This window comes from Pogona vitticeps, chromosome 2, assembly GCF_051106095.1.
Source record: "Pogona vitticeps strain Pit_001003342236 chromosome 2, PviZW2.1, whole genome shotgun sequence".
In the NCBI taxonomy this organism is placed as follows: Eukaryota; Metazoa; Chordata; class Lepidosauria; order Squamata; family Agamidae; genus Pogona; species Pogona vitticeps.
Window position 1 is genome coordinate 163136972 of NC_135784.1, and position 103874 is coordinate 163240845.

The window sequence follows — 103874 nt, forward strand, 5'->3', positions numbered from 1 at the left end:
TGGAATTGGCATTGTCAATCAAAGTCTGAGCATTTGCAAACAAAGACTTGAACAGGATTCTGCCAGCACAGAACATAAATAGGAATTTGTATCTTGTCAGGAACGGAAAAGCCAGGCATGGGGCAATGCAGGGAGAGAGGCAATTTCCTTGGGCTAGAAAACAGAGGAAAGTCCAGATAAGATGGAAAGCTCATTCCCACAAAACAACTGTATGCAATGTGCAGCTGTGCTTGCCTGATCCTTTTCAAAGAATTGCATTTAATCCAAGGAGATGTATGTTCATTCTTTTCCTTTCTTTCCCTTTACTGTGGATTTTCCCTGTAATATACAAACGTCATACTTTCCAAGTTCCTAATCTAACTTCCAGCTCAGAGATCCATGGTATCCTCTAGTTATCTAGAGCCTGCCAGGGGGTGAAGTCTTTTTATGAGGTACTTGAAATATATGTTTTGTTTATTATCTGGTGATTTTCTGTCGCCTTCCACATCTCGGTGCAATAGTATGTTGCCACCATGACCTCAGTTTTCCATGCTGAAGCCTCACCATCATCTTTAGCTTTTGTCCTTCAGTTTGTACTGAGTTTACTGTTTCCTAAAGTCAGGTGGGGTTTAGAAACAATTTAATTCCTCAAGTAGAGATTGGCATGAATTGATGGTTTGTTGGTTTGTGCTCATCTCTGTCCTCAAGTCCTCCTTGTTGAGACCCTCAAGGTTTCTCAGCTCTTCTGCCTGAGTCATTGGTCTTTCCTAAAGGTAGCTTCCATGCATGGGGTTGTGACAAACCCAGACCTACTGGGATATGCCACAGTTTCACTAAGCTGCCACCAACCATTCCCTATAAGAAGTCACACAGACCAGGGATGGATTTTTAACAAAATAAAAGAACAAGGTTTATTTACATAACACACAGGGAAAATAAAATGATCAAGTGAATAAGATACAGTAACGTGGCTTAGTCTCAATCATACATTCACACAGTTTGGTTCACACAGAACACTTAACTTGAAGCACAGACCCTGAACCTATCAGTTCTGGCTAACCATACAGACACCTGAACCTATCAGGTTGGTACTGACTGACACACAGTAGTACCCTGTCTGACACACAGACTCCCACTCAAGCTTCTTCTCTCAGCTCTTCTCCAGCTTCTCCCCACTTCCAGCTAGCTTCTAAACTTCTCCACACACGCTCCACATATATATACAGTACAGCCCCTCCTCCTGATGTCCCGCCTTCCACTCCCCATAGGATGGAACTTTCCCTCCAAACCCATGACAGACAGGTAACATCAGTGCTGTATGTAACACCTCCCCTCTTTATAAGTTGTTTTGTAGGGGGAAAGCTAAGGTGCTTTTCACCAAAAAACAACCTGTACCCAAAACATACAAAAACAGTCATATAATAACATACAATACCATACTTACTTATACTTACACTCTAAGTTAAACATTTACCATTTACCAATACATCAAGTTACCTTTATTGATACAAACCGGGCATGTTTAATAAACAACAGGTACATTTAACCTTCTGGTCACCAAAATATATACATAGTCCATGTTTCTTTCGCCGTCTTCATTCTTCAGGTCTTCTTGATAAGGCGTCAGCAACACAGTTCACTGACCCTCTGACCACCTTCACTTCAAAGTCATAGTCTTGCAGGTTTAAAGCCCACCTCATAAGTTTACTATTGTGGGTTTTCATTGTCTTTAACCATTGCAGTGGTGAATGGTCAGTGCACAGAATAAAATGTCTTCCCCAGATGTAAGGCTTGGCCTTCTGGATCGCGTAGACTATGGCCAGGCACTCCTTTTCCATGGTTGCCAAATGTCTCTCACCTTTCTGGAGTTTCCTACTCAGGTAGGACACTGGATGCTGGTCACCATTCTCATCCTCCTGGCAAAGAACTGCTCCTACCCCGCTGTTAGAAGCATCGGTGTAGATGATGAACTCCCGGTCGAAGTCTGGAGCACGCAGCACTGGATAGTTGATGAGGGCCTCCTTCAACCTCCGGAACGCCTCCTCACAGTCGCTGGTCCACGGGATGCGGTCATCAGTCTTCTTCCTCGTCAGATCGGTCAGCGGAGTCGCCATCTCGCTAAACCTCGGGATGAACTTTCTGTAGTAGCCCACCAACCCAAGAAATGATTTGACTTTTTTCTTGGTGTTGGGTCTAGGCCAATCACGAACTGCTTCTATCCTGGCCTCTAGGGGTTCCATCACTCCTCCCCCTACTATGTGACCCAAGTATTTTATTTCTGGGCTACCCAGCTGCAGTTTGTTCTCTTCACAGGGCCTAGGCCAAAGCACTCCCTCCCCTGGGTTAAAGTGCCTCTCCCTGGCTGTCTGGTCATCCCAAGCTTTCTTTCTGACCTTTTGAGCTTGCAGGGTCTCTGCTGCTAGCTCTAGGTTTCTCTTTAGGTCATTCCTCAAGGTGTCTATGTATGTCACAACGTCTTGTGGGTCATCCTGGGTGATCTGCTCCCAATTTTGTTTGATTAAATCAAGGGGCCCTTTCACCCTTCTCCCAAACAGAAGTTCAAACGGACTGAACCCGGTACTGGCTTGTGGCACTGATCGATAAGCAAACAAAAGGGATTGCAGCTTCTGGTCCCAATTGTTTGGATTCTCTGCCAAGTAAGCCCTAATCATGCGCATTAGAGTCCCGTTGAACTTCTCAGTTAACCCATTACTTTCAGGGTGATAGGCAGTGGTTTCCTTGTGCTTAATTCCACAGATTTGCCATAACCGTTTCATGAGCTTCGATGTGAACGATGCGCCCAAATCTGTGATTATTTCTGAGGCAAATCCCATCCTGGACATATACCCCACCAAGGCATCTGCCACTGTGTTAGTTTCAATGTTAGTCAAGGGTATGGCTTCAGGGTACCTCGTGGCATGGTCCACAATGGTGAGAATGAACCTGTTCCCCCTCTTTGTGGCCTTGGGCAAAGGTCCCACAATATCCACCCCTATGCATTTGAACGGAGTGTCAATCACAGGCAAAGGGCACAACTTTGCTTTGGTCCTGTCACGGTTATTCCCCTGCCTCTGACACACATCACATTGTTTACAGAACTCTTTGATCTGCTTCCCTATGTCAGGCCAGTAAAAATTCTGTGTGATTCTCTGCTGTGTTTTGTTCACCCCTAAGTGCGCAGCAAACATGTCAGAGTGCCCCCTTTGTAAGATCATGGGGCGATACTTTTCAGGTACCACTAGCTGACTTCGGATCCCATCTCCTCCTTTTGAGATATTCCTCAGGGTCTCTCTATATAAAATCCCCTTTTTCTCTAGAAATCTCACTGGGGTTTCAGGTGTTAGCTGGGCGTCTGTCACCTGTTCAAAACACTTTTGGAGGGTGGCGTCTGCCTTTTGCTCTTGGCCAAATCGGCTGTCTGTGGTTAAGGTTTCCACCACAGCTTCTGAACTCCCCTCTGCTTCCGTCTCTGGCTCATCATTACCCCCCTGAACTGTCCCCGTGGTGGCTTGTGAATGTGTAATCACTAGCACCCGTTTCACATGTTCAGCCAGGTCATTTCCCACGAGCACGGCTGCTGGCAGAGTCGATGAAATCGCTAGCCGCCAAACTCCCCTCCAGCCTTGAAAGTTCACAGGTACCTCCGCTACTGGCAGTGAGATCACCTGCCCCTCAATCCCTGCCACCTTCATGCTCTCATTTGGGATTACATATTCCCTAGGAATAATATCTGGATGGCACAGGGTCACCTGGGAACAAGTGTCCCTCAGCCCCCGATACTGATGGTCAAGTATTCCTACGTCCACCCCTGCGGTTTCAAACAACTGAGAATCTGTTCTCACGAGCAAGCAGCGCTTGACCTCCACAAGAGGACCATTTTCCTCAGCCTGATCAGCAGATGTAACTGTTCCAGATTGAGTAGCCATGGCAACAGGCTCCCTCAGTGACAAGGAGCTTTGCTCTTTCTGGACACAGAACACAGCTTTTGGCTTGGTTCCACTCGAATCATGAGGCACAATTCCTTTTAGCTGCTTTAATTTCTCACACTCTGAGATTAGATGGCCCTTTCCTTGACAGAAATAACATTTTCTGCTATATTTTGAGTCTTTCTCATCTTGTTTTGGTTTTCCCTCCAAAATCTGAGGTCTTGGTTTCATGTCTGAGGGCTTCCCTTCACCATGGGCCCCTCCCCCTTGCTGGTTTCTTCCTGGTCCCTGAGAGTACTTGCTGTAGGTTTCTTTAGGTTTATCTACAGATTTCCACTCAGCACCTAAGGGTTTTCTTATTTGATAAATAAAATCTGCGATCTCGGCTGCTTCTGCCACAGATTTTGGTTTCCTTTCCCTCACCTGGAACTTCAGTTCCCCATGCAGGACTGAATAGAACTGTTCCAGCGCTATCAAGTCTTTGAGCTGCTGAAAGGTCTCTGTCCCCTCCTGTGATAGCCATTTCTCTAGCAGCCTCACCAATTGGGCCCCCACTTGGGTAAAAGTCTGCTCTGGTTTCTTTATGAGTGACCTGAATCTCTGCCTCAGCTGTTCCGCATTTATCCCATGTCTGGCAAACACCAGTTTTTTAAACTCTGCAAAATCTTTTAACAGCTCCTCTGGCATCTCTGCATAGACTTCTGCCAGGCTGCCACTGATTAAAGATCGCATGATGGTCATCTTCTCAGTTTCCCTTACTGAGAAGTCCACAAACGCTCTTTCCACTAGGGAAAAGAACACCTCAGGACAATCTCCCTTGTGGTACACAGGGAATTTCTTCAGGTCAGCTTTAGACAATTGGCCTCCCTCAGAATCCCTATTGTTATTATTGTTCTGATTCATCAGTTCCAATTTTCTTAACTCAAACGCCATTTTCTCTCTCTGCAATTCCATTTCCATTCTCTGTCTCTCTAATCTTTCTTCTTTTTCAAATTGCCTTTGTTTCTCTCTTTCCCTTTCCTCCATTTCCCTCACCCTCAGTTCATGCTGTTGGGCTAGGAGTATTTTCCTGAGTTCTGGGTTCTGTTCTCCCGTGCTGTCACCCTGCACTGAGCCAAATTCATCCTCAGAACCTTGGTCAACCTGGGGGTCTTTCACTTCACCCATTTCTGCCATTTGGCTTCGAGTCAAGGGCATAATCCCCCCCCCCAGAACAGGCTGCTTTCAAAAGTCAAGCCTCAAAATAAAGCGACCACTTTTTTTTTCTCTCTTTTGCCTCAGAACCAGCCTTCTCTAGATTGCTGCTGTTCTTCAGCACTAACTTGCAACTGTTGCAAGCCAGAGTCTACCCCCCTCTGCTAGGCCTCTCAGCAGGCAGACTAGATCACTTCTACTACACAGTTTTGCCTCAGCTTTTTTCCCGCCAAAACAAGTTGCCTCAGAGCTCCCTAATCTAGTCCCCAGTTGGCACGTTCTTCCACTAGCGCACCTCCCCGTGAGGTACACCTAGAAGATTACCTACGCGCCCTCAGATTGTCCCTGACTAGACCCCCCTTGCTCTGGGCACACTTGCCAAGGCTTTGCTGTACCACTGGACAACTGGACCAGTCGTATCCCACCCGCTGGACACCAATCAATGTGACAAACCCAGACCTACTGGGATATGCCACAGTTTCACTAAGCTGCCACCAACCATTCCCTATAAGAAGTCACACAGACCAGGGATGGATTTTTAACAAAATAAAAGAACAAGGTTTATTTACATAACACACAGGGAAAATAAAATGATCAAGTGAATAAGATACAGTAACGTGGCTTAGTCTCAATCATACATTCACACAGTTTGGTTCACACAGAACACTTAACTTGAAGCACAGACCCTGAACCTATCAGTTCTGGCTAACCATACAGACACCTGAACCTATCAGGTTGGTACTGACTGACACACAGTAGTACCCTGTCTGACACACAGACTCCCACTCAAGCTTCTTCTCTCAGCTCTTCTCCAGCTTCTCCCCACTTCCAGCTAGCTTCTAAACTTCTCTACACACGCTCCACATATATATACAGTACAGCCCCTCCTCCTGATGTCCCGCCTTCCACTCCCCATAGGATGGAACTTTCCCTCCAAACCCATGACAGAGAGGTAACATCAGTGCTGTATGTAACAGGGGTTACTGTAGTAGCCAGTACAGCTCATGCGGTACCTCATCCATAACAAAGGACAACAATGACACTGAGTTTGGAGAATAAGAAGGAAGTGATGCTCAGAGCTAGCTGGAAGTTTAGGTATCTGGCAGCAGAACCAGAGGTTGGGAGTTCGATTCCCCACTGTGTCTCCTGCAAGTAGAGTGGCCTATGTGACCTTGGGAAAGCTGCACTGCCCCTGAATACTCCCAGAAGAAGGGGATGGTAAACTACGGAGTATTCTGTACCTAGAAAACCCTGAAAAGGGTTGCAATAAGTCAGAATTGATTTGATGGCCCATGATTATTGTTATTACTGCCCAACAATAGTAATAGGCATCAAAAGAGTAAAGAGAAGAAGGAAACAGATACCTGGGCCCACCTGGCAATATCTCTGTCTATGGTCCTCCAGATTGTTCAGGTCACTTATTACACACGTAACTGCCAACATGTTTCATGGTTCTGTGAGGGGCAGGTAGAGTTCCACATCGTGGGAGGCGCTTACGTGTATGGAACGGCCTTCCCTCTACAGATGTGCCCCTTGGTGAATGGATGGGGACAGTCCTGAAAAAACTGCATCAGCAGTCAAGATGAACTGGCATAGTCCTGTGCTCCATCATAAGCAAGTCTTAATCACCGTAAAGAAAGTCCCTAAATAATGCTCTGGTATGTAGAACAGCCTTCCCAATCTAGTCCTCTTGAAATGTTTTGAACTACAGCTCCCACCAGGACCATCCAGAAAGGCAAATGTGTGGTGATAATATGCATTATATCCTAAAACATCTGGAGGACAACAGGTGTGGGAGGAGGCTGGTATAATCAGAACAGAGCCTGTCGTTAGTCGGAGAGATGCTCCAGCAGGAAGGAACATGTGACCCTCCAGACATTGCTGGACTGCAGTGCCCATAAATTTGGCAATTCAGGCATCTACAGTTAAAGCATCTCCAAAAGATGGTCGTCCAGCCTCTGTGTGACAACCTCCAACATTTTGCCACTTTCCCAGGTAGCCCAGTTCACTGTCAACAAGTTTATAGTTAGTCAAGAATTTCTTCCGAATATTGTGTCAGAATCTCCTCTCTCTTTTTGCCATTTGAATCTATTAGTTTGTGCCCTACCCTCTGGAAACACAGAAATACAACTTGCTGCATCTACCAATTGAATCTTGGGCAGCCTGTCCAGTAGTAGTGAGAGGTCTGGGATTACAATCCAGCAGTTGAAGTTTGGAGGGCCTCCCATTCCTCATCCAGGGGTGTATGGTCTCCTTTTGTAGCCTCTAGGTACTGAGCCACAGGTGGACTGAGGTGGAAAAGTTAGTTGAAAATAGTTAACAGTTAACTGTTAATAAGTTCAAATATTCAGGGGAACATTTCAAGCAAATCTGTTTTCTATAAAATCAGTGCTTTGGTGACTTAATGCTTAACACAAATCATAAAGCCATGTAATGAAAAATTTGGTGCAAACCAAGTATTTTAAATGAACTGCATTTTGCCCCCTCACCTGGAACTTTAAATAGTTACTTTGAGAGCTGTTAAATTTCATGTTACTGCTGCCCTTCACACAGCTGACAAGGGGTGACAGGGATTCTTTGTATCGCTCCAGTGCAGTCTGTTTTGCTTATTTCCCCATCAACAGCTTTGTTTGATTTAATTTATATTCCCTTCCGTGTTAGGTGGTGTCTAAGCGCATTTGGCTGAATGCATTTAAAAAAACACCCTGTGCATACCCTGCCTGGTGAATGTGCAAAGCTTTTGAAGAGGAGCAGCTGTGTGGGAACGTGAGAAGCAGGGTTTACAGGTGCATCTCCACTGCCTACAAATGTGCATGCTCCTCCCTGACATGAACCCCTAAACATGTGCCATGAGGCTCATCTCTTCAAATTATCTGTTCCTCCTGCACATTTATTCCTGGTTTTGCACTTGTGATCCTGCTTTGCATTCAGATTGTGCATGACAATTTGAAGTCCTGTGTGGATAAAATGGCTTGCAACTAGTGTTAGGGCTGTAAACAAAGTAACTGCACACTATTGATAATGGCTTACCTCCTGCCATCAGCCAGAGTCTACCCTTCAGTAACCATTCTGGTTGGTTGGTAACTTATTTTTGCAAGCTGTACAAGCCTGCGTTTGTTGATGCCTGATTCAGATGATTCAGAGCTAAACGGTGCTAATTCTGGATCTTGCAAACAAGAGCTTTAACAATAATGTTGCTCTCCCAACACCAGGTGACACTCTGTCTATCTAGACAGCTATCTATGTAACTGTTATTGTTCCAGCTTGTTCTTAGCAATAAAAGCATCACATTCTGAATTAATTTTGGCTTGTTCTTGTTTCAGGAATAAAACCAGAAGGCCTGAGATGAATTTTAAAAAAGAGTGTTGTGAGTAGTGTAGAAGAATTTCAGATTTTGCCAAGATAAATATTGACTAGGATGGAGGGTTTTGTTACCAGCTTTTAAACCTACCTTCAATAGTCTTTTAATAAACAGATACCCAACAGACATAGCTTTACATACTATTGAATTTCTCTTGACAGCAAAATCCTACCTCTGTTGAGCTTCTGACAAGGATGAGCAGGAACCAACATCCCTGAAAAGTATTACAAGATGGGTTTGGTTATAACATTCCTTTTCCTTCTCTTCTGAAGACTGAGAAGTAATTCTTCAAAACATTAACCTTAACCTTTTGCTTCTGCTGAAGTTTTGTGGCAATTTGAACACCAAACCGTATCTATTTTGCCTTCTGCATTGAGATCCTTTTTTCTTGGTTCACTAGAAGGCAATGTAGTTAACACAAGATTGAAAACAGATCTACCTACAGAAGGGTGTGAGTGGAGGGACCAGCCTTTTCATGCTTAACACAACCTTGCCTCAAAACACATTTGGAATAATGGTGCTAGCCTCTCCCTGGCTGCGTGCCTCCCCTCAGGTTCCCTGATGACACAAAAGGAATACAATACAACATTCTTTGGGAGGGAAAAAAAGCCACAACTTTAGTTGCAGCAGCAGTTGCTGGCCAGTATTGGAGGACTGAATTCAGAGTATCAAGAGACCTAAGTGTCACCCAATACCCACCATTGTTCACTTCAGGAACCACTGAAGGATCCACCAGAAACAGCCATCTTCTAGAATCCATCTGGGTCCATGCCATGTGATGATTCTCATACACCTGGACTAGGTTGGGCCTGCAAGACTCTACCCCAATCTGGGTGAATATGTTCCCTTAAAATGTCTGTATCCAACCCCAGTGCTACAACTCCCAAGGGAATTGTGACAAAATTAATAGGCTGCACACACATTGTAGCATCAACTCCCAACCCTCCATCTTTACAACCTATAAAATAACCTAAGCAGCATACTATTCCACCATCATAAAAGAGGGAGGGAGAAAAGGACACATGGGGGGAGGAAAGAGAGAGAGAGCAAGCATCAGGTTAGAATTGCAGGGGAGGCTATACCCTCAGACTTTGGGCAGGCAGACCAGAGTGAAAAACCTTTTCCAGCCTTCCTGTCCTGCAGCCTTTCTTTTGAATCATGCCCCCAAACCAGTCAGGAGGTGGAAAGGGGAACATCTGGCAGCTGCCATCCTCATCCAGCAGGACCCTGTGGCCGCTGCCGTTCCAGCCCCAGTGACCCAAGTCCCAGAGGAGCTCAGCTGAGCAGCAATGATGGGTTCCCTGGTAAGTTTAGGCATCCATTTTTAAGAGGAGGAAAGCATGCATTTGCCTTAACACATGTTTAAGCCCCAGCCCCTCAGCTTGATGTACATTGCTAGTAAGATGGACATGTCACACACAGTTTAGTTCAACTAACAAGCAATGTTCATATTTTCTGTGGTTCCTAGGTAACAGGGTTCGTAGTCTTATCTAATACAGTATTCTTTTTCATCCAAATTCCTCTACTGCAAAAATCTAATTTACAAGTGCAATTTGTTGTCCACTCTTTCCTTGGTTTCCAAATCCACCTGCAGGATCGATTCTAGCTCAGTGGCCCCAGGGGAACGGAAGAGGAATGCTGAACTCATCTTGCCTCCGAAAAGAAAATATTTAAAACAACCACAAAAACAAAACAAAACTTGCAGGTGCGGCATTGAATAGGCAAGAGTTTCTGAAGTTGTCAGCTCACTCAGAACATAAGGCACTCCCTGGGATTAAATTATTCTGCCATTTAGGATGATGATTCGGTCATCACCCCTTGAAGAACATGTTCTTGCCATTAGAGCATAGAGTGAAAGGCAATTAAATCAAGGGCTGGCGCACAGCTATGCAAAACTGCACCAATGAGACAAGTTGAATTCAGGGATTTTGAGAGGTAAACAAATGTTGGTATGTGTTTCAAAGGTAAATGAGATTCCCATGCTCTTATGCATTTCCTCTTATATAAGAAGATCTGAGCCCGTGATCGCTTTATGCTTGTTCTTTCAGGCAACAGCTGACCCGAGACTTTAAAGGGACAGGAACGAGAAAGATGAAATTGAATCCAAACCATTGTCAGTTAGCTTCACAATAAAAATGTTGCATTGAATGCTAAACACATTTTTGTATAACTTTCCAGTGCTTGCATGCTGTGATCAGCTGTTAGTTCCAGATCCTAAGCTTGGATTTGAAGACACATTCCCCCTTTTGCTAAGCAGTTCTGGAGGTGGTTGGTGTGGGTTTTTCAGGCTATTTGGCCATATTCTGGAGTTATCCACCTTTGGTCAGAAAATGTTCAGTAAACTACAGTACTAAGTTGCTCAGGGCACTGAGAACATAGTATCCCACTGCAAAAGAGTTGCAATGGTTATGAGTCTATTTCTAACCACAGTTCAGCATTGATTTATCTGGCTTGTGGTTTGGATTCTAAAAGGAAAACATGATCCCATATCACTTTGCCTCTGCAAGGTGGTTATAGAGTGATGACTGAATGAAAACTAAAATGAAACACAGCAGAAGTGATATGATTCCAGCAGACCTTCAGGTTTGTGAAGCTAGGGTGACAAATGAAGCTCGTTTTTTCTGTCTCAAAGACATCACAAAATAAAACAAGTGAATTTACAAACTAGCACCTGAGCGGATAGCTCAGTGAGTTAGTCAGTGGTCCCCAACCTTGGGCCTCCAGATGTTCTTGGACTACAACTCCCAGAAGCCTTCACCACCACCTCTGCTGCCCAGGATTTCTGGGAGTTGAAGTCCAAGACCATCTGGAGGCCCAGGGTTGGAGACCACTGAGTTAGATAATCTGGCCACAGAGACAGAGGCTAGGAGTTTGATTCTCCATTGTGCCTCCTACAAGTAAAACCAGCCTGTATATCCTTGGGCAAACTGCGCAGTCCCAGGATAGCCCCAGAAGAAGGGAATGGCAAACCACTTCTAATTACTCTCTACCTGGAAAATTCTGAAAAAGGTTGTCATAAGTTGGACTTGACATAATGGCACATTTGCAGTAAGCAGTCTGATCACCGTGCAGCAAAATCCACAGGGTGATCTTCCATTCATTGCCTCATATTCACAAGGTCGCTGTGAAAATAAAGCAGCCAGGGGGAGATTTCTGTATGGTGCCCCAAGATCCCCTTGGCAAAGTGCAGGAATAAAAATAACTTATGGAAAAAACCAACAGATTTCTTCTTCTTCTTCTTCTTCTTCTTCTTCTTCTTCTTCTTCTTCTTCTTCTTCTTCTTCTTCTTCTTTTATTATTATTATTATTATTATTATTATTATTATTATTATTATTATTATTATTATTATTATTATTATTATTATTATTATTATTATTATTATTATTATTATTATTATTACTGAAATGCTGTAAGGAGAACATCACCACTGAACTGTATAAAGTCTTTTGTCTCTGCTGGAGGGAAGGTGGAGTACCACAGGACATGAAGGATGCAAACATCATCACATTGTACAAGAACAAAGGAGACAGAGGTGACTACAATAACTACCGTGGCATCTCTCTTCTTAGCATTGTATGGAAGCTGCTTGCCCGTGTTGTGCTGAAGAGGCTCCAGGTGCTTGCAGACAGAGTCTATCCAGAATCACAGTGTGGATTTCGAGCTAATAGATCCACCACTGACATGGTATTCTCCCTCCGACAATTGCAGGAGAAATGCAGGGAACAACAAAAGCCACTCTTAGTGGCCTTCATAGACCTTACAAAAGCATTTGACTTGGTTAGCAGGGATGGCCTTTTCAAAATACTTCCCAAGATTGTATGTCCACCTCATCTCCTTAATATCATCAGGTCCTTCCATGATGGAATGAAAGGCACTGTAGATTTTGACGGCTCAACATCAGATCCCTTTGACATCCGAAGCAGAGTGAAACAGGGCTGTGTTCTCGCACCAACCCTTTTTGGGATCTTTTTTGCTGTCATGCTGAAGCATTCCTTTGGAACTGCAACAGAAGGTGTCTATCTCCGGACTAGATCAGACGGAAAGCTCTTTAATCTCTCTAGATTGAGAGCGAGGACTAAAGTCCAACTGAAATGCATGTGGGACTTTCTCTTCGCAGATGATGCAGCCATTGTTGCCCACTCTGCTGAAGACCTCCAACAACTCATGAATTGTTTCAGCAAGGCCTACCAAGACTTTGGATTAACAATCAGCCTGAAGAAAACACAAGTCATGGGCCAGGGCGTGGACTCACCTCCCTCTATTACCATCTCCACACAAGAATTGGAGGTTGTTTATGACTTTGTGTACCTTGGCTCAATCATCTCTGATACACTCTCTCTAGATGTCGAGCTGGATAAACGCATTGGCAAAGCAACTACCATGTTCTCTAGACTCACAAAGAGAGTATGGCTCAATAAGAAGCCGACGACACATACCAAGATCCAGGTCTATAGAGCCTGTGTCCTGAGCACACTCCTGTACTGCAGTCAGTCCTGGACCCTTTGTGCACAGCAGGAGAGGAAGCTGAACACCTTCCATATGTGTTGCCTCCGATGGATTTTTGGTATCACCTGGCAGGACAAAGTTCCAAATAGAGTAGTCCTAGAACGAGCTGGAATTTTCAGCATGCATACATTATTGAAACAGCGACGTCTATGTTGGCTTGGGCACATCATGAGAATGGCTGATGGATTCCAAAGGATCTCCTGTATGGAGAATTAGTGTAGGGAAATCGCCCCAGAGGGAGACCATAGGTGCGATACAAGGACATCTGCAAGTGGGATCTGAAGATCTTAGGAATGGACCTCAACAGATGGGAAACCTTGACGTCTGAGTGTTCAGCCTGGAGGCAGGTGCTGCATCACAGCCTCTTCCAATTTGAAGAGACCCTTGTCCAGCAGGCCGAGGCAAAGAGGAAGTCACAAAAGCAGCAAAACCAGGGAGCTGGACGGGACAGATTGTATTTGTCTTCAGTGTGGAAGAGATTGTCACTCTCGAATTGGCCTCCTCAGCCACACTAGACGCTGTTCCAAGTCCTCCATACAGAGCACGTTACCATAGTCTTTTAAGACTGAAGGATGCCTATTATTATTGTTGTTGTTGTTGTTGTTGTTGTTGTTGTGGTTGTGGTTGTTGTGGTTGTTGTTGTTGTAACAACAACAACAATAATAATAACAATAATAACAGTAATAATTTACAAGTTACATGACATGTGCAAAGCTCCTGCTGTGATACTTAAATGCTTCAATACTTAAGAATAACCTTTTCTAATGATGTTCTTTCAGCAATGTATAATTTGACCTAAAAAGATCAGCAAAGCTAACTAGGAGCAAGAATATGTTTCCATCTGCTCCTCAATGCAGGGTTAGACCTCCTGTTTCTCAAAAAGCAAGATGGTGATTATTGTTTTGCTTGAGCAGGAGAGGCTACTTGGAGGAGTGCAGTCCATTTCGAATCAGGCCTGAATTCAAAAGAGTGCAAGCAGGACTGAAACTGAGGGAGAGTTTCTGAACTTGAGATAATGCATTAAAATCCCATTGCATGCTTGTTCTCCTCACTGTGGCTGCAAGTGGCGCTTCCTGGTCAGGAATTCTTCAGGGTTACACAATGGCTTAAAAGCCATCCTCTGCACTGACTCTGCTAGCTCCAAAGCATTCTGGCCTGTTGTATGTTTTTACTGTGTTCCTGTAGTGACCTCTGAGCGTGTTCCCAAAGTCACACCAATCACTCTGACAAAGAACCTGGTCCCAGAGCAATTAGAAAATAAACCGAATGTTTTCTGAGAAGGACAGGTACATGTTTACAGGCACTCTATTGCACTAGTGATCTTGTATGGTAACTTTTTAAGGACATAAAAATTGGACTAATGTTGCTGGGAGTAAAGCTGAACAAACAAAAATAATGACTGTTAGCAGGATCTATAATAATTCCTGGGAGGATTTAGTGTTGCGGAAGAGTGATTCCTTGTGAAGACCCATTGTCCCACATATGTTTCCTCTGTGTCCCACTAGTGGTGCAGATATCACAAGCAAACAACCACTGTAACACATAAGGAATCAGAGCTTGGAGAAGTTACATTGGGGACTACACTCGCTGGTTAGAAGGCTCTCAGAGCTTTGTTCCTAAATGAAGCTTTAAGCACAATTAAAAGAACAAGAACAAAAGAGTCAAAACAAAGCAAAATCAGAAAGGATATGAGCAATGATCGTGGCACAACCTTCAGCTTGGTTTGCAAATGCATTTCACTCACTTGATTACCCAACCCTTAATGACTCACAGCTTTGGTGACCATGAAAAAATATTTTTAGTAGACATGTGAAGGCTTAGGATGAAAGAAAGGGAGATTCCCTCTCTTTCTTTCCCTTTCCAAACTCAAGGAAAACATATCCCCATACCTCTGTCATTTCCCCCCTCCCTCAGGCCATTGTGTCCTCTAGAGGTGAAGTAAGGTGACAGCAAGGTTTCACGTATGAGGCTTGATCTGTGGTCACATATTCACTGATGCACACTTTACTCACGCTGATGAGTTTTGCCTGCTAAATTCTGGGGGCAATTAATCATGGTTTGTTTCTTTAACTCTGGTTAATAACCAGAGCATGCAATGCAACTATGTTTTAACTCCCTGAAAGAAACCCTAGCTGCAGAAGGGGTGTGTTGGGAGACACCAAAGGGAAACTGATTGTCAGTCGGAATATTTACCATCTCCAGACAAATCTCTGAACACAGACTGAATTGCATGTATTTGTGTAATTTTGAGGGAACTATGGGGTGCAGTAAATAGCTACTGGTCACCCACAATCTGACATTCACATTCAATCTGACATTCATGGGGATAAGAAAAGAAGAAATGAACAGTGATTACAAGGGAGGAAGGGGAATCAGAAGTAATACAGTCGTGCCCTGCTTGACAATTACCCCATTTAACGATTAATCCGCTTCACAATGATCTGTCTGCGATCGCAAAAGCGATTGCAAAACGATGTTTGAATGGGGTTTTTTTGCTTAACGATGATCGGTTCCCTGCTTCGGGAACTGATTTTTCGCTAAATAATGTTTTTTCAACATCTGATCTGCGATTTTCAAAATGGCCGCTGGCTCTCAAAATGGCCCCCCGCTGTTTTTAGGAGGCATTTTTCGCTAGACAGGCACCGGAAAACGGCCACCCTATGGAGGATCTTCGCTTTACAATGAGGTATTTCGCCCATTAGAACGCATTAGCCTGTTTCTAATGCATTCTAATGGGCTTTTAAATTTCGTTTGACGAGGATTTTGCTTAACAGCGATTTCAATGGCACAGATTATCCTTGTCAAGCAAGGCACCACTGTATTCTGTATCTATGAAGACTCAGCTGACACCAGTGGAGAAGGAGAGTACAACTGATCTTCTCAATAGAGGCCAAGAGCTCTCCTGCATACTTCAACCACTGACATGCTATGTTGGCCTCATGTGGAAGTCACTGGGTTCTATGCATGCCATTGCAGCCACTGGGCCAACCATTACTATCAAATCAGATCCTGGTTTCACAAACATTTGACACCAATCTTTAACCATGATTTAAAGATTCAACTGTTAAAGACTTAACCGTGGTTAGGGAAAAGAAACTATGATTAAATATATTGGGTGTACAGTGCAACGAGCAAGGCCGGCACTGCTTTTAGAAACCAGCAGAGTTCTGAGAGCAAGGACAGAGCCCCCACTGTGATCTGCCACCTGCTGCTGAAGCCAGAGAGCCCTTGCTGGGTGTTATTTCCAAAGGCTGGCTGCTTCTCAGACATCTGTTTCAACAGTAGTGGCCGGAGACAAATGATTGTGGGAATGATCCCCCCCAAAAAAATGGCCTGAAGCATCCTACCCACCCACCCTAATGCCTTGGTGGTCCCCCTTGAAGGCAGCCATTATTGAAATAATTAGCCCCAAAGCAGCCAATTAGTGAAGGAGGGGTAAACAAGGGTTTCATCAGACCATTAGCTGCCCCACTTCCTGGCCTCTCTTCTTCCTCCATGTGTCTGTTTCTGCATACAGTAGGGAGGTGGAAGCCCCTCTCCAATGTGGGAGCAGTATTCCACATTGCACCTTGAGTGGCAGAAGAACTTGAGCCTTTTCTATCAACATCATCCCCTCTCATTATGAAGTTCCCACTATCATCTGGCTAACTGTTGCCTGGAGGTTTCTCAGCTAGATAGCTCACAGGTCCTAGATCAACACAAGGGTTAACCTCTCAAAAGCAATACTTGAAATCCCCTACTTCAAGGCATATTACTTACAATGGTCAGCCCATGGCCTTGTCTCCCAGTAGTAAATAGAGAGATAGTATCAGCTTAAAAGCTGACTCAGTTTCTCAGGACCGCAAATCACTTTTTTTCCACATCAATGCCATGTTGCCTCCCAGACACACCATGCAACTTGCATGAAGCTATGTTAAAATACTTAACAGGAGAAAAATTCTGTCCTAACATCTCAGCATATGATAGCCTTTTTGACTAGGTACCCAGAACCTTATTTGGTTTAGTTAAAATTTTGTTGTCACCATCCTTTCCCTGAGGGAAAAATGACAGTGATTTTAATCAGACCACTCCCCGTCTGGCATAATGCTGAAACAGAACAACATGTTGCTCTGATGCAAAATCATTCCTCAGAGCATGAAGGAAGAAATTTCTTCGAGAAGTGGATTAGATAACTTTGACAAAAACAAAGTGCCCTTACTTGGTATGGAGGGTAGATTTTGTTTTCGGGAGAAGGTGTCTGTAGATTTTATTGAATGTAATCATGTTTTACCTAGAGTTATATAAGTAGGACAAAGGGTTCAGATGGAACAAGATATACCATAACTGTAAACAAGAAAAAAAGATATTAATAAATTGTTCGTGCTATTGATATTGATCACAACATATCATTACAGCACATTTAATGCAAAGAAGTTATCGAGAAATTCTACGACCAAATTAGAGTCACAGAATGTACCAAATTAAGTTGACATACCATGCTGCAAATTCAGGTGGGGAATAAGTTGATTCATTTTAATTATCAAAATAAATAAATAGAAAGCATGTACGGTACTTATAAAATCATCATGTTACAGTGCTTTCTCTGTAATTCTCACTGGTTATGTTAATTTTCATTAAGTCGATTTAAGGTCCTATTTTTCAGCTTCTTAATAGGAAAGTTCTCTTTTCCAAGGCAAGTCTATCTTTAGCTGAGAGATGGTATCACTGGATAGTTTCTTAACAGCCCCATATAGTTCTGCTGTACAACACTGTGTATGAGCAAAACTCATCCTCTCTCACTCTACCTTCCATTCTTGCCACATATTATATCTTTCTGTGGCCAAAGGGCAAATGTCTTCTAGAGTTGGCATGTGGTAAACTTTTATTCATAAATGGATTTGATATATTGCTAAAATATATTCTTTTGGCCAAGAAAATCTTTTAAATTATCGAATGTAATCATATTTCCATATTTTATTCTGAGAAAACAGCAAAGGGAACAGAAGTCATACTGGCTAACTAGGAATTGGCAATAGACCCTGGAGAAGAATTTCAGGTGAGCTAAAAGCTAGGAGCTGTGGAACAAAGCCAGCGTGTCGGGGCCAAAGCATAAGCCCCCACAGGACTGGGGCCAAGAAACTGTTGCAGTGTATAAGGCAAGTGGTACAGAACTAACTTACGGACTGGATAAAACATATGCAGAGTGATGCTGGATCCTGAAATAAAGTAAGCATTTAGAGGAAGGAATATAGCACATCCTTGCAGAAAGGAGGAAGAGTGTGTCTGATTCAAAGCAGCAGCATCAAGACAGTGCAGTCAGCTGTTTTCCCATTTCTTCTCTTTTCTTGAGTGGGTGGAGCTTTTGGGAAGGGGAGAGGAGGGCCTCCAAGAAGTGGGGAGGAGCTAGTGGGCTGAAAGTTTTGCTTCACTGCTTAAATGGGGCAGGACAGGATTGGGCAGCTTGTGGCCCTCCAGGTATCATTCAACTAAAACTCCCTCACCACTTGACGGTGCTGGCAAAGATCAATGGGAGATGAGATCCAACAGCATCTGGAGGACTACGGACTGTCCACCCCAGGCAGAACTTGGACAAGTCACCACATCACTGGCTATGGTAGATTTGGGGAAGGGGGGATTCTAAGAGCTGCAGTCCCAAAAGCAACATTTGAAAGCTATGGTGTCAGGTTGCCCAAAAGACCGTCTTTTCTCATCTCTATCTATCTATGTATATCCTTTTCAGAGCCTCTTTCTGAGCACCTTGCCAAGTGAATGGAAGGAGGCTGCAACTAGGAAGAGGGTTTTTTTGTATTTTTGTTTTTTGTTTTGTGATGAAGACCCACCTGCCCAATTGTCTCTTGAGAAAGGCTCCCCTTACATCTTCTTCACAGTCTTTCTAATAGCAAGTGAAGATTGTATAAAAAGACTCCCATCTGAGAACTTGGAAACCATTTTTTTTTAATCTCCCAGCTTTAATATTATATTTTTTATCTACGCTGTGCTTGTTTTTTCCACTCTCTGTTGGACCTTCTGCCCAATATGTTATCATCTAATATTTTATGTTATCTCTCACACATCCTGAAAATTGGAGGGCAAGCAAGATAAATGCTGTAAAAACAAATAAGAAGAATTCTGCTAACATGGGGGCAGGAACAGGTTCAGCATCCTGGATAACTTCTAGAAAGTGTGAACTGAAACCTGCCGTGGATTCACAACATCTCTGAAATGTGGGGGTTAACCAGCCACCAAGTTTAGAATCTAGGGCTACCCAGTTCAGGTGGCTGGTGGGAGATTTTAGGACAGACAAAAGGAAGCATTTCTGCATGGTGAGACTATCTGATCTGCTTCCACGAGGTGTAGCGATGGTCACTAACACAGATAGTTAGCTTCCAGAGGGGATTGAACAACAGCAGGAGAAGGCTAGTGCCTTTAGGTCCTGCTTGTGGGCTTCCCAAAGGCATCTTGTTGACCATTGTGGGAAATAAGATGCTGGACTAAATAGCTCTTTGATCTTATCCAGCAGGGTTCATTTCATGCTATTCCGTATTTCTGTCTTTATCATCTGTTGCTAAATCTGAGGAATCCATTTGCCTCCGGACAGGTCGGACCCTGTTACGTGCTGGATTATGCTGCTGCATCTTGTAGACATGTTTCCTGCAGGGTGCTTTCTGTGGAATTGCTCTTGAAGATGGTTTGGAAGCTCCACTGATACAAAATGCCACTGCTGCACATCTTCTAGTATGCACGCCCATCTTCAGCCTGTTGTGCCGAGCTCCTTGGGTCACCAGTTGACTCCCCTGATCAAAATACAGGGTCCTGGCTTTAACCTTTGAAGCCTCACACAGCCTGATTCATTCATACCCTGCTTATGAGCCCACATGCCAGCTGAGGCTTAAACAAGTGGCCTCTGTAGAAAATCAGACAGAGCCTGAAACAGTTAGTTTAAAAAAACCTTGCTAGCTGAGGGATTCTTAGTTTTAAAAAAATTATTTGAGTTGTGCCATGAGTGCAGCAATGGTTAGAGGCCCATTTAATTCTCAGTAATAGCTCAGAAATGGTGGAGGGATCAGGTGATTCTTCTCTCTGTAGAAGTTAGAAAAACTGCCTCTTCATTCAGTTCTTTTTTAAAAATGCATTTTGTCAAACACACAATCACAGTCCTCCATCCTCCATAGGTAGGACAACTCTGGGAAGAAATTAGGCCTCCTTTCTGGTGTTATTTAATGAATAGCTTTTTACTGTTGTGGTCTTTTACACTATTTATATAATTATGTTATCGTAGGCCAGGTTATGTCAGTCATTTTAAATTTAGGTGTGCCTTTGTAGAAATTAAATCCTACTGAGTTTAACAATAAATGTTTTTAGTATTACTGGCTTCATAACCGGTGACCACCAGTTAACAGAATTGTTTTCAACTAATATATTGATTATTATGATGTTGCAGGAGCATGAATGCAAACTAAGGACATTACAGCTTGCAATGCAGTACATTGTTAATATGTCTGTGTTTCAGATAAAAATCCTATCCTTACTCGTCACCATTGCTCATGGTATTCTGTCTCACAGTGAGACAGGGAAGGGATCCTACATACAACTTGGAACTCCCTGGAGAAAAAGTGGGAAAAGGTGCACAGAATTAGAAGTGGGTCACGACTGCAGAATGACTCACTACAGCACTGCTTTCCATGCCAGCATTTTTATGAGCTTGTATTGCTGTGCTTGACCTGAGGAGAAGAAGAAGAAGAAGAATCAACCTTTAATGGCATATAAAATAGCCAGGCTAGTATGTTAGATTTCTGGGTTTACAGGACGTGTGAAACAAATACATTCGTTCGAGGGCTTGACTTTAGTTTAAATGGGACTATTCCTGCAATACATTCAATATAAACTCCCTCCCATCTGCATGTTTGAACCTTGCTCAGGGGGATATTGCTCATACTAATGATAGGTTAACTGTACAAGGTTGCGAGAGCTTCAAGACTGACATTTAACACATCAGGATAGACTCCCATGGCACCTTTTTTAGGGAATTCCCCACCTGTTCTTGCTGCAAAAGTGGACTTTGACAGTTGTTGCAGTCATGTGCTCTATGAACTGTGCCATATTTCCTCACTCGTTCTTATGCAGCAGCAAAATGAACAACGGTGTAGCAAATCCAATAACGATTAATGCATTTTGTCCAATCCATTTAGTGTTAGTAGGAAAATCTGATGGCTTCTTTATTTCTGGTTTCCTTCTTGGATATCTCCCCCTTGCTCTGATCTGATGCCAACAAAGGAGCAAATATTTCTACTAATGCAATTTAATCTTTAGATTCAAATACAAAGATAGCAATGTAAATTACTATTCCTTTCCTCAAGTAGCAGCAAGGAAATTTCCTAACACCTTGGTAGAATCCTCTGATTGGCCAGAATGATGCTTTGCACCCAAATGGCTGCTGCTTTGTTTTTTGAAGCACTAAGTGGATTGCCTGTACCTTTCTTCGCAACAAACTACTCTTTCTGTGCTTACTCAGCATATACACTTTGATTTTATAAGGCAGCGCTTCCCAACTTTGGGCCCCAAGATCTTCTTAGACTGCAATTTCTGGAAATCCTGGCTAGCACAGCTAGTGGTGAAGGCTTCTAGTAGTTTTAGTCCAAGAACGTCTGGGGAACCAAGGTTGGAAACCACTGCTCTAAGGGAAAAAACACCAAATAACATTTTACACAAATTACAGATATCTTTTGAAGGAAAACAGAAAATTTTTATCTTTCTTACAAGTGAAAGTGAGAAGTCTTGCATAGCTATCAAGTTCCTCACTAAGGTGTCTTATTGTGTTAAGATAGCCTAAAAAGATGAGATAGAAGAATTTAGTAAGAAAACACAATACACATTAGGGGCTAAACTAATTAGACACCTCCCTGCCAATATGAGCTATGGCACCAATATTGATGATAACAACACTCTCTGCATTGATATAAGTAGGGATGTGAACATCTCTTCCTCCTTGTATCACAGTTTCTCTGGATCCCACCTGTCCACAAAAAAAGTTCCAGATGAATTACATAAAAGGATATTGTTTGCAAGAATGTATGCAACAGGCAAAATTGTGCACAGAAATATTTACATTTGGAGAAATGTGTACAAAAATATGTATACATAACCAGGAATGCTGTTTTTTAAAAGTCACAAACAAATGTGGGAGCACGATAGACACAGAATGACTTGAAGATGGAAGAATTAAAAACTGAATTTGATTGTTATGTCTGTCCACCACAGAGGGCAACGAGTTAAATTTCATCTCCCCATGTACTGGGGGTGTTAGTTTGTATGTAGTCTCACAAACAGACACTGGGTAGCCATGTCAGACTTGCCCACTGACTGAAGAAGAAGTACACATACCAAAACCTTCTGTGGCTATGAAAAAATGGATGTGGTTAAACAGGAGATGACAAGAATAAACATTGACATCCTGGGTGTCAGTGAACTAAAATGGACGGGAATGGGCGAATTCAGTTCAGATGATTATCATATCTACTACTGTGGGCAAGAATGCCGTAGACGGAATGGAGTAGCCCTCATAGTCAACAAAAGAGTGGGAAAAGCTGTACTGGGATACAATCTCAAAAAGGATAGAATGATTTCAATAAGAATCCAAGGCAGAACTTTCAACATCACAGTAATCCAAGTTTATGCACCAACCACCAATGCAGAGGAGACTGAAATTGACCAATTTATGAAGACTTACAACTCCTTCTAGAACTGACACCAAAGAAATATGTTCTTCTCATTATAGGGGATTGGAATGCTAAAGCAGGGAGTCAAGAGATAAAAGGAGCAACAGGTAAGTTTGGTCTTGGAGTTCAAAATGAAGCAAGGCAAAGGCTAATAGAGTTTGGTCAAGAGAACAAGCTGGTCATCACAAACACTCTTTTCCAACAACTCAAGGGGCGACTCTACACATGGAAATCAACAGATGGGCAATACCGAAATCAGATTGATTATATTCTCTGCAGCCAAAGATGGAGAAGCTCTATACAGTCAGCAAAAACAAGACCTGGAGCTGACTGCGGCTCTGATCATCAGCTTCTCATAGCAAAATTCAAGCTTAGACTGAAGAGAGTAGGAGAAACCACTGGGCTAGTCAGGTATAATCTAACTAAACCAAATACCTTCTGAATACACAGTGGAAGTGAAGAACAGATTTAAGGAACTAGACTTGGTGGGCAGAGTGCCTGAAGAACTTTGGATAGAGGCTCGTAACATTGTACAGGAGGCAGCAACAAAAACCATCTCAAAGAAAAGGAAATGCAAGAAAGCAAAGTGGCTGTCCAACGAGGCCTTACAAATAGCAGAAAAGAGAAGGGAAAGAAAATGCAAGGGAGATAGGGAAAGTTACAGAAAATTGAATGCAGGCTTCCAAAGAATAGCAAGGAGGGACAAGACCGCCTTCTTAAATGAACAATGCATAGAAATAGAGGAAAATAATAGAAAAGGAAAAATCAGAGATCTGTTCAGGAAAATTGGAGATATTAAAGGAACATTTTGTGCAAAGATGGCCATGATAAAGGACAAAAATGGGAGGGACCTAACAGAAGCAGAAGACATCAAGAAGAGGTGGCAAGAATGTACATGGGAATTATACCAGAAAGATTTGGATATCCCAGACAACCCAGATAGTGTGGTTGCTGACCTTGAGCCAGACATCCTGGAGAGTGAAGTTAAGTGGGCCTTAGAAAGCTTGGCTAACAATAAGGCCAGTGGAGGTGATGGCATTCAAGTGGAACTATTTTAAATCTTAAAAGATGACGCTATTAAGGTGCTACATTCAATATGCCAGCAAGTTTGGAAAACTCAACAGTGGCCAGAGGATTGGAAAAGATCAGTCTACATCCCAATCCCAAAGAAGGGCAGTGCCAAAGAATGCTCCAGCTACCGTATAATTGCACTCATTTCACACACTAGCAAGGTTATGCTCAAAATCCTCCAAGGCAGGCTTCAGCAGTATGTGGACCGAGAACTCCCAGAAGTACAAGCTGGATTTTGAAAGGGCAGAGGAACTAGAAACCAAATTGCTAACACACATTGGATTATGGAGAAAGCCAGAGAATTCCAGAAAAACATCTACTTCTGCTTCATTGACTATGCAAGAGCCTTTGACACAGCAAACTATGGCAAGTCCTTAAAGAAATGGGAGTGCCTGACCACCTTATCTATCTCCTGAGAAATCTATATGTGGGACAGGAAGCAACAGTTAGAGCTGGATATTGAACAAATGGTTGGTTCAAAATTGGGAAAGGAGTATGACAAGGCTGTATATTGTCCCCTGGCTTATTTAACTTATATGCAGAATACATCATGTGAAAGGCCAGACTGGAGGAATCCCAAAATGGAATTAAGATTGCCGGAAGAAATATCAACAACCTCAGATACGCTATGCCGTGCAGGGACACCCAAGACGGACAGGTCATAGTAGAGAGTTCTGAATAAACGCAATCCACCTGGAGCAAGAACTGGCAAGCCACTCAAGTATATTTGCCAAGAAAACTCCATGCACAGAAACAAAAAACTAAAAAATATGATGCTGGAAGATGAGCCCCTCTGGTTGGAAGGCGTCCAACATCCTACTGAGGAAGCGCGGAGGACAAGTACAAGTAGCTCCAGAGCGAACGAAGTGGTTAGGCCAAAGCCGAAAGGACGCTGAGCTGCGGACATGCATGGAAGTGAAAGGAAAATCTAATGCTGCAAAGAAAAATACTGCATAGGAACCTGGAATGTAAGATCTATGAACCTTGGGAAGCTGGAGGTGGTCAAACAGGAGATGGCAAGAATAAACATTGACATCCTGGACATCAGTGAACTAAAATGGACAGGAATGTCCATTCCTCCACGGCGCTTTCCCACCATGGTGGGGACGCTTTGCCCTCCCGCTTGGAAAGTGGCGTTGCACAGGTGACGCTGCTTTCGGAGGGGAGGAAGGACGGAGCTTTCAAAAAGGTTCTGTTTCCCCAGTTCAGCCTCTTTTACAGGTTGAGTCAGCAATCCCTCCCACCCACCCTTAGTTTAAAAGTGAGACTAGCTGCCTGCCTCCGGAGCCGGATGGGAATTTTTGACCTGCATCCTAATTGGCCTAAGATTGCGGGTGCGTTTTCGCCCATCCCATTCTCAGCTATAGGATGTGGCATTATAAATATGCATGTAAATAGTGTTTAGTTAATATCATTACCTATCACAGCCTCAGGTAGTGTGATGGGAAAAGTAGGGGTGAGTTCATGTTGGCACGGGGTTGCCAAAAATTAGGACATCTCACTGGTAGGTTGAGCCTATCGACTAGCAGGTGAGAGGTGTCTTACATGGAAGGACCTCCCTGCCAGCTGCCCATTTAGGTTCATGAGGCTCTATGGGAAGAGCTTTTGGGGCGGGGAGGTACCATTTCATAGAGCAACTGAAGGCGTGCTGTTCAGAGGACAGCATGCCTCAGTAATAGGAGCTTGCCCTGCTCTAGGAAGCGTCGGGAGATCTAGGATTATCCGAAGTACCTCACACTATGGTAGGCCCATGTACTTTGGGCGATACAGTTTAAATAGTTAATAAAGTTGTGGCCCAAGTTTTAACCCAACAATCTGTGTCTCGGCTCATTATTTCTGGGCTGGGAGGGGACTGGGCAAATTCAATTCAGACGATTATCATATCTACTACACAATGTAACAACTAAACAACAACAACTTATTTATCCAATCCACTCTTCTCCTGGCCAGTCACAGACTGGAACACAATTTACCATCCATCAAAAATGTGTCCATTTTAAAGTTTGCAACATAACTTTTAAGGTTGAAATACATTCATGGGGGGAAAGTCGTGCATGGAAAATAAGCAGACATTTGAAAAGCATACACAAACACCCTTTAGTGAGGGGGAAAAGTTCATACAATGACTTTAAAAATAAACAAAGGAAACTATCCATTCCCTTTGCGGATCTGCAGTTCTGGCAGTAAACCCAGGATGAGCAAAACAATGCACACTTCTACTGAAGTGAGCCATCACACTATGCATTTGACATATACCATCGCTGCCTTGCCAAGGAAATGATCTCTGGTGTGACATCCACAATGACATGATGAATAGGATGTGGTTATTCATGGCAGCATTTTATTGCAGTGTGCCACGTCGTCGTTTGTTCTGGCCCCGTTTCTCTCTGGATAACTTTCCTTTTTCCTTGGCAAGTTTTTCCTCCTCTCAAATGCCAACCCCCTATTTGGCATTTCTCAGATCTGCTTTGGTTTGGATTCCTGCATTGAGCAGGGGGTTGGACTCGATGGCCTTATAAGCCCCTTCCAACTCAATTATTCTATGATTCTCTTTCTTTCTTTCTTTCTTTCTTTCTTTTTCCTTCCTTCCTTCCTTCCTTCCTTCCTTCCTTCCTTCCTTCCTTCCTTCCTTCCTTCCTTCCTTCCTTCCTTCCTTCCTTCCTTCCTTCCTTCCTTCCTTCCTTCCTTCCTTATGCATTATGTGAAATCAGATTGTAATGTGAAGTGGAGTGCTACAAAGGAAAAGTTCACAGGACCATCTCTCTCTCTCTCTCTCTCTCTCTCTCAGTCTCCTTCTCTGGAAGAAGGGTGGCAGAACTCATTACAATAGGGTGCAGCCACACACTCAGCTGCTGTTGCAAGCAGTAGAAACTTTATCTTGCTATCCACATGGTCAGATGGTATGAGAAAGCTCTCTGTCTACTCATGTTTCAGTGTTGAACTGCTCTTCTCAAGGAGCATCTGGCTAAACAAGATCTCTGCTTGTGTGGATGACCATTACATACCTCAATGAATATACACAATGAGCCCTTTGAGCACCTGTTATTTGAGCATAGGAACCCTAGGGAAACATTGTGAGTAGCATCCGTTGTGTATCTGTCTGGCTGTGGTGGCAATTACTGGCGGCCATATGCCCTCTTTTAGGGAGGACAGTCTTCCATTTGAAAAGGCTGCCAGAGAACAATTCCCCCTTTTGAAGGTGTCCTCCGTTTGAAGGACTGACCCATCTCAGTCTTATTTGAAGATAAAGGACCAGAAAGAAGGAGACCAGAGGCTTCAACAAGTCTTCTATCCACAGTGAACACCTGGACAGTACACTCAGCAGGCACACGGGTCCCCTGTTGATCATCCTCTGCGCTCAGGTGAGAAGTGCTGTGGTTCTTTTCAAATTTTAAAAATTAAGGAAGTGCACTGGGTTCCTGTCCCAAGCTAGGCACCCTGTTTTTATTTTTATTTTTCCCCTTCCTCTTCCTAAAGACAAAAGAAAGGCCCGAGGGGCATCCCAAGAAGGAAATGAGTATGAGACTTTAAAAGGGCAACGAGCACAGTCATCTTTGATTTCTTCTTTAAAGGCCTATGCAAGGAGCGTTCCCTTCTCTACAAGGTTTCCCTCCATCCTCTCTTCCTGTTTCCTGGATATTAAATTAGTGGTTTTGCATCCATAAGCCACTGATGATTTACTCACTGACTTTGTAGCAGAAAAGGGAGGAAAGTCTGAAGATTGTGCACAGCCCAAAGAAAAATCATTTCTATTTTTGCAACTGTACACATTAACTTATGCAATAAGTATCTCCTTTCGCCTGTCTTTTCAATGATGTGTAGGTAGCTACCCTAGGTGGGTAACAGAGCCAGTCTGTGCAACCCTACCGCTTTCTAACATGGTATTCCAATATGGAAGGTGTGCGCGAACCTCCAGGATGTTGGCAAGTCCTGGAACCCAAGTCCCAAGTCCATCTCTGAGTCTTGGGACCCATGCGGCAAGTCAAGGTTTGAGTCCTTGGGTCTGAATCCCAAGCCCCAAGCCTTGAGTGCAGGTCTCGAGTCATTTGCCATGCCCTCCGAGGCTTGGGACTCGGGACTCAGACTGAAAGACTCAAAGTGCACAGACTTAGCAGTGACTTGCTAATCACGAGTCTTCATCTTCTCCCTAATACCTCAGGTCTCACAGTGGTGGTAAATTTGCACCTGGATTGTACCACTTCAGACTGCAATGTGGGTTTCTATATTTGCCTATCCTTCCACACTTCTTCTCCCTCAAATCCTTTCAACACAAGCCATATTCAAGTTTTACTACAGGCAGTTCTATTAACATGCTTGGAAGGAAAGACTTAAAACGCACACCCTGCCACTCTTTCACTGTTCTTCATACCTCCAGTGCTGAGTCTGAAGAGGTTTCTTCTTGTATGTAAATTTCCCAAGACTCCTCCTTATGAGGAGAGCCTGCATGCATGTTCAGATCCCTCCTCTTCCAACTCAGTGCTCAGGATGTGCAGAACATGATGACAAAGGAGGCAGATCTAACTGCTCCCCTCTAAGCATGTTCTCAGGGCCAACTTCATGGCAACCAAAATCAGGTAATTAACAATTATTATCTTAGGATGGAATGTGGGCTGCCTGTAACTCTTTTTCTTGGCATTTAGTTCTCTTCGTAAAACGTATTGAGGAGAAAAATGCATGGAGGAGCACAGACAGGTAAACCCTTGCAATCTGAAAGGCCTTATATCTGGCTTATAGTCCAGATAGGCGGGATATAAATTCAATAAATAAATAAAATAAATAAATAAAAAGAAAGAGAGACAAATTAATCTGATGGGAAACGTGTCAGTTAATTCTTGGCAGGGATGTTGGCAAGTCTTCAGCCTGAGTCCCAAGTCCGAATCCAAGTCTTTGGTGCCAGGCCCTGAGTCCCAAGTCTAAGTCTTGAGTCGTTTGCCTGCCTGCCCCATCAAGGCTTGGGACCCAGGACTTGGGCTGCACATTCATCAACCAGCTGATGCATGTGCAGAGATAGATAGATAGATAGATAGATAGATAGATAGATAGATAGATAGATAGATAGATAGATAGATAGAGAGAGAGAGAGAGAGAGAGAGAGAGAAGACTTCCCTTCCCGGAGCTGGCTCTTGCCTTTGCTACTGCATCAGCCTATCGGCTGGATGGCAGGTGCAAGGGTGGAGGCACCAGATTCAGCTCCTGGCAGGGAAGCCGTGCCTGCTGCCTCTGAAGATGGTGGTGGTGGCGGCAAGTAGGGAGGCCCATAGGGACTTGACAACATGACTCGGGCAAATGGGTCTAAGTTGTGATTCGAGTCCCCCCATAAATCTCTGAGTCAAGTCTGAGTCATGTTGCCAGTGCGACTTAAGTCAGACTTGACGATGCATCACGACTTGTGAGTCCCCATCCCTGATTCTTGGCTAGGTCTAGGTCCTTCCCCTGGCCTAGTTGGTCGAGGGATTCTGGAAATATCTATACACCAACCAAGCTCTGCCTCTCAGGTGCAACAGACATTCTGTCATTCACATGTCTCATTCTATACATGGCATTTTGATTAATAATAGTTTTAAGGTAACTAAAAAAGATTCTGTATGAACAGAATCATAGAGAAAATAGACACTAGTGACCCCACCCTTACCCATCCATCTACTATAGACTCTGGCATTAGCAGTATTAGTAGATTAAAACAGTAAACAAAAAAAAATTGGCATGTAGTGCTGGGAACGGATCCTCGGTCATCTGGCTGAACTTTATGTTGTTGACCCAGCACATCAGCGTGTTCTCAAAAGAAGACTGTGTCCTGCCAGCCTAGGAGGAAACCAGGAGGACAGGCAGTCCTGTTACCTGTTGCCCTTGTAGCAATCAATTATAAATATATTCCTCAGTAAGGGTGGCAGGTGTGTCACCAGGAAAGTTGTGCAATAACTGGGCAGGCTGAATTTCCTTTCCAAGAACACTGGCAGTGTGTGGTACAGCCAGTCTCTCTTTGCATTAGAGGAATTCGTCCTGCTTTTTTGGTTAATTGTCACACAAAAATCATTCCTATTCTGTTCTCTCGTTGAGGCAGGCAGAAAATGCCTCATGCGCCAGCAGAGGGAGAAGAACAATTTTGCTGTTTCTCATCCCCATATGTGAGGATGAGACTATCGAGGAATAACCTTACTCATCTGGATACACACAAGCAGCAGTGTGATGTAGTGGATAGGGTGACGGACTAGGTCTCAGGACACCTGGATTCTAATCTCTCCTCAGCCATGGAAACTCACATCTGCAGTAACAGTGGTAAAGGTAAAGGTAAAGGTAAAGGTAAAGGTAAAGGTAAAGGTAAAGGTAAAGGTAAAGGTAAAGGTAAAGGTAAAGGTAAAGGTAAAGGTTCCCCTTGACATTTTTACTCCAGTCATGTCCGACTCTAGGGGGTGGCGCTCATCCCGCTTTTCAAGCCATAGAGCCAGCGCCTGTCCAAAGACAGTTTCCATTGTCACATGGCCAGCGTGACTAGGGAACACTGTTTTACCTTCCCACCGAGATGGTACCTATTTATCTACTCGCATTTACATGCTTTCGAACTGCTAGGTTGGCAGGAGCTGGGACAAGTGATGGGAGCTCACTCCGTTGCGTGGATTCGATCTTACGACTGCTGGTCTTCTGACCCTGCAGCACAGGCTTCTGCGGTTTAGCCCACAGCGCGACCACATCCCTATAGTAGTGGTAAAACCACTACTTAAATATCTCACACATCTTCAAAACCTTCGTAGGACTGCAATGAGCCTGATAGCTCACAAGCCAAATAGTTCAATCTTGCAGCAAACCTTTCTAGAATACCAATTGTCCCCTGTTGTTTGTTTAACTCAAACCCCACCCATCTAATGGACAAGGCACTACTCTGGGCAGCTTCCAAGAAGATAACGTACATATACAGACATCACTGAAATAATAAACAAAACAAAAACTTATCTTTAAAAACCTCACCAGTCTAACAGGCTGTTGTTTTTGTTGTTGTTGAAGATTAGGATGTGGGGAGAAAATGAGAACCTTTGAAGACAAAAAGGAGTGTGTTGTTCTGTCTTGTCAAGTTGGAACCGACTTATAGGAAACCTAATAAGGCTCTCAAGATAAGGATGGTTTTAACCATTTCCACTCTCCCAGTGGATTTCTGTGGTCAAGCAGGGATTTGAGCCATGGTCTTCAGAGTCCTAGTCCGTCACTCTGTTCACTACACCACGCTGGGTATCTCTGTTGTTACCCTTAGGATAAAATTATTGCTTGAGTTACTTGGAAGGAAAAGCCGTATTAAAATGTTAATAAACAAATAATAACAATATAGTTCCATCTGCATATATAGCCCAGAAAGTACGAGAGAACAGCATTCCCAAAAGTGCACTCTCCAAACACATTAAGCCTACAACTCCCATTACCTCAGCCACCTTGATGAAGATACTGGGAATTGTAGTCCATGACATCTGAAGGGCAACTGTTTGGGGAAACAATGTGTGGAAATAACAATGAGTGGCCATAGCACCACACAATCGTATAAGGACAGCGAGATGAAAGTTGGGAAACAGAAAGTAAACAGTCCTTTCTCCCCAAGGATACCTTGAAACACAAGGCAGCCATGGGCAGGCAGCACATGTACATATTCCTGTTTTCTCCATAACCAGAGAAACAAGGATATCTCCATGATCTAGGCTAAGGTTAGTGTTGCAAAACCGCTATCAAAAGCACATTATTGGCCCACTCTCCTTATTTCCTGTAGGAGAGGAAGCAGAACACCTCCTGTGTGTCCTCTGAAACATCGGAGACTCACAGAAGCTTTGCAAACAACCATAAATGATGGATTGCCATTAAGTGCTGATATTCTTGTCATGTTCCAGGAACTCACTAAGTGTTCAACTGATAAAAGCCTATAAAGGCCTGGATAGAATTCTTACCCTGAGCAAGTGAAAGGCATTGAGTCATGAATGGGAAAATAAAGCTCCATATAGTGCATGTGTGTAATCTTAGAAAATTATTATTGCACTTCATGCTCAGTTTGTATTCTTCAGAAAGGATGATAGGTAACATTTACTTTCTCATAACATGTGGGTTTCCAAGCAAGAATAAAGAGAACATTAGCAGCAGAAAATGCAGGTGGGGATCTCACTCTTGCCTTAATGTAACTAAGCAAAGTCAGAATCAGTGTAATAACCAAAAGGGCTACTTATAATTTCCATGATATAAAATGTAGTTTCTGCTTCTTGGTGTGTGGGAGACATCGGTGGTGGGATTCAAATAAATTAACAACAGGTTCTATGTCCTAATGACAAACAAACAAACAAACAAACAAATAAATGCCCAGGGCAGTGGGATCCGATGAGGGTTTCTTCCACAGTGGTCTCCCTACTGCCTATCATCATAAGTACTTCTCACATGATTAAGACATCTAGATAAGTGTATCTGTTTGGGCATATCGCTGCTGTTACCCTCACCGTGGGCATGTGCCAAACACACACAAACAAACACACACCTCACAGTGGGTGCTTATGACCAAGTTTGACAGAGAACTGACACATGTCGCCTTCCCTTTACCTCCTATTTCACCCTATAGCTCACCAGTAAAAATTGCTTCCATCCCCTTTCCTGCTCCTGAAATGACTGATAGCCCTGCTTGTTATTACCTGGAGGCCGGCCGCCTGTGCGCACCTGTTGTGGAGTTCTTCTCCCCCTCCCCCACTTCCTTCTGGCTTGGAAGGTATGGTCTCTTTTCAATCTGTTGCCACTCCACCTCAACCCCACCACCTCAATCGTTCCTTCAGTTACTGACTCCTCTGAGGTCTCCTCCTCCTCCGTCTTTCCCCTCCACCCTGCGCCCACCGCTTCTCCTCGCCAGTTGCTTTGAGGGGCATTGGTGTTGGTGGTGCCGCTGGTTGTGATGATGGCTTTCCTCAGAGCCCTGGCAGGCTCCACCTCCCCCACTCACCCTCAGCAGCCACTTCCTCCTCTCACTTCCCTCTTTCCCTTCATGCCACCATGGCACAGGTGGCATGGCTGGCGAGTTGTCCTCACAGCACACCAGACTCATGGTACATCCCATCCAACCATGGTACATCCCATACAGTACCCACCGTGGCGGGTAGGTGCTTTTGACTGTGGCACCTACAGTGACCTTCGGTGTCACTGAGCTCCGGCTGCCCAGAAGGGGCAGGTCAGAACTCCCTCTCTCCCCCACATACACACACACAATGCCCAGAGTGCAGGCTCTGCATTGGGCACTTGCAGCTGTGCCTGAGCATGGAAGGGGCTGCGGAGCCTTCTCTCACACACGCGCCCTGCTCCTCCCCCTGCTGCCCTCCCTGTTTCAGATGCCTGTTTCCCCCCCCGCACCCCGCTATTCCCTGCTTCCATGCCGATCTCTCTTCCCACCCCCGGCATGCTATCAAAGGGGTAATTCAAGGATGAAGCTCCCCCCCTCCCAAAACACCTCAGGGAGTGGCAAAGAGGGGAGGAGAGCAGCCTTAGGTGCCCAGTCAGAGGAACTGGTCGAATTAGGTGGCACTGTGGCGAGAGGAAGAGAAAGAGGGAGCGGGGAAATGACTTTTCCCATGAGTGAGACAGATGGACACGGAGACACCAGTCCGGTGACAGTGTCTCAGAAACAAAAGGCGGCCAAGGTATGGGAAGCTGGTGGTGGGGCAAGTTCATGGAAACTGGCACACACGATTAAACTATCCTCTGAGAGCAACAAAGAGAAGCAGTGTTGGATGGAGAATGAAAGGTATGGCATAATAATAGGGAAGAGCAGGGCACTCCGACCCTGGAGCGGTCAAGCAGGAGCAGGCAAGGCACAGGGTCAGGATGGAAAAAGGTAATAAAGAGCACAAAAGCTCATCTCCCTTCCCACTACCAAACACACAGATAGTACAGATCCAAATAACTGTTTCCTATTCATTGGAGAGGGCAGCTCTGGTTTACTTCAGCCTTCAGCATACACTCAGGATGCAGGATTAAATCTGAATGCGCAAATACTCAACATGACAATCTTCCTAAGCTGGGTCCCAAAGAGAGTCCCACAATGCCCACAGCTGTATTGAACCATGCCAACAAACAGCTGCTAGCAATTTTCGTTTCCACCAGGGACAGGTATTTTGTCAAGTTTATGGGTTTTAACTGTCAATTCCAGACCAACCCATCTCCAAATGCTGCATATTATTATTATGACAGGAGGGATCACTCGCAGCAGTATGTTGTTGTTAGAAATACGGATTTCCCCACCACCAGCTACTGTGAGAATTGCAGCTAAATTCAGGAAACAAACAGGGGGTGTTGCTTTGGGTTGGAGAAGATCCGTTGGAGCTGCTTTCCTGGGGAAGTCAAGAAGATAACTATTTATCCTGCCCTGTGCCTGCCAGGCGGTTTACAGAACTTCAATAGAACTTGGGGTGTTCCCCCAGAAAGAACTCCGGATTCATCATATGGAAGTTAACTCGCTTTGACTCACTCAAAAAACTCTTCCCTCCCCCCCCCCCCCGTAATCTTCTGGTCTATAAATGATATTTAATCTATGCACAACCCGGATCTCTCCGTATTTACACAGGAGAAGTCCCCTTGAGATCAAGATGGTTTAAGCAAGGAGAATATACCTGTTTCAATTCACACATGCATACACACAAACAGCCATGCTTGGATCATCCCTTTTCCCCTCCTGCTAAGAATGGAATCAATCCTGATGATGTTCGGGGGATGGCCTTCCTTTCTCCTTTTACACCCGAGATTTTCCCCCCACAGAAATGGTATGGCCTGTACTCATTTTGGTCAATATAGCACCTTGGAAAGGTTGTGTACCATTCTACATATCTGTATTTCATCATATGCTAAATTACATGTCTCATGTTTTTAAAAAATCCTATGAACAAAAAGAAGCATTCTTACTTGAAAGTAATCTCAGAAATGAAAGCTTGAAAGCCAATCTCAACACTCCAGTCCTCTGAAAATGCCGGCCACAGAGACTGGTGAAACGTCAGGAAGAACAACCTTCAGAACATGGCCAAAGAGCCCGAAAAACCCACAACAACCAATATGAACAAATGCTTGATTAGTATGCTCTCATGTATGTCTTTTCTGGAGAATGCTGCCTTCTCATGATGGTCCCTCCCCCTCGGAGTCCCTCCGGCCCCCACCCCACCCCCATGTTGACCTGTGGTCAAGATGTGCCTCAATGTCTGGAGAGAAGAGTTTAGATTCCCCTTATCTATTGATATGTTTATGTGTTTTCCTTTCTTGGCCCTGGATATATGGCCTTCAAGAATAGCAAATGTTACTAGTGTTAAAATACTGATAGCTGTCTTCCTCCTTCTAACAGAGTGGGCCATCTGTGTGCCATTTGTCTCCTGAAATTGTCAGTTTTGGGGCAGGAGGAAGAGTTCTTTGTTATTCTGAATGAGGCTTGGAGGTTTGGGTGTGATCTCTTTGTGGTGTGAGTGGCTTTTCTATTGCATACCTTGCTTGCGTGGATCAGTGAGACCGTCACCGGTTCTTGCATTGGATATTCTCTGAGATTTTAAAAAAAACTGTTTCTAGGCAGAGCAACAATCTTATGTGGTACCTTTAACTTGAAAAAAATCATAGTAAAACCAGGACGGTTGGGTGTTTGACTGAAGTGGTCTCACCCCAAAACTTTTTCCCTCTGTGTCCTGCCCTCATGCCTTGTCAATCACCCCCCCCCCCCGCCTCGAGGCCATGGGCTTTCCTCCAGTGACGTCAAGGACTCATCCTTCCCCCTCTTTCCCCCAGTGACGCCTCTGCTCTTTCCAGGGCTTTATCTCTCTCACCTACACCCCACCTCAGACGGCTCAGTGTGGCATAGGAAGGGAGGCAGCTAATTGTGCCCCCCTCCCCCTGCTCGTTGCTGGTCACCTGGCCCCTCCTCCTTCATTCATCTCAGGCCAGCAAACGGTTCTAAGAACCAATAGTACATTTAGGAAGCGGTTCTATAGAATAGGTGAGAACCTGCTGAATCTCACCTCTGGGAGACATTTATTGATAGCAGTTTAGAGCTGAGGCTTATTATGGCAAATGAAAGCAGAGATTGGAAATATTAATTTTCTTGTACTACAGCTCCCAGAATCCCCAGGCCAAGCATTACCAGTACGTTTTCCAAGATGGCAAATAATAATCATTGCTTGGTTGCATCAAATGCTAGCTAGGACCTTCACCTAACCTGGGAAAGTTTCAAAAGCAAGTTTGATAGGCTCATCATGATGACCTATGCCAGGGCATGAATATGCATGTGTGGGCACTTCACTGTGACTACTTATTACATTAATTGATCTTTAGATGACTATTACCCACAACACTGATTGGTATGTTAGCACTACCATTAGAAGTATGATCCTTCTTACCTAAAGGCAGAAATGTACTGTGATCCTGTAAAAAGAGAAACTATTTTATATGACAGGGGTTTTTGTAGGTCAAAACCTGATTTTTCAGATCCATGAAATGTGTGGACTTGGAAATGTATCTTTCTTGGGCCTGTAATTTCACTGACAGGTTTAGCCATGGCTGAAAAGCTGAGAACAAAGTAAAATATCTGTGTATGAAGACGGGGCTCTGGAACTGGTAAAACCGTTCCTTAAATATCTCACTTACCTGGAAAGCCTTAGTAAGGTCACTAACTATAAGTCAGTTCTGACTTGCCACAACAAAAACAACAAACAAGAGGTCAAGGAAGGATCCTCCTTATACAAAAGGGATTATCCTTGCAGAAAAATGTAAGAAGCTTGAAAAAACAAACAACCTCCGCATAATCCCCGAACACCAAAAGAAAAGAACATTATTCAAACCATACATCCTACTGATGTGCCTGATGAACAGAGCTTGCAAGCATATTTTTTATTATTATTATTATTATTATTATTATTATTATTATTATTATTATTATTATTATTATTATTATTATTATTATTATTATTATTATTATTATTATTATTATTATTATTATTATTATTACTACTACTACTACTACTACTACTACTACTACTACTACTACTATTATTGTTATTATTGTTATTATTGTTATTGTTGTTGTTGTTGTTGTTGTTGTTGTTGTTGTTGTTATTATTATTATTATTATTATTATTATTATTATTATTATTATTATTATTATTATTATTATTATTATTATTATTATACTTCAGCTCTCAGAATTCTTCAAATAATGGCCACCCTGAATGAGGCCTTCTGGAAGTTTTTGTTCCCCACCCCACCCCAAAAAAGTAACATCACTGCTTTTGAAAGCCATCCATATTTCAGGAGGAGAGTAGCAGGAGCTCTAAAAATATGTACCGGGTTCAGTGACTGGCAAACCTGTAGTGCTAAAACTAATTCCATAGATCTGTGGGCAGGAGAGGTCTCTGAAAGGTCTCCAGTTGCTACAAGGAAGGGCAGAGCTACCGTTAGGCTTAAGAGGGCTACTAGCATGTTTTTTCTGCCATTGCTCTCCTGATGTTGTGGCTGTCATCATTACCCCTGCGAAGGGGTGTGTTTTCAGACCTTTGAAATGGCAGCCACCAAAAATAAAAGGGGTGAAGTAGCTACATTGTTCCCGTCTGCCATGGCTCCACTGGATGACCCTTCCAAGTGTTCGGAGCTCCAGGGACTTGGGTGTATAAGTCTGTAACTTAGAGCTACCGAAAATAATGTCTCTTCTTACTCGAGAACTTGCCTGCTCTGTTTCCCTTGCTTCGGACTTCTTGGCTTTATATGACTTCTGGATGGTTTGACTATGCATCTTGGACTCATCCTGTCCATTTGCTGTCATGACTAGACTGGCTTGGCTCTGGATGGATCTTGGACCTAGCCTTTGAATCTCCTGCATGTGATTTCCCTGTTTGCTAGACATCCAGTCCTGCTTAGTTTATTTGGGCCCCAGTCTGCCAAGGCTTCGTCTGAAAGTCAACGTGCTCAGGAGCAAGTCGCCATTACTGTTTTAAATGTTTGTATAGATTTTCATGTTGATGCAGCATTATTCTAGCTAAACGAGATACATTGGTAGTATTATGTGTACCATGCTAGGTAAATGCATTGCTGTCATGCTATGTCACTTTATTTAATTTTGGGGGGGGGGAAGGAAAATAGCCATAGCCCACTGAATGAGACCCACAAGAAAAGGGGCAGGAAGGAGAGTGTTGTTAATTGAAAGGGAAACAAATTGGAGCAATCCAAAGACCTGTCTGGACCACCCCATACCATTCTCATGGAAGAAGAAATGTCAATCAGTGTGAACAGAAAGATCACTCAACTGAGAGAGGAAATAGGCCACGCTAAGGATAAGAACCTTTTAACCTTTCCAATGCCCCCTTGTCTGGATGTGCCCACAGTTCCTGAAGTAGGGAGTTCCATCCATCAGAACCTCCTTCCATCAAGTCCACCTGCACAATGGAGACCACGGTGAGTAAGAAGGTGCCAGATGTACTTGCCTAGAAAGCAAATAATTCAGGAACATAGAGCCTAAAATGAAGATGCAAACAAAAACATTTTGAATACACAAAAACCAAACTTAAAACGAAGGTGAAGAGAGTAGTTCAACACATTAATAGGAAAAGAATGTTGCAATTTAGGCTATCAGGAGTTGGACTCTCTCAAGACTAAGAAAGAAAGAAAGAAAATAAAGAGGTATAATTAACATTTGCCAGGTTATCAGATAAGGAAGCAAGATCTGAAACCTCCTCAGGTGGAACATGCATGAAAAGTTATTACAGTTCCAAACCCCACCTCCATTTTAGAATTTTTAGCTGTCCTGTAGTCATATACATATAAATATAGGCACAAACATGAACCAAAAAAGGCACACACAGAGAGATTTAGCTCCAGCATCCTTCCAGGACACTGCACCGGTTATCAAGCCAGAGAGCTAAGCTACTGGTCTCTGCCTCTGCTCTCCAAGACAGTGCCTATCAATGATGTGGGAACTCCGCTCCGTGGCCTTCACACGAGCAGTCTTTGCTGAATTTCTAGCCACGTTGATCTTCATCTTTTTCGGCCTGGGCTCGGCTCTCAACTGGCCCATATCTCCACCAAACGTCCTCCAGATCTCACTGGCCTTTGGCCTGGCCATCGCTACCTTAGTTCAAGCTGTGGGTCACATCAGTGGAGCTCACATTAATCCTGCAGTGACTCTGGCATGCCTAGTGGGCTCCCAAGTTTCCTTCCTGAGGGCTGTCTTCTACGTGGTGGCACAGATCCTGGGAGCTGTGACGGGGGCAGCCCTGCTGCATCAACTCACCCCACACCATATCCGAGGGAGCTTGGCCATTAACAAGGTAAGGATGCTACTACCCACAGAGAGGGGAGGGATGAAGGGCTACAGTGAGATGTCTGTGTGAGAGCATGATTCAGGAAGCCACATGATGCCTGTTTTAAAAGATGATGATGATGATGATGATGATGATGATGATGATGATGATGATGATGATGACGACGATAACAATAACAATAACAATAACAATAACAATAATGAAGAAATCTCTTAGTTTTGCCTATAAGTTATTTTTATTCCTGCACTTTGCCAAGGGGGTCTTGGGGCACCATACAGCAATCTCCCCCTGCCTATTTTATTTTCACAGCAACCTTGTGAATATGAGGCAATGAATGGAAGATCACCCTGTGGATTTCGCTGCATGGTGATCAGACTGCTTTCTGCAAATGAGCTATAACCATTCTCCTATACTGTCATATCCTTCTGGGTTTCTGATAGCATGCATTTATGCTGGGACTGAGAATACAACCCAAAAGAGTTGCACTGAATGAAGTGATGCAGCTCTCCTACCTTTGTCTATAGTCTGGGGTTCTGTTGAGTGAAAAACTAGGTCACACCATTATCAGGGAAGTTACAGCTCTGTGGCACGGATCTGAGAGGTGTGCCCTAGGATGCATCATTTCATGTCAGGATATTCCAGAACCTGATTCTCAGAACATCTGAAAAAGATAAGTGTTCAAACATGCCTTGAGTCATCAATAGCTCTGCCTGCATTGGGGACGCCCTGATGGTATTCCTTCCTTGATCATGTTTTGACTAGAGATGGAGAGCCAGTAAATTGTAGTGGACAGAAGGTCGAACTAGGATTCAAAAAACCCAGGTTCAAATTCCTGTTTTCCCCATGGATACTCACCAGAAGGATGATGGCTATGGTAAACCACTCCTTGAATATCTCACATGCTTCAAAATTCCTGTTAGGGTCACCATAACTTGACAGCATGTAATATCAAAGAGCAAAATATGCAGTGTATTGGACTTGAAACAGAAAGGTGGATTTAGCCTGATTCCTTGGGAATATAGCTCCAAAGAGCTTTCCCTTCCTGATTCTGTACCATCTTAGTTAATCAAAGAGTGTGGTAACTAGGTTACTGCTGTTCTATTTAATTGATGAGAAACTTTGATTCAGAGACTGCATCCGTGGCTGACATGAGGGAAACCTCTGAGTCTTGAGTTTCTTAAACGAAAGCCCGACTATCTTGCCACCAAAGAGGGAGGCAGAGAAGCTGTCACTCTATTCCTCAGTCCCTTTCAGGCCAAGCCACTGCAGGTAAGAGGAGTTTGGTCCTAACAGGTTTGTGTGTTCTTAGAACAGTAGACTTAATCCTTCACTGGAACTGTCCTGATCTTTGTGGGTTCCGTTCTCCCACAATGGCTCCAGCAACTTCTTCCTGAGGAACTGAACTGAACTAAACAGCTTAATTTGGGTTTTAAAAAAATAACCTGTTTACATGTCATGTACCAAATCCCCTGCACAGTGCTGCCAACTCAGGATTCCAGGCATCTCTGCTGGCATGACATGTCTTTTTGTACGAGAGTCCATAGTACTCTTCCAAACAACAATGCACAGTAAATTAGGTTATAACCACACCTTCCTTGACATTATAAAGGCTTATTTCCAAGTTTCACTAGGTCCTAGGTTTCTTATCACCAGTTGCATAATGAGTCAAAAATTGGGGCCAAAAGTGTCATCTGAGGCCACTTCGACCATCCTCCCATTTGACTTGTTTTTAGTTTTTCGGATTTGAGGTACCAAAGGAAGGAGTCAGGTGCACCTGCTACAGCCGCCATCTTGATTACCTCACCATTCGATGGTACCTCTCATTCTACAGTGGGAGAAACTATGGGATACTGAGGTAACCAGGGGGCTGGCTGCAGTGCCTTGCACAGCCTGAGGAGACTTGTCACTTCCTAGTGTCACACATGCAATATAATCAGAGCTTTGAGTGCCAATTTAATGCTTTTAACATTAAACCATTACTTTTCCCATGTGTGTAAATGTTTCTTTCTTTGTAGGAGAAGAGATGAAATATTGTGTAAGGAAAGACTTCATGTTCCCTCAAACAGCTTTTCCATATGGTAAAACCACAATCCCTAATGGACTGTTATATTATGGGATTTGTAGTTCACCTGAAAAAACAGATTGAGGAAAGCTATAGCACCATAACAAAAATAGCACTTTGGATGGAGCCAATGACAGCTAGGTGTCAATGGCAACAACTTATGCCATTTTCTGTATACCCCATCAATAATTTTAAAATTAATGAGTTATTTAACAAATTAATAATGCCAATTCAACAAATTAAATGATCGCGAAGGCTTTCACGGCTGGGATTTAATGTTTGTTGTGGGTTTTTCGGGCTCTTTGGCCGTGTTCTGAAGGTTGTACTTCCTAACGTTTCGCTAGTCTCTGTGGCCGGCATCTTCAGAGGACAGAGTGCCGGCCACAGAGACTGGTGAAATGTTAGGAAGTACAACCTTCAGAACATGGCCAAAGAGCCCGAAAAACCCACAACAAATTAAATGTTCTCAGGTTTTCATGTTTGACTTGCCAGTTTCTTATATTTCACACCAACAAACTAATCCATGCTTAAGAAATGATTAGATATATATTTTGGGCCTTTTATATTCTCTTAAGCCGCATGAAAAACTGATGTGTTAAAACATCACTAGGTCTGAAATATGAACCCTGGAGATTTACAATACAAGAACAAGAGACACAAGACAAATGGTTCTATAAGTCTTCTTAAACTGAAGTTATAATCACAGCACATGCAGCTCATCCTAAGAAAATTCATAACTTTCAATGTATTTGTCACCAGTGGATAAAGAATTCCCACCACAATTCTCCTGAAGTTATGGGTTTTTTTATTCTAAGCAACAAGATTTCATCCACAGAGTTGGTGAACATGTTGTTTTGTTTAGTCGTTAAGTAGTGTCTGACTCTTCATGACCGTTGTCAGCAAGGTGATGTCTCTGCTTTTTAAGATGTTGTCTAGGTTTGTCATCACTTTCCTCCCCATAAGCAGGTGTCTTTTAATTTTGTGGCTGCTGTCACCATCTGCAGTGATCATTGACCACATCCAGCTTCCCAAGGTTCATAGATCTTACATTCCAGGTTCCTATGCAGTATTTTTCTTTGCAGCATCAGACTTTCCTTTCACTTCCAGGTGCATCTGCAGCTGAGTGTCTTTTCGGCTTTGGCCCAACCACTTCATTAGTCCTGGAGCTTCTTGTACTTGTCCTCCGCTCTTCCTCACTAGCATGTTGGATGCCTTCCAACCTGAGGGGCCCATCTTCCAGCATCACATCTTTTAGCCTTTTGTTTCTGTCCATGGAGTTTTCTTGGCAAAGATACTTGAGTGGCTTGCCAATTCCTGCTCCAGGTGGATCGCGTTTAGTCAGAACTCTTCACTATGACTTGTCCGTCTTGGTTCTCCCTGCACGGCATAGCCCATAGCTTCTCCGAATTACTCCAGCCCCTCCGCCACAACAAGGCAGCAATCCATTCAGGGGAAACATAATTTTGGGAACATAATTTCCCTCAATTTTACTGGTAACCTGTAGTAGCCTTTGGGAAAATGTACTTCTCAGGTGACTTGCAGGCAACACAGTGTGTAGCAGCCTGCGAGGTGCTGAAGGAGGAACAAGAAAGAAAATGTCCCTCACATTTTTCCCTCCTCCTCATTTCTTGCCACCACTGGAGTAGAAGCCCAGGTAACAAAAAAAGCAAGTGAGAAGGGGCTTGTGTGATTTGTGGGTTGGGTGGTTCAGTGGGAACAAATCCGGGTGCTCACAGACAAAGCTTGGAGCCAACATGTTCCAAGTCATGATGTTTTCTATAACACTGCTGCATTCCTAAAAATATGTTAACCCCTACTAATGTTGCTACTTTGGGGTATGTAGTGAATCATGTGGTTCCAAGCTATTGTTTTTGAGTGGACGTTTGTGGAAAATTCACAACAGGGATTATATATAGATAGATCACTTTTTTTTAAAAAAAAAAGAGCAACGAAACAATGCATTACTTTGAAGAAGTAATGGTGAATAACACATTGCTATCTATAGATAGTAACATTCCAAGTTCTATTTACAGGTAGTTGGGTTTGAGGGCAGAAGAAAGGCTCAGGAAGATCACAGGATAACTTAATTTAAGGACCTCTTGCATTCCTGGCCAAAGATGTGGAATTCCTTTTAATGTGATTGGCTGAAGCATAACTTTTTCCAAGGAAAGGAAGGAAATTTTATTGCTGCATGCCTTCAAGTCAGAACTGACTTATGGCAACCCTGATAGGGCTTTCAAGGTAAGTGAAGTATTTAAGGAGCGGTTTTACCAGCCCCACCCTACCAGTGAGTTTCCATGGCAGAGCAGGAATTCAAACCCAGACCTCCTGAGTCCGAGTCCATCACTCTGTCCACTACAACACCACGAAAGGAAATAGCTCTGCTTAGAATCTGGCATATCCCCAAAGGGAAACTGCTTACAACATGGCTCCCTCCCATATTGCCAGGGGATGTCCAAAGTCAAACGTGGCATGGAAAGACTGTGGCCCTTTAGCATCACCCATCTCAGAAACTGAAACAACAGTAGCAGAAGTGGAAATATCCCTTGACTGGGATCTTTAGGGCTGCATGCAACCCCCTGAGTCACCAGTTGTGCACCCTTATTCCAGACCAATCGAGGTAATTTTGAGAGGGTTTGCAGACAAGGTCTCATGTGCTGTGCAGCACAATCATTCACTCTGCGGAGGCTTTTGTTGACATCCATGTGTCCTCAAAGGACCAAGAGTTACATCACTGCATTGTTGTGAACGTACACCTAATCAGAAAATAGTGGCAGGACATGTCTATTGTAATTGCATATACCTAGGGTTTGGGAGCACTGTACAGTATACACTTCTACTCAGATGTCATAGTGGGCTTTCTTGGATGATGGCTATGATTCTGTTTTGATTAGTTTTTATGTTATATAAGGTGTAGCTAGATAACTGTATATCATTGGGCAGGAGAGCCATTTGCAATACCAGTGGCATTCCAGCAGCAACAAAGATTTTCATCTGTGACGCACTTGCTCTGCTGGTCAAATTAAAAAGCATACTTGAATGGAGAAATTTTGTATACCTGAATGGTCAGATTCTTGATATAGTCACGCTTGGCTTGCAAACAGATACGGCTATAACTCAGGCCTACATAATTTGTGACCCGGCAAGCTTAATGAAACTCGCCAGGCAGAGATTGATCATAACACGCTTCAGAACCTTATTTTTCTGAAGTACCTATTAAGCAGCAAAAAGGAGGTGTCTATTGAGCCTCTGGTGGGACACCATGCATGGCAAGATGGGTCTGTTCTTCAGTGGGACAGGTCTCATGAAAAGAATATTTATTAGAATGACAGAAATCAACTCGTGATGTTACTGTACAAGAAGCAGAGACAGAAATATGGAAAATTCCTGTCAAAATGCTTTAAATGCCCTTTTAAAATCACTTTTAAAAGTAATTGTAACAAATAGGTAATGTTCCTCCTCCTCATTGCATTTCTTGAAATTTAACTCCAATCATACCCTCTTTACCAAAACCACCTCCTCCTAATTAGAGGTAACTGTTATATCTTTGACTCATTTCTTCCAGTCTCCTTATAGCACTTTTATGTTCTCCTTATTTGGTCTAGCATGTTGTCAATCTTGTTGGTGTGAAACTGCCCTTTGGGACTTTTTATCTCACCTCAGAACATGCAAGTTCCCTTAGGCAAACAATTGAGCAAGAAGGGAGAAGTTATAAGAAGAATGATGCCCAGATAAAACAGAAAAGAGGTATCATATATACATACTCCAGGCAATGGTTCTCCGCCTTTGATCCTGCATGTGGTCTTGTCATTGGGAGCGCAAATCCCTGGTCATTCCTGTTCACGATGGAGTTCAGGTTCTTTGAAAAGGTGGGCATCAAGTTATGTGGTGAAAAATTCATGAGACAAATTTCTGCCTCTCAAAAGAATACATTGATTTAATGCTCTGGGACACTTTTCTTCCCATAGACTCAGGTTATGGTTTCACAGGGAAAGAGATCAAAATTTGGACTGCTTGTGGATTAGGCCAGTGCAATCTCTTTCCTGGTGATCACACAATGCACTGGGAATTGTGCGCCATCCTGATCCTGATCCATGTCCAGTTACTACTTTTTGGGGGGCCAGGATGAAGCAATTCCCTGGCAGACGGAAAGGTCACTTTAAGGGAAATTGCAAAGCAACCCTTTCTTGAGTGATCAGATGCAGACCTTCCTCTCTCTCCCTATCTAATCACACCCTCAGATAGAATTGTTATCACCCCGTTTACCTACCTTCTGAGCTTCTGATTTAAGCCCAGGGATTACAGCCGGAAAAGAAGGCAACATTTCCTTCAAAGCATGGATTATCCGTACATTCTTATACAAAACATGTGTCTTCCGTGTCCATGAGCACATAGCAGAAGTGCAAGGTTTTGAATGGACCTACAGTTTCTGTACTTGAAACAAACAGTGTTTATTTTCCCTGTTGTTCAAGGTTCTAGCCCTCAAGGCTATAAAGAGAAATTTGGGCAATGCTGAATATAGCAGGATAAATGCCTTTTGGGGTTAGAATTTCAGGAGTCAGTTTGAGTGACAGAGCTTTTGCCCCTCCCCATGACAGTTACAAGCATCATTTGAAACAATGAATTTGCACAAGGTATGCCAGGACCAAACTGAGCTTTTCACAAGATAGCTATCGGGTGTCCCCCTGGGTACAGAACCCTTTGCTGCTCCCTTGCAATGTTTCTAAAAGCATTGCCCATAACAACTGTTGGTCAGGACCTATTTCAGGGCTGGAAGTTTGGCAATAGTGGCTAAATTCAGTTCCATCAAACGACGCATGCTATAAATACAACTTGAAGAGTTTAACTTTTCCTGCTTTCACTCCAGGAAGTATCAGGGGCCTCCTTTCGCCATCAGAGGCCAGGTCTTCCTAGAAAGGATTCTCCTCTTACATGAAAGGAGCACTCGTTCCTTGTTCCAGTGGAGCACTGCACTCTGCTCGTACCTAGCAGGATCGTAGGCATTACTGTTAGTGATTCTGTAATGATCATGCAGCGTAAACAGGATATCATGCAAGTGATTCAGCTGCAGAGTACTGTAGTTTAACCAGGAGACTCCCCACTACACCACGAGGTACAGGTACCATATTGAGCAACATTTATTATGCCACCATTCTTGTTACTTTTAATGAGGGAATTAATTTGTAGTACATGTCTTAAAGCGTTTAGGGCTTTATAACAAAGATGCTGAACCTGGCATGGAAGCAAACCAGTAACCAGTGGTGGCGGACCAGAATTGGGGTTATCGAAGTTCCTCACCCCAGCAATCGGTCTGGCCACTGCATTCTGGACTTCTTGAAGCTTCTGTATCAGCCTCAAGGGGAGTCTCACGAAGACTTCATTGCAGTAATCAATTTCTTGAGACTACCAGACATCCAAATAGGGAGACAGCTGGACGATTTGCAGAAGCTGGAAAAATTTGGAATGCGCCCCAGAGGAGATCTGTCATCTGCCCTGAAGTGTCATCTGCCCTGAAGTGTCATCTGCCCTGAAGTGTCAGACTACACAACAGAATTTTCTTATATTCCATTAACCACTCTAAATACTCAGTGAAGTTTAGGATGCTTCAGTATATATTTTATCCCCCAAGACAGGAAGATGAGACTGTCTATGCCATTATTTTGCTTCTTCAGTCTGCCATTCTTCTTTTCCCAGTGGATTTCAACATTGCATTTTCCTCATAAGCCATGCACTCCCATTAACAACAATACAGAAATCATTTGCAGTACGAGTCGGTGACCCAACACCAGCATGATAATTGCCACTCTTGCTTTAAAATCCATCAGTAAGATTGAAGATTGAGGTGTGGTGTTTTTGGAAAGAGATTCAACTGAAAGTCACATCTTCAAATCATGAGCATTTCAAACTGTTAAGGGCTCAGTGTTCAATGCTAGTAGGAATGCTTATGGCAATTATCAGTAAAAAAGTTGCCAAATTTCTCTCCATTTCTGTTTCCATTGACCGAGGAAGTGATGCATGGATGGTGCAGTTCTAAACAAACTACTGCATTTTAAAAAATGGGTGTTCTCCTCTTGTTTGTTTCTTTTATCCAGACAGAACTTAGCATTACAGTGGGGTCTTGACTTGAGAACTTAATCCGTATTGGAAGGTGGTTCTCAAGTCAAAAAGTCTGTAGGTCAAGTCTCCATTGACCTACAGTGCATTGAAAACCGATTAATCCCGTAACAGGCCGTTTTTGTTCCATTTTGGTTTTTTTCTGGTCTGTAAGTCAAATCTCAGTCTGCAAGTCAAACCTAAATTTTGCAGCTAGAGAAGTCTGTAACTCAAAAAGTCTGTAAGTCAAGCCATCTGTAAGTCAAGGATCCACTGTAACTAATTGCAAATAACTAGTTACCAGCTACTAGTTACAAGGGACAGATACATTACATTGCAGTTGTTACAGCAAAGAATAACTTCACTCCATTGGCAAAGTTTTTTATTACTTTTATAATATGAAGGTGTGGTTTCAGTGAAAGATGGAGGTACTGTATCACATGCTATCTCATGTGATACAGTACTTAATATACTGTATGAGTATATTAAATATATGAAATGGCAGTGAGGTGGATGGGAAAAAGGTTGTGGCTCGTTGCATCCAGACGTTTTTTAATTAAATAGGTATGTTACTGTACAAGAAGCAGAGATATTTTTTCTTTATTCTTTTATTCCTAAAGTAGAATAAAGGAATAAAGAAAAAATAACTTTCTAATCTCTTTCCCTGGCAACTCCTGGGAGGGGCCCAGGTATAATCTAAAACCAGCTCAGTGTCTAATAATACTGTCATCCTCTCACTGTCTCTTATACAATTGTAACTAAATACAGATTCTACGGCTTGAACATCAGCCACTCCCTGAATCAGTTGCTTTGTTCACCATCAGGGAAACTTAAAAGCTTGCACAGTATTTGGGAACTTGGGAACTGGCCTAACAAAGGCATCAGTGTGACACTGATTTTACCAATTGTTAAGAGTAAAGGTCCTGACCTTGCTTGTGCTTTCTTTCAGGTGTACAATAACACAACGTCAGGGCAAGCAGTAACTATGGAGCTGTTCCTCACCTTCCAGTTGGTCTTGTGCATTTTTGCATCCACTGATGACCGCAGGAGCGATAACGTAGGATCACCAGCTTTGTCCATTGGCTTCTCTGTCGCCCTGGGTCACCTGCTTGGGGTGTGTATGCCCACTGCATTTCTTGACAGCTCCTTGAGCATGCATGGAGGATAGTACTGACCCTACAATACAGCTCTTGTATTGCTTCTATGGCTCTAAAATCAGTGAGCAGCTCTAATGGCTGCACCCAATATTCACGGCTCAGCACTGGTGATTTGGGTGGGATGGTGATTTCTCCTGAAAACCGCTCCAATTTTGCAAGTATATATGTGGGGGGGGGGATGGGGAAAACAGGGAGATAATCCTGTTTAGCAACACTATTTCCACTTATTCTTTCAACTTTAGTGCTATTCTTAGTTGGTCCCTACACCTTTCTGGATTAATCATAGGGCAAATCAGTCAAAAATCATATCATGAACATGATGAGTCTGTCATGTCATGACATCAGTGAAGACAAGTGAGGACAATTCAAATAATTATATAAACATTTTCACAAGAGGAGTTTTTTTAAAAAAAATAAATTAGTCAGCACTTTTCAGCTCTAAAAAAATTAAACTTTTTGCATTTTAAAAAGTTGATGGTACATAGATCAGTGCCCCACTGAAGCTTTGCTGAGTGGAAGGTTGTGCCAGCATAGTTACCATAGGGTCAGGCCACTTGTTCTTACATGAACTTCAAACCATAATTTGTTGGCTACAATGCTCAAATCTTCTGTCCTATGGAGGGAAGGGCAGTTTTCAGAGGGCTGGGGAACAGTTTTCAGCTTGCCCTCTCCAAAAATGCTATAGAGATTTAGTGGTGAGACTTCCTATTTACTTTAACTTAACTTTAACTTTAGCAATTAAACACTGTGTACTGTTTTCATTTTAGTTTAAATCTGCTGTTCTTTGGTAGGAATGTGTCAAGTCACAATTCCCATTCTCAGAAATTTTCAGAATGTGATGCTGGCACTTCCTGCCAAGACTTCTTGCTGCCTGGTCAAGATTTCTCTCTGCTTCTTACAAAAATGTGACTTTGGCTTCATCTTCCGTCTCCATTTTGTTGCTTTTGTTTTTCACCTGTCACTCTGCACAGAAAACGTCCAAATTCTGTGCAGCTTATTGCCCTTTCCCATTCATCCTATGCAGGAAAGATTACATCCTGTGTAGGAATTGCAGTAATCCTGTTCAGTTTAGCTTGTATTCCTGGAAAAAAAAATCAAGGAAGCTTCAGAGAAATCAGGCACATTTTCTGATGAGCTTCCTTGGAGGAGGGAGCCCTTGCAGAAAAAGCATGCTGTGAAGACAAAGGCTGCCCCCCCCCTTCATTTTTTCTCCAAGAATGAAAAGCTGTGAAATGTCCATTGCTAGTCTGTACCTGCAGTTATTTTTGCTTATATGGCTTGATGGTTAGAGGCTGTTTGGATACCAGATTCTGTCACTGTCTGATTCAATCATTCTCTGATGCCTAACTACTGTGTAGCCATCAAGTTCTACGGTAGGAAATAATAAATAGTCCCCAATAAATACAGAAGGAAGCAAATTGAAGATGTCTAATTGAGGACTTCCTTATTCATAATAGTAATCATCATCATCATTCTCTTAGAACTTCAGAATTGGAAGGAATCTTATGGATCATTAAGTCCAGCCTCTATCAAGGAGGCACTGTGGGGAATCAAACTCCCACCTTCTATCTCTGCAACCAGATGCTTAAACCACTGTTTTAACTTCAGTTAAAAGAACCCAGCAGTTCTTTTAACTGAAGCCATTAGGGTACAGAACAACAGTTTTAAACAAAAAGAAAATATATCCTCTTAAAAAGCACACACACTCATATATTTCAAGGGGACCAGGACGCACACACACACACACACCGCCAATGGCTTGGATGCAGTGTACAGCCAGAAGCTGCATGGTGCCTATAGCCAAGCTGGCTGGGGATTCTGGGACTTAGAGTCTGAAAAAGGAATGTTGCCCAGCTCTGACTGGCCTCTGTGAAAGAACCTATCCTCTGCTTCTACAATGGCATTGCTTGCTCAAGTATTTATTTATTTATAATATTTTTACCCCTCTTTCTCCATAAATAAGAGCCGAGGCAGTTAGATAATTAGAAAATAATTAAAGCTAAAAACAGTTAAGTATACAAATACTAAAAACAATCAAACACATGCCGCACTAAAACACAGTAAACAACTTCAATACCAAAAGCACATTCAAAGGCAACAAGGCACACCAACCCATTTAAAAATGCCACTCATGGAAAACGTGTCTGAAGAGAAAGGTCTTTGCCTGCTTGCGGAAGGACAGCAAAAGAGTGTGATTCCACATAACTATATGCTGATAGGACTTTGTCATTCAGTACAAACTCAGTAAGACACAAGCCATAATTTTGCATTTTTATAAATATTCTCATAAGAAGCATTCAGGCCCTTTGAGAGCTCAGGTGAGGCCTGGCTGATTTTACATTGTGAAGACTATTCATTGATTTTGTTGTTGTTTAGTCGTTAAGTCATGTCCGACTCTTTGTGACCCCATGGACCAGAGCACACCAGGCCCTCCTGGTTTCCACTGGTCAAAGTTATGTTGGTTGCTTCGATGACATTGTCCAACCATCTCATCCTCTGTCGTCCCCTTCTCCTCTTGCCTTCGCACTTTCCCAACATCCGGGTCTTTTCCAAGGAGTCTTCTCTTATCATGAGATGGCCAAAGTATTGGAGACTCAGCTTCAGGATCTGTCCTTCCTCATTGCTTTAGAGGAGGAGTAAAAAATATTATAATGTAAAGAAGAGCATATAATTTTTAAAATTCATTTAATGCTTGACAGAGATACACCGATAGCAAGGTTCAGCCCCCCCCCTCCCCCTTGAGATGATGTCCAGGCCAAATAGCCCCACAGGGGTCCTTGCTCATAGAACCGAATAACATTCATAGTTACCTTAGTTTTACAAACAGAAAAATGAGCCATAGAAAATAGAAAGGACTAGTAGATCATGGATTTTGTTAATGAAGCCAAAGATGGCATTAGATACAAAAGGGAAGTGGTTTTAAAATTAATTAGTTCAACAACACTCCAGTGGAAAAGCTGATTTTAACTGAAGCAGAGCCAGTTTATGTTAAAGCCATGTCTGATTTTGAGGTACAGGGGTGCAGGCCTCAGCCACACAACCAGGCGTCATATGATTTCTAGGAAGCAGTAAGTGTTCCTCAGTCTTCAGTCATATCTTAATTCTGAATTGGCTGCCAACTCTCCATCTTGACTGGCTAAACCTGTAAATCCACTCTTTCTTATCCCAAGCTTTCTGCATTTTAGCTGTTTAGTTTAGGAGACTTGCTTTGTTGTCAGTGTTGCTAAGATCCCTCCAGATCTACTGCAAATCATGCCAAGATCAACCCTTAGATCCAGATTGAACTGGTTTCCACTCTTGGTTTAGGCTTCAGCCACTCACTAAAAGCAGTGCGTTCCTAGGCATCCTTACTCAGAGGTGAACTCCCCTTGTATTCATCATGCTGGATTGCCTGCTGTCTGTTTCTTAACTGAGAATGGAAGATACAGTAGTTCTAGACTTCCCCTAAAAGCCCAGGGCAAGCTCATTCACATCATTCTCTTATGAGTGTTACAGCCATGCTTGATTTCCATTTCCATTCCTTCAAGTCCTGGCGCCAAAGTATGCATGACAAGAGGGATCAGTGACTAAACGTCTCAACTTTTTCAAAACGTCACAACAGGCAGGCAGGCATTAGTTTTTGACAGGTACAATGGGAAGAGACAATGATTTAATCTGCTTCCTTTGGATCATTTGACTAAATGGATACTGTATTTGACATTTGATGAAATTGCTGTCTCCTATGGCTGCTGTTTGCTACTTAAAATATCAAAATAGAGCAGAGGGATGTCTTCCTCTCAATGGCTTTTTAGTTAAATGAAGAGAAAAATGACAGCTCTGATTTATATACAGTATTTATATATCTAAGGTATAATTATCTATCTGGCTTATATATTTATACCTCTAGAGGTTACACATGGACTTCACCACCAGATTTTACCTTCACAGCAGCCTATGAGGAAGGTCAGGATCTGAAGGGCCCAGGACCACCTCGTGACATTCATGGTCAAGTGGACTCTTAACCCAGTCTTTCTCTTGTCTAGCACACTAGGCAGGCAGCACACAAAGGTGTCTTGGTTCAACATGTGTCATTTCATGCTCTTGAACATGCACTCGGACAGTGGTGTCCTTTTAATTGATGGAGTTTTTGGGTGAAGTCCTTTCCAGGTTTGTCTCTTCCTTTCCCCCACCCCACCAGTGAACTTTAAATGTCACTCACCTAAAGGGGGTCCACTGGTTCTGAGGGAAAGGCTTATATGAGACCGGACCCACTTGCACAGTGAAGGACATTGCGTGAGATGAACCTGCAGAAAAACACTCACCACAACCCTGCTGTATCATTTAAAAGGGCAGATGACTTTAATTGCAGATTGCCTTGGGGACAGGGCGTTCCTGGTCAAACAGGTATACTGCAGCCACCGGGAGCCCAGGCATATGCCCCAGGCCCTATTTTCCTGTTCACCATCATCATAAATCCAATGATGATGAGGAGCGAGCTGACAACCAAATTATATTTCTACCGTACCTGTGTATATCTTGGCCTGAGCAAATGATCACAGGGTCTGAAGGAGAACATCTTCAGTTGTATACATGAGTTGTGGTCATAAACAGGGGTTAGATCTTTGCTCTCAGAACAAAGGCTAATGTTTTAGAGAATGGTCGTGCCTTTAAAAAAAAAAACCTAGGGAAGTTCTGCCTGCTTGATTTGTTTCTTTGTTTTTAGGAACTGGAATGAAGACCCAGCTTCAATTGTCAGTCGCTGCCAACTGGCAGCCACCAGGGGCTTGCATGCGTATCACATTTGCACAACATGAGTGCACCAAAAATCTAGGAGCAAGATGGGTAGAGAGAGGCAGTGGGCGGTTATACTTGGGCCCATTGTTGTGCCATTTGGAGTGAGGCAGAGGGTGGGGTGGAGCGTTGTGACCTGTGAGTGTTTTTTAAAAAAATATTATTATTATCAATTTTTCATTGGGTAAGGGAAGATCATAGGGAAGGGGATTTGGATCAGGGTACTGGGGTAAATAAAAGATACAGAATGTGATAGAGAACAGTATATATCATTATTATTTTTCTTACTAAGCTTATTTCACCCTAATCATTTTTCTAAGTCTTTAAATTCTAAAATTGTATCTTATAATTTCTTTCTCATAATTTTAACCCATTCATGTTCTCATCTCTCATCCAATTATACAAAGGTTGCCACTTTTTTTCTAGCCTCAGCAATTTCTTTTAATACTTCAGTTAAAATATCCATCTCTGCTGCTTCAAAAAAAAATTCTGTTAACTCTTGGGTTGTTGGAGTCTCCTCATTTTCCCAGTATTTGGCATATAAAATTCTTCCTGCTGCAGTTACACGTATGATCAAATGTATTTTTTTCTTTTTCTATCGAGTCTGGTATTATATTCAACAAAAACAATCCAGGTTCGTATGGAATTATAGAGGATAACATTTTTTTTGTAAAAACTCATGGACTAGTTTCCAAAAGCTCTTACCTTCCCTACAAGTCCACCACATACAATAAAAACTACCTTCTTTTGATTTGTATTTCCAACATTTGTTAGAGGTACTTTGGTATATCTTCGATCATTTTTCAGGTGTCATACACCATTGCTTTTGTTAGTTTAATATTACCTTCCCATATTTGTCACCATGACTTTAAGTTAACATTGTGGCCCGCATTTTGGGCCCATTTTATCATGCATTCTTTCACTATTTCATCTTTTTAATTCTAGTAGATAATTATACAACATTTTAATCAGTTTTCCTTCACATTCAGAAGTATCTTATCCAGTGATGTCTGAATCTATTTGTGTTTTCGTCCACCAGTCAAGTAGTGTACCTTGTTCTTCTAGTTCTTCCCTTGATTTCATACTTAAGTCCTCTTTTAACAAGTCTCTATATCTCAAGAGTTTCTTCTTTTCCATTAATGTTGGTTGTGCAAAGGCTTCCATTGGTGAGACCCATTCAGGAACTTTTTGGTAATTTTCTTCCTGGATCTTGGTCCATACTCAGTTTAAGTCTTTCCTTATCAGATGGTTCTTAAATTGTTTATTGTCTTTTGTTTTTTGATACCATAGGAAGACGTGCCATCCTAGATTTAAATCATATCCTTCTAATTTTAATATTCTGTCATTTTCTAAAACCATCCATTCCTTTATCCAAACTAGAGCACAGACTTTATAATATAAATATAATATAATATAATATACCCTGTTTCCCCGAAAATAAGACCTAACCTGAAAATGAGCCCTAGTATGATTTTTCAGGATGCTCAGAATATAAGCCCTACCCCCAAAATAAGCCCTAGTTAAGTGCAACCCCACCCTCCACCCTTGTGCAGCATTGTGTAGCAACTACAAGATGACATGACTGTAAAATAAAACATCCCCTGAAAATAAGCCCTAATGTATTTTTGGAGCAAAAATTAATATAAGACTCTTATATTTTTGGGGAAACACAGTAAAAACCAATCTGCAAGTCCAAAGCCTGCTCTTTGTTTTGTATCTTGAAGTGCTTTGATTTTTATTCTAGGTTTTTTTCTCTTGCCAAACAAACTTTATTTTGGGGGGGGGGTAAATTCTTGAAGTATTAATTGTTTTGTAAGAACTGACATTGTCTGAAAAAGAAATATCATTTTAGGGTATATATTGGTCTTCACAGCTGCAATCCTCCCTATAAATAATAATTGCTATTTTGACTATTTTTCCAGATATTTTTCAATCATACCAATTAGTTTAATGTAGTTGTCTTTGATCAAAGTACTTTTTTTAAAAATCTGAATTCCTAGATATTTAACTTTTTTCTCCTCTTTAAAACCTGTCATTTCTACTGAATTTTGGATCTCTTCTTTCTTCATGGTTTTAGTCATAATTTGTGTTTTTTGTTTTTCTACTTTTAGTCCAGATACATCCCCCCCAAAAATTAATTGTTTTTGTTAATGTCCCTATTGAATTTATCGGATCCTCTATAAAGACCATGTCATGCCCATATGCCTGTACGTACTTTATATTCTTTCCCTCTTATTTTGAGTCTTTTTATACAGTATCTGTTTTTCTGTCTAACTTGTTGTAATCATGTTTCAATAAATAGTACAAACAGTAAAGGAGACAATGGGCATCCTTGTCTTGTTCCTTTTTGTATTTTTGTATTTTTATATCTTGTGTAATGGTCTTGTGAGTGTTCTCATTGCACAAGCTCTCACCGCAGTGACAGAGGCACTTGAAAGAGAGCTGCCCACCCTTGTGACATCGTAAAGAGCCCACCCTGGCCTTAGGGTTTCAGGCCTGATATTTCAGACAGGGGATTTTAGAGCGGGACACCTTGACCAGGACAGTAGAGGTGGCAGCAATAAATGTATCCCCTTTCCTTCCTCTAGATCTACTACACTGGTTGCTCCATGAATCCTGCTAGATCTTTTGGTCCTGCTGTGATCATTGGTGACTTTGAAGACCACTGGGTAAGTAAAGGTCCAGAGAGTTTGTGCCTATAGTTTGCCATCTCAGGGCACTTCCTGATTGGGCCTTTGTGCTTCCTTTGGTGGCTCACTTCCTTTTCTGTCACTTTCTGACAGAATTTTGTGGGATTTATCATGTGTCACGTCCTAATGACAGGTGGTCTAGGGACAAACTGGTTCTGTGCTTTGGCCCTGTGGCTGTGTGGCACTTGGCAGTGTCCAGCAAGCCTCCGTCCAGTACCCCTGTGCTCCCCTGTGCTCTGTTGCTTCCCTGGGCTCATCATTGCATGAATGGTGAGATTCTTGGGAAGCACCATTGCACTAAACAAAGATTCTCAGTACAAGGCAGAACATAAATAAATAAATAAATGAACGAACGAACAAACGAACGAACGAACGAACGAATGTTCTGACAGTGTGAAAAATGATCAAAAATATAGGAAGAAAAAGCTAGTACCATGTTGAGATAGGAGAAAAACCATTTGGACACTGGAAAAAATTCTGACATGGTCAATTCAAAACTCTGAACAAATGCCCTCCCTGGGAACTCATGCCTCTCTATAGACATTTTTGACCTCCACCAATCACAGCCAGTATGAGCAGTGGCCAGGGGTGGTGGGAGATGTAGTCTGGTGGCCTAATTTGTTGCTGTTGTTGCTGCTGCTAAATGTCCCTTGAATCTAGAATGCCCTCATTCTCACAAACCAAGGAACATTGACTGATCCCACCTCCCGCACACTGTTTCATATTGGTGAAAGCTCTTTTTATGTCTGTTGCATGTGCATTTATTTGTCTGGCAATAGCCTGCCTTGAATGAGCTTAAAAGCTGAGTAGCTTGAAACACTCTAGAAAACAAAATGTTCCTTGTGACATATGAACAAAGTGTGGAGATAACATATTATACATACCATAGCTGCCTTGAATAGCTGCCTTGAATAGCTGCCTTAAACACTATTACAAATCTAAATATAAAAACGGATGTAATATGTGGAATGAAGTTATTCTCTTGTTGTTGAATGCAATAATAACATTTCTGGTTACTTTTAAAATGCTTTTTAGAGCAATTTTACATCATTTTACAGGTATGTTTTTACAGGTATGTTGTCGACTTTTTTGTCATTCTCTCATCAGTCTATGAGACTTTTTTAAAGCAATGAAAAGTAACAAAAACTATTAATTATTGCAACAACAACCCAAGTTACCCATGAGCAATGGCAGTGAATTACTTTTGAAGAACTATAACAAGTAATGGGGATGAATTACTATTAAAAGTAACTTTACAAGCTGTGCATGGAATACCTCAAAAGGAACTCCTCCCCCTCCATTTTTCTCCCCTCATATCCCCCTTTACCTTCTGTACCCTTAACCTTATCCCAAGTTGTTAATTTTTTAAAAAAAGGAGCCAGAACCATATGTTGATTAGAGTGTTGGTTTTGAATTAGGAGAGCTGGGTGTGAAGCCAGACTTGGGCATGGAACTCATGATATGACCTTAAGACAGGCAAAGTGTCCCAGCCAGGGGTACCTCTCAGAGTTGCTGTGAGGATAATGTGGGGAGGAGAGCACTTTGAGCCTTTTTCAGGAAAGAGGAGATATAAATGTAACAAGCAAGCAAATAAAATGCCTTGCCAGTTGTGAGAAAGTAGGCTGTGTGGTACATATTAAACCTTCATGTAGGCCTAGCATCAGCTAGTACAGTGGTTCTTAACCTTGGGTTACTCCGGTGTTTTTGAACTGCAACTCCCAGAAACCCCAGCCAGCACAGCTGATGGTGAAGGCTTCTGAGAGTTGCAGTCAAAAAAACACCTGAGTAACCCAAGGTTAAGAACCACTGAGCTATTAGTATCTTTGGGCAACTGTCAGGGCCCTAGTTCTGTCTGCATCAACACCCTGTTCCTCTTCTGAGGAGCACTGGGAAACTACCACTAAGTGATTGTACATTGCTCTATGGCACTGGTTCCCAACCCTGGGTCCCCAGATACTCTTGAACTAAGACTCCCAGAAGCTTTCACCATTAGCTGTGCTGGCCAGGAATTCTGGGAGTTGCAGTCCAAGAACACCTGGGAACCCAAGGGGCAGGATCTGTTCTTGATTATCCCAGAGTGGAAGACATGTAATAGTGGACTCTGTGACAAACCCAGAAAGTTACAGGAGCCAGACTTCAGTTGAGTATCAGGACAAACTTCCTAACTGTTAGAGCAATATGACAATTGAATTAATTACCTCAGGAGGAGGTGAGCACTCCAATGCTGGAGGCATTTCAGAGAACATTTCACAAGCATCTGTCAGATATACTTTGATTTAGATTTCTGCCTTGAACAGGGGGTTTGGACTCGATGGCCTTACAGGCCTCTTCCAGCTCCATGATTCTATGATGCTGAGATTCTAAGAGGTGTAAATGGTTTACTCTTTGTGAGTTGGTAGTAGATTATAAGCCCACTCTGGTTTTTGTTAACAGCTATGTGAACATTTTGGATTCTGATTTGAGCCAGTTTCAGGACAGTTTCAGACTGGAATCTGGGACTGAGTTATTTTTGTTGTCTGTGTTTGAAGACGACTTAACATTTATGTTTAATGAGGTGAAAGAATAGAGGAAACAAAAGCTCTTTGGCAGAGATCCACAAATTCTTAAACTTCCCATTGTGGGACAAACCAGAGACATCTTAGATACATGTTTTGTTAGCCTATGGGGTTGGTAATAATACAGTTGTTAGGTTAAAATTAAGGACAAAGATGAGGCATTGTTTGCTTTCTTGAGAAATCCGTTGGATGTATTGGGGCTTTGTGGAGACTAACAAAGGAACAATTATACTCAAGCTAAGCTGTTTGTTTCTGCTGCAGGTTTACTTTACTGTCCACCTTCATAAATTCACCTTCCTTCCAGATCTGCGGATCTCCATTTGAAATGATTTTCTAAAATCAGTCTTGTTTTCCTTCAAAAAAAGGACAATTTTAGGCCATTCATCTTTCACAGAACACGCTGCATGTTGGCTTGCCTGCCCAAGGGCCTCCTGTCCTTTTTCTACCAGACCTTCCATCATTTCACAGGTTTCTCAAGCATGAGTTACAACTTTTACAATCTGTGACTGTAGATCAGCGTGGTTGGAGCTGATAGTACTCAAAATCCAACAGTAATTGAAGGGGTTTTTTTTAATCACAATATGATTTAGAAGTTGCAAGCTACATAGCTGTCCAGACAAGCATATAGATCAATATATGGGCTGGTATTTGAACTGCTTGGCTCAAACCAAATTAGAGCACCCACACGTGTTTCTACTTAAATCTATCCATCCTGCACCTTTAATAGCTGTCCTGCTCCTTTCTGGCATAGCCTTTTCAAAAAATATTTTCCTAACTGATGGAGCACAATTTTAACACCATGCTAAGTTGATAGATTGTTCTTTTGTTATACCACTTATTTTACGTAATTAATGACAACAACAAAAGACACTGTACCCAGCTGAAGGAGAGCTGTGAGAAAAGGCAGGGAAGGGGGCTGTGTCAATTCCATGGGCTCCGCCCCACACAAGGTCGTGCATCCCAGCAGAGCCGGGGCTGAGGAGAAAGATGGAAGAAAAGGTGCTTCCCTCCCTTCTGTCTCACCAACCTTCACCTCAACATTTTCCCCTCACACCACTACTGCCACTACAAGCTTCCTCCACCACTGCTGCCTCCTCATTCATAAGTAAATCAGTTAGACTTACTCATGAGTAAATCGGTGATCCAGATATTTGTGTTGACTGTTCTCACAGGAGAATAAACATTTCCAGTGTGAATAGAAGGATCGGTTAAGTGAGAGAGAAAAAATAGATTGTACTGAAGATGAGAACCTTCTAAATGTGAACTACACATTTCTAAATTCCCCCACCTGTACAGGCCCATAGTCACCTATAAGGATTATTTTATAGATAAAGAGCAATATAAGTAATACATCAAGCAATGCATGCAGGAATCCATACTCTGTCTTAACAGAGTAGCTTATTGTCCACAATACAAGTTGCACATCAGGACAATCACGTGCTAAAGCACAACCATTTCTTTCAGAACAACCCATAGTTTCTCATGATCCACACAGAAGTTTTGCTGTAGTTTATAAAACTTAGCCTGATCTTCTTCTGAAACTACATGGTGCTCTCCAGCAGCCAGTGGATATGCAATGGAAGTGCCTCTTCCTAGTTTCAACAAGTTTAAAACCATATTTCACCAGAGATGGGATAATTTCTGCCTGCATTACTTGAAAGTAAGGGAAATGAGTAGTGGATGGATGATGGGATGTGATGATCCCATATGGAAACATTCTGAGCTGCAAATCATTTTGAATTTTGCAACATTACTGTTCAGATGTTTGATGTTCTGTATCCTGAGACTGTGAAGTACTTTTCCATGTTTTTTTAATAGAGAAGTTTTTCAGAAATATAGTAGCCTGAAGCCTTAAATGAGAAAGCAGCTTCACTGGAAACCATTAAAAGATAGGCAGAGATTGGGACAAGAAGAAGGAAGGACATCCAATATGAATGGTGAACTCCTGAATCCATCCACAGCCCCTGTATAAGCACTGGTTTTGATTTCAGGTGTAATACAGGATGTGGATCGCAGCCAAGCAAATTGGAATGACTCAGCTTTCCAATGTAGTCACACCCTTACACCCACCCACCTAAATTAGCATATGTATTTTTATTAAAAACCTGTATTCTGTTTTACTCTCTTCTTTGGCAACTTGTCAGTGGCCATTCTAAGAGGTAGTTTAGGGTGAAAAAAAATGCAGGCCAGAGGAAGGAGAGACAATGAAAACTGTGGTGTGTATTTGGGGAGGTGCGGGTGTGTGAGAGTTCAACAGCTGCACTCATGGCATCCCCATAATACACAAGGAGCTACCATCAACCACAACAGTCCGTCCCTATCTATCAGCAGATCAAAATCTTGTAACAGGATTGTTTGAGAAATCTGCCTGTTGATGTTTTGGAAGCAGTTTTATGCCGGCAACCCAGTGTCTGTCACTCCTTCCTCTCCCACCTCAGGTCTTCTGGCTGGGCCCAATGGCTGGAGCACTGGTGGCTTCTTTGCTCTACAACTACGCTCTCTTCCCCCACGCAAAGACCCTCTCTGAGAGGCTCGCCATCTTCAAAGGCTATGAACCGGAGGAAGACTGGGAAGAGCGCGAAGTCCGCCGGAGGCAATCCATGGAGCTACACTCCCCACAGACCCTTCCTCGGGGGGCAATGGAGAAAGTCTAAGCCAAGGACCAGTTTTTTTAAAAAAAGAGGCAGCAGCCAGTCACTTTCTCTGACATTTACTTGCACGTCCAACATGTAGTCATACCTGTTGCGAAGGCACAGTGAACATCTAGCCTCTGACTGAGACCAGTATGTTGTATGTTCATGATGGACACTCTTGGAGCTTAACCTTCTAGCACAGGTTGTAATACAGTAGATGGATCTGTAGCTCTGAAAGACCACCCACACCCATAGAAAAGTTTGAGCTTTCTTTACAAACCAACAGAACCATTGCATGGTGCATCCTGACTCATGAGTTCAGTGAGCATAATTGTTAACTCTGTCTAGTTCTCCAGATATCCTCTAGCATTCGGGTCGGAGAACTAAACTAGTTGATCTGAAGAATTACCAGTCTATATAAACCAAATATTGGCCAGTTCCTTTCAGGAAACCGCAAGTATGACTTTGGGGAGCAAAATCCTGGCACTGGGAATGATGGCTGAGAAAATTCTGAAAACACCAACATTGCAGTTGGGTCCCAACCCCTTACAAAGAAGAGAGTCACGTTTTATTCAAGCCTGAATGAACTGAATAAGGACACGGCTGCACAGAATAAAGTAAGGCTATGTAAGCAAGCTTAGGAGTGTGGCCAGTCTCACAGACTTGGGAAGCAATATTTCTTGGTAACTAGACGTGTACCATTATTCAAATGTATGCAAATATATTAAGCTAGTATAGCCTGCTGGAGCATGAGCAACATTTATAGCTAATTAGGATAAGCTGGCATCTACTGACGCTCAGTGTTTTCCCGAGATTTTTAAAGAACCCTTGAGTTTCCCTTTGCATCCCAGAGTTACTTCTTTTTTTTGCTTTCTTAAACTCCAGCCTCATTGATGTAATCAAACAATCCGATTTTTGCAAACACAAAAGAAAACGTCTTGTCCTGTGTAGCTATTGTATCAGCTTCATTGTACTCCTGCAGGTTTGATTTAAGCTACCTGTGTGCACGTATTAAATGATATGACTTTCAGACAAGTTTTTGATTCCTGTACAACCTTTTTATCACCATTAAGGACAGCTGTTTTTACAAAGCTCAAATGACATTGAGGAGCAATGTGTGGGTTTTTTCAGCTTCAGCAGGATGTCTGTGAAGGGGTGGTTGTCTGTTTGTGAATGTATCTGTGTGTTTTGTCCTTAAAATGCATTTAATAAACTTATACTTCCCTCTGCCATTCATGTAGAATCTATTATACAAATGTGAACTTTATTCTTATAATTTGGGAATATATAGCTCACTGGGTAGCTCAGTGGTTTAGGTATCTGGCAGAACCAAAGGCTGGAGTTCGATTCCCTACAATGCCTCCTGTGAAGTAGAGTCAGCCTGTGTGGCCTTGGGCAAACTGCACAGTCCCAGGATATCCACAGAAGAAAATGGTAGACCACTTCTGCATATTTTCTACTTAGGAAACCCTGGAAAGGGTCACCATAACTCAGAATTGACTCAATGGCACCCTATTATTATTCCTATGACTATCATCTCCCTTTCCTTTCTCAATTTCTTTTGCTATATACTCTACTTTCTGTAGTTTATCTTCATTTTTGCAGGCTCATATACATATCCACTTCTAAGACACTTGTCAAAGAAACCTGAAGCTCTAAAGCATTAAACTGAAATGACTGGTAACACATGCTTCTATGCTGTCCATTTTCTTTGGTAGTAGGACTTTTTAAAAAAAACAGTCATTTAGAATGAGAATCCAAAGTATTTCATTTCTATATTTTCCCATACAGTATCTAATTCTTCCCAGTAGAATTGACACTGGAAGCTTGTATAACAAATCCATGTCTGTGGTGTCACCTGATTTGCCACTGCAGTTTTTGACACAGTACTGTATCAATTTTGCTGAATGTTTTTTCTGAGCCTGACTGCACAGGAAAAAAGGCAGAAAATACTACTGGTTGTTGGCATGCTTATTCGGGGCCTTATTTGATGATCACATAAAATAATGGGAAATGGGAATCAGCCCAGAGTCCCACAGCCCCAATCTGTAGTTTTTCCTTCCCACCAGAGAGACCCTTCTACTTTTTAAAAAGTTGAATCCTTTCACTTTGGTTCAAACCTGAGTGGTCTTAACCGACCAGATAGGTGGGATATAAATAAATAAATAAATAAATAAATAAATAAATAAATAAATAAATAAATAAATAAATAAATACCAACTAAACACAAACACCGATGAGGTGGATCCAACCCAATGCTTGGCCAGGACAAGTGCTGCTGTGATCAATGAAGTTTTGACCTCTTTCTCTCCAGTTATGTTGTGTGTGTCAGTTAATTCTGTTACTTAAGGACCAGCCAGCTTAGCAGTAGGCCACCAACAATCCTTTTTTTCCCTTTGGTGCAAGTAGAATCCCAAAGAAGCCTCCATTCAGGTGAGCAGTGATGAAACACTTGTGGAACAAGATCCCACCTGTTTCTCTGAACAGGTTTGCACACTGAAAATCTCACTCAGCCTTGGTTTTCAGAAGGCAGTGGTGTGATTTCCCTTAATAGGTAAATGCAGCAAAACTGACCAACTGCAACATGCAAAGAGCCACACAAACGAAGGTGAAACTCTAGCTTCAGCAAAAAGAGAAGCTCTTTGTGGCCTTCAAACAGCAAGAGGCTAGGAGATAGCAGGTTCTGTTCCTGACTCTGCTTCACAACCTTGGCTAAATCCTGTTTTTGAACTGCTATGCCATTAGATTAGGAGTAGGTTGGGGATGTGATGATTGTGTGATGTACCAATGCCACTGAAAACTGACCTGGCCCATCTTTGTGATGTGAGAGCTGAGGAGGCACTGCGGTGCCTATCAATGCACAGTTGTGTCAGGACCAGACCTGCCTCCCTCACAAGGCATTTCATTCCACTCTGTAGCCAGCAGGTCCATTAGCACGCCATCTGTAATGAGATAGCAATCGCCTCCTAGATGTCCGAGGCAAAGCTTTTTGCTGCCCGGCAGCTGATTTGTCCAACTTGCAAGGGCACGGCTGGTGTGGAGCCAGAAGGGGACACCTGTGGAATCAGATTTTCTAGGAGCTCCGAAGACTCTGCTGAGGAAAACATGTTTTGCAAGAGTTGTGCAGCATCCATTTTCCAACTGGCTTCTCATACCTGCGCCTTTCATAGCCCTCTGCTGTCCATATTTCGGTAGGCCGTGAATTTAGGGAGATAAAGTTACCTTGCCAGCCAGTAAGACCTTTCAGAAAGGAAGTCAAAGAAGTCTGTCACTTACTTCATTACCAAGACACTTGTGACATCCTTAATAAAAGAAGGTTTATGGCCACATAAATTTTCAGGAACTAGAGGCCTCTGCATAGAATCTTCAAAGACTGCCAGAGAAATTGTACCCAGGGATGGGCAGCCTATTGCCAGTGGGAGTCAATTTCCCATTATGGTAAACTGATAATTATAGTAATATTGACAAGCATGCTGTCCTATTTCATTATTAAGGCACCTGTGTGTTTAGGTGCCTACCTTGAAGGTCAAGCCACTTCCCAAACTTGCCAGGCAAAGGCAATTTGTTGCTTTTGCATGGAGGTTTTTCCATCTGCAAAAACTACAAAGCGAGGGGTGTGTCACCTTCCAATTCTCTTTCTAACCTGTGGGTGAAATGGAGTCCTTTGGCTGAGATCCCACATGGTCAGACCTGTTTTCCAGCCTGGTGATGATGACCTTTTCTCAAATGCCTTCCAGAAAGCAATGCCCAGTGAAATCCTGTGATCACACCCTACTATATTTGAGAGAGTTTACTCACAGGAAGGTAAGCATAGGATTACAGCCTAATATTCTGATCCTTCTGAATTAATTGCTAGTCATTGCCAAAGACCACACGGAATAATAAAGGGTGTTTGTTTGTTTTTTTCTGATTCCCAGAGGCTCAACAATGAAGATTGATTTAAATGTCCCTTAGCAGAGAGATCCACTGGCTGAAATCAGGTAATCCAGGAGCAAGTCCACTGAATCTGTGGAGCTTGCAGAGGACTTGACTTCCAAATTCCCACTGATTCAATGAGCCCACTCTAGTTCCAGTTTACATGTGGATTCAAGCCCGTTTATTTATTAAACAGAATTTATTAGACAGAAGAAATGCTATGCCAGGTGCTGAAGCCTCATCCATTGTTCACTGCAAAGTACACTTCCAGTCCATACCTCCTGGTCCCTGATTCAAGGTGCCCATTTGAACCGGGGACAGCTATGCACAAAGATACATGGGCTTCCACGGATGGAAGTCATCACCGTAGAGAGTACCAGCACCACCAGAAGCCTAGAAAAGTAGACTTTCCCAGCCCAGATGTCCATTCTTTGCATGTGGATATTAGGAGATGTTTTTTGGGGTAGCTGTGTGACCTCAAGGTGGAGACAGCACTGTGGTCCTCCAATACACTTCCTTTTTCATGCAGAAAGTGTGCAGGTGGGCAGACAACGATGGAAGTGCCAGGGCTGAGGGCTATTTTTCAGGCAGCCTGGCAGTCTGGAGCAAAACTTGGTGTGTGTGGGGGGGGGGCAGGAACTGCTGAGGTACTGCAACAAATGGTCCAGGCCTCTTGTGGTCAACAGACTATCTGTTGTTAACCCTCTAATTATAATAATGCTTTGAGAGAAATTCAGACTATCCATTTGAGCTATGCAAGGAGTGAAGTCATGATGCTACAACCCTTCTAGGTCTCATGTATTTGTACATGAATTCTGTCTTGGCAGATTACTTTTAATTTCTTTAATTGTGATCTTCTTGTCCTCATGGTTAGCAGAAAACATCAGAAAACTGAGACAATATTCAGGTGGCATTCAGAAGTATAGAAGAAAGCAAAAAGTCCCATGCTGGATCGGATCAAAGACTCATTTTAAGCCAGCATTCTTTTCAAATTGTAAATCAAGATTGGCCCTTCCCTCCTCTTTGAAACATTCCCAGGCTCTAACAATTATGGGCACCCTACATAGATGCCCATTTTCCAAACTAAAGTGATGACCCTACATACATGCAAAAATTGTGTGTGTGTGTGTGTGTGTGTGTGTGTGTGTGTGTGTGTGTGTGTGTGTGTGTGTGTGTGTGTGTGTGTGTGTGTGTGTTGTTGTTGTTGTGAGGGGGATGTAAATGCATAGTATCAATTTAGGAAGCCACAGAGCTTGCAGAACACCACAGGGCTTTTGAGGATGACCGCACAGTGGCGAGGAAGAGGATGGGCAGGAGGCCAGCATAGCAACCAACGTACCTCATTTATCAAAAACTGGTTTGTGATGTTGACCTGGGTGTCACAGGTGGAGATGAGGGAGGCAGGTGCTCTCTCCAGCTGTACCATTCCATACCACTGTATACCACTGGCACTTCTGTTGATTCAGTGCAGTTACAAACATCAGCAGCCTCACGAATTAGGCTCTGTAGCATCAGATATACCAGGGGATAAAGGGATCACTTAAAATCCCAGTAGGATTTGCCTCTGTGCCAGCTTCTCTTGGGAAACCTGACTCCAACAATCATAAGCCGTCCGTCAGGGGACAGTGAGAAGGGTGTGCCTGATCATTGGTGATTGTCAGGCTCCAAAAACATGGACCATCTTCAACAAGAAAAGCAGGATGGGAAAAAGCTGTTCTTCTTAGAAGCAGAGATAAATAAACTTTATGATCCTTGGATGGAATACACGGCTGATCGTTGGTGCTGACAAGGGAGAGGCTACTTCAGAGTCGGGTGCCCTCATTATGAAGGTTTCTTGATAGAAGACTCGAACAGAACAGGGTTGAAAGGTTAAGTAATTGTAAGTTTCAAATCCTCCTTTTGCAAAAGACTGGACCAAGCCTCTAGTTCCCTGTGCCAATAGCAAAGGGCGCTTGAAACCACTGCTCAGTTGTACATGCATATATATGGGAAAGTAATTTTTTTAAAAAAACAACCTACAATTTCCAGAATTCCAGCCAGCAGGATCTTCATGGTTCTGGGAGGCATAGCCACAAAGAGCCACTTTCACAAAGTTTCTGTATGGGCTTCCATCCAAGCTAACAGATTTTATTCAGTCTGTTTCAAAGAGATATCACTGGGATCTCTGCTAGCAGCATCTCAGCACTGAAAAGAGGACAGCTGAGGCCACATCAAAATGTCCTTTGTTCTTCAGATGGTCATCTTGGCACTCCTGCGCTTGCCAGGAATGGGAGTGACCTCTTCTGGAGAGGGTTGTGTGCAGAGGCACAGAAAGATATCAGGCAAAAGCAGAAGGAATGTTAGCAGAAATCTGAGGAGCAGCCATCACATCCACCAAAACGTTTCACTAAGTAAAATGCAGTTGCTGTCCTTGGCCACCCCTTTGGAGTTGAGGAGCTGAGGCGTCTCCCAATGCTAACCTTCTCAGAAGAGAGGGGGAAAGTGCCACCATGGTGAGAGACTGACGCTCAAGAGAGATTTTTAGGGAAGGAAACAAACAGTCAACTTTTGGAATCTGACCAGGACAACTTAGAGAACCCGCTTGTAACACAAGCTTGCTCGGCATTGACGCCAGCCTCGTGTGCAGATTCGAAATTACACTCTGTCTCTCACTGAGACTGGGCTGAAAGAAAACAAACCCAGACAGTCCACAAACTAAGCCAGTATTAGTCCAGCCAGGTTGCAGTGCTCTGTCCCAATGACAGAGACAAAATCCATGCCTTTCAAAGTTCACGTAAGACATACAAAACTCATAAAAGGTGGTGTGTGGAAACTGGTGTAGTGTAAGAACATGATTCCTAGCTTCCATTTGGAACTGCTCTTCTGAGAAGGCCAACAGTTAAGGCTATCATGTTACTGCCCGTATGTGTTAGAGTTCACTTCCTGAGTCCCTGAAAAGTATGACATCCCAGCAGGAATCCAGGAGGGAATATAAGCCAGCGTTATTTTGGTGGGCCTTTGGAGATTGGGCAATGGCCATTCTGCAATTTAGTTGGCAAGCATTCATTACATGGTCATAGATATAAAAATGTCTGGTAGGTTTTAGGTTGTTGCTACAGTAATTTTTACATACATTTTGATCATTTATATGAAGTATTTTATGATTACTGGGCACTTTGGTGTGTGTAATTCTGGGTGTCTTCAGACAGAAGAACAGAATATAAATGAAAATAATAAACACACAAGCAAACAAACCTACTTGCCATTTGCTCCTCCCGTCCGATTTCAACAGACTCTTTGTAGCTCAATCCACCCCACATCCAAAAATGGCCCACCTGGAACCTCTCCCTGTACCAAGGAAAAGGAACTTATTTTGAGTAAGACAGTAACCAGTGACAGAGGGCTTCCAGGCCCAGAGGGAAGGCCCTCCAACCACCTGGCTGCTCTGCTTGCAGGAAATGTTGCTCTCTGTGCCCTTCTCCTCGCGATGGATGGAGACTAAGATACTCCTCTGACCTTTTCAAGAGTTTGACTTCTTTATTCTCTTGGAGGAAAAAGTAGGAGGAAGAGGAGTGGACAGGAAGTCTTGCCAGAAGGTCCCTTCAAGCATTACTGACTCAGAAAACTTCCTTGAGGTTTCGCAAATGGTTGCCCATAATGCACAAGTGGGGGTCTTTGATGCTCACCCAACTTTACCAGAAATTAAAAGCTGTTCTGACATTTTGCAGGCAATTCCCTCCAAACAGAAATTTGGCCGGCTCCTTCCTTGCTGAGTTTCCAAGGGCATTCAGCACTATATTGATTTTATAAACCAGATTTTTAGTTGGCTTTTAATCTGTTTTTGCAATCTACCTAAGCTAATTAGTTTAAGACCCAAAGGGACCAGAAGAGTGACTAATATACAATTTTATTAAATAAATAACACTGGGGTAACCATGTGCCCTATTTTAGAGAAGACAGTCCTCTATTGAAAGAACCTTGCACAATCCATGGTCCAACTTAAAAATAACATATCCCAAAAGGAGAGAGCAGAGCCCTAAAATCGCCTACCAGTTCTTAGTACTTGGACCTCATACAGACTATATCCTTGAGTAATCTCATCACAGTCTTCCTCACTACGGTGTTTTGTGTTTTTAATTTAATTCTAATAATCCTTTTGAAATCACATCTATACATATGGAGTAGCTTATGTACATTTCATGCAAATGTGCATCCTCTTTTCTCCTGGGTTTTTTTGTTTGCTTGTTTGTGTGTGTGTGAGGGTGGTGATGTATATGTGGCCAAATTACTAGCATTGCTAGCCACAAAACCATAGTAAGGGGAGAATGTCAACCTATCCCATAAACAGAGCAAAGTGGGCAGCAGGAGGAGATTGGTCAGTGTTGGACTCATATGGAGGACCACCAACAGTATCTTCTTGGTTCCATCACCAATACCCTCTGCTCTCCTCTGCTTCCTTTGTAGAGATTTCACCTTTGGAACTCGGTGTTCCCTCTCCAAAGTTATCCATATTCAGTCAATCGATCAGACATTTCAAATATTTTACCCCACCTGTCTCCTCAAAAGGATTCAAGGTGGCTTACATAATTAAAAAGACAATATTTAAAAGCTAAAAACTGTAAGCATACACATATTAAAAAATAATTAAAACAAGTAGTACATTTAAAAAAGGCAAATAAAACTGATACTAAAATCACATTTGAAAGCAACAGAACACAACAATCCATTTAAAATTGCCCTCTCAGGATGCCCGTCACTAAGGAAAATCAATCACTAAGGAAAATCCATGCTTCCTGTCTGCAGACCTTTTATTTATTGATTTTGGCACCACTGTGAGACAAACCAGCCATGTACCCACCTGACGGGTCTGGAATGTATGATGAACATAATATTATTCCTTTTCTGATGCTCCAACAACCAGGATTGGGCAACAGTTAGCTTCACTTCTCCCCTCTGCCAAATATTGGATTGGGAAGAGGGGTGTTGTGGAAATGTGGGTGCTTTCTGTGAGAGTCTTCACTGATGCTCCGCCTCCGCAACACTGTACAAGGAGAGTCCAAAGAGCTCCTAAATCCTTCTGTATCAATAAAGAGGCATTTTGTAAAGTTAATGGCTCTTAATGGCCCATTCAGAACTTTGTTGTTGTTGTTTAGTTGTTTAGTCGTGTCCGACTCTTCGTGACCCCATGGACCACAGCACACCAGGCCCTCCTGGCTTCCACTGCCTCCCAGAGTTGAGTTAAATTCATGTCGGTAGCTTCAATGACACTGTCCAACCGTCTCGTCCTCTGTCATCCCCTTCTCCTCTTGCCTTCACACTTTCCCAACATCAGGGTCTTTTCCAGGGAGTCTTCTCTTCTCATGAGATGGCCAAAGTATTGGAGCCTCAGCTTCATTTAGGACTACTCTACCACAAATATTTCTCGTCACAAGGGAAATACCTAGCAATAACATACTGTTTCTGGGGGAAATCCACTTTTCTCCCAGCTAACACGAAGAGTTGAGCTGAGCTTAGAGGGAAAACAGGAAGCCTAAGGGGAAGATGGTAGATGCTGGTGTCCTGCTTCTGAGAGAGCCCTGGCTCCACAACACCACTGTCTGGGTGTTTTCCTCCTCCTTTAGAGAAGGAACTGCAGTGCATGTGACGGATTGTTACATGGTGTGGAAACAATGATGTGGCAGGTGGGGTTTCCAAGCTGTTGCATTTGAACTTAAAGATTTTTGCCTACAGGCCACCATGAATGTTGTTCATGAGGGATTTTATTTCCCCATTATCATCCTGCAATAGGTGAGGTGGCTTCCTTGGCGTGAGTCACAATTTAAGCATTTGGTCTCGCCACGCTTGTCATTCACAGCACTGTCTCCATGGCTTGTGCCCTGTGGACAGGATTCCACACCAGACATCAGACGCTTCAGGATGTTTAAAGAAGCAGCTGGCTGAGGCGTGAACTTGCAGTGTGTGATAATTTTTTTAAAAAAACAACCCCTTACAATTCTGTAAATGGCTTCCATTCATGCAGTACTTTCTAAGTGAATCACTACACACCACACCACCACAGCCTCATTACACATGTTGCAGTTATCATTTCTGACAGCCATTACAGTCACTTAAGCGGGAAATCCACCTTTTCTTGTTTCAGGCTGCCAACTTTTAAAAAAAGCAGCCCTCCTCCTGGCTTCTCCTTCCTTGCCCACACTCCTGTCTGACAGTTTCTCCTTTACATTAAACAGAGGAAAAATTAAAGTCCTGTTGCCATTTTAGTACTTTATGGCATTGCTGATGTTCCCTCAAGTAAAAAAAAAAAAAAAAAAAAAAACCAGGCAACCAAATTATGTAAAAAAAAAAAATGAAGGACACTAATCTGGTGACATAAATTTTCTATGAAAACCAAACTGTTATTAATACAAAACACATATGCTGGAAAGCCATTGTCTACAACGTTGTTTGTGCTTGTTTGTTTATGGGTTGCCTTTCAAATCCATTCTTTCTCAAAATGCCACAACTAAAACGAATAAAACATATAATACGGTAAAACACTGTCATCAGATCTACCAAGGCCTACCCCATGCTCTTGTATAATGGACTTCAATAACTAAAAGGAGCAATATAGATCAATCAATTTGACTGTAGCAGCAATAAAAGCTTTTAGAATCATTCAGCGCTCCATTTTAACTCAAAACTACTCAGAAGACATGGTTTTAAAAAACCACTTAAAAGCCAGCACTGATACAGTCAAGCCTATATTCCTTGGGCAAGTGCTCCACATTAAGCCCATACCAAAAAGCCATACCTCTAGCACCTACCATTCAGAACAAGACCAATAGCCAGAATCCTGTAGGTGGTTCACTCCTGTGTTAGGGAAATCACATAAATCTTGGCAAGAAATCACAGCTCATTAACAAGGTACCAGTTGTGTTCTTGCACGTGTACCTGAACATGGGCACACACCTAAGCACCTTGCTAATCAACAACAATTTCCTACCAAGACTGGTGTGACCCTACCCAAGTGTAGACTGCCAATAAGATTCTGGTCACAACATTAAATCTGAATAAACAGATTTGAGTGAATGTTTGTGGACTGGCTGAACACAGCATTAAGATATTTAAATAAAAGCAAACTTCTACATGTAAATGACATAACCTTCTTTTGCAAGAAGCCCAGCAGGATATCGTGACCCTTATCATCAAACTCAAACAGCCATGCTCATGTCATTTTAACAATTATAACAATTTTATTTTAACGAAGCAATTTAATTTTAACAATTTTATTTTAACATGCTCACGTCATTTTAACCATTTTAGCAGATAATTTTAATCTTTTTAATGTTTTAATGTTTTAATTGTATTTTAAATCATATATTGTTTAATTTCTCTTTTAATATTTAACTTATTGTGTTTTTAAATTGTTTGAATTTTAATGTTGGGAGCTGCTTTGGGTCCCTCGTTGGGAGAAATGTGGCATATAAATAAAACTAATAAAATGAATAAAACTACTACTACTACTACTGATGATGATGATGATGATGATGATGATGATGATGATGATGATGATGATGATTTTATTCCAACTACAACCCTCCAACATAGCTCAGGCTGCGACATAGATTCTAGCACAGGGTCCACCTAGTGAGCTTCGTGGCTCCGTGGGAACTGGAACGATGCTCTGTCCAGTATCTCTCCGACACTCTAACAAGCATCCTGTGCTTAGGATCAGAGGGCCATGTTCAGATCCATGTCCGGCCAGCTTGGATGCAGGCGGCAGTAAACCTTATTGCAGAGAAGGCAGACATTAATCCGAACACGTGCGTTATGCTGACTGTTGTCTGTACTGTGAAGATCCACGCCCAGTTCTGAATACACACCGGCCAGCAAACACCTGAACATATTGTGCAGCTGAAGAGGGTTGCTGGCTAGCTGTTTGTGTGCTCAGGATTACAGCTCAGGACCGATTAGAAGGGAGGGCCGACCGTGAGTGTATCTTTGTGTGCATGTGCACATGCACGTGTTTGCGTGTGGCCACTGCTTTTCCTCCTAGCTCTCTCCCAGCAACTCACCAGCCACATGCCTTTGCTATTAGCCCAATAGTCACCTGCCGGAGTTCTGTTGGAGGCTGTCTGTTCTATCCAGAGAGAGGCACAGGAAGGAGATGTGGCATGTTGAGCACAGGTATCTATGTGAAACATGGGTTTAAATCAGATTGACTAGCATGAAATGGGAGCCCCTTAGGCTAGGCACTGTCAGCCTCGCTTACTTTACAGGTTTGCTGTCTGAATTTTAAAAAAAAAACTGGTTCAGCTTAAAAACTGGTAAAGCTAACCCTAGCCTCTCCTTGTGCACCATTCTCATGAGCAATTGTGATATTGTTGTTGTTTTGTGCAAGCCACCCCTGACTTATGCCTACAAATGAGCGAGCTCCAAAATGTTCTGCCCTCAGCAGCCCTGCTCAGATCTTGCAAACTCAAGCCTGTGGCTTCCTTTAGGAAGTCAATCCATCTTGTATTTGCTCTTCCTCTTTTTCCGCTGCCTGCATGTTTTCCAGCAATCATGATGTGCAACCTCAAAGCCATGCTCAGTCATTGGATTTTTGCACCACGCCTATAGTCCAGGCACTATCTCTCAGCAGCCTGCCTCACAGGGATGATGGGACAAAGACACCATTTGATAGATCCTGGAAGCTGAAGCGGGGAAATGATTTTTCCAAACTCTGAATTCAAGCCACACCTAGCAGGCCCTCCTTGCTTCCATTTCTTGCCATGTCTGCCCTTTATCCCCCCTCCCTTCAGATTCTCAGTCTGTCACTTATTCTCCTTGGTTGTAAGCTCCCTGGTCTGCAGCCACTTGCCAACCTACCGTCTGCCCCCAAGACCCTTTGCTCCCAGACAAATGTCACCTTCTCTGCCTTCACAGAAGCTGGGTGGCAAACTGGGCTCTTCCTATGCCAAACAACACCAGATAGAGACCATTTGATGTCAGAGGGTTAGCCGTCATATGTCCAGCCCAAGACAGGCAATGGCATCTATTCCAAGGGTTAAGCTCAACATGACTGGGAGCTGAAAAAGAAAGATCTCCTCAGTCCTAGGTACTCTGTTTCCCCGAAAATAAAACAGGGCCTTATATTAATTTTTGCTCCATAAAATGCATTAAGGCTCATTTTTAGGGGATTTTTTTTTTCATGTACAACAATCTACATACTGTATATTCAAATACACCCATGTATTGGTTGCTGCACAATGTTGGAGGCACGGGGTTTCACTGAACTGGGGCTTATTTTTGGGGTAGGGCTTATATTAGGAGCATCCTGAAAAATCATACTAGGGCTTATTTCCAGGTTAGGTCTTTTTTGGGGGGAAAACAGCTATTTTTGCAAGCTGACAAAGTGGTGATATGCACCAGGTGATATTCTCTTTCTTTAACTGAAATGGCCTTCCTTGGCTAATGCTTTTCATTCATAAAGGAAAACTCACCAGTATCAATAGGTTGTTCATAATGGTGTTTATAACAGCTTTAATTAAGGGGAAGGGCGCAAAGGGAAAAGGTTGAATTACCTTTCTCACTCAGTTGAAGAAAGGGAGGGAGGGAAATCCTGATCACAGATTTTCTATAGTACAACTAGTTGCATCGTTATGTGTCTGCAAGTCCAATTTATGCCGGACAATAATCAGCTCAAGCCCTCGTCCAACCAGTGCATCACTTTCTTGAAATCTTCAACTTTTTCGGGACCAGAACAGCCACCTCATGCCTCTCTTGCAAGTCTGTGCAGACCACCAGCAGAAGCGAAGAGGCGCTCGTGGAAGATATAAGAAAGGCAGGGCTGCCTGAGATTATGCAACCGCTGGCAGAGAGAAGGGAATCGTTGCCTTGAGAGCAAAAGGAGACACTTGGAACATAACAATGCCTTTCTCCGTTGCTGCGTTTATCCTGCCTCCGCACAGGCTGTAAACTGAGACCAGTATTGTACTAAAATGCCAGGGCATTTGATAGCTCTCCGCACAGCCAGCTGCTGTATTCACAGCCCTCTGTAAGCTTTTTTGTCTTCAGCAGAACAGGCAAAAGACCTGAGCTTGAGATCTGTCAGGACAAACCAGCAGCAGCTCCAAGGAGTGTCAGAAACTCCTTTGGCCTTTTTTCTTTCTTTTCTTTTCTTTTTTTAAAGTCAGCATGCTGGAGAATCCAGTTCAGCAGAGCTGCCCAGAATCACTGCCAGAATACTTTCCTCTTCTCATGAGCCAAGAAGCAGTACCTGAAAGAAACAATCATGTAAGCACCATATAACATGTTTCATGTGTGTGTGTGTTTTTAAACTGGCAACACGCCTGCTCTTACAAACTGAAGAAGGGGGGAGAAAAAACCTTTAAAAAAGAATTTTTAAAAAAGTCTGGGCTAAAAGACAAGGTGCTAATCTGTATGCCATTATGCAATATGGTGATTATCTAATGACAGCAGGGCTGTTCAATAGAGCCCTCGTTGTTTGGAGGAGAAAAGAAGAAAATCAGGACTGAACCTTCCAAAAGGGGAAGGTTCAGATGTTGTCTGAAGATGGAAAGTTTCCAAACTCCACAGGAACAGGTGGGGGGGGGGAGAGAGAGAGTGCAGAAGGACTGGCCAGTTCCTTGGCTCCACCCACACTTTGGTACACTATTGTCTTGCTGCACCTGGATATATATATATATATGTAGGTATGTAGGTATGACCCTGTGTTTTACACCAGTCCCTTAGCATCCTAGGCAGAGGTGAAACCTTTCCACCTTCAGTCCCCTTGTTCCTGCTCCAGCCCCACCATGAAGAAAGAAGTCTGCACCATCGCTTTTCTCCGAGCCGTCTTTACCGAGTTCTTAGCCACCGCGCTGTTTGTCTTCTTCGGCTTGGGCTCAGCCTTGAAGTGGCCTTCCGCTTTGCCGAGCATCCTCCAGATCGCCATGGCTTTTGGCTTGGCCATCGGTACCATGGTCCAGACCTTTGGTCACATCAGTGGTGGTCATATGAACCCAGCCGTGACCATCGCCTTCTTCGTAGGGAACCAGATTTCTTTCCTCCGGACTCTGTTCTACGTTGTGGCCCAGCTGGTGGGGGCCATTGCCGGTGCAGGCGTCCTTTATGGAGTGACTCCCATAAATGCCCGTGGCAACCTGGCCGTCAACGGGGTAAGTGCCTTCTGTCCCTGAGAATGTTATTTGTGTTGGTGGTGGTTTGGCGTCTTGTGCAGAAAGTTTCTTGTGCCAATATAAACATGCCTATAAGGGCAGACATCAGGGTAGCTGCTCTGCACCCACTTTCTTGATGTTGCTGAGATTCCACCTGTACTTTGTGCTGCGCTGAGGATCCAGCTGAGGATCCTGTATTGGCAGGAGAGGTTAACAGCACAGAGTAATTTACAGGGCAGCATTTCTTCCCAAGTGTTCTCATGTCCTAAGGGGATGAAGGTGTCAGTCCCCCTCAAGCGCGCGCGCGCACACACACACACACCAGAAAGAGATAAAGAAACAGCAGCAATAAATGTTGGAACTCCAACATTATCTGTTAAAGAGGGATCAGGAAGGAGGGGAGGGTGGGAAAATGTAGAGAGTCCTAGATATGGATACTGGTTTCTTTTAAAGGGTTGAAGGGTGGTGGGAAGAAATCATTTGCAACCTTTAAAAACTTCTGAAATCAATCCAGCTGTCTACTTGATTTTTTTTTATGGTCTGGTCCAATCAAGGTATCGCTCTCACATTTATATTGTTTATTGGGAGGTGGGAATCACACAGCCTTCTTCTGATTTCTTTTGAAACTTGTGATGCTGAATGTTTGATGATTGCCTTTGGCATTCTTGGGCATTCTCAAAGAGTCCGACAGTCCCTTCAGGACTGGCAGTTAATCTGCTGAAAGGTGGAGGAGGAGGATGCATTTTTAAAAGTATCTCCTCCCCAAATGATACTTTAGGCAAAGCAATTCAGGAAAACCAGGAGGTGTTTGGAAGCAGCATTCGGCACATTACAGGCGGCAGGGGGCAAGAAAGGACAGGCGGGCAGGCAACACCCGCCTACCCAAACTCATACATTGTTTCCGAGGGGTATGTGACTCTCTTTGGGTCTCCACAGAAAGTCACAGATGCAGCATTCCGGCTTTTGCCCAAACAGGCACTGGTTTGACTTTGTAGCTGTTTTTGGCCAAAAAGAGTTAAATAATCCAGAAAGGCTGGGGAACTTCATCATACCTTTACAGGGAGGGGGACAGGAAATCATAGAAGCCAGGTGACAATTATGCTGTCAAGCTTAGGAGATCTCTTGGTTCAACCTTAAAGGGAACGGCAAGGAAACACTGTAGAATGGTGACAGGAAGGATAGTAAGTTCTACACAGAGTAAGCTTATAGGCAATTTAGAAACCCTTCTCACCCAGCATTATGGAAGAGTCAAGGGCGAAGGTAGCCACTTGCCCATCACTAGGAAACAAGACATGCGCAGGTGCCAATTTATATATATATATATATAAATCACAATCTTGCTATAACGATTGTAAAATAAAAAGTACAACTTGACTCACAAAAGGCTGTGACTACATGACCCATGTGCCTGCTCAGTCTGCTGTCTCTCTTTTTTATGGCTCTCTGAAGTCTTTGATCCAGAGCATGTAGCCTTTCAGACAGAGGATGTCTTCAGACAGAGGATCATCCCATGATAGCCCTTCCAGATATAGACTGTCTGGAAAAGAGAGATCCACCAAACCACCCTAAGAAATAATAGGATAGAGTTCTTGCTTGCCTAGGTTTCCATCAGCAATATTTTTACTCTGTCACCATTCAGCTTTTAGTGAGTAATGCTCAGGGTAGAAAAGCAGCACAGGGCACTAACTTCCTATGGTTCTTCAAGGAGAAGAGAGCGCTTGGGAGAGGTATTTATGCTGCAGCTAAATCTTCTGAGTCAGGTGAATTTTACATGTACAGTGTAATCATGTAAAATTGACTGAAGCAAGAGCTGTTTTAAGCATCCTGTGTAAGCATGCCCAAAGTCACTGTTGAGTGATCTCAAAAGCGAGTTGAATTCAGCCCTGCAGAACTCAGTTCAAATGACTGGAGTTCATCTTCTTAATCTATTCTTGCATTCATTGTGAGCTCCAAACCCATCTAACAGGTAAGGAGCCTCTTCATTCAAGACTGGCTCAAAAGGTATTCCTTGAACATGCTCTAAGCAGTCACAAAGGCCATAGCTATGGTGTTAACTGAGCTGGATTGGTGAGATGATAGGAGATACGTGCAGGGCAGTGAGGTGGGAGATTAATACTTTGGCAGCTCTTGCTTTTTAAGCCTTATTTCCCCGGTCTCCTGCCCCGCCTGACCCTTTGGAGGTGGTGGCAGTGGAAAGAAAATCCCCATGTCCTTCTCTGGAAGCTCTGTGAACAGAACTGCTTGTTTAGCATTAAGAACCACACCCTCTGCAAGGCTGAAAAGACCCAGGTAGAGCAAGTCCCAAAATCTTTCAGAAGGAAGGTGACCGAATATGGGAATTGTAGTATAAAAAAGTAACTTTTTCAAAAGAATTAGACTCCCACTGCATCTATGAAATTCTTTTGCACATTTCCAGAGGATATTTTCTATTCCTCAGTCACCTTGAGTGGTCGCAACGACCAGATAGGCAGGATATATATATATATATTCCACGTGGCTTCCAGGCCAGAATGGTTGCCTAAACCTCTCCCTGTCCCTCCCAACAGCTCAGCAACAACACAACCGCTGGCCAGGCTGTGGTGGTGGAAATGATCCTAACGTTTCAGCTGGTGATGTGCATTTTCGCCTCGACGGACAGCCGCCGAAATGACCACGTGGGCTCCCCAGCTCTCTCCATTGGGCTGTCTGTCACCCTGGGTCACCTGGTTGGGGTGAGTGCTTTATATACAACCATTTTCAACTTTTGGGGGGAGAGGGAGGGAGGAGGAGATGGAAAGACCATATGTTTCATGCCCCACAGCAGCCCTCAGCTCATGGTCCTTGGGAAGCACGTGCACTTACTATCATATCACTACCAGGCTATGTTTATGTGCACGAACAAGTTGTCTGATGCAGCTGCTCTGGGTGGAGAATGTGTACCATGTGGCTGATGCGACAGAGTGCTGGACCTCAACACAACCCTAACCCTAAGCCACAGTCTATGGCTTCAAACTGTAAAGAACCTCCAAGTAGAAAACAAATGCATGCCCCCCACCACAATATATTAAAATAACACACACACACATATATACACACAAACAAATCTTTGAGACTTCTTATTCTTAACACATCTTGGGGCTTCAGATGGCCTCAGTTGGGCCCTGGCGCCATTATGGTGAGAAACAACAGAATTGGCCCCATTCCAAGTCAGAGGGTTCAAGTAGACAGCCAAACGGTCCTGGTCTGGATTGGGTTAAACAAGGTTGTTTTGAGGGGCAATGTGCCAAATTACCTGATCCGTACATCCACACACACAAAGACAGGGTAGTTTAGGGGCAGGAAAGCAGTCTGCACCTCCAGCTATTTAGGCTGGTCCTCATTTTTAACTGGAAAGAAATGAAGGAAGGAAGGTATCCTCTTCCGTATTCTCTCCTGTCTCCCACCCTGTGGAGGACTGGGGGAAAGCTGCAATTAAAAGCTGCAATTAGAAGCTGCGATTAAAAAAAATAAGTGGCATGTTGCATAACTGACTTGCCACTGAACTGATTACTAAAAAGGGATTTTTTTAAAGGACAAAAATCCTTTGCATCCTCTTATGTCTCCCTCTCCACAGAGGAGTGAGAGCAAAACGACTCAAAAGTGAAAGCTACGTGGTGAACTTTGGTTCAATACTGGTGATTACATATGCTGGAACTGGCATGAGGGTGGAGTGGCACAGCACTTGCAGCCTAAGCTGGCAGTGTCCAAACCCTTGTCCCCTGTGACGACCATCTTGCTGGGAGAAGCAACTGCTGGGAATCACTCTCACCTTGTTTTAACCACGATCTGCTTCCCAGAAGGAGTTAAAAAGCACCTTGGCTCTGGGCACTTCCAAGTTTTCTTTCCAGAAAAGCAGTACCAGCAAGGCTTGAGAAATGCTAGATGAGAGAAGCCACAACTGATCAGAGAGGAAAGGAAAGGGGGAAAGTGTGGATTGACTGGCAGACGGAACAAAACCGGCTAGAAAATGTATTTAGGTGCAATCATGCACATTAGAAACCTAACCCACCCTGTTTTGCCCCTCCCACAGATCTATTTCACTGGCTGCTCTATGAATCCTGCCCGATCTTTTGGCCCTGCTGTGATCATGAAAAGATTCAGCTCTGCTCATTGGGTAAGAAGCTCTTGTTTCACCTTGGGGTCGATGCCAACTCTTGGGAAACAAGCAAAGCAACTGCAAACCTACCTGTAATTGCTGCACACGGCCGGCCTTTTATGGGGGAAAAGTCCAAAGTACAAATGTATAACACCAAAGGGGTTGATGAGCAAAGAATATGGATAGAATCCTTCCTGTAGCACTTCGGAAAAGCTATATATATATAGGGTTTGCTTGCCACGAGCCATCAGGTGTTGGTTGCGCTGCAGATGTTACACAAGATGAGCCAGTACTATATAGTCTGCTCTCAGTAGGCTGGTACCAAGGGCTGGGGAGTCTGAAGAGGTATGTAGCTGCATAACACAACAAGATCAGTCTGATACCACTTTGTCAGTGCTCCATCCTAGAGAATCCTGGGATCTGTAGTTTGGCAAGATCTTTAAAATCCCCTGAGGGACAGCCATAGCGCAGACCCCTGAACCACAGTTCCCGAAGTACTTCAAGAAGAGAGAGGGTGGAAATTAAATCAGTTCAGTTCTGCCGTGTAGACAGGCAGTGACCATCTCTGGAAGGTTCTAATTCCTCCCCTTGGTTTTTCAGGTCTTCTGGATAGGGCCCATCTGTGGAGGCATCCTGGCCTCTCTGCTTTACAACTACCTCCTGTTGCCCCACTCAATGAGTATGTCTGAAAGGGTGGCCATTGTGAAAGGCACCTATGAGTCGGAGGAAGAGTGGGAAGAGAAAGAGAAAAGTATGGAGATGACTTCCCCGTGACTGGAAGGCCCCAGCAGGAACCAGGAGGAATAGGTGAACCTCACACTCCTCATGCTGAACAAAAACTGACTCTCTGCAATGCAAAGAACATCTCGTTTCTGCTGGTGCCGTGGCTTTCAAGAGGGAATGTGGGGCAGACATTATTCATGTAAATAACTGTGTTGAGCAGGTGGTTGGATGTGTGTGAGAGAGTATGCGTGTGTGAGAGAGTATGTGGGGAAACACGGCTGAAGAAAAAGCTTTTCCAACAAGCTCCGTTTTGGGAGCAACGCTTTCAGGCAGTCATGCCAGAACAACAAAAGAAATGACGTCTTCTTAACCTCTTGGTGCTGCAAAGGCTGAGGTGTGTTCTAGACAACTGTGTCAAAGGAGGTCATGGCATTTTGCAGGTATTAATCCCCTGGCCCCACCGCAAAGTCATTTGCTTAGCTCCTGATAGGATTCTGGGACAAATCTTCCCCCCAAAGTCCACAGGGATTTGGGGCTTTCAGGGTTTATGGGACAATGGTGATGTGAGCTTGGATTTCTTTGGCTTGGTGTCATTTTACTATACACAATAGCGTTTGCTATTAGCTCTGCATATGCTCAATAATACACCGTCAATCCATTTTAAGCATAAATATTACCTGGAATACCTCGGAATGGGGTTTCAGATGAGCACATGGCGGGGGAGAAAAGTGTCTTTGACAACAGTTGTGCTGGAGATGGAGGGAGGGGTTGACCAACAGACCTCTGCACTTACCACCAGTTCTTTTGGGGCTTTTGTGGTTTTGCGGGGTTGCGTGGGGAGCCACAAACTCCCTCAGGAACCTGAGGAACCCACGCCAGTCCGCCTTGCCCCCCAATTCAAAGTTGCTTGGAGTCTTGAAGATAAAAATCACATGAAACAAAGACCTTTGCTTTGACTTGACTCCCATCTCACATTGGTTCATGCAAGAAGCCAATGAAGATAAATTATTTTTGATACACCCTAGATAGGACAGAATCCCTTTCATGTATACGTGATGGTTCCTGGTTGTGCTGTTCTGCTGACTGTCAACTGGCAAGAGACTGAGAGAGTGGAAGATAAAAGCCTGCCCATGAAGGATTGGATGTCTGCATTTAGGAGAGGATGAGGCAAGGCATGGTGCGCAGACAGGAGCACAGGCAATAAGAAAATGTTGAGGTTGACTTCTGTGCTTGGAGCCAAAAGAAGCCGCAGGCCCAAACCATCCTTGTGTTTCAGGCAACGGTGAAGAAGCTACACAGAGAAGAGGAATACAGAACAATCCCCATGTTTCATCTCAAGAAAATCCAGAAAATATATTACCTCAGGTGTCTGAGTCTAAAACTTCAGAAGTGCTGGGGGTGATAGACTGCTTTTTCCTGCAGTGGTTGCTGTCTTGCTGCTTTGATGTTCTGCTGCAGAACTATGTAATTTGTTTGGGGGGCTTTGTTGTTATTTGGATTTCTGTAATATATTGTATTATTTATTACCAATTAAAAAAAGGAGAGAGACTGTACAAAAAAAGGATATTGAATCAAAGGCCTGTGGGGTTGCAGGGTGGATGGTGCAATGGAGGACTGTGGATTTTGCCCCCCCCCTCCAGAGGTGTTGGTATCTTCACTAGTGGGGGGGCAATTGAAGGGGCATGGAGCGATCAGGTTGGTGGAATGATCAAGTGGGAAGAGGGACAAGTAAGGAGCAAAGGGCGATCGGGCTGCTGGGAGGCAATCAAAGGTGGGTGGGGGCAATTGGGCAGGCGGGCAAGTTGGCAGACTGGTGAAGGGCAATAAGGTTGGTAGGGAGGCAATCCCACTGACATAGGGGTGATCGAGCTGGCATGGGAACGATCAAAGGAGCAGGGGGTAATCAGGTTGGTGTGGGGAAAATCTGCCTGGTGGGTGAGGTGGCAGGCTGGCCAGGAGTGGTTGGGCTGGTGACCAATGGGGTGGCAGGGTCAGGCTGGCAGGTGAGGTGGCACACAGGTACGGGGGGTGGATGATTTAGCTGTTCTGGAGGTGACTGAGGGGACACAGGGTGATCAGGCAGGTGGTGATAGCAATTAGTCTGTCAGGAGAGAATCGGGTGGGGGAGTGAGGGGGGGTCAGGCAAGAGAGAGCTAGTTTTCCAGTTTCTATTAGGGGCATGCACATATGTGGAATTGATTCCTATGAATCAATTCCACATCCACCCCAAAATAAACATACCTCGGGCAGAGAAGCAGAAAAACCTGTTCCCCTGGCACACTACTCCATGCGTGCACATACCTCTTGTGTATGTTTAAATCTGAGTCATTTCTCTCTCTTTTTTAGCGGAACCCAATACAGGAGCGGTTTATATGGGATCAGACGCAGGTTCCACATAACTAGTCCTAACCCTTCTCTTGATTGGGGATATGTTCCTTCCCTTGTTACCTCAGTCCTGTAGTTACAACCAGGTCTTCCAACAGATCTGTCCTTTCCCCTCCCCCTCCCCCACCCCCAGTCTGGCATAAGTAGACCTTCAACACCTCCTTGTGGAAGTGCTTTCTTTGTTCTCCCAGCACCACCACATCCCAGCTCATGTACTGGTCTGCTGCTTGGGCACCGTCTGCCTCCAAACAAGCTGACGCATGGACACTGACTGGCCTGTAAAGGGGAGTGACAGAAGGGGAGTGACAGAAGCCCCCGGCTGGCTGCTGGAACGGCGTGCGGTGCCACTGCTAGGGAGGCCCCCCCTGTCCTCCCTCTCTCGTGCCTTTGAAGCCTGGATCTTCTGGAAGCCCATTCCAGAAGCCGGTGGTTTCCCACATCATGCCCTCCACAGGAATATCAGCTCTCCTTGGAATCTGCTTGGCAGGAAGTGCAATGCTGTGCCAAGGAGGTGCTAGGGACCCTTCCTCTATTGTAGGCAGTCACAAGCCAGTGTGTGGCAGTGGTGTTGTGAGTGTTGAGCCGGGAGTTGGGACAGCCAGAATCTGGTCTCCATTGAGGTGTTAAATTAATGGCATGGCCTTGGGCCAGCCACTCTTTACCTCTCAGCCTGATCTCCATGGCAACGTAGGGAAGGGGAGCCATTGGCACTCCTTTCAGCTTTTTTCAAGGAAAGATGGGATTCAGAAGTAGGGGATTCAATAAACGCTTTAAAAAAGTGAAAATGAGTGATGGCACGCTGCCTGGAGCCATGCTTTTTTTTCACTCTACCCTAAACACTGTTTCTGCCTGGGGCCACTGCCACTGTCACCCAGGGTGGGGATGGCTGGGGCGGGGGGCGGTGTCTCTGTGGCCATAGGCTCCATGAATGCCAGAGTCTTGTTGCTCCTTGAACTGGTCTTCATTAGGGCAGGGGAACAGGGAAAAAAGGTTGGTTAGGTGCCTGGCTCTCCCTGTCCTGATAGTCTCTGGAGGGTGCCAGCCTCTGTTTGTCATCAGTCCCCAGCCAGGCCTGAGTTCCATTTGCTGGGCTCCCAGTATCACCAGTCTAGTACTGGGGCCTAGTTTGCAACACTGACTCCAGCCAGCTGACCTCCTTTAGAGAGGGCCTGTAATGCCAGGCCGATGCAGGTCCCTGAGTCCCAGGAGTTTGTCCCATCTCTGGAGGTTCTGCCCAGGTAGTTGTTGTGGTGCTTCCTGTGCCAGCACTGCCTCTGGGTCAGGATGGGGCCTGGGCAACGGTTGGCATGCTCTCCCTGCATGGTTTGCCCATGGAGAAGGAGACCCATTTGCCCATTCAGGAGTCCTGCAGCAGCAACAGCAACAGAAGCAGCAGCAGTCTTTTCTAAGGGTGCAGAAGATGAGAAGGGGCTCCTCCAGGGCCCCAACCCAGTCCTCATCTTCTGAATCCAAGAAAGGTGACTTCCTGTCTTCCCCATCCTCCTTCTTCAAATCCAAATTACATGCCACCAGGGTCTCGATGAGGTCTGCCAGAGGATGCAGGTCTGAGGCAGACTGCTTGCCAGGGACAGCCAAAGTGTCCCCCCTCACACCACCTCATCTCACCAATTCCTGAGAAATGTCCCTGGGAGGAGACAAGTGCTCTCATGTGTTTCTTTTGGGCTTTTGTTGGAGGCAAGGTGAAGGGCTAGAGATCTAGTCTGATAAATCTCTGATAGATCTAGCTTGATCCATCAGGGATGTTCCTTTGTCAACTAGAATCAGACCTACCTTGAACTTGTTGCTTCCATCTTATCTTGTACAACCGTTCCATGCCTCCTATTCTGATCGACCCGGCCCATCTGAATGGGGGAGCCCTGCGGAGGGGGATAGTATCATGAGTTCAGCCAAAGATCTGGAACCTGAGGGGTTAACTGTAGCTGAGGAGAGTGATGAGCAATTAAAAGCACAGACAGCTAAATCGCCACCAGATTCTCCTCCCCCAGTAGCCAGGGTAAGGGCTAGACTTCGGCAAAGACTTATGAGGCAAAGGTCAGAGGATCGCTTGAATGCTGCCCACAGAAACATCAGGTCAGCTAGTCCTGAGTATTGACAGGATGAAAGGCTTCCAGCAGTTCAATGACTGTTTTGCTATACAATCAGTTCCCAGGTGGCTGGGAAGCTCGTGGAAGCAACAAGTCAAATCTCTGGCTCGCATCCACGCTCCTGACTACCCTGAACCTTGTTCTCTGGACCCTTGGCTTTGGATTCTGACACCAGACAACACTGTGTGATTTGGCTTTGTACCCTGACCTTGGCTTATGGTTTGTGATTTGGCTTTGGCATTTTTTTATTGGCTCTGCGTCCTCTGAACTTCTGATATTGGACTGGCTTATCAGAATTTGCTCTTGAAACCCCTGAACTGTGACACCAGGTAAGACTGAAGACACCCTGGCTGAACTCCTGCATCACCGGCTGTATCCCTCATGGGTCCCTGCGGCTCATCAGTCTCTGACTCAACAGGAATGGGTTGATGACCAACATCAACCACAGCTGTAGCTGCTGCCCCAGATGCCGCTGAACACACCTTTTCTAAAAAAGCAATTTGTGACATCATTACATCACCAAGTTTCCGTAACTCCTCCATCTTGTGTGCCTTTGATTCCATATTAGTTCTTCTTGGTGTAGCAGTGTTGGCAACCTGTTTAGAATTGCACTATAGTCAGGACAATCCTCATCCACATACACAAATTAAAGGCTCTTTTCCCCCCCTTTAACCCCCGTTTATTTATTTATTTATTTATTTATTTATTTATTTATTTGTTTATTCATTCATTCATTCATTCATTCATTCATTCATTCATTCATTTGTATTTTTAGCTTCTAACCAAATGCAATCCAGTAGGAGGCACCAATGTGCTGCAAGGTCTTCAATTCTTTTCCTCCTCTAATTAAAACAATTAAAAAAGGAAACCAGCTGGATCGTGCTGATGCGCGACCCCAATCCAACGCTGTAGCACCTCAGGAATCAAAAATCACCAAAATAACAAAAGGAAGCTATCAATGAACTGTTTTTAACTAATAATTAAATAAATTGGAAACAGCTGGGTAGCGCTAAAAGCCACCCGCTGAGAGATCGGGAAGATAATCTGATGTGGGGAAAGCGAAACCTCTCCTCGCTCAGCAATACAGTTTGCCTCTTTGCCAAGAAAAACAACAAAGAGGCTGAGCTAGGACAACGGAGGCTTATCAAGTCTCTGTCCCTCCTTCCCTCAGAAGCAGCGTTGCTCAACCATAATGCCGCCTTTCCAGGCGGGAGGGCAACCCCCCCCCCCGCCATCATGACTCAGCATAGTGGCAGAGGGGCCAGTCTTCACATATTATTTTCCTTTCTACTGCTTTTTTAAAAAAATCCATTTACTTTTATTGGAGGGACCAAAATGGCCTTTGACCTCAGACATTCAAGGCCTAAACACTTTTCATTGGAATTAGATGGAATAACCCATCTCTCCCCCACTCCCAGTGTTTAGTATTATATTAAATTTGTTTCACGTACATGGCAAGCACACCAATTTGATTTTAAATTGTGAGGGAGATATACGCAGAAGGGAGAGAGGTGGGTTTTCCTCCAACATCTTCATAACCGTGGCGGGGATAAGGTGGGGAGACAAATTAGATAAGGACTTCAATCTTTACTGGCATCATTCCCAGATATTATGGCAGGGTTGGAGAAACCTGCTCTTGGGCTACTGGCAGGTTTAACTCCAAGACGATTGTAGGCAGCTGCCCAGGTGGCACTTTGCAGTGGGTGGCATTGTGGCAGCAGCTGCTCAAAAGCACATTGGTAAGTCCCATCTCCCACAAATGCTTTGGGGGGGGGAACCCACAAAGAACAGCTCTGTGTTGTTCATGGGCAATGAAAGTAAAACGAAGAATGCCCTGAAGTTTTAAGAACCATGATGAGGCATGCCGTTGTAAGTAAATATGGAGCCGGCATTCTAGAAGGCACCTGGCGTTTAGAAGCCAGCCTTTCCGAGTTAGGACAGATAGGAAACATCAGCACCTTGCCCTGTAGAAACTGGAAACAAACCAGCAGAAATTGTTTTGCTGCCATTGTGGTTTTTAAATCTTCTTGGAAAGGCTGCTGAAATGGAATGTGAGGTTTTAATTCTTGACAGGTGCACAATGGGACTGGGATTAGGTGCCAAACATACATAGAGCAATATCCAGGTGAGGGAGCCCTTTCAAGAAGCACTAATGTGTATGAAGACAGAGCAGAGAAATCAAAAGGAGAAAATGACTGTGGCAGTGAGGGATATGGGTATCCGTGCTCTCATGATCCTGGTTGACAGGCCAGTGAGAGTAATTTCCCCATGAGACAACAGGAAGGTTGTGGAAGAAACCCCAAATTCTGAAGGCACCGTCAACATGTTTGGTGGCATAAACTTTTATGATGTCGGATCCAGGACATGAATGTTCATGCTGCAATACATCTGTTATGCCACAATGGCATGTGTGTCTCCTTAGAAATAAGTTTCCTTGGGTTTAAGAGAATATACTCGCACTGAACCGGTGATACAATTGTTGGTTACATATTTGAGACTTTGGGAGTACTCTTTGTTTGTCTTTCATAAAAGACACTTAAATAGCTAGCTACCTCTTTAGGAAATAAATTATTTGCTAAGTTTTAACAGAGAATACAGTGTTGGAATTTTGAATGTCTTGATAATATTCCTTCCTTCTTGATAATACTCCTTCTCTCTCTCTCTCTCTCTCTCACACACACACACACACACACGTGTGAGTGTATGCATGCACACGAGTTCTAACTGGCTCATATACCACACACAAGATAGCTACACATAATTAGTAAAGGTAAAGGTTCCCCTTGACATTTAGTCCAGTTGTGTCCAACTCTAGGGCGCGGTACTCATCCCCGTTTCCAAGCCATAGAGCCAGCGTTTGTCCGAAGACAGTTTCTGTGGTCACGTGGCCAGCGCGACTAGACATGGAACGCCGTTACCTTCCCACCAAGGTGGTACCTATTTATCTACTCACATTTTTACACACTTTCAAACTAATATGTTGGTGGAAGCTGGGACAAGCGACAGGAGCTCACTCATGTGGATTTGATCTTACGACTGCAGGTCTTCTGACCTTGCAGCACAGAGGCTTCTGTGGTTTAACCCCCAGCGCCACCACATCCCTTGATTAGACCTGCTTAATTTTGGCAGGAAAAATTTCTGCACTACAATGTCTTTTGTTGTTATGTGCATGTCAAGTTGCCTCCAACTCACAGCAACCCTTTGATTGAGTGATATTTGCAATATGATCTGGAATGCCTTTTCCTTTTTGGAACCCAGCTTGAACATCAGGCATTTCTAACTCCATAAAATACAAAGGCCTTTGTTGCAAAACCTTCAGCATTTTGCTTGCATGAGAAAGTAAAGCAATGGTCCTATAATTACTGCACTCCCTGGCATCTCTTTTCTTAAGGATTGGAATGTATAATGAGCGTTTCCAATCTATGGGCCATTGCTTTGATTTCTGTATTTACTGGCATTTTTTAAATGTTTTGACAAATTCAGTCTCTGTAGAAACAGTTCTATCGGTATTCCATCTACCCCTGATTTATTTCTTCCTAGTGCTTTTACAGTAGCTTTCACTTCAGTATGTCTATATGCCACACGATATTGCCCAGTTCTTTCATAACATCAGAGAAGAAACTGGCGCCATACATTTCCTCTGTTCTTTTGCTTGCTCTTCCCTCTTTAGCCAAGCTTTGTATTCTTTCTTTCTTTCTTTCTTTCTTTCTTTCTTTCTTTCTTTCTTTCTTTCTTTCTTTCTTTCTTTCTTTCTTTCTTTCTTTCTTTCTTTCTTTCTTTCTTTTTCTTTCTTTCTTTCTTTCTTTCTTTCTTTCTTTCTTTCTCTCTTTCTCTCTCTCTCTCTCTTTCTCTCTCTCTCTCTCTCTTTCTTTCCTCTGTTTTCCCCCAATAAGGTGGTTTCCTATATACTTGTCTCCGCCATTCCTTCTCTGCCTATTCTTGTGGCACCCGGAACCCTACCCATTCCACTGTCCAAGGATCTTCTTGTATTATCTCTACCAACTCTTCTTGCTCCTTAACTATATCCTCCTCAACTCAACATACCTCTCTTTCTTGTCTCAGAACTCTCCCCGTTCTTCCTGTCACCTCCCTTCTTATTCCCCTTTTCCCACCCAGTTGGTGCCCTCTATTGTCTCTGTACTTATTTTCAACCATTCCAACCCTCCTTCCATGGTTTCTGAGTCCTCTTCCTTATTCCTAGTGTTAGAGATGGACGGTGCATCCATTGGAGTACCCTTGGAATTACTCCCAGTCTCACAGCCACACAACTTACCTTGCAACCCCTCAACAGTAACTCTCCCTGTTGTCCACAAGTGTGATGGAAGATGCTAATTTGTGTTAACTTAAGATTTAACTGCCAGTCTAATTGGAAAGAAAGAAGGTGGGGACATCAGGCAGCAAAATCGCTTAGGCCCACCCTGTGTGTTTTGCAGGCAAAGCCATTATTTCTGCAGCACATGTACTAACTTAACAGCCAGTGTTTTACAGTCCTCTTCTGTATACAGCTTAGTACAGTATATTTAAACTATTTGAAGATCTAGTGCACCACCCAGATGACATTTTTCTCTATATTAATCTAGCATGAAAGTCACAATACAGTAACAAATAGCCATCAGCACTAATGTTCGGGCCTCTTAAGTGAGTCTCCATGGACACACCATGTGATGCTGTCCAACTCAACAATCCTAAGGTAAGCGAAAAGTTGAGAGTGCAAGACACATAATAATAGGCTCAAACTACAGGAAGCCAGATTTAGGCTGAATATCAGGAAAAACTTCTTAACTGTTAGAGCAGTACAACAACGGAACCAATTACTTCGGGAGGTGGTGAGCATTCCAATGCTGGAGGCATTCAAGAGAAAACTGAACAGCCACCTGTCAGATCTACTTTGATTTGGATTCCTGTCTTGAGCAGGCATTGGACTCGATGGCCTTATAGCCCCTTTCCAATTTCGTGGTTCTATGATTCCATGAAAAGTGATGTTTTGACAAGGTTAAGAGTAAGTTATGCAAGTTCCCTAGACCCCTAAAAGGGGTGTGTCCATCTTGCAGTTGCCTCTTTGCGCCTCTATGATACTTTTAACCTGTTTTGGTCTGTCTGAAAGTATTGGTCCATTCAGACAATATGCTCCAGCACCTCCATGAAAACCTGAAAGAACAGCTTGTACTGCCAGCACATAGTAGGGCCACAGACTGCAATGCTTTAAAACAGGGCTAGACAAAGCCATAAAGAATAATGGCTCTGTTACAAGAGCCCATGATAGCTCAGTGGAGCCAGAATGGTCCTGTGGTTATATTGCCATACTAGGACAGGAGAGATTGAATAACGTTGAGCTGGTCCTTATGGGTCTGCTCTTCTGTTTCTTTTGCCTCCAAACCCAAGGATTGGCCAGGGAGAAAAAAACCTGGGAGTTGCAGCCCACAAGCACACATCTGCACATATCTATATTTTGCCTGCCTGAAGAAGGACCTACCTCTGAGGCTGGCATGGCCTTCACTGGCCTTGCTTCCTGTTTTTAAAGGGGGAGGGTGAGGAAGCTGTTGTAGTGCTTCCTGGGGTCATAGTCTTACTGCCCATTAGGCTTCTGGTGAAAAGCAAAGAAGAACAGAAAACACAATAATAGCAGGTGGCTTTATCTGTCTTTACAATGTGGCTGTATTCAGGAACATTTTCAGAAGTACCATTCTTCAGGCTACCCCACTCCCAGAGACGTTTCATTGCAAGTTTCATGCGTCTGTTGAGTGGGGATCATCAGTACTGCATTCCGGCTGACGTAGAGTTTAGGTTGGTAAATCCCAAAAAGCGCTGTAAAAAGTCGGATAAAGATGTAAGAAAAATAATAAAGTTTCTGGAACATCTCACAGCCACAGTGTGGAATCTGTTGGAGTTTTATTGGCAGCCTCGCCTGCTGTCTGTAGTTCCAGCACTAAGCAATCATTCCCACCAGCTTTTGAATTCAAAGAGAGCCCCACTCTCTGTTGAGTGTTCTATCCCTCTCTTTCGTTAGTTGTCAGTTGCTGTTGATCTATTTGGTTGGCTGCTAGTATGTCTGCAGTAAAGAAAGCAGTACACACAAGTCTGTAAAGTCATGCAACTGTAAGTAAAGAAAAGTTTTACTATCTCCTACAAATGTCTCAGAATGAATTATTGAGACTTTAAATGACAGTGAATGAGAAATGGATGGACTCTGGGGGACCCTGCAGCTATTCTTCTCTATGGGTCTCTGTACTTCAATCATGTAGTGAAGAAGAAGAAGAAGAAGAAGAAGAAGAAGAAGAAGAAGAAGAAGAAGAAGAAGAAGAAGAAGAATTTTTACAGAAATTCAAAACTCTGTAACAGAGTCATCTCATGAAACCACTGGCAGTGAATTCAAGACAAACACACAAAAGGAAGAAGGGTCTTTCTTTGTCAGCTGAGAGTCTCAAACAAAATTACTTGCAGCCAAAAGATGGTGTTGTGGGTACTAGAGTGAATCCTACATTTTGAATATGGTTGAGCTCACATCAGTATATTTTTCACTGTAAAGATGGTCCCGAATTAACACCACTCTCTGGTGGAATTTGGCACACTTGTTCAGTTGTTTGAAATGCCACTTTGGAACAGGTAAAACTCTGCCCATTAATTTCATCTTCGTGAAAAGGAAACTGTACCTGCCAACTGCATGTATGTGAGAGGCTATTATTAAAGATAGAGGAGCAGGGCTAATAAACAAAAGTCGGCAACTTTAATTCCCAGCTAGCATGTTGGAAAGAATGTTCATTTCCTCAGTCTTATTATGAGAACCAGAGGAACTACTCAACAAATTTTCCCAGTTGGAGGGTTAAAAAACAGGATCCGGGTAACGAAACAAGCCTCTTCCTGAATGACCAGCCTTGCTGACCTGTCACATCTTTGTTCTTTGCTCTGATTAATTTACCTGATAAATTACCCGTTAAATTTTCAGAGATTCAAATCTAACAACTGCTGCTTATTCTCTGGGTTCTGCAATATGAGGATGGCTTTGAAGAAGCAGGCTACAGTTGTAGGTTAGCTCATCTCTTATGTCCACAAACTAGCCATGAGCACTGTCTGAAAAACAATGCTAGACGTACGTCCATTTCCAAAATTAAGGGTCTGCAGAGAGGCATGGGGCATACCTGGCCAGGTGCTCAAGCCTGAGGCAGGCCTTTAGTAATGGGCAGGGAGGTGAATCAGTGGATGGTCAGGGAGGCAGATTAAGCTGGGTAGGGCTGAGCTGTGTTCCTGAGTAAGGACCTAGTACTCTAGTAGCCTCTCTGAATAATAAGTTTGTGAGACTGACAGAACATCTGAAGACATTGTGTCCCTGTAGAACTTAGTTGCTGGCTAGGCTTGGTTGTATCTGGGTGGAGACAAGGACACCCTAGTCTTGCTCTGTTCCTGTGTTAGGAAATGTGCTACGATTCTTGCTCAGCTTCCTGACTGATATGTTCTCTTAACACTCTTGATACCAGCCTGCAGGACTGAATTTGGCCTCTACTGTCATCTGGCTTTCTACACCAGGACAATTATGGGCTATGTGACTCTCCCAGCTGGAACTATCTGCAATTCTCTTGAGTGGAAAGTCCTACAGTATAGGGAGTTAATGCCTAATCCATAGGGTTCATGGTTAGGGCTCTGCGATAAAAGAAAATCCTTTTACATGGATAAAAATAATTATCATGTAACATCAAGAAAGTTCTGATTCATGATAACTCTTTCCAAGATTTCCTAGGTACGGGTACTCTTTGCGTTCTGCAACATGAGAATGGGATTTATCTGTCTTTCCTCTATGGGTGCCCTGGGACTTGCCCAAGTTTACACAGGCTGGCTCGTCTCATGGGATGGGAAATCAAACTCCCAAGTTCTGGCTTCACAGCCAGAGACCTAACTCATTAAACTACCCAGCCAGCCTTTACATAGACAGCATCATTAAACAAAAGATTCCTACATCAAGGTTGTCTAAAGGTCATGTCATCTGTCCTGTGTTCTTGAATCCATCCATGTGTTTATGTGTATGTGGACAATGTCATTAAATGAGTTGGTCATTAGGTGGCAGCAAACTTATTGTTCTGGGGTGGAGTCAGAGTTTTAATTTGTCCCTCTCTTGTCTACATTCCTGGTGGTGTTTCCCATAGGACTTCTGTGGCACTTTACACGTAATTACAAATCATAGACCGAAGAAGGAAGGAATCTCTGCACAACTGCAGAATCAATGTTCTTTATAATTCTCCCAGAATCCCAAAAGACAGCTAGTGAACTGAAACAGACAAACAAATTGAGAGACTGAACCCAAGTGCGCTGACTCACAATTTCAGACCTAGCATTCCATGTTCCAAATATAGGGAGGTCCTTTCAACTGGAAGCACTCTAACACCTCCGCCTACTTTTGGCAATAGTACACACCAGCACTCTTCTATTTTAGCTCATTTTTGTCGAAGAGTTGGCATTCACTCTTACGGGTAAGGTTGCTAGCTCTGAATTATTACAGTCTAAATGACATGTCAAAAATGCATTGATTAAAAGCTTTGATATCATCTACTGCATAGTAGTTCTTTATGAATCTGGCCTGATAAAGGCCTGCTTACGTCAGGAATAATCACATTTAACCTTGTGACAAGGACCTTTTGACATGATCTGGATCTTTGTGATCAATAAAGATTGTGGCTCTGTAATAAATACTTCACTGTTGTGTTGCGTGTTGAGAGAGTTTTTAAAAGGATCCAAAACACTGGTACTTTGGGGAGGGGGCAGAATCCATTCTTAAAGTCACAGGAAAGAATGCAAAAGGTCGTCTGTTCTGATGCTTCTGAGTCTCACCAGTGGTACGTACACCACCCATGGAATGCAGAAGTAGTCTCGGCGGCGCCCAGGGTTTTTATAACAACAACTAAGAATCTCCTCCCCTCAAGATCTGTGTCCTGCTGCAAGTGAACTAATGAAATTTTTAAAAATCCAGTCATCTGAGGGAATGTATTATTACTCTGTCTCCATTGACTCCCAGCAATAACTACTCCAATTTTTAAATGTCCTTCATAGTTTACAAGAAATGTAGTAACAGAATGCCTGCAAACATAGAAACATCCTTCACAGAAAAAAGTGGAGTCTTTGCTTCTCTCATCGTAAGACTTTGGAAGAGTGATAGGCAGGATTCTTAGTGATGAAAAACGGGTTCAGTGGGTTGGAGCACTTGGCTGAAGCAGGGGTTGGGGAGTTGGCTTCCCCAATATGTCTCCATGGGTAAGAGCCCATATGCGAAACCCCAGGAAGGCCACACAGTCCCAGAGTGCTCCAGAGAGAGAGAGAGACACTGGTAAACCATTTCTGAACCCTTTATACTTGGTAAACCATGGGAAGGGTCATCATAAACCAGAATTGACTTAATAGCATATTATGATTATGGTTTTATGATCATGATGGCAATTATGATGGTTATGGTTATGATTACTAAGGGATCAAAGGTTAAGATGAACCATAGTTCTAGTCCAACTCCTGCTAATGCAGAAAACCTCCTGCTACAGGACCCCAAAGACATGGGCATCCTTGTTTCATCTTGTTTTACTTTACACAATAAAACTTCTTAATGCACTTGACACAAACCAGTGTTTGTACTGTGATGATTTTGCACACAAAGGCCTAGTTCCCTGTGATGCATCTTGCCTATGATTAAGTTATACCACAATGCTTGAGGTGCCAGGGACCTCGTTGTCCCTACCTCAGATGGGGGTCAACTACAACTTCCTTCACCCTGAAGCAGTATGAGGGGTGTGTCTCATGGAACAGGATGGGAAGCTTCCCACCCTAATTTCAGGACACACACACACACACACACCGGCCCCTGTCAGAAGCTACCCTCAGCAGCATAACCAATGGTGAAAATTCCTTAGAGTTGTAAGTGGGTCACAGGTTGCCCAGCCCTGAGAAGCTTTCCTATAAATGCTTCCAAAATCCCACTGCCGTTTTGTTTCACATGATGGGCTATAAAGTAGTAGGGAATGAGATTCACAGTGACTATGGGCAATGTGCTTTTCAGACTACACTACCCAGATCATCACTGCCCATGTTAGCTGGGGGATTCTGGGGATTTCATTCAATAAAGTAACTCTGCCAATCTTTCTTCTCTAATAAGTGCAGATCTATCCATCTCCTATTCACATTTATTGAGGTCTACAACCTCTTCAACCTAGCAGGGCAGATATTCAAATAAAAAAGGAAGGGAAATGGTTCATTTGTAAGCTATGACAACTTATTTTGTTTTTATTTTTGCTATACATGCTGAAGCAGACTATCAAAGCTACCTCACTAGGACATCTGAGAAAGCAGTTCAAACAAAGACAAATGCATGTAAAACTAATTCTTCCAATAGGACATTATAATTTCTATATCATTGTTTGAAACTCAAATTACCTTTTCAAGAGTTCAAGATTCACCACACCCATAAGCTGAATGAATGTGATTGTGATTGTGATTATGATAACAATCATAGTCATTATCATAATCACCACCTCCTCCAGCATCACAGCAGAAGCTTTTAATAATTTATTTTTCACCACCTCCTCTCCTTTGTTTTTTTCCCAATTCTTAAGTTCCCACAGCAGATACTTGATTTTTCTGGAAGGCCAGTAATATGTATAATATCAGAGTCTGGAAAGTTTCTTTTTTGGACCAGAACTCCCTTATTACAATCAATTTTCATTCCTAGGACTTCATTGCTTTCTCTCCCTAGTCCGCAGACAGTGCTATAAACAGATTCAGTTGTTTACAAACTAGCTGTGACAAGATGAACATTTACACATGAATCTTTGATTTATACATCTACCAGAAGTTGTGGAGTTGGAGTGGCTCCAGACATCAAGCAGGGGGTTGGACTTGATGGCCTTATAGGCCCCTTCCAACTTCACTTTTCTATGATTCTTTGATTGGCTAATCACATGGAAGAGTGTGTATCTCACAAAAACTTTGTGACTTGTGCTTTGCCTTACATCTCTAGTTCCACAAGGGCTAGAGATTTTTCTTTTAAAACAGCAACCAAATGGTACTTTCCTTGCTTGACTGATTTTTTTTAAATTAGTGCTTAGTTAATTTGTTCTATTTTTTGGTGAGTTTAGGAGGACTGTGTTGTGGTGGTGATTCTATACTTTGCTGTGTGGCTGCTATATATATATTGCATAGATCAGATGATGATTTTTCTTGCTGATGTACTGTTGCTTGGGTTAAGAGTAAATCAACTCTCTTCCCTTTCTGCTTTTTGGAGTAGTTTTTAAGGGTTCTGTAGGGCTTTCGGAGTGCTAGAAAAAAAATTCACCAAAAGGAGAACTTCCTTTCAAAAGAGAAACCCAAAACAACAGAACCTAAATTTAGGGCATGAAGTAAAATTTACAGCAATACAGCTGAGTATTAACGTGTTACACATTTTCGTACTGTTCCTTCTAGTAAAGCCCTAACCATTTTAAGTAAACATACTTTAGGACTGATTTATAGCAGCAGCAACCATAACAGAAATGCCTTCTCAACTGCCTAAAACCACACCAGAAAGAGAAAAGAAACTGAGCACTTTAGAACCCAAGCTAGCAAGGGGAAGGAAAGCACACATTTTTTTTGTTTATAAGAAACAGAAAGAAAATTGCACAACCGTACATGCCATTTCTTTTAGGGCTAGAACCAAGATTCCCTCTAAGTTGGGCACATGAGCAGGTGTGTGCAACGCCACCTCCCTCCACACAGCTCCCTTCCTCATCTGCATAGTGATCACGTTTAACTCCTTTGGTTCCAGTCACAATGGAAACCTGCACATGGGGGGGGGCAGAGTCACACATGCACACAGGGGTGAAGCCACACAAGAGAGAGAGGCAGAGGGCGGGGCTGAAAATTACAGGGTACGTTGGCTGGAACCCTTCATTTTTAAACTAAGACTGTAATCCCATATATATACATATTTGGGAATAAGCTTTACCGAACACTCAGCAGATACGCACAGATTTTTCTTGCACACTAGCAACATCCTGCCTTATGTCAAAAGAAAAGAAAATAATGAAGAACTTTAAGATCTGGCTCTTTAGGCAGGCCTTCCCTCCATTCACTACTTGATTTTCTTTTCTATTTTAACTTCCATTTGGCTTTTCCATCTTGAATGCCACTAATATTATTGATCTGAATTGTCTTTTAATTGTTTATATGTTGTTTTCATGCTTTTACTGTAAGCCGCCCAGAGTAGACGTAGTCTAGATGGGAGGGATACAAATGAAATCAAATGAAATCAAATGAAATGAAATGAAATCAAATCAAAATAAATAAATATATAAATAAATAAATAAATAAATAAATAAATAAATAAATAAATAAATAAATAAATAAATAAATAAATAAATAAATAAATAAATAAGAAAAAGATAATGGGTAGCCCTAAACTATGAGATAGAGCAGAGCAATTGCAGGTGCCACAGACCTCTTATACAGCAGGGAAAGAGAAAAGCATGAGGTGGAAGCCTGAGGAAGACGGCTGGGGAAAAGCCTGAGGCGTCATCACCTCTGTTTGTGGAGACGCTGACAAATTTTGGTGACATGGCAGGAATGAAAATAAATAAATAAAAAGGAAATAAAAGTACTTTTTAAAAATATGAGAGATCACGAACAATTGAAAATAATGGAAAATACCAACTTTCAAGAAGAGAAGAGAGTCAGATTATTTATTTACATATTTATTTATTTATTGAGTTTATATGCCGCCCATTTAGACATAGTCTACTCTGGGCAGCTCAGATACTTAGGAATTCAAATTACAAAGAAAATAAGTACAGTATTTAAAGACAATTACTGTATATGAAATTGATTAAAGAGAAACAGACAAGCTTGGAGAGATGGGATATACTACAGCTGTCGTTGATGGGAAGAATAGCAATTATCAAAATGAACACTCTACCCAAATTTTTATTCTTATTCCAGACAATTCCAGTGATATTAAAACAGTTTCCCTTCCAAGAACTTAATTAGATAATCATGAGATTCCTCTAGCAAGGTAAAAAAAACCAAGAATCAAAATCAAAGCAATGCAAGATGCCAAACAAAGAGCAGGTTTTGGTCTTCCAGATTGGATGTTATTCTGCCTGTATATTAGTTTCGATAAAGGAATGGATAACCTTAGATAATGATAGGCTACTTAATTTAGAAGGACAGGATCTGCAGTTAGGATGGCATGCTTTTTAATGGTATAAAAAGGTTAAAGAACATAAAAGTTTCAATACTCACACGATAAGAAGAGCCCTACAATGGACTTGGGGGAAAATTGCACGGCAGATATACCAAAAAATACCAATTTGGCTATTACCTATAGAGGCCTTTACACAACCCAATCTTAGGATAGAAATGAAATTGTTATCAAGATTTATTTTAAAAGGATTGTGGTTTAAGGTCCAAAGAAGAGTTAGAGGTGCAAAATATATATTTAGACCGGTGGCCTAGAGCAAAAATGGAATCCAAGTATACAAAAGATAAAATAGAGGGCTTCTATGCAGAACTAACAGTATTTGATAAACTTTTGTTGGGCTCAAGCGAGAAAGTAATTAAGAAGATGTATGATTATTTGCTTGAAACTAAAATGCAAGATGAGATTGTAGAAGAAGGTATGATCAAGTTTGCCCAAAATACAGGACATAATATTGACATTGATCATTGGCTGCAAATATGGAAAAAATATTATAAAGCTTACAAAATCGGTAAATTTTAAGGAAAACATATATAAGATGCTTTAATGTTTGTTGAAAGTGGACGTTTTTATTTCAAGCACAAGAGGGAAGTTTTTACCATATGTGGTGGACTTGTAGAGAGACAAAGCAATACTCAGTAGTAGTGCATACTTTATTACAAAAAATATTGCTTTGTAATAGTCCATTAAACCCAGAATTGTTTTTTTTAATATTATACCTGACAACATAGATAAAACAAATAGCTACCTAGTTATACAGATAGTCACAGCAGCCAGAATTCTCTGTGCAAAGAACTGGAAGAAATTGGAGATACCAAAAGAAGAGGCGCTCTTGGAGAATTTTGGGAAGTGGCAGAGATGGACATTTTATCGGAAGTGTTGAAAGACTGTCCAATACAAAAGGTAACTGAACGATGGGATTTACTATATAAATGGTTTGAGTCAGTAGATAGAACTGGATAAACATAGAACTAAACTAAGAGGTAACTGTAAGTTAGAGATGGGGATGACTCACCATTATGGAGAGTCGTCCCGCTTCGTGATTCATCAAAAGTCAACGATTCATGAAGCACGAAGTTGCCCCCATGAAGCAACGAATAATGAAGTTATTCATCAAATTGTGGGGGGTTATTAAAAAACCACACACACACAAAAACTCCACTGCCACCACCACCACCCCTCCCTTAAGGCAGGCTAAGGGAATCCAGCATCCCTGCCCTAAATTAAGCTGAAGCTGCCAACTTTGCAAAGGCCAGCCAGTCTACCTTTTTACACGCCGTGGTTGCGGAGGCCAGATGGAGACCTCAGTGACGGTGGTGGCGACACAACCAGATAGGCAGGATATAAATAAAATAATAATAATAATAACAACAACAACAACAACAACAACAACAACAACAACAACAACAACAACAATAATAATAATAATAATAATAATAATAATAATAATAATAATAATAATAATAATAATAATAATAATAATAATAATACAGTATGGGGCTGTCGGCAGGGGTGGGGGAGTCAGGTAGGGAGAGGAAGGGGGTGGGGTAGACTGTGGGGGTAGGTATCTGTGGGATGGGTGGATGAATAAAAGGGGGAACTATTCATCAAGCTGTACTCGTTGGGACTTAAAATTTTACAAATATGGATTGACGAATATTTAACAAATCGGCTATTTTTGTCGGAAAAAAGATCCGTTCTTATATTCATCCTCATCTCTACTGTAAGTAGAAATCTAGAAGGGCAATCAAACTATAGAAAGGCCAAAAATTAATGAGACATTGTAATGCGAATAACAAGATTTTATGATAGTATATTGTATGTTCTCCTTCTCCCCTTTTTATTCCCCTTTTACCCCTTGTACCCTTTACCCCATTCCCAGTCTGAAATAATTTTTTTTAAAAAAAATTAAAAGCTAACTAAAGAAAGATTGTGTTTTTTTAGGAGCACTGTAGAATGGTTAAACTTAGGTCACCGACACGTACATTTCCTCAGCCTAATCCATTGTAGAAATGAGTTTTAAAAATACAGTCCCTTTGCTCTCTTTTGCTCCCTTCCTCCACTTGGTGCCATGAGAGACTGCTTGACTCACCCACCCCTGAAGCAGGTCCTGATCTTCGAAATCCTCAGCCTATACTTTATTTCTCCTGGACACCAGCAGAAATGGTTTCTGAACATGTCATAGGTTTTGTTTTTGTAAATTATGTAGGTTGTCATCCAATTTCTTTTCATCTTTGGAGTCATTTCACTCAGTTCCTTTCATCATCTCATTCTGTTCCTGCTATCAGTTTGTCAAATGAGAAGAATAATTTTATCTTAGATCAGATGTGCATCTGCCAAAAGGTGTGATAAAATGCTCCCATTTGTCTATTCAATGTCTAGTGAAGCTTGAAAACAAAGCGTATTCAGATTGCCAAGATCCAAACATGTGCTGTTGTCTTTCACCCATATTTTGGTCTCCTTTGCGTATCATCCCGATCTGGACAGTTTTACGAGGGCTGTGAAAAGAGACGAAGAGATTTTCAGAACAGCTCACTGTCACATACCCATTAAGAGCAGGGCAAATGCTTCCTGCCCTTAGTCTGAATTGGCTTTGTTTCATGATCTGGCAAATTTGATGGCGTTTGTACTATAAACAAAGTGTCAGTATATAATTGATGCCTGTAAGTCAGGGGGAAAAGACAGACAAGTACAGGGAAAAGGGTGAGGAGCACAGAGGGAAAACGTGTAATGTGAGAAGCAAAACGACAACAGCTGGAAGGGATACCAGTTCTAAGAGAAGCATTTTGAGCCTTCCTCAACTTCCTCTACACCCAGAGTGAATATTCGGCATTGACCATCTATTGATGTGTTTTATGTATATGGGGAGAATGAGTGTGTGTTACAAAATAAAAAGTGTGAGGAGGGGATGTGTGTTTTACAAAACTAAAATGTGTAAAATGCCACCTTTCACACAGTGGGAATTAAAAGAAGAAAGAACAACTGCCTAGTAGTCACTTGACATTTCCAAAAAGCATTGAAGTTATACGTGGGGAGGGAGGAGACTAACTTTTTGAAGATAATGAGAAGAAACCTCCAAAGTATAGGGGGTATCACTCTAATCATAAAGTTGTAATTAACTAAACCTCACAATATTCCTAATTCTAAAGCCACATCTAGGATGAATGACTGGTTTCTTGGCTCCACCCACACACCATTAAACAAGTCCTTCTGTGTATATAAACTCATGCAGGGCCACATGCATTAGATTTCTGTTCCTTGATGACTTACAAAGCAGAGGACTGTTAATCACCTATTCTGCACCTACCTCCTCTCAGATCTGGGAATGGATGCCCCTCGACCAAGACAACAAGAATTCTTCAGCATAAAGTTTGCCAAAGCTGTTTTGTGTGAATTCGTAGCCACTGTGATCTTCATTTTTATTGCCCTGGGCTCAGCCATGAAGTGGCCCTCAGAACAGCCCAGCATCCTCCAAATCTCCTTGGCTTCTGGCCTCACCATATGCACCTTGGTTCAAGCCTTCGGTCATATCAGCGGAACCCATCTCAACCCAGCCGTGACTGTTGCCTACTTTGTTGGCAACCAGATTTCCATCATCCGTTTGGTGCTTTACGTGGTGTTGCAGCTGTTGGGTGCCATCATCGGTGCTGGAATTCTCTACACTGTGACACCTCCAGAAGTCCGCAGAACGTTACCCCTCAATGAAGTAAGTCTTTCTGCTAGCAAAGCAGTGATTAACTGGATATAAGCTTGTGTGTGAGTGACTTCCAGCCTCCCAGGTTGGGCAAAGGAAGGGACATAAACAAAACTGGCAGTTCTGCAAGGGCTGGGGTAGGTGAGGCTTGTTCCTGGATTGCAATACGGAGCATGCAAGCTGCATTGGCGTTTCGTAAGAGACTGAAATGAGACCTTGCCCAAACTTCCCATGATACAGATCGTAGTCTGCTTTCAGAAGAGATTAACCTAAGTCAGTGGTACCCAGCCTTGAGTCTCTGGATGTTTTTGGACTGCAATTCCCAGAAATCCTGGCCAGCAAAGCTGGTGATGAAAGCTTCTGGGAGCTGAAGGTCAAAGACATTTAGGGACCTAAGACTGGGAACAACTGACCTAAGGCACCATTATACTTCTAAATACTACCTCATAGAGATGCAATGTGAGGAAGACTATTGCTTTCACACTCTGCTTATATTCTGATGAGATGCACCTGACTAGCCAGTGTTTCATGCTGAATTTCAATCTGATCAATCAGAGCTTTTCTATCAGTTCTGAGTCTGTAGCTGGGTTAGGAAGAGAGGTTGGCATGGCTATGGAATAGGCCTTATGACAGCATGATGTACCTTTCTTCCATCAATCATGTCTGCTGTAAATTCTTGTAATGTCTGAGTGGAAAACTGACCAGAAGTAGTAAACTACTGGGATGTCTGGGGATGCTGATAAGTATTGAGCCTTTCCCAGAATAAAATGAACTACGGAGCTACAAATTGCAGGGTATATTGGCCAATTTGTCTGTATTCAATGGTGCAAAAATCAACTACCTATGATTTTAACTTATTTTTCATGTTCAGGTCCAAAGTGAACATGGCAGCACCTCCAGGAAAGTTCAATGTGGAAGAGCATAGGACCATAATGAAGTTTCTGTTTCTGCAAGGGAAAGGTGCAAAGCAGATCCATGATGAACTGTCACAAACTATGGGTGATAGTGGCCCTTCATATGCAACAGTTAAATGTTGAGTTGTCAATTTTAGAACTGGCCATTTCGGGGGTTAAAAGTGAGAAATCCAGTGGAAGGCCTGTTTCTGTCTCTGTCCCTGCAAATGTGAAAGCCATCCATGACATGATCATGGAGGACTGCTGAATATCAGCCAATAGTACTGCTATATATCTAAGAATATCACGTGAGAGTGTTGGTGCCATTATCCACAACGACTTGGAAATGAGAAAGCTGGCAGCAAAGTGGATCCCCAAACTTTTGACAACCGAACAAAAGAGGAAGCGTGTGGAGTAATCGGTAGCTGTTTTGGAACATTTTGCAAGAAATGAGTCAGATTTCCTGGGCAAACTGGTAACTGGTGATGAGACATGGATCACCTACAGTATTATGATCCTGAGACAAAGGAAGAGTCTAAGGAATGGAGTCACAATGGTTCCCCCAGGCCAAAGAAGTTCCAAGTGCTAAGGTCGGTGCAGAAACAAATGGCAACAGTTTTTTGGCATAAGAAGGGAGTTCTACTGGTGGACTACCTCCAACAGGGTTCAACCATCAATGCAAAATATTACTGTGCTTTATTGACAAAATTGAGGCAAAACATCAAGGAAAAACATTGAGGAAAGCTCTCCAAA

At 43.0% G+C, this 103874-nt stretch overlaps 2 protein-coding genes across 2 annotated transcripts; both read left to right on the forward strand.

Moving 5' to 3' along the window:
* Nucleotides 1–37186: 37186 nt before the first annotated feature.
* Nucleotides 37187–71184, forward strand: AQP2 (aquaporin 2). Its single transcript, XM_020784571.3, has 4 exons — nt 37187–39020; nt 48119–48283; nt 55685–55765; nt 60780–71184. The coding sequence occupies exons 1-4, from the start codon at nt 38658–38660 to the stop codon at nt 60993–60995; spliced, it is 825 nt and encodes a 274-aa protein (XP_020640230.3). The 5' UTR covers nt 37187–38657; the 3' UTR covers nt 60996–71184.
* Nucleotides 71185–74745: 3561 nt separating this feature from the next.
* On the forward strand, nt 74746–82407 carry AQP5 (aquaporin 5). Its single transcript, XM_020784572.3, has 4 exons — nt 74746–76009; nt 78556–78720; nt 80058–80141; nt 80724–82407. Exons 1-4 carry the CDS (start codon nt 75647–75649, stop codon nt 80895–80897), a joined length of 786 nt encoding a protein of 261 aa, XP_020640231.3. The 5' UTR covers nt 74746–75646; the 3' UTR covers nt 80898–82407.
* Nucleotides 82408–103874: the final 21467 nt, after the last annotated feature.

Coding starts and splice junctions, on each gene's coding strand:
- AQP5 (XM_020784572.3), top strand. CDS start 75,647: ATGAAGAAAGAAGTCTGCACCATCGCTTTTCTCCGAGCCGTCTTTACC. Junction 76,010..78,555: donor GCAACCTGGCCGTCAACGGG/GTAAGTGCCTTC, acceptor CCCTCCCAACAG/CTCAGCAACAACACAACCGC. Junction 78,721..80,057: donor CCCTGGGTCACCTGGTTGGG/GTGAGTGCTTTA, acceptor CCCCTCCCACAG/ATCTATTTCACTGGCTGCTC.
- AQP2 (XM_020784571.3), top strand. CDS start 38,658: ATGATGTGGGAACTCCGCTCCGTGGCCTTCACACGAGCAGTCTTTGCT. Junction 39,021..48,118: donor GGAGCTTGGCCATTAACAAG/GTAAGGATGCTA, acceptor GCTTTCTTTCAG/GTGTACAATAACACAACGTC. Junction 48,284..55,684: donor CCCTGGGTCACCTGCTTGGG/GTGTGTATGCCC, acceptor TCCTTCCTCTAG/ATCTACTACACTGGTTGCTC.